Consider the following 144,179-nt stretch of genomic DNA (forward strand, 5'->3'; position numbering starts at 1 on the left):
TTTTCTGAGGAATAGGGGAAGAGGGAGGGTGGGACCAGGAGGAGAGGAGGGAGGGGGCTATGATCGGGATGTACAGTTAATTAGACTACTCTGTTATGTCATAGAGTAACTGCAGGAAATATGCCAGCATTTTCAATCTTGACATGGTGACTAAGAGCTGGTCCTTCATACTACTGAGAAAATTCTAGAGGGAAGAGAGAGTACACACTTAGAAACTGCTTACTAACTCTCCCAATATTTTCTTCTTTGTTTGTTTCTCAGTTCTATTTTCCTCAAGTTAGTGTTTCAGCCAAAACTACTTCTTCTAAACGGTCTGAATAAATATCTCCCAAAGGCCTAAGTGTTTCAAAGGCAAAGCTCCAGCCTATAGTACTACTGGGACATGGTGGAACATTTGAAATCTGAGGCCTAGCTGAAATTCTTCTAGTCAAATGGTAATATGCCCTTGAAGTAGATATTTGGACACACACACACACACACACACACACACACCATAACCACCACCACCTTCCCCGTTGGCCCCTCCTTCTTTTCTGTCCACCAGGAGATGATTAGTCTCTTCACCACATGTTCTCCATCATAATCTGCTTTACAACAGACACAAAAGACAAGAACCAGTGAGCCTCAAACTGGTATCTCTAAAACTGAAAGCTAAAATAAGACTTTCTTGTTTAAGTTAATTATCTTGGGTATGCTGTTACAGTGGTGGAGAGCAGAGTACAGCAGTGTGCCTCCCCTCATGCCCGGTGCTTTCACCATCTTGGGTGTATACAAGTCTCACCTGGGAAACCTCATTAAATCAGAGATGTGAAGACCCCTCCCCTCTGAGATTCTGACTCAGTGGCATTGGTTTTAAGCCTGGCACCTGTATTTCCAGCAAGTACCATACATATATGACAGACAATGTTTACCTTGTAATTGCCAGTCGCTCATTCCCTGACCAGAAATCACCACAATTCTACTTGACAGGACCGCCTTCTCCTATTTATGCAAATATGTATTCCAGAAGTACTACTTCCCCCTTAAGTTAGCTGGCCACATTGTGATGCTTGCATTCAGTGAGTGCCTCAGGCAGCTTTCACTCAGGGATCCAACCTCTGGAAAGTACCGCCATTAATTTTTAGAGCCCCTCTGCTTGATCCTCCTTGGGAAGGGCAGGTTAGCTCTATGAGCTATCACCAGCCATCATATCTACAGAAGCTGTAGTAAAATATTTGCAAAAGCAAAGGGGGAATCCCATTATAATAGTTTATTCTTCCCTTGTAACCAGGATGTAATCGCTTCCTGTAACATGGAGCTTTTTTGTGACATTGAATTAGTTCCCAAATGCTGTTGTTCTTGGGCTGTCAAGTCCAGAATTACTACCACTAGCTTTTCTTTACTTATGCACCTCAGAGCCCCTGCTAGTCCAAAGTAGAAGAGAGTTGGGAGAACCAAGTGGGCAGCTGACAAGCCACTAATTAGCTGCCTGGTAGTGTGTTGATGTGGCCGTGACCTCAAGAAACTGGGTACAACACAAAGATCTATAGAAAAGCCTTGAAAACCAAAGGAACGCCATTATTAGCAACTCCCGATGAGATGATGACACCCCAATGATAACAATAGATGCTAATTGTCCCTTCAAAGGGAGTTTCTATGGTGATAAGCCCTGGTCACAGATTTGTGGCTAAAGAATTAGTCATTGTAGAACAAATTATAGCAGGAAAAAATAAGAGCTGTGACCCTCTTTTCTAAGCTCAGGCAATCTTATTTACTTTGGAGCTACATAGTCATGCTGATCTTCAGAACTCAGGGCTTCTGATAGAGAGCCTGTCTCTAAGGCTTTTTAATGGACCAACCCACAGTATTATTTCCCTCTCATGTTGGCACCCCAGCATGTTCCCAGGAGACCCAAGTCCTTCCATCATTTTCTAATGTCGTCTTAATGGGCTGGCATCATCTCCTAAGTTCACAACACAGACTCTAGGCTTAGTTACTGGGGGAATGTAGTTTCCCTGTATGTGACAAAGCCAAACCCATGAGAACATCAGTGAGCATCTGCTAGAGGCTCTCTGGTTGGGAAGTTCATTACCTCCAGACGGCTCTTGTAGCACTAAGAGAGAGGCCATGGAGGAATCAAGCCTTCTCAGGGGTGAGCAAGGCCAAGACACTGAGGATGGCAGACATTCTGATGTCACTGTGTGAGCCCTTGACTCCCACCATGGCCGAAGTACTACTACCCTCTGGGTTTTTCTATGACAGCAGCCAATATGCCTTTTCTGGTTTGGCTTACAGAGTTTCTGTCACTTGCAAACCACAAACCCCTGATACACAAACAGAAAGAGACATACATTGGCCTCTACAAAGGTGATTTCATGAGGTCGTTTAATCTATTCACCTAGGACTTTCCGTTCTTCTGTTTCCAGTCCAGGGGGTGAAGAGATCTATGGCATAAGAAAGGGACAAGAAGCTCTTATAATTGAGTCCTCCCACAACAAACACTTGCCCACACATTTCCTAAGCTGTGCAGAAAAAAAATTTTATTTCCTCACTTTCCTTCTCCACAGTGTTTTCAAATTCAGAACATATGCTGGAGCGCTCCGAATGAACCTGACTTCTGCTGTTTCTCCTGCTCCAGGAAGCCATTTCCATGTTTATGAAGTAGCTTCGCCCCCTGCCCCAACACACACCATTTTGATGCCTTTCTTCCAGTTGTGATTTCTTTAAGAAATTCTACTAGGCCAAGGTCACGAGCCCACACATTGTCCCCAGGATTTGAGCATGCTCTCCATCCCAGTGAACCAGGAGAACACAGGCCATGGCTGCTCCCCAAAACTCATTCCAGTGTGTACACTCTGCTCCCTAAAGAGCTCACGCAGTGAGGAAGTCCAGGCTTTTAATATTTAATGGCCTTTCTGGTAAGACAGAACGGAACTACTGAGTACCCCAGTAAGCCTCACTAGCATGGAGCCTTAAAGTCAATTTGCAGCTTATCACCGTCCTTGACTCCTTGAAAACAATTTATTGTCAAACCCTCTGACCTCTGTCCACAAGGAACTTAAAGTGAAACTCAGATGGGCTAATAGGAAAGTCACAGTATCCCAGATTGGGGTGTGGGTAACCCCAAGATCAGCAGCATTAGATATTTGACTGGAATAAAGTCTGAAGCCCTATAGAGACTGGCTGGTGACCAAGGGAGAAGATTGAGAACATAAAAAACAAGAGTAAAAGGGAGAGAACTGACCTGATGGAGTTTCCTCCTTAGGAAGTCAGCATCAAGGTGGAAAGTAGGCCAAGATAAAGCCAACAAATACAAAGGTATTTTAATATAAACATGAGACTGGTTTGTTTAGAAATAGAAATTATCACTGCCCATGTATAAAGGTAGTGAAAGTTGATCATGTTTCTTTTTTACTTCTCTTTAAATTTGTATACAACATATTCAAAGATTTTTATTTTATGTATTTAGGTTTTGCTTGTATGTATGTTTGTGCACCACACATGTGCAGTGACCTCAGAGGCCAGTAGAGGGCATTATATCCTCTGGAACTGGAGTCACAGATGGTTGTTAGCTGCTATACAGATATGGGAACCCAACCCATGTTGTCTGCAAGCCCAATCTCTTAACCATTGAGCCATCTCTCCAGCCCCACCCAACCTAAATAGACACTAGCTCAAAAGTATACAGTGATACTGTACATAATATTCAGTTCAACCTGTTTAGTTAAACATCATAGTTTGTGATCACTCTTCCATGTCACTACAAATGATAAACATTTACATTCTTTTCTCAGCTAATTTCTTAATATTTTAGAAATACCAAGAAGTATAAAGAATGAAAGAAGGCTAAAGGGCTGGAGATATAGCTCAGTGACAGAGTACTTGCTCAGAATATGTGAGGCCCTAGTTTCAATCCTACACAAAACACACACACACACACACACACACACACACACACACACACACAATTATAAAGTGAACACAGAGCTTAAGAATAAAATCACAAATGTTTGGGAAGTACATATAATATCCTCCAGAATGGAATTCTCCTCTTTGCCAATGTTAACCACTTGAGCATTGAAAATGATTTATTTTTTTTTCCCCATTGCAAACTGTTACATCATAGATATGAATTGTACTCTGGGTCTTTAAGATAGACCAGTGGATAAAGATGCTTAACACCATGACTGATGACCTATGTTCTATCCCTGGAACTCACATAGGGGGAAAAGAAGACTGGCTTACACAGTTGTCCTCTGGCTCCACTCTCTACCACACACATGATAGACAGACAGACAGACAGACAGACAGGAAGGCAGGCAGACAAACAGACCATTTGATGAACTAAAGTCTATTTAATCAGATCCTCAGTTGATCTTGGCCAAAAGTTCGACAAGCATTTGTGGGGAACTAGCCCGCGTTACTGGGCATTTGGCGTTCTTCAGAGTGTCCATTATAAACAATGTAGCAGTAAACATCATTATATATACATTTATATACAGTCACATACAGCTCTGTGATTGTTTCCTGAAGAGAAAGTCTGTTCTGGTTAGTTTTTGTCAACTTGACACAAACTAGAGTCACTTGAGAGAAGGGAATCACAACTGAGGGAATTTCTCTATCCCATTGCCTGTAGGCATGTTTGTGTGACATTTTCTAGACTTTTTTAAGCATAAGAAAGATAGCTGAATATGTGACTGGAAGCAAGCCAGTAATCAGCTTCCCTCCACGGCTCCTGCCTCTGTTCCTGCCCTGACTTCCCACAGTGATGGACTGTGATGTGGAAATGTAAGCTGAATAAACTCTTTCCTCCCTAAGGTGCTCTTGGTCACGGTGTCAGTCTCAGCAAAAGAAAGCACACAAGGACAAACTCCAAGAAGTAAAATTGCTGTCGCTTAGTGGTGAGAACGTTTTCCTGAAGGCCAGTGATGCAGACTTGCCCTCCTAGAAAGCATTAACCAGCTGGCTGCCCCACCCCTACTCATTTGCAGGAGTGCCCTCAGGGCAGCTGTGGAGGGACCATGGAAGGGCTATAGATGGATTTCTAATCCAGTGTTTCAACAGGCTCCAGGTCATGGGTTCTGTGCTAGCTCTTGAGATGCAAATGCAAGCCAGACTGTGTTAGGAGAACATAAGCCTGGAGTTGGGGCAGCCCTGTAAAGCACTTTGAAGCTATGCTCAGGAAGCAGTCCAGGACCCTGGACAAATGATTCCGTTCTCTGTGCCCAGCCCCCTTATCTGCAAAAGAAGGGAGTCACCAAACTTTCCCACCTGAATCTACAAGTCCGTGTTCAAAAGATGCAGCCCATGTACCACTCACCTGGATCTGCATCTTAGGTAGAGGGTAGGAAGGAAGGGCAAAGAAGCGGGCGAAAACGCAGGATCCAGAAGGGTAGATAGAGAAAAATGATTGCCAGAGGCTGGGAGGGGAGGAGGAGAGGGGAGGAAAGGGGGGAGGGATGGAATGACTCAAGGTACAGATGGGTAGAGTCGGCCAGCAAGGACAATGCTGTATCCAAGAGGGAGAAGTTCTAGTGTTCCGTTGCATAGCAAGATAGGTACCATTGACAATGTCATACTGAGCATTTATAATTAAGGATAGGAGCCAATGGATGTGCTATATAAGACATAGTCACTGGGGAGGTGTGAGGACCCAAGTTAGATCCCCAGGGAAATCCCTGGTGTTCTTTGGTCAGCCAGTCTAGCCTAATCGGTGAGTTCTAGGCCAGTGAGAGACCCTATCTCATAAAATAAGATGGACAACCCCTGCGGAATGATTACTGAGGTTGGCATCTGACCTCCACAGGCATTCACATGCACATGTGCATACACACACACACACACACACACACACACACACACACACACACACACGAAAAAACTGGGTCTGGGTTTTGTACATTGCAGCTCTAGTGCTTGTACAAGCGTGAGAACCTGAGTTGCAGTCTTCAGCATCTGTATGAAAGCCTGCATCCTTGGGTACAGCTCTCATTCCAGCCCTGAGGGATGGACAGAGCCTGCTAGATGCATGGACTCACTGGCCAGCCACTCTAGCCAAAACAATGACACTCCATGGTCAGGGAGAGACCCTGCCTCAAAAGTAGGATGGAGAAGCAATTGGCCTCTTCTGACACCTCCCTCTGGATTCATCAGCCACTGACCCAGGAGGGTGAAGGGAGCAGGGGCAACAAATAGGAGGCTCAGAAGTACAACAGAATAATGACTTCTGGGATCAGCCTCAGCAACACTGCTCAGCTTTGTTCAGCATGAACAAAGACTATATAGTTCTTGGTGGCAGGTGAGGGGTTTTCAGGGTAGATATACACTATTGGCTGGGAGTGGGAATGTTTTATTTATATTCCAGGATTTCCAGATACTTCCGTCAGGGTTGGGTTTTTTTGGGAGAGGGTAGTTAACCTGCACTTTTGCCATAGGCTATGTGACTTCCCTCAGGTGTGGGTGTCATGCTTAGAGACTCTTTTCAGATGAATTCAGGCAGAGAGAAAGGAGCCCCTTTTGAGAAAGCAAGTCCTCCATGCTGGGAGGAGCTCAGGAGAGTTATTCAGAGATGGTGGACTGTGGATCTCAAACAGCAAGGGCTTCTAACACTCAATCTCTGAGCTCTACATTTGCCTCCATGGGTATGTGTGCCCACACACAAGGTCACACAAACATACATGTACATACACACAAGGGTACACACATGTGTACCTGCACACAGGGTGTACTTACATACATACACACATACACACACACACACACACACACACACACACGCACACATGCACATATGGGCCCACACACATGCACCTGCACACAAGGGCACACTTGAACACATGCACACAAGGGCACACATAGGCACATGTACCTACACACAAGAACACATGTACCTGTACACAAGAACTCATATATATACATGTAACTGTACACAAGAGCACACTCACATACCTGATCACAAGGGCACACACAGACACACACAGACACACACACACCTGTAAACAAGGGCATACACACATATACCTGAACACAAGAGTACATATACACACATGTATCTGCATACCAAGGCACACATACATATATACAAAATGAAAAATAAGTAAGATAAACAAAATGAAGAAGAGCTGGACATGGTGGCACATGCCTGTAATTCCAGCACTCAGGAGGCAGAGGCAGGCAGATAGCTGTGAGTTCAAGGACAGCCTAGTCTACACAGTCAGCCCAGGACAGCCAACAATGTTACCGAGAAAAACCCTGTCTCAAAACAAACAAACAAACAAAAATGAAGAAGAAGAGACTGAACAAGAGGAATACAACAAGATGCCAGCACAGAAATACAACGACTTTTCTAAGGAAGAAGGCCCAAGAAATGTTACAAGCCAAGTTTCCTGTTTCCTTGCCAATGTATTGTCCCAAAACGGATTAGCAAAATGCTTTCTGACTGTGATCTCCTGCACTTGCCTGAGGTGACATTGGCACAGGACAAGTTATTATGAGAGTTTCTGCTGTTTTTGTCAGTGAAACTGTCTCCCTCATCCCTCATCCCTCATCCCTCATCCTACATCACTCTTGTGTACCTATGCAGCCCAGGAATCATCACACAGAAAGATATCCTTATTATGTGTGTGCTGTCACATCATAGCACACTAAGAAGCCTAAAGGTTGCTATGCATCATCTGATCTTTAGGCAAAGTCCTGAGGGATGTAGCATATAATGAAAATATGGTCCTGAGCCAGGCATGGTGCCTCAAACCTGTATGACCAAAATCCTAACAGTCAGGGTGTCGAGACAAAAGGACCTTGAGTTCCAGGCTGATCTGGGTTCACTGCAAGACCAAGCCACAGAAGACTAAAATCCAAAACAAAACCAGCCTCAGTAACTTTTCCCTCTGGTAACAGACTGGCAGTGTTTTGAATAAAGCATTCACGTCTGTTTATGTGACTTGACATTACTGATCTATGACAGCCAGGTGGTGGTGGTGGTGCATGCCTTTAGTCCCAGCACTCAAGAGGCAGAGGCAGGCAGATCTCTGTGAGTTGGAGGCCAGAGTGGTCTACAAAGAATTCCCAGACAGCCGAGGCTACATGGAGAAACCTTGTCTCAAAAAGCAAACAAAAAAGATAAAAGAAAAGAAGACTGACAAAAAAAAATCTGGTTTTGTAATAATTAATGATGTGCAATAATTATAAAACAGGAGCAAGCAAACCAAACTAAGAAATGAACCAGATTACCACGCACACTGGCATACACTTGTAATACCAGCACTCTGGAAGCTGAGGCAGGAGAATTATAAATTTGAAGCTAGCTTGAACTCCATAGCAAAATCCTGCATAAACAAACAAGCAAACAAAATACAGGCCAAAAGGATCTGAGAAAGTCACCAGAGAAAATCCGCATGCCTCAGGATTCATCTGCTCTTCCCAGCATCTCCTTTAACAGTCTTCCTGTGTTGCACAGTGACTTCCTGCACATGAAGCATTCCCTCCTAGAGAGATGACAGAAGCTCTTTAAGGAGCCTCGAGAGTCCCAAGCAACTCTTGAAACTTACAAGACTAACAGGCCTCTCCCCAAAGTTATATAAGCAGAAGCAATTACTCAGAAAGAAGACACTCCAGCTGCCTGGGCTGACTGTGAGCTATGCACAGAGCTCTGTTTGTTGCAGCTTTTGTGAGTCCTCGGCCCTGCCCTGGTTGTCTTTTTGGTGACACAGCTGCCTTTGAACCATAATGTTCCTGTAAGTAACCTCCGCCAACTCATTAATTTACTAAGCTAGACTTGAATGGAACCATTACTTTGGTCTATGGTGCCCTATCTGGGGTGAATTGACATTTGTTCTCATCTCCCCAAAGAAAGTCACAAAACAACTTGAAAGGTTTGTTTTGCTCAGGCTCCTACAAGAAACATTGCAAGCCCCTGGGTCCCTTCTACGCCTACTCAACTGTGCCATTGCAAGGAGAAAGCAGACTGAGACAAAGCGCTGGCAGAAACAGGCCCTATCGCGAGATGACATTTCACAACACATTTCCTTCACCTGTTGTGAAATATTATCCTTTGTTTATTGTTTCCACCATTTAAAATGATCAAAATAACATATATATATATATACATATATATATATGATGGTTTACCTGCACGTATGTAAGTGAATACACCACGTAATGTAGTCCTCACAGAAGCTAAAAGCAGGCCTTGATTTCTGTTCCCCTGGATCCTCTGGAAATAGAGTAACAGATGGTTGTGAGGTGGCATGTGGATGCTGGGAACTGAACCCAACCCCCTGGAAGTGCAGTGAGTGCTCTTAACTGCAGAACCATCTCTCCAGCCCCCAATCATTCTGTTTTTATACAGGAATGTCAAATTCCCACATTGCTCTATATGAATCCTGCAGCCTGCTTTCACAGATTCGTCTCCCTCACAGCCATTTGCAGAGCTACACTTATTCACAGAGACCTCTCTCCACGCAGGGTGTGCTGTACACATGTGTGAACCTGTATCTGTCTCCTCCTGGGTCAACATGACCACTTCTGTCTTGAGGCCGAGCTGCGGAAGCCAACTGCACAAGACTCTCAGAGATCAGGCCTATGAAACCTTCCCTCATGCGAGAAGGAAAGAGCTCATGCAGTGAATGGAGATGGGGTCCGCCAGCACCACAGCTGTGGTGAGTGCAACCTGCTGGCCTGGACCATTCTAGTGGGCTTGGCAGCCTTTGAGGAACCTGTAAGTAATCACTGGTTCACTGAGCTGGAGTCCACAGGCAGTGACTTCTCTGTGTGGGGAGAGCAGACATTTTCCAACATCACCCCAGGAAAAGTCACACAACACAGCACCCTCCACCAGGCTTCCCTGCCCATCTTTGTTTTAGATACTTAGTTTGATGCAGGTTTCATTCCCTCTGCTGCTGTAGCTCAGGTTCATAGACAACCGGTACCCTTCATTTTCTTCCCACCTAAAGATTCTCACACGCTCTCTCTTTTTCCCATTACTTCAGATTTTTAAAGTAAGGACTTTAAATTATTATTTTTAAATAAAACCCAATGTACTCTTGTCATAAGAGCAGCAAATAAAACCTTGTTTAATACCACAGGGTAGAATGAATGTCCTTCCTTCTGCCCCACCACTGCCCAGAGGCAGCCACTGTTTTCCAGCAACCTGAGCAGAGCTGTCTACCTCTGTGAACTTCACTCTCTGGGACCTGGTGTCCTCATTTACTGAATAAGAATGGCAACTCTTTCTTTTTCAATGGTTGCCATAATGTTCCTGTGAAGTGTGAACAGTTTACTCTTGTTCACTCAAATGCTGATTTCTCCACCTCACTCTCTGGATCAATCTTGACATTGCATTGTGATGTTTAAGTGCCTTCAGTTTCAAGTTTGTGTAAACATGTCACCATTTGGTCTCTGTGTTGCCAATAAAACCGACTAGCCAATGCTGAACAGTAACAAAGAATAGGGTGGGACATCCTGATCCAGTGAGGGGAGGAGAAAAATCAGGAAGGACAGGATGGAGCCATGAGGAGAAGACTAGGAAACATCAGGAGAAATGATCCAGGTCTTGGAGAGGAGTAAAAAGCGAGTATAAAGTGGGAAATCAGAATGCAGGGAAAACTGTACTAGCATGAAGGTTTAGGATGGAGTAATTATTGCACAGCATTGTGCTATAGGCTAATTAAATAGATCCTGGTCTCTGAGTGGTTATTTGAGTATAAAGCTGTTTAAGGAGTAACCACTGATATTACTGAAATAATAATACAATATTAATTATTAATAATCCTTCCACATTGATATAATGAATATATATCACATCGGAATTTATTAGACTGGCTTACAGGATGAATGCAGTGCGAGTGAGCCAATAATAGCTGTCTCATGTCAAGAACCTGGTAGGTGTTCAATTAGCGAGGCTGGACTTCTCAGCAGTCCCAGTCCTAGAGTTTCTAGAAAGCTGTAGGTCACCTTACTTGAGAAGAAGTCTCTATCGTGTCCACTGCTGCACTGCAGTTGCCTGGCTGTCTGGCTCATGTGCTGCTTCTATCTCCCATCACGCGACAGGAGCCCTAGGGTTTAACTGCCACAGCTGGCTTTACATGGATTCTGGTGATTTGAACTCAGGTCCTCATACGTGCACAGCAAATGCGTCATCCACTGAACCATCTCCCTAGTAGTCTATGTTTTAGCCAGTATTTCAAGTTTTAATACAGATCTTTCAGTGATAGAGGGGCTGTCCTGGAACATAATGGATTGAGTATTTCTAGGAATATTCTCTTAGGGTAATTTCCCAAACTGGAACGGCATCAATATATAAAAAGATTTTTATTCCAATAAGATATCCTATTTTTATATATTTAAAATGACCTAACAAAAAAATAAAATAAAATGACCTGTATTTACTCCAATAAAAAGTCCTTCTAAGTCCGTGGTTCTCACCCTTCCTAATACTGCAGCCCTTTAATACAGTTCCTCGTGTTGTGGTGACCTCCAACCATAAAATTATTTCATTGCTACTTCATAACTGTAGTTTTGCTACTGTTATGAATTGTAATGAAAATATCTGATATGCAACCCCTGTGAAAGGGCCATTTGACCCCCAAAGGGGTCATGACCCACAGGTTGAGAGCTACTGTACTAAGTCATCTGTCAGGACTCCACAGTGTTTCCAGCCTTTAGCCTTCCAGACTGCCCTTCACAGTCCTTTGCCTATAGAAAGGCCATAAAATTTAACCAAACACTCTAGGCGCAAACACCACTTTAGTGGTAATCTGGAACCTTCCTGAACTTCCCTGTTGCCTCTCATGGAGATGCTTGGTATTCTACAGGGAGCTTCCGCACTAGCCTGGATGCTGCAATGAGTTCACTGTAGATGCACAGCACGATCCAGGGACAGACACTTTTTGAGAACACCATCCCTTAGGTGGTGCTGACTACTGTGGCATCGCCTGACAGAGGCACTGTCAAACGACTCGCCAATGAGAGTTGTAACAACCCATACTCCTGCCAAAGGAGCCCGCTTCCTTCCAGCTCTTTTGTAATTTGCTGAATTTTATAGATTTCTCCTTTCCATTAAACTCATTAGAGATGATCAGAAAACAGTGTGTAATGCCTAAGCCACTCACCGAGGCTTTATTAATTTCACACCCCTACTTATTTATTAGAAAAATCCCGTTTTCTCAAAAATATCCTGCCATGCTAATATGCAACTAAAAGCCTGCTCGTGCTCTTTAATTGCTTTTTTATCCACCACTGTCTAATTCATTTTCTCTGGCCCAACCGTTTGTTCAATAGCCTTAGCAAAGTGTGCTAACGCCTCCCTTCCTGACAGTGATGTTTACCCTGGCCCACAGAGAAATTAGCACTCGCCGTATTTTATACGTGACTATAATGAACGGTCCTTTTGAAAAGCTCACAATGCCTCCAAATCGTTGAATTTTTTTTTTTAATAAAGAGAAATAAATGTGAGGCAGTATCTGTTATGATCTGGATTTAAAGTGGCCTAGAAATGGATCAGGTGTTGAAGTCTTGCTCCCCAGCTGAGAAAGCTGTGGCCTTCTCAATAGGCTAACCAAGATTCATAATCTGATGACATCATTAGGAGGTGATTGAAATTTTGGGTAGGGACTATTAGAGGAAGCAGTGAGTGGGCATGTCCGTGGAGATTACTTTTTGTCCCACCTTCCTTCTTCTAGTTCTTTCTGCTTCCAGCCTGCCATGAAGTGAGGGTTTCTGTTCTTGGTGCCTTGTCCACCATGGCAACCTGCCTTAACTCAGGCCCTAAGCAGTGGAGGCACTTGACCATGAACTGAAACCTCCAAACACGTGAGCCAACATAACCTTTTCCTGCTTTGAAACCGCCTCTCACAGGAATTTCTCACTGCACTGGAAAGACTACCACAGCACATCCTGCAGACGCCACTCCTCCGCGCATGCTCAGCTCAGGAGACCAGTTCCTTAGTGTTTTTCTCCGTGACTTTCATATCACGTGCATCGTAGATCTACACTTAGAGAGGTATGCTTGGTGAGCACTCCCTTCCTCTGCCCCTTCACATCGGACTAACTTTCCGATGGCTGCATCAGAAGTCTTTTCATTGGGTACAGCTCTTAACCTAGAGGCTTTGGAAAGCATGTATGTGGTCGGTATGCAGCAACACCACCCCAGAAAGGACTGGGGAAAATCTTTGAATTTTATACCCCAATCTCATATGGAAATTAGCTCTTACTGAATTTTATATGTGACCATAATGAATGATCTTGAGGGAAAAAAAAAAAAAAAACTCACACTAACTTTACCAACTCATTTACTTTGATCCTTTAATAAGGAAAAAGAAAATGTGAACATAAATATCTGTTATGGACTGAATTTATTTGAGTCTAAAAATATGAGTGATAAAACTCTCAAAGTCTAAGGGATGAGTTTGTCTTTTCATTAAATCATTCTTCAACTGCATTGGGGCTAGAGAGATGGCCCAGCAGGTAAGAGCACTTGTTGCTCTTGCAGAGGACCTGAGTTCATTTAACAATACCCACATGCTACATGCCAGCTCACACCACTTATAACTCCAGTTCCAGTTCTTTATTCTGACCTCCACAGGGCACCAGGCATGCATGGGGTATACATACACACACACACATACATACATACATACATACATACATACATGGATAAAGGCAAAATGCTCACATGGATAGAATAAACTAATTTTGATTTTTTTTTTTGGTTGCTTTTATGGGTTTTGTTTGTTTGTTTGAGATAGGGTCTCACTATGCAGCCTTGGCTGGCCTGGAACAGCAAACCAACAGCCAACATTAAATTAAATGGAGAGATACTCAAGGAAATTCCTCTAAAATCGGGAACCAGACAAGGCTGCCCCTTGTCCCCTTATCTCTTCAATATAGTTCTTGAAGTTCTAGCCAGAGCAATAAGACAGCAAAAGGATATCAAGGGGATCCAAATGGGAAAGGAAGAAGTCAAATTATCCCTATTTGCAGATGATATGATAGTGTATATAAGTGACCCGCAAAATTCCACCAGAGAACTCCTACAGCTGATAAACACCTTCAGCAAATTGGCAGGATACAAAATAAACTCAAAAAAGTCAGTAGCTTTCCTGTATACAAATGACAAACAGGCAGAGGAAGAAATTAGGAAAACTATTCCCTTCACGATAGCCACAAACAATATAAAATATCTGGGAGTAACTCTAACCAAGCAAGTGAAGGACTTATTCAAAAAAAACTTCAAACCTCTGAAGAAAGAGATTGAAGATGACATGAGAAGATGGAGGGATTTACCTTGTTCGTGGATCGGGAGAATCAACATAGTAAAAATGGCCATCTTACCAAAAGCAATTTACAGATTCAACGCAATCCCTATCAAAATACCTACAAAATACTTTGAAGATATTGAAAGATCAATTCTCAAATTCATATGGAGAAATAAAAAACCCAGAATAGCAAAAACAATCCTATACAACAAAAGATCCTCTGGAGGAATCTCCATACCTGATCTCAAGCTGTACTACAGAGCAACAGTAATTAAAAAAGCATGGTACTGGCAAAGCAATAGACTGGTGGATCAATGGAATCGAATCGAAGACCCAGAGATGAATCCACACACATTTGCTCACTTGATTTTTGACAAAGAAGCCAAATCTATTCAATGGAAAAAGGATAGCATCTTCAACAAATCGTGCTGGTCTAACTGGATGTCTACATGTAGAAAATGCAATTAGACCCTTATTTGTCACCATGCACAAAACTCAAGTCCAAGTGGATTAAAAACCTCAACTTAAAACCAGAGACATTAATTCAGTTAGAGGAAAAAGTGGGGAAGAGCCTGGGACACATAGGCACAGGAAACAACTTCCTGAACAGTACACCAACAGCCCAGGCCTTAATGTCGACAATTAATAAATGGGACCTCATGAGGCTGAGAAGCTTCTGTAAGGCAGGAGACACTGTCAAGAGAACAAAGCAACAGCCTACAGAATGGGAAAAGATCTTCACCAACCCTTCATCTGACAAAGGTTTAATATCCAAAATATATAAAGAACTCAAGAAATTAAACACCACAAAACCAAACAACCCAGTTACGAAATGGGGCTTGGAACTTAACAGAGAATTCTCAACAGAGAAATATCAAATGGCCGAGAAACACTTAAAGAAATGCTCGTCCTCGTTAGTCATCAGAGAAATGCAAATCAAAACGACACTGAGATTCCATCTTACACCCATCAGAACGGCTAAGATCAAAAACTCAAATGACACCACATGTTGGTGAGGATGTGGAGAGAGAGGAACACTCCTTCATTGCTGGTGGGAATGCAAACTAGTACAACCACTTTGGAAAGCTATCTGGCGCTTTCTCAGAAAAATGGGAATAGGGCTTCCTCAAGACCCAGCTATCCCACTCCTTGGAATATACCCAGAAAATGCCCTACCACACAACAGGGACATATGCTCAACCATGTTCATAGCTGCTCTATACATAATAGCCAGAACATGGAAACAGCCTAAGTGTCCCTCAGTAGAAGAATGGACTAAGAAACTGTGGTATATTTACACGATGGAATACTACTCAGCTATTAAAAACGAGGAATTCCCGAAATTTGTGGACAAATGGATTGATCTAGAAATTATCATAATGAGTGAGTACAACCAGAAGCAAAAAGAGACAAACGGTATATACTCACTTATATCAAAACACTAGTCCAAGGGATACGTACCATGAAAATCTTTACTTACCAAGAAAGTGGGTCAGAGGAGAGGATATCTGATTGAGACTTTAGGCAAGAGTAGCATGGAAGAAAGAGGAAATTGTAGGACCCACAGGGTCCTGGAAACCTACAAGAAGAACTTTATGACAGGCAGATCTGGATCCTGGGGTCCTCCTCAAACTAAGGCACCAGCCAAGGAGAATATAGGCAGTAAGCTTCGAACCACTACCAAGACCTAGCCGACGAACATGATACTCTCCACCGTTGAGTGGAGAGTGAGATCTGACTCTCACACGAACTCTGGTGCCCCTTTTCTGACCATGTCCCCTGGATGGGGAGACCTGGTGGCACTCAGAGGAAGGACAGCTAGTTACCAAGAAGAGACTTGATATTCTGAGAGCATATATAGGGGGAGGAGGTCTCCCTAGGTCACGGACATAGGGGGGAGAAATGGGAGGGAGGGAAGAATGGGAGGAAACAGGAGAAGGGCTAACAATCGAGATGTAATATGAATAAATTAATTTTTAAAAATCTAAAAAAAAAAAAAAAAGATTGTACTTATTTTATGTATATAAGTGCTCTATCTGCATGAACACCTGCATGCCAGAAGAGGGCGCCAGATCACATTATAAATGTTTGTGAGCTACCATGTGGTTGCTGGGGATTGAACTCAGGGACAGGACTTCTGGAAGAGCAGCCAGGGCCCTTAACCACTGAGCCATCTCTCCAATTCCCCTCCTCCCCCCTTTCAAATAACTTTTCTACTGATTCAATCCAGGGCTTGGGGTGGATTATGATATGCTTTAGTGTTTGAACAAACCCTCAGCTGGGCTGACACTGAATCTAAGAAGGTAGTTGGAAAGTGGGAACTAAACAGTGCAGGAATGTTAAGATAAGTGCAAAGACGGGGGCATATGGAGGATTGCAGACTCAAAAAGAGCACATTGTAGCTGCTCTATAATTGTTTACTACATGCTTGGAGGTAAGTCGGTGTAAAATACATGCTCCAAATCCCCATGCAGTAAGAGTAAATCCAACCCAAATCCTGGCACTCACAAAGACACATCATTGGATAATCATTTATCTTCGAGGCAGAAGAAGCAGTTGCCTGTGCCCGTGCTCAACCAAGTCACAGCTCTTTATTCAAGGTTCCTGACCATTATTTCTGCATTAAGCAGAGATGGACACACCCACACTCTTAGGGGTACTCTAGCTAACCTTATAGCCAGCATGGTAGATGAGCGGCGGGCCACACCGCAGTCAAACATTTCAGACCACTCTGAACTTAGAGAATGCACTGGAGCTCACATCCTGTTCATGAACAATTTAGAAGTATCTTGAAATACTACAACCTATCTACTTATCTTCAACACCAGATATTTTGCCAAAGAAAGCCTCGTTTAGTATTTATCATTATAGCATGACCTTTGCTAGTGGCCAAAGATAAATATAGCTGATGTTTAAGGTCCTCTAAAATGTAAATTTAGGAATGACTGCCAATTAACCATCTTTGAAGGATATTCCCAGCCATAAACTCTCTCCCACTATCATGTTGACTTAGCTTAAAATTCAGCAATGTTTAGCTATCTTGCTCTGTCTTCTCCCATGCACAATTTAAAATCAATCATAGGAGCTGAGGTTATGCCCTCATTGGTATGGTGCTTACCTAGCATACATGAAATTCTGGGAATTGCAGCACACCACAACAACTAGATGTGATGTATAAGCCTATAATACAATTACTCAGGAGCTAGAAGCAGAAAGACCACAAATTCAAAGTCATACCTGCCTATAGTACACCTGAGGTCAGACCTTGTCCCCAAAACAATAAATAAATGACTAAATAAAAAAATACAAGTGGTCCATGCCCTAGTGGGTCCCACAGACCATCCCCTCCTGGCTTCCCAGAACTGAGCACCTGGACCTATAATCACCCAAAGTCAGGGACCAGGGTACAAACACGATCAACAACAGCCAGGAAACTAAATCCCCATGAGAGCCCAGCTCTCCTACCATAGCGGGCCCTGAGTATTCCAGCATAGCTGAAGTATAAGAAAAAGACCTTAAAACCAATTATATTAAGATGATAGAGGTCCTTAAAGAGGAAATAAATAAATCATTTAAAGAAATCCAGGAAAACACAAACAAACAATTAGAGGAAATGAATAAATACTTTAAAGATAGCCAAGAAAAAAATAAATGAACAGTTGAAGGAAACAAATAAAATTGTTCAAGACTTCAAAATGAAAACAGAGGCAATAAAAGAAACATAGGGAATCCTGCAGATGGAAAACCTAGGTAAGAGAACAGGAACTACAGATACAAAGATCACCAATGTGATTCAAGAGATGGAAGAGAGAATATGGAGCATTGAAGATACAAAAGAAGAAATAGATACATGAGGAAAAGAAACTGCTAAATCTAAAAAACATTCCTGACACAAAACATTCAGGGATGCTGGGACACAGTGAAAAGATCAAACCTAATAGAAATAGGAATAGAAGAAGAAGAATACCAGCTCAAAAGACCAGAAAATATTTTAACTAAATCATAGAAAAAAACATTCTAATATAAAGAAAGACATGTCTATAAAAGTGCAAACAAGAATCATAAAAAGACATCAAATAGGTTGGACCAGAATGAAAGGTTCCCTCACCACACAATAATCAAAACACAAAACATACAGAACAAAAGAAAGAATATTAAAAGATGCTGGGAAAAAAGACCAAGTACCACATTAAGGCAGACCTATTAGAATTACACCTAACTTCTCAACAGAGACTCTAAAAGCCAGAAAGGTCCTTATAGATGTGTTGCAAACTCTAAGAGACCACAGCTGTCAGCATAGACTATTACACCCAGCAAACCTTTCAACCAGCATATATGGAGAAAATAAGATATTCCTTGATAAAAATCAAATTTAAACAATATCTATATACAAATCCAGTCCTACAAAAGGTTCTAGAAGGAAAACTTCAACCTAAGGAGATTAACTACATTCATGAAAACACAGGAAATAAATACTCTAGCACCAAAAAAAACAGAAAAAAAGAAAAACACAGACACACAGAAACCACCACAACCACCACCAACAACAACAATAACAAAATAACAGGAATCAACAATCATTGGTCACCAATATCTCTCAACATTCTTGGTCTCAATTCCCCAATAAAAGACACAGACTAACAGAATGGATGCCAAAACAGTATTCATCCTTCTGTTGTATTCAAGAAACATACCTCAGTATCAATGACAGACACTAACTCAGGATAAAGGGTTGGAAAAGATATACCAAGCAAATAGACCTAAGAAGCAAGCTGGTGTAACCATTTTACTATCTAACAAAATAGACTTCATATGAAAACTAATCTAAAGAGATGACAAAGGATATGTCATACTCACCAAAGGGAAAATCTAACAAGAGGACATCTCAGTTCTTAACATCTATGCCTCAAACACAAGCACACCCACTTTAGTAAAAAAAAAAAAAAAAAAAAAAAAAAAAAAACCAAAAAACAAAAAACACTACTAAAACTTAAAAGCTTAAATCACATATGACCCTCACACATTGATAATGGGAGACTTCAATACCCACTCTCACCAATAGGCAGGTCATCTAGACAAAAACTAAACAGAGAAATAATGGACCTAATAGTTATTTACAAAACAGAAACTTTCTCCAAAATTGACCTCATACTCAGACACAAAGCAAGTCTCAGCAGATACAAGAAAACTGAAGTTATTCCATGTGTCTTATCAGTCTACTATGAATGGAAGCTGGATATCAACAACAGAAAGCTTAAAAACTCATAGAAACTGAACAGCTCTGTACTGAACAAAAATAAATCCAAACAGAATTAAAGAAAGAAATTAAACAGGGTGTGATGGTGCATGTCTTTGAACCCAGCACTTGAGAGGCAGAGGCAGGTTGATCGCTGTGAGTTCAAAGCCAGCCTGGTCTACAAAGAGAGTCTGGGACAGCCAAGGCTACACAGAGAAACCTTGTCTCAAAAAAAAACAAACAACAAAAAAAAAAACCAAAAAACAAAAAGAAAGAAAGAAATTAAAGACTTGCTATAATGCAATGAAAATAAATATACAACAAACTTATGTGATATGGTAAAAGTGGTGCTAAAAAGGAAAAAAATTGGAGAGATCTTATACTACCAACATAACAACACACCTAAAAGCTCTAGAACAAAAAGAATACAACCAAGTAATACAACCAAGAGTAGATGGCATGAAATAGTCAAATTGAGAGCTGAAAGCAATAAAATAGAAACAAAGAGAACAATACAAAGAGCCAACGAAATGAAGAATTGGTTCTTTGAGAAAATCAACAAGATAGACAAACCCTTATCCAAACTAACTGAAAGACACAGAAAGAATATTCAAATTAGCAAAAATGAGAAATGAGAAGGTAGACGCAACAACAGGCACCAAGAAAATCCAGAGAATCACAAGGACAGACTTTAGAAACCTGGATTACTTTAAATCATAAGGACATACTTATGAAACCTAAACTTGAAAATCTAAAAGAAATGGATCATTGTCTACATAGGTATCACTTACTGAAGTTAAACTAATATCAAATAATCAATTTAAATAGACCTATAACCCCTAATGAAATAGAAACAGTCACTAAAAGTCTTTCAACCAAACAACCCCAGGGCCAAAATATTTTAGCACAGACTTTCAAAGAAAGAAGAGTTAATGCCAATACCCCCCAAATTATCTCAGAAAAGAGAAACAGAAGGAACATTGTGCAACTGATTTCATAAGGCTACAGTCACTATGATACCCAAACCACATACACACACAACAAAAAAGAGAATTAAAAACCTATTTCCCCTATAAAAGCAAATGCAAAAATAATAAAAATACTTGCCAGCCAAATTCACAAACACTTTAAAAGATCATCCACCATGATCAGGTAGGTTTCATCCCAGAGATACATAATCATCTCATTAGATATAGAAAAAACTTTTAACAAAGTCCAATACTACTTCATGAAAAAAAAAATCTTGGGGAGATTAGGAATACAGGGAGCATAGCTAAACATATGTAAAAACAAAAAACACAGGATAGCTAAAAACAATCCTGAACAATAAAACAAGTTTTGGAGGTATCACCATCCCTGATTCAAATTGTACTACAGAGTTATACTAATTAAAAAACCTCATGTTATTGGCATAAAAACAGACACGTTTGTCAATGGAATGGACCGAAGACTCTGACATAAATCCACATGCCTGCGGACAGCTGAGTTTTGATAAAGAAGACGAAATACACATTGGGAAAAAGACAGCATCTCCAACAAATAAAGCTAGTCAAACTGATATCTGTACATCGAAGGACAAAAATAGATCACCTTGCACAAAACTCAAGTCCCAGTGAATCAAAGACCTCAACATAAAACCAGACACACTGAACCCAATGAAAGAGAAAGCAGAGAGTATTTTTTTAATGTATTGTCACAGAAGACAACTTTCTGAACAGAACACCAACTGCTCCGGCACTAAGATTAACAATTAATAAATGGGACTTCATGAAACTGAAAAGCTTCTGTAAACCATAGGACACTGCCACAAATGGAGAAAGCATCAGCTTACAGATGGGAAAAGTCCTTACTGATTCCACATCTGATAGAGGACTAATACCTAAAATATGTATTAAAAAACAACAACAACAAAACCTAGATACCTAAATAAATAAATAATCCAATTTTTAAAATTGGGTACTGATCTAAATAGAGAATTCCCAATAAAAGAATCTCAAATGGCTAAGAAATGCTTAAAGAAATGTTTAACACCCTTAGGCATTAGGGAAATGCAAATCAAAACTACTTTGAGATTCCATCTTATACCTGTCAGAATGGCTAAGATTAGAAAACACAAGTGACAACTCATGCTGGTGAGGATGTGGAGTAAGGGGAACACTCCTCTATTGCTGGTGGGAATGCAAACTTGTACAGCCACTATGGAACTCAATATGGCAGTTTCTCAGATAATTGGGAATTGATCTACCTCCAGACACAGCTATGCCACTCTCGGGTATATCCCCAAAGGATGCTCCATCCTACCACAAGGACACTTGCTCAACTATGCAGAGAGAGAGGGTATAAATTGGAGTCTCCATCTGGACCTTCCCCTCGAAGCTCAAGGAATCCTACAGAATAGGGGACAGAAAGATTGTAGGAGTCAAAGGGGTGGTGAACGCCAGGAGAACATGGCCCACTAAGTCAACTACATAGGCAGTAGGCACAGAGAGAATGAAGTGACAAGCACAAGGCTTGCAGGGGTCAGAACCAGATCCTCTGAGTATATGTTATAGCTGTTGGTTTGGTGTTTTGTAGGACTTCTAACAGTATGTCTTTGACTCTTTTGCCTACTCTTGGGATCCTTTTCTTCCTGATGGGTTGCCTTGTCCAGTCTTGGGGTGACGGCTCTTGCCTTCTCTTATTGTATTGTTTTCTCATGTTTGGTTGCTATCTCTTGGAGGCCTGCTCTTTTCTGAAGGAAGACAGAAGTGGGGAGGGGATGGAGAGTGGGGAGATCTGGGAGGAGTGGAGAGAGCAGATGTGGTCAGGATGCCTTATATGAGGGAAGAATCTAATTTCAATAAAAAAAATAAAGCCAATTACAGACTTTGAGATATGAGTTCACTCAGGTAAGATCTGAGAGCATGAGCTACGGTACTAAGCCCAGCTCTTAGAATTCAGGTTGGACACAAACAACAGAATGAGTAAGTAGGAACTCTATGTGTCTCTATCACATTAGCTTTGGTGAGTGTGTAATAAACGAGATACTGTGATTTACCCACCCCACCCCCCAAAAAATTCTTTTGGTACCTGTGTGCTGTGGGGCACCTGCTGGGACAGTCTTGGCTCTTCAGAAATCAAGGAGACACTGTCCACATATCACTTTTCCAGCTCAGCACCTCAGGACCAACACTGGGACATTTCCAATGCCATCCTATGGCTGCAGATACAAAGCAGTAGAGATCTATCACCCTGCCTCCTTTTAAAACATTATGTTTTTCAGAGAAATTTTAAGTTAATGGCAAAACTGAGCAAAGAGTACTGAGATTTCCCGTAACCCTTCTGCCCTGTCCCATGCACAGTTGTTAGTTATGAATATCTCCCACCAAAAGGGTTCATCTCTTAGCTGATGCTCCTCACATCATTACTTCTCAATGCTAATGGTTCAAGTTAGCGATTACTGTTGCTACACATTCTCTAGGTCGAGAAAAAAAAGAAATGTTTAAGGACCTGTGTCCAACATTACAGCTCCAGACAGAGTAGTTGCATTAAGTTACACATCCTCTGTGCTCTGCTATTTGTCCCTCTCTCCCTGGATTCCATTAATCTCATCCCTGTCTCCAGGGTCTTTCCAAGGTCATATAGGTGGACTCACACAGTAGGAGCTTGAACAGACTGACTTGTTTCCCCTTTATTGTCTTTAAGGCTATAATGGACTGGCAAGATGGCTCAGGAGGTAACGGTGCCTAATGCACAAGCCTTATGACCTGAGTGCAAGCCCCAGAACCACAGGAAAAGCCAGATGCAGTGGTGCGCATCTATACTCCGAGCACTCAGGAGTACACTACACAGCAGAAGCATGACAGTGGCTACCTCGAAAACAAGTGGCCAATGGGATGGAGAGATGGCTAAGCCATTGAAGGCACTGGCTGTTCTTCCAGAGGACCCAGATTCAGCACCCTTAACACACACAGAGGCTCACAACTGTCCACAATTTCAGTTTCATGAGACTCAACACCATCTTCTGGCCTTTATGGCCAGCAGACACATGTAGGCTGTGAGCTGTTCCATACTGATGCTAGGAACCAATTTCCACTCTCTGCAAGTGTGGCAAGTGTTATTTGTCTTTGTGCCATATCTTCAACACCCCCACTCTGTTACTTTTTGTGAAGTATTTTATCACAGCCCCAGGAACAAAACTAGAACACACACAATGATGAGGAGGAGAAGGATTATGATAATGATGGCAATACTTCATTTTTTAAGAGTGTATAACACCAGATGTCATGGCTTACGTCGGCAATCTCAGCACATGGGAGGCTGGGGCAGAAACACTGCCTTGAGTTTGAAGGCAGTATATGCTATAGAGTAAATTCCAAGCCAAAAAAGAGGATATAAGCCAGGAACACGTGCCTGTAATCCAAGGACTCAGGGAGGCAGAGGCAGGCAGATCTCTGTAGCTTCGAGGCCAGCCTGGTCTACAAGGCAAGCCCAGGACAGCCAAAGCTACACAGAGAAACCCTGTCTCCAACAAACAAAAACAAACAAAACGATATAAATGAGGCCAGACCCCATGGGCTTTCATTAGCTTGGGACTTTTTGCCCCGAGTCTCTAGCTCAGTTACTCAATACATACATGAAACAGTGCAGATGTGCAGTTCAAAGCAGTCATTCTGGAGGATTCTCACAACCCTCCCTGCTCCTCCTCCCACTCATCACTCCTCTCCCTAAAGAATCTTCTTGTGTGGCATTTTGTGTAATATCTTACAAGGTCCCTGTGACTCTTCATAAGCCAAGGGTCAATATCTGAAGGTGCAAATGAGTACACATGGCCTTTATGATGTCCTCGGTATTTACATAATGCTTTTAAGTGTTTCTTAAATGTGTTTTGGGTCAGTGTTAATGGATGAAAAGTGTTGAGTACTGAGGCTTTAAGTATGTATCTGGATTTTTTTTTTTTACAATCATTCTTATGGAAATACTTTCTCATTATAAATCCTGTGCTCTAAGCTGCATTGTTCCGGGGAAATAGCCTTGCCATGTGATACAGACCCTCTCTGTTTTCTGGCATATTTTAACTCTCATTAGAGACTACAAGGGTAGGAGTCTATACACCTTTAGTTCGACATGTCCAACCTTTAGTTGGTTCCAAAGCACATAACAGACCTTCAATGTATATTTGATATATATGTGCATATTAACATGACATATGTATACTCAAGTAGGTGGGTAGGAACTGTGGTGACTATGAATAACCAGTGGACATTTGTGGTTAGTTTGACTATTCTTCTGCCCATATTTGATTTAACCTTGTTTTCAAATTATATTAACATTTCAGTGTATTTATTAGGACCTACATGCACATAAAAGTAATTTAAAATAAAATTTCTTAATTTTTTGGTAGGACTAATTCTGTATGGTTCAGAAGCATAGTGGGCACTAGGTCAATTCTACAGAATTTTTGCCTGAAATTTAATCAGTAGTTTCCATGTTTTTTAAAAGACTCTAAATTGAAGGGACAATTGATAGCTAAGCAATTTTATAACTAGAAGAAACCTTGGAATTATTTCATAACACTGATGTGTGTTTATTGTGTATTTACTAAGTACATGGTTCTGTGCCTTATAAGCATGGTCTCACTTAATCCTGTTTTCTTTATGCCTCAGCCTCTAATATGGCTTACTGATTTTATCTTTGTTTTTTAAATGTGTAAATCTGCTCATCATGAATTTTTTGTATTAATTTTGATTTTTTAAAATTTTGTCTCTTGAGATTGCTTAGGCTGATGTAGATTTATATAATATCTCCAGTCACAGACCTGGGAGGTTGAAGCTTTCAGTTTTCTCACTGTAGAGAAGAGGATCGGGGAGCTTGCAGTCTCCCATGGTTTACAGGTGCTAGTAATGGCAGCGTAAGCTCCGAATCCCAACGTCTTAGCATTTCAAGGCTCAGCTTTGGCACATAATTTCACAGACGAGGGATCTCAGGGGATTTACTGAGGAACTGAACAGCTCTGGAGAAGAGTCACTCTCCAAACCAGGGTCCTTCTCTCTCACTCAGCTGGGCAGAAGGAGCCAGCTGCCGCTAAGACATCCTGTTTATTCCCCAGGCCGCGCTGGCTACCGGCTTCATTCCCTCTGTAACTAGTGACTCGTCATCATCATCCAGGAATGTGTCCAACTGTCTTGGCCTAATAATGATCAACTTTTCAGCAAAGAATTTGGGGGGAAATGTCCTTCATTTTTCTCCCCAAGGTTCTGGAATACAGAGTATGATATGAATCGAAGAGGACAAAAGGACACATACGTACAACTAGAAACTGAGGTGCTGTGGGAACAGAGAGTAGACAGGTATAGGAAGGGGGAAAGGAAGATTACGCGGAGGAAGGCCTAGGTGAGAAGAGGAATGGGATGGTAGGCCTGAGGAGAGATGGGGGAGGGATTGTAACACAAAGGAAGTTTGGGGTATCCTGTTATTCAATAAGCTTCATAAACTAACTCTCTCTCTCTCTCTCTCTCTCTCTCTCTCTCTCTCTCTCTCTCTCTCTCTCTCTCTCTCTCTCTCTCCCCTCCCGTGTGTGTGTGTGTGTGTGTGTGTGTGTGTGTGTGTGTGTGTGTATTCATAGAAAATGAGTCACTGAGTTACACTACATGGCCATAATGTTCTTCCCAAAAGACATTGGTTGCCAAATAAAAAGCCTAGTGCCAGATGTATAGGGTACACTCCCTTGCGTTCTTGGTTAGCAGTAAGCCGGTCAGTCAGCCACCGGCTCCTGGCCACAGCGAACTTAAACCACTCGTGTGTCAGCCTCCGTCTTTCTAGCACCACTCCACCCAATGCAGTGCCCATCTGCGGAAAGAAGTAGCCGAATATTCTTGAAGCAGCCGTTTTGTCCACCTGGACAAAACCAGGCTAGAACTTCTGCCTCTTTTGGTTTTAGAATTCCAAGCGAGCCTCCACAACAGGCTGCTCACGAAGCAGCTACCGACTCACCCAGGCTGGGCCTCTGTTGCTACCTGCCTCGGTTCCATAGCGCTGAGCTCCTTTGACCCTGAGCTTCTCCCTTCTCCGCCCCAAGCGTGCACTTCCGGTTTCGTGCTCAGCCCGAACTTCCTGGGAGAACACCTGACAAAACCCAGACTCCTGCTGGACGCGGAATGACAGACGCCCAAACCATGCAAGGTATTGCCGCGGTGCTTACTCGGTGATAGGACCCCGTTGCTAACGATTCCACATACTTTGGTCACAGTATATGGAGAGATTAAGTTGATAATGGCCTCAAAGCTTTCTCCCTGCTGGCTACATTGCACAGTACTGGAAGGTGCTGGGGTGTGGAAGGGGTGGGGGGGTGGGCAGTCAACAACTGTACCCATCTGTGAACTCTGTGAGCTACAGTAATGACTGGCACGGCAAGATAACCCTATAAGTGCAATAGTGGGAAAGCCATTATGGGGTTAAGCGGTTAACTGCTTTCTGCTTAGATTTAAGAGCACCTCCACGGGAGGAAATGCACACCTAGTATTATAAATCTGGCCAAAACCTATGGCTGGAGGTCAAGTGAGCATACTATTAGTCTATAAAATGGACATAGTACCAAACTGTTCTCTAATTAGTATCTCTATACCTACAGATTAGCAATCTCTCAGACCGTCTCAGAGAAGCTGCTTTGTGCAGAGAAAGATACTTAATGAAGACACTCACAATTGACAAAAGTACAGAGACTAAGTCTGTGGAGTGCTCAGCCATAGATGGGACATCTACACCACCACACCACCACACCACCGCCGCCACCGTTGCCACCATGGCCACAAAGGCAGAGGGACCACTGAGGAAGATAGGACAGAAAGATGGTAAATTCCAGAGGTTGGAGACAGACGGGAGCATAAGCGTGTCTTCTGGACACAATAGTGCACTGCACTCGTGAACTTACAATAGCTGTGCTGACTGTACACACAAGATCAAGTTAGTCAGCATTGCTGCATGGACGAAGGAAGGATCCATGAGCTCTTCTGTCAGATAAGGAACTGATAGCAATTCATGGCATTTAGAGAAAGCAGAGTCTGGTGTATTTGAATTGTGTGGGCCCTGGCAGTTAGACACTCTATGCTCCCGTGGATGGTCCCACACTCACAGTCCTTGGGCCTCAGTCTTCCTAGTGCTGAGATTTGTTTTGTTTTGATTTTTGTTTTTTGGGATTTTTTTTTTTTTTTTTTTTTTTTTTTTTTTTTGGTTGGTTGGTTTGGTTTTGGTTTTAGTTTTGGTTTTTCAAGACAGGGTGTCTCTGTGTAGCCCTGGCTGTCCTGGAACTCACTCTGTAAACCAGGCTGGCCTCGAACTCAGAGATCTGTCTGCCTCTACCTCCCAAGTTCTGAGATCAAAGGCGTGTGCCACCACCGCCCTGCTATGCTGAGATATTATAAGCATATGCCACCCAACCCAGCTCCTTCACTCACTCCAAATTATGAATGACTAATATATGCCAGGCTCAGAGATAAGGGCTGAGAAAGAAAATACAACCTTCATGCCCAGAACACTTTAATTAGACTTTCTGCTCTGTCTACCAGGTGACCTTGCAGAGAAAAGACTGCTTATGTCTGAAAGAGGAGACCTGGCAGAGAAGCAAAGGAAACACAGAGTAAGGGGCTCTACTGGCAGAAAGGGGGAGCTAGTGCAAGCCAGTTACATGCAGCCTCTACTATTTACATCCGCTTTCTCTTGTGTAAATACATGGCTTGATGACTGGATAAAACTTAGGGTTCCAATTATGCCCCAAACTGAGACTACAAGGAAATAATCAGCCATACACAAATCACAACAGGAAAAACAACATCTAAAGCACCCAGCTATTTCATTCAACCCCTTGCTAAGTACACTGGATGCAAGCGTAACTATAGGGTTGGGGATCAGAACAACAGAAATCATAAAAGAGGGTCTCTGGGCTCAAGAAACTGAGAGGAGGCTGAGCCTCTTCTGAGCATAGTATTGTTTTCCATCTTAATCACCATAACTGTGACTGGTCCCAAGAGACCCTCCACCCTGGGCCTGTTGACTGTCCCTCATTGCGTGGGGGGGGGAGCTTTGCAGAGGGGTCATTTGACCCTCCCCTGAGAGATCAGCCATGCCCTTCAGCATCTCCTTGTCAGCTGTGTGTAACTCACCCCAGCTGCTTATCTATCTTTCAGTGTGGGAAGGTCCTGGAGTATACAGAGTGAGGGAGATCAGCTGAAAGGGGGACCCCATCCGTGAAGCTGTGTGGAAGTTATCACACATGCTAAGGAGAGACTGTTCAGTTCGATGGTTATATGGGGTCACCCACACACCTACAGGTAACTTTTACACATGCTGTAAATAAGCCCAGGAAACTCATTGGCTCAAGCTAGCCTTGGTGAAATCATTACTTTGGCCTTTTAATGTTCTATCTGAGAAAATTAGACATTTGTTCACATCTCCCCAGGAAAAGTTTGTGTGACAGCTTTAAACAGAATGAATATACAGAAAGTGAGGTGTTTGAAAAGGCGTCTGCGAAAGAACACGTGTACGTGTGAAGGCAAGATAATTTTTTTTTTAATTTATCAACCATTAATATATCACTGGGCCGGGTATAGAGCTGATCAATAGAATATTTGCCTGGTCTGTATGAAGCCCCTGCTGGCACAAAAGCCCACACTGGCACAAAAGGCCAGCCACTAGAGACATATGCACTGCCATCTTTTCTCAGGACTCAGAAACATAAATTTGCCACAGGGTTTGGCGCACTGGAACAAACTTCCTGAACAAACTTTGGAGTGATTATGGCAGTTACCTGATTTTTTTTCCCCTAATAAGAAGACAAAGAGATTTAAGACAGATTTGGAAATTATTATTGGATCTATAGCCGCCCAGAACCAAGGGTCACTTTATTTGTAAACAAAGCTTTGAAAGGCCATTTGAGATAGCAATTCAGAAGTTCCGTGTCAACAGGGCAGATGTAAGATAAACAACACGGCTGAAGAAAACAAGGAAAGGGCTGGATTAACACATAAAAATGTCTGTTTAAGTGCTTTCCTGGATGGGGCTCCAAAGAGGGCATCTCCAGAGGCCAGGAGCAGTAAAGCAAGGGGGCATTCTTCCGAGACCCAGACCTTGAACGTTGGCACACACAGCTGCTCAGGGGTACAGAAAGGAGATCATTTGTTATTTCCACATAAAACTGAGACCCTCCAAGTAAGAAGCAAGGAGAAATGAGGACAGGCAGCAACCAGACAGAGCTCTGTGAAAGGGCAGGGGAGCAATAAATAGCCTGAGATCTCTCATTGATCTAATGGGTAGCTGTGTCCAGGCTTTTGGCAATGCAGCACAACTTTGACATCTACAAAGCTCAAGCTCACTCACCCATGTACTTGAGAGTTTTCATTATTATTATTATTATTATTATTATTATTATTATTATTATTATTATTATTATTATTATTATTTCATACTGTTTGAGTGATTTTGCAATTATTTTGTGCTGAGCTACATTCACACTATCCTGGAACTACGTGTGACAGATTGAGCATGCCTTTGAGTTCTACTGATAGGATCCCAAAATATTTTCAGAATAAAACTTAATATAAAGCAGAGCACAATAGTGTAACCGTGTGTTCTTTCATGCATTGAAATGGTCTTTTAAAGAAATAAATCTTTCATTTCCTTATTACATGGGTACAATTACTACTTTGGACAAAACAGAAAAGACTAGAAAGCAAAGGGAAACATGTATGAAAAGTGTTTAACCAGTTCTACATATACATGTGAATGAGGAAACTATAAGTAAGATCTAGAGATATGACTCAGAGGCTGAGGGTCTTCCAAGTTACCCAGGTTCAATTCTCAGCACCCACATGAAGGCTCCCAAGCATCTGTAACTCCAGTCCCAGGGAATCCAAGTCCCTCTTTTGCCCTGAACATAGATGGTGCATAGACATGTAAACAAGAAAAACACCCATACACATAAAATTTTAAATTAAAATATAAGACACTGTAGCGGTCTCAGAGGAGTGAGGCTGGCTGGTTGCTTAATTGGTTTTGAGACAATGTCTCACTGTGTAGCCCAGCCTCGCTTACAACTGGCTACAAAGCAGACGCAGACCTCAGGCTTGTGGTCCTCGCTTCTTTCTGCCTCAGCCTCCCAAGTGCAGAAATTAAATATGGGAGCCACTGTACTTGGCACATTTCTACTGTGCACTTAGGGCAACTTACACTAGCAAAATGCTTGAAAGTGGCCTGGTGAAGGGTAGGTTTGTTTTCATTTTTTGTTTCACTCTTCTTTTTGAAGAGAGATAAGGCTTTTGAGAGCCTTTGGAAGGAGGTGCCCTGAGGCTAAATTAATGTGGGTGTGCTAAATTAATGGCAGGCAATTGCTTCATTGTATCAACACCTCAACCTAGCAAGGGTAATGGGAGACTAACTACATCTGGACATGTGACACCAGGAAGCCCTCAAACACCTTTCCATGGGAGGAGGGCAAGAGAGGAAGAAGCTAGGTCCTGGGAAGTATCTAGGTCACCAGCGAAAGCAGTAGAAAGGGAACAGTCATCTTGGCAGACAATGTTTCCCTCTGGTAATCAACCCCAGTCTTCCAGATGCTTGGGTGTTTGCTTTCTTTGTTTGAAGGGGCCCAGAGAAGTCCACAAAGCACATTATTTAAATAGCCACTTCCAAATGGTGCCTGTCCCAGCAGATCTTCCCCTGACCCACTGTTTGCCTGCTCTGCATTCTTTTTTTTTTTTTTTAATTTTTTTCAGACATTCTCCTACATATAATGCAAGTAATTCAGAGCACCATATATTTAGTGTTGACAGACAATGACATAATACTACTGCTTCCCAACGCAAAAAAATAATTGTCAGCTCTATTATGGGAAGAGGGTTCAGTAGTCGTGCCAGAACTATTTCAGATCTGAAACCAAGGTGTCTCATCATGAGCCATCCCTTCAAGTGACGCTAGTAGGTCCGCATAATATTTTGTTACACACAAAGGCACTTCATTGAGAGATCCAAGCTCGTTTCATGTCTCAGAAGGGTGCCTTCCATAGCAGAGAAGAGCTCACCTTCTAACTTTAAAGGCAGTTGTGAATTGAGGCTGAGGGTGGCAAATCTCTAACATCTAGCTACGCTCACCAAACATGGGCCAGAAGAATTCACTGCCCTGAAATGTAGCCAAGAACAGAAAGAAAGCATGATTTACAATAAAAGAAAGCAAACCAGCCTGGTGGCACTGTGATTTCCACCACCCTGGAGACTGTTGCCAGTGAGTTCCAAGTTCAAGGCCAGCCTGGGTTACAGAGTGGAAACTCAAGGATGAGAGAGGAAGGCTAGAGCTCAGTGGAAGAGTAGCTCGCCTAGCACAAAGCCCCTGCTTTTATCCCCTGCACCATCAAAAAAAAGAAGAAGAAAAATGTATTAATTACACCAAATTAAGAAGAAAAAGATCTCAGCGATTGGGACAAAGAGGCAGACAGAGATCTCTGTGAGTTTGAGGCCAGCCTTGGCTACATAGTGAGACCTTGTCTCAAAAATAAAATAAAATTAATACATAAAGCGGGCTGGAAAGTTAGCTTGGTGGTTGGGGAAGTTGCTCTTGTCCTAGCATACACATGGCTATAGCCATCCCTAATTTGAATTCTAGGGAATCTGGTGCACTCTTCTGAACTCTGGGGGCACCAGGCACACACATTGTACATATAGGTAAATGCAGGCAAAACATTCATATACACTAAATTAATTAATTAATTAATTAATAAATAAATAAATAAATATCTAAATAAGCATCTTTGTGAGAACACTCACCAACCCCCATCTCTGAACACCTAGCCAACTCATTCAACAGGACCCCAAAGTTCTCGATCACAAACGTTGGCCGGGAATGAATTCCCAGAGCATCACTGAGTAATCTCCTCCCAGCTGTTAACCAGGGTATCTTTCTCCCAGTGACGAGCAGTTTAGAAGAATCATAGGAAAACAGTATCCTCTCTTTTCTATGGACTCCACCAAAAGAAAAACTCTCCTCTCTGTGACAACAGACACAGTGTGCCTCCATCCCTGTTGCAAGCCTTGGTCATCCAGAAAGATGGCAGTCCCTATTCAGATCCAGCCAATGGACAGCACATTCTCCACAGTTGTGTGGAGAGTGGGGACTGACTCTGACATGAACTATGGTGCCCCCTATTTGACCACTTCCCCTTGGTGGGGAGGTCTGGTGGCTCTCAGAGGAAGGGTAAGTAGGCTATCCAGATGAGACCTGATAGACTGTAACCATATGGTGGGGGAGGAGGTCCCTTTCTGTCACAGGCCTAGGGGAGGGGAATAGGATGAAAGATGAGGGAGGAGAGAATGAAAAGATACAAGTGAGGGGATAACAGTCAGGATGGAATCTGAATAAATTATTTAAAAAAGAAAGATGGCAGTCTTGTGCATTCCTGCATGGGTGTGTGTGTGCGTGTGTGTGTGTGTGTGTGTGTGTGTGTGTGTGTGTGTGTGTGTGTGTGTGTGTGTGTGTGTGTGTGTTTGACACGAGGTCTCATTCTGTAGTTCCTGCTGGCCTGGAACTCATTATGTAGACCAGACTGGCTCACACCAAGAACAAGTCTCCTGCCTCAGTCTCTCAAGGGCTAGGATTATAGGTGTAGATTACCAGACTCAGCAGGGATAGCAGTCGTCAAATGAAACTGATTACACAGGAAGAAAGAGCAGGGAAGCTAAACTAGCTCCTGGTGCCATGGCTGCAACTCTGCATCAATCTACACCTGAAGCCTGCCTGTCATTGACAATCTCTGCTCGAAAGCAGGCAGATAGGTCCCTCTTATTGAGTAAGCTAGTGTGAGTTGGTGTTTCTATTTCTTTGCAAAAAAGATAAATACATACATGCATGCATACATACATACATACATACATACATACATAAATCTGATGCCCTGTTAGAAAGCATATGCCCTACTGAAACTATTCACATGACTTGGGGATTCACATATTAGATGGAATGGGACATCTAACTCAACAAGCTTGGTGTTTACTATAGTTGAATCTATACAAAAATGACTTTAACACTAATGTGGGGAGATCTATTGTTGCTGGCAGATTTTGTTAAAACACTTCACCATGGAAAAGTAAGTGGGAGAGGAAATCATTTCCTTCATCATCTCCATGGTAATTTTGAAAGTCTCCATCATAAAATGTTTCTGTCAGCCAACCACCCACAGTCTTTGTTTTTTAGATGATCAGTGGATTTGAAGAAAAATGGAAAATTATAGGTAGATTCCTGGGACGTTCAAGATAAAGTAAAGATATTATTTCTACTATTCTTCTAAACATCATCAAGAAAGTAGTAGATTTGGAAGCATGGGTCTCAGTCTGTCTTGCCTGTGTCTCCTCCTCTCCCCAGGTGGGCATCCACTTGGCTGCCTTTCCAGCCACCATGATTGCTTCACATGTCCATTAATGGTTTCCATACTCTTGCACTAGGGATTGATGCCAATTGCACTAAGCCAATGAGTATCTTCTCTACAAAGCCAGATATAGGACCTAGAGACTCACAGTGGCTTCGTACCTTGAGGAGGCTGGACTAGGACACACCATCTATAGGAACGAGTGCTCATACTGACGCACAATGACTGGAAAGTTGAGGACTCCATATTCAGTTATTTGTTATGATGATTAGGAGAATTCAGCCACCATTGTTGAGTATGTACTAACTAGCAGGTGCTTAGTGTTGAGTGCTCAGTGCTCTGAAGTATTTGTGAAGAAGCCACTGGGACGGCCACTCTGCAGACAAGTATACTTACAATCTGGTTAATTATCCAAGATCCAAGAGCTAGTAAATAACAAAGGGAAATTTGAAGTCCAGGACATCTGACTTTTGGACACTTGCTTTAAAACCCCAAGTCCCATCTCAGGTGGTATTTGGTACCTAATGTTTCAGATGTGCCTCTTTCTGTAAGGCCACCAGTGTTTCTATGAGAAATTGTCCCTTTTGGCTTCAGTTGGTTTCTGTGTTTTACAAGTAAATGTCTCTTAAAGAGAGTATTACTGACAATTGGGAATCGACATTTATAGTTCCCAGGAACTCAATAAACAGAGAGCAAATGGAAAAAAACGAACACCACTAAGCCCCTCTGTGTAGGCTCCGGGGCATCTAATTCACAACTGCTTCCAACTCAGAGAGGCTGAGCAATGCTTCTGGTCTGTCCCCTGAACACAGCAGATGCCCCATGCCTGGGTATTTCGGTAGTGGGTGGATAATTTCCTGTATCTGGAACACATTCGTGAGAGGAAGCACAGACAATACGCTCCTTACAAGCTTGGTATTTGGAAGGACAAATTTGGGACTCAGTTCTCAGTTAGAATCCAGAGGAAATTGCTTTGAGATTGAATTTTTGGAAAACAAAGCCATCCTACTTATGGCAAGATTAACTCAAGGCTGAGAATCCAGTTCTGGAGTTAAAGCAAATTGGAACTGGAGCACTGGCCAGCCCCACCCGAAGAGTTCTGTGGCAACTGGGCATGCTCTGAACATTGCTATTTCTAAGTTCACAGGCTTTAAAATACTACTTTAGGAATTGAAGACAGCCCAAGCAAGCAGAGGGAAGAAAACAACCCACCATATTTCTTGTAGAACAAATGTCACTACATAGTAGCCTCCTGGCCCCTGTCTTCTCTGTTTGCTAGGCAAGTTGATTAATATAAGAAAAGTCACCGAACAGCACTCATAAAAACTACTGTTCATTGTAAACACAACAAACAAATAGAAAAGCTCATTTTTATCAGCCAATCTCCATGATCCAGAAATTACTCTCATTTACATTTAGAAGTCAAAAAAATAAATAAATTCATATGTCTATATGAATGGAAGACCTTTGCAAAGATCAGATTCACCATATTTTTTAAAAATATATATTTAATTATATTTGAAAATAAATAAATAAGTGGGAGAGGCTAGATGGCTCAGCAGGTAAAAGGTGCTTGCTGCTAAGCCTGATTCTCTGAGTTCAAGCTATGGGACTCACATAGTAGGAAAGAACCGACTCTCACAAGCTGTGCGCTCATCTTGACATGAACATTCCATAGTATACACACACACACACACACACACTCACACACACACACCCCATATATAAATAAATAAAAGTTTAGATTGTTTTTTAAATAATCAAAGAGACTATAAGGGAATTGGTCTTGAAATGTTTAATTTCTAATACCCTTCCTTTAAAATTCATTTGATTACCTTATTTATATTCAAGGTTGTTTTGCCTGCCTGCATGTCTGCGCACCATATGCATACCTAGTAGCTGCTGAGCCCACAAGTGGGCACTGATTCCCCTGGGTCTAGAGTTGTGAGTGGTCATGTGGGTGCTGGGGAAAAGAACCTGGGCCTCTGAGCCACCTTTCCATGTCCCAGCTGCTGCTGCCGCTGCTGCTGCTGCTGCTGCTGCTGCCGCCGCTGCTGCTGCTGCTGCTGCTGCTGCTGCTGCTGCTGCCGCCGCTGCTGCTGCTGCTGCTGCTGCTGCTGCCGCTGCTGCTGCAGCTGCAATGTTTTCACTGTGGACAGGGTCTCACTCTGTAGCTCAGGCTGGCCTCAACTTCTCAATTTTGCAACTTCAGCCTCCCAGACTCTGAGGTCACAGGTATGGGCCACCACACCCAGCTTTCTAATCCTCCTCCTCCTCCTCTTTCACTTTTTAAAATTAATATCCAAGAAATAGGCTTGATGATTTGCTCTCATTAATTTCCCCTATTATCCCCTGTCTGTCTGACACCCTGTACCCTTCTACCTACCTCCAGGAGACACACACGACATGTGCTCTGTCACCACCATATCCACACTCACCCACATAGCTGTAAATATTAAAGGCTGGGAGCTGCGTGTGGGAGAGGGCATGTGTCTCGGAGCTGACTCACCTCACTTAATGGAACAATTTCTAGATCCATTTGCTTTCCAGTCAGTTTGCTAATTTCCTGTTTCTCTGTGCTTGGATAGACTTCTGCTGTAACATGAACCATATATGCGCCACATTTGCATTAGCCAATCATCTGTGGGTGCACATTTCAGTTGATCCCATTTCCTTGCTATAGTGAATAGAGCACCGGTACATGTGGACATCCAGGCATCTCCCTGGTAGGATGCAGTCCCCTGGGTATATGCTCAAGAATGGTACAGTTAGGTCATATGGTAGTGCTGTCTTTAATTTTTTGGGAAGCGTCCATACTTGTTTCCTTGACAGCTGCATCAGTTTACACTCCCACCAGCAGTGAACAGGAGCGTCCCCACATCCTTGCCAACATTTCTTGATGCTTGGTTCTTTTCGGGGAGCCCTTCTGATCCGGGTGAAATAGAATGTCTAAGTGCTTTTAATTTGCGTTTCCTTGATGGCTAAGAATGTTGAACAGTTTTAAAAAACAATTACTGGACCTTTGTGCTTCTTCTTTTGAGAACTATTGATTTCAGAGAGAACTATTGTCTGATTAGTAGGGTTGCTTTTATTGGTTTTTCGTTTTGTTTTAGTGTTTTGTTTTTACAGATTTTTTAAAATGTTGCATTTATTCATTCATCAATTCATTTACTTATTTTGTGCTCGTATAATGTATGTGGAGACATGTGTGTCTCGGTGTGGTGGTAGAAGTCAGAAAACAATTTAATAGAGTTGGTTCTTTCTTCCCACAATGTGGGTCTCCAAGGCATGAGGCTGGGTGGCCTACTGGTGTTGTTTTTAATTACCTGTATTCCCTAATAATTGTTTACTATCAGGATTATAATTATTATTACTGCAATATATTCTAACCTGCTAGCAATCAGTCAAGACATAGACACCTGTTAGATTTTAATATAGCGTTAGTTAACCTGGGGCAAGGCAGATGTCAATCCTGTCCCAATCCCATGCCATCTGCTTCTAATCATTTCTATCAAGCTACCTCCCATCCATAATCCCAAATACTTGCTAATGTTCTTCATCTGGGCCAAATCTCCATCTGTGTTTCTCTTCCATCTAACCCATGGCGGCCTTCTCTCTCCTCTCCTCAGGTCTCTTTTCTTCCTCCCCTTAGCCATACCTATCTCCTTTTTGCCCTGCCCAGGTGATGGCCTTTTATTGATCAAAAGGTGGGTCCCAGAGCCAGCAAGCAGTAATTAGCATCAAAATACACCAGACCATTCTCCAACATACTGATCTGTCTCACCAGCCCTACAGTCCTTTATAAGTTCTAAATACTAGCTGTCTGAAGTACAGCTGATGATTTCTCCCATCCTGTGGGCTTCCTGTTACTATGCTAGGAACTACCCTTGTTGTGTGGACACTTATTTCATGTGGTCCCTTTTGTCAGTTCTTGGAGCTGTTTCCTGTGCTGTGAACCAACCCCAGTTCAGGACCGGCTTACCAGGCCTATTTACTCAAGTGTTCTAATTTTCTCCATAAACATTTTCTTTCTGGAACCTGAAGGACTCACATTCCAACTGAAATTTAAACATACCCATATCCCACTAACATCTAACATCCCTCTTGCCCAAACTTCAAAACATGTGGGAAGGCTTTCAGATCATCTCTCTCTCTCTCTCTCTCTCTCTCTCTCTCTCTCTGTCTCTCTCTCTGTCTCTCTCTCTCTCTCTCTGTCTCTCTCTCTCTCTCTCTCTCTGTCTCTCTCTGTCTGTCTGTCTGTCTCTCTCTCTCTCTGTCTCTCTCTCTCTGTTTCTCTCTGTGTCTCTCTCTCTCCCTCTCTCTCTCTCTCTCTCTCTCTCTCTCTCTGTCTCTCTCTCTGTCTCTCTCTGTCTCTCTCTCTCTCTCTGTCTCTCTCTCTCTCTCTCTCTCTCTCTCTCTCTCTCTCTCTCTCTCTCTCTCTCTCTCTCTCTCTCTCTCTCTCTCTCTCTCTCTCCCTCTCTCTCTTTTTTAACTTTAGCAAAAGTCTATAACATTAAATTCACTATTGCAACTCAGAGGCATTTAGTACATTGGCCTCCAATTCATCACCTCCAAAGGAAATCCTGTCCATAGACCTTTATTCCCAGCTTGCTTCCCTCCTCCCTGGCAGCCCTGATGTCCTTTTGCCTATATTAAGCAGTTCTTATAAGTAAAATCATGGTACCTGACTTTTTCATCTGGTTTGTTTCACTCATCACTTTTACAAAGTCCATCTACAGTTGTAGCATTTGTCTGCATTTATTGGATTTTCTTTTATTCTTTTCTGTTTGTTTGTTGACACCGGGTTCTCTGTGTAGCTGGGATTAAAGGCATGCTCCATGCCCGGCTAGTTCTACTGCATGGACAAGCTGGCTATTTACCAGTTAATTGCTTTACCAGTTGATAGATCTTTCTGTTACTTCTTTCTTTGAGCTATTATCAGTAACGCTGCTGTGAACAAGAGCTTTGGGGGAGACTTGTAGTTTGTTGTTGTTGCTGCTGCTGCTGCTGCTGTTGCAGTCAATGCTTGTTTTAAAGTTTAGTTCTGATTTTGATAAGGTCTCACGTATCCCTGGTTAGCTTCCTCCTCGAAATGTTGCTGAGGCTGGCCTAAAACTTCTGATCTTCCTCGCTTACAGGTGTTTACCACACAGCGTGACTCACACAGTGCCAGAGATCAAGCGCAGCTAGCCAAACACAATACCACCTGAGCTGCTTGCCCAGCCTGTCAGTTCTCTTGAGCGTTTACCTCCCTGAAATTACTGATCACATATTAACTCTGTGTTGGTTGCACTGAGATATCACCAAACTGCTATACAAGCTGCACCATTCGCATCACTCATCCCAAACCTTCACACACACACACACACACACACACACACACACACACACACAGAGTAAACCACCTTTGCAGCCTTTCTGCCATTGTTCTTGCAAGCTTAGTGGTTCCAGGGCACAGCCCAGCAGACAATTCTTAACCCAGGGTATAATGCTTTCTTTCTCACAGTCTGCCCAAGTATAGGCTGCCAGTTGATCAGCTTTCCCTGTAAACCGGTAACAACTTGTGAGTCCCTAGCCTCACACCACTGCCAACTGGTGAGTGAAGGAACAAGAATTAAACTTTTCCTCAGGTGTGGCCACTCACGACTTTTACTCCCAGCATGCAGGAGGTAGAGGCAGGCAGATGTTTCTGAGCTTGAGGCCAGTCTGGTCTACTTTGGGAGTTCCAGGCCAATCGGAGCTACACAATGAGTTCCTGTCTGGAAACAAACAAACAAACAAACAAACAAACAACTTTTCATTTTCTCCCCACACATGTTTTGTATCAGCCATCTTTCAGGCTTGCAACTCCCATTTCCTGCAGTGTCTGCCAGCTGCTTGGTTTTGTATGTTTGCTTGCTTGTTTGCTTTTGTCTTTTATATTATTTTGAGGGTTATAATTATAACCCCTCCTTGCTATCTTTCAAACTCATGGCCCCTTTTTCATTCATTATGGTTCCATGCATATGTGTGCACCTTTATATACACGTATACTCCTAAATACAGCCCGCTCACTGTGTATAGCATAGCTTCTATGTCTGTTTTCAGAGCTGATTATGAGATATTAGATAACCATTTGGTGTGCTCTTCCCCGAGGAAGACCATTTCTCCCGCCCTCAGCATTCCTTGGTTGCCTGAGGTCTTTGTGTAGGCTTGAGGCCCAGCCAGTTAGAGCACACTGTTTCCTAGAATAGTACTGCATTCTCCCTGCAGTGAACTCCTTGAGCTCCATATTGTCTGTGTGCCCCATTTTGTTTGTAGCTACACATATTCTCTCCACAACGCACATGCTCCTGAGTGTGGTGAGAAGCAAGAGCACAAACAGGGTCAATTGGTCAGTCATCAATGACTCACAGGCTTGTGTGCACGCGCTTCACGAGTCACTCCAGCTGCATCAGCCCACCCCCAACTCAGGGCCACCCCCCCTTTGCCCATCCTGTGAAATGGGGGACAATGCAGACACGTGATGATCCTTAAAGTTAACACCATGAATCTCGTAGGTTATAACATAGTTTGTCTTCACATGTCTCCTGTCTCTCCTGTCACAGACAATGCTGTATGTGGGCGCTTGAACAACTCTGGCCGAGTGTGCTACATTCCACGAGCCTTGGGGGAAAAGGTTGTGAACCAGGCGAAGTCTCCACTTGTGTCGTGTTGCCGGCGGTTTGTTCATGTGACATAACCATTTGTTTCTCGGACGTGTTTATAGCCACATCTTCCCTAAAGTTGATGAGACACAAATATCCTCTTGTCTCGGTAGGTTCTTTCCCAAAAGTCTCTTCAAAATATTTATGGAGACAGGGAGGTGCCATCGGCCTGTTTTTCAACCCAATGGGTTCATAAGTAACAATTCACTGCAATACATCTTAGCTGCCATCTCCTAAGCGGGCCTCAGGACAGGCACATGCTGAGCTCTCCCTAGCTACCAACAACCTGACCTAGGAGGGAGTGGGCCCACTGCCCCGGGTCCTCTGGAGTAAGGAAACTGAGGGTCAGGGTCATCCTGACACCATGACGAGTATGAAGTTCTGGGATTCCAGGAGCAGAGGCAGAAGGAAGATGCTTCAAACCTAATCTAAATTATATAGTGAGACCCTGTCACAACAAACCGATTAATTAAACCCCCAAAGATGTGGTTTGAAAAAAAAAAAAAAACTACATCTTTATTAAAAACTCTTAACAGTATCTCCATCAATATTATTAAATTTTGATTAATTCTTACCACTTCTCTAATGTGAAAATCAAATGTCGGTTATGCCTCAGCATTCAATATATTAAAAACATCAATCCAAGTGTAATATTAAAGTGAGACCACGCATACCCGTGTTCTTATACCCCTGCTGACATGTCAGAGTAACAGTCCCCAGTGATATCCAAATTTCAGTCCCTGGAACATGTGAGTTTGTCACCTCAAAGGGAAAGGGCTTTGCAGATGTGGATATGTAGTGTCAGATGTAGCAGAAACATGAGCTGGCCTGAGACATCCAGTGTGATCATCAGTGTCTTTACTAAGAGAGACTGCAGGTAAGTGGGAGAAGGAGAACTGGGAAAAGAGAAAACCTGGGCCTGGGGGGATAGGGATGGGCAGGCCTCCACACAGCTGGATTTCAACTCAATGAGTTTGGGCTTCCAGAATCATGGCGTAGGTTTGTGTTGTTTTACACCACTGACTGTTGGTGGTAATTTGTTACAAACGGTGCTAAGAAACCGCCATACCAACCAGTCTAAATCACATTAATAATCCCATTTTCCATTCTGACTGAATGTTAAAACAACATAAATGACACCACTTTTAAAAAAGAAATAGCTAGAAAGAACACACTCGCTGCCCAACCCCTGATGCCGTGGAGGTGGGGGCCAGGAGTGGAGCTCAGTGTAAAAAGCTGGATGTGTGGGGCAAGCGTCTGTAATCCCAGCACTCTTGCAGGAAGATGCAAGGCAGTGATAAGAAGATCAACCAGAACCCGCTGACTAACCTGGACAACACTGCACAGCAGCTGGAACAAGCGAGGTCCTGTCTCAACAAGCTTGGCAAAATTGACTCCTGAAATTTGCCCTCTAACTGCCCCACATGGACTACACACAATAAAGCTTTGTTTGGTTGGTTTTGTTTTTGTTTTAACTCAAGGAGCTGTGTTCTTTATCATTAATCTCCAAGAAAACTAAACTTGCCCCTCTGGTGACAGTAAATGGAAGATGGGAAACAGGAAGTGGATATGCAACTGAACCTTTCTGAGACTCGCCCAGACCACCAATAAACATGAGAATATGGCGATGTGAAGGCTGTTGTTAGCGCTACACACACCCTGCCACAGGGTCTGCTTTCCTGACCAAAAAAAAAAAAAAAAACATTCTCTTTAATAGAAATCAGATAGAACAGCAGAGTTTGGGTCAACTCAAATCTTAGTTCCAATCTCAAGAAAATCAGAAAAGGGGGAATTCACCATTGACAGCTCACTTACAAAGAGGTTTTGTTGTTGTTGTGGTCATGGTGGTGGTGGTGATTTGGTTTGGTTTGCCTCAAATTCACAGAGATCTGAAGGCCTCTGCCTCACTGAGTGCTGGGATTACAGGCATGTGCCCCCACATCCGGCTCAAAGAGGTCTATTTGAGGCTTCCCTCCCCCTCAGGAGTGTATTGACAACTGCCTGATAGAGCCCCCTTTCCCTGCTCCCTAACTCCACCTGCCTAGTCTACCCCCATGCTTGCTCTAAGACTCAACCTTCAAAACTCAATTTTGGCAGTCTCAAGTGCGAGTCAAGCATGCGGATAAGTATCACATAGTGTCCAGGGTAGCTCCCCACAAGGAACAGCAGAGTCCCCAGGATGAAGACCTCTGGGTCTCTCCAACCTTTGAGTTTCTCTCTATAAAGATAGCTTTTCTGGTTAAGGATGCAACTGCGCTCCTCACCCCACCCCACCTCCACCCCTGCCTAGTAAGGATGGGACGTGGTGCACGCCCATAATCCCAGAACTCAGGAGACCAAAGCCAGATGATCCCTCCTAAATTTAAGGACAGCTTGGGCTCCAGAGTGAGTTCCATATCAGCCCAAGCTAAAGAACGAGACCACATATGCAAATTGTTTTAAAGGCAAGAAACGGGGTCTGGAAAGATGGCTCAGAAGTTAAGAGCATGGGCTGCTCGTCCAGAGGACATGGTTTCCACGCCCAGCACCACAGCAGGCAGCTCACAACCACCTGTAACTTCAGCCAGAGGGGCATCTGAGAGTCTGGTCTCTGGCCTCTGGCTGCTGGCCTCTGGGAAACAATGCTTACGTACCTAATACGTACAATTTAGAAGACAATCAACTGAGTGATGGTGGCCCACGCCTTTAATGCTAGCACACAGAAGGCAGAGGCTGGCAGATCTCTGAGTTCAAGGGCAGTCTGGCCTACAGAGCGAGTTCCAGGATAGCCAAGGCTACACAAAAAGAGACCTTGTCTCGAAAAAAATTAAAAAAAAAAAATAAATAAATCAAAATAATGAAAGGAAGAAAAGACAATTTCTTCCAATTCAGTCTATTTTCTCATATATCCATCCCATGAAATTAAATGCAGGAGGTCCAGAAAGATGGCTCAGTGGTTAAGAGCACTGACTGCTCTTCCAGAGTTTCTGAGTTCAATTGCCAGCAATTAAGTGATGGCTCACAACCACCTACAATCGGATGCCCTTTTCTGTCATGCAGGCAGAAAAAAAAAAATGAAATGCAAGAAACAGAGTGATGGTTATGAGTACTTGATTACTCTTCCAGATGACCTGAGCTGAGATTCCCGCACCCCCATAGGGCAGTTCACAGTTTCCTGTAAGCTCCAGGAAATCCACTGACCTCCTCTGGCCTCCAGGGGCAGGGACATCTGCACACATGTGGCATACACACACACACACACACACACACACACACAACATAAAAAGTAAGAATTAAATGCAGTGGTATATTAGAGGTGCCAGTGTAGCTGGTCAAAGCATGGGTACCAGTGATGCTTAGGAAATTGTAGCTCCTGTCCTGCTTTCTAGAAAGGTACAGTGTCAACCAAGACCACAGCATCTCAGTCCTCTACCCCATGGCTGCCTCCAGTTCTGAATATTCAATATTAAAGCACATCCAGGGTCACATTCCCCAAGAGAAATGGGGAAAGGAAAATCTCAGAAAGAAAACCCATGAGAAAGTTACTAAGTTCAGGCATTTGACTACTGAATACTGAAGGCTCTGATTAGCATGTTTCAGCACTTGAACAAAGTGGTGTATCAAGGAGCATTCACAATTCACTGTGAAGAAGATGACTTTTTACCTGTTTTTCTAAGTACTTTATTTTTTATAAATCCTTCTGTATTTTGGTTGAGTATAGAAAATTTTAATTATCTGTATGTGTTTTAAATTGTGGTACAATGCACATAACATAAAATTTACTATCTTATTTCTTTCCACTTATTTTATTCGGAGGCAGGGCTGTCAAGGCTTGCCTATGAAGGACAGAGAACAGCTTTGAATTCATTCACTTCTTCCACGCGCGCATGGGTCCCAGAGACTGAACCTGAGTCCTAAGACTGGTAGAGCGAGTGCTTTGCCCACTGAGCCATTAAACTATCTCAATTGCACAGCTCTGTGGAGTTGAGTGTATTCACATCACTTGGTGACAGTCACCATCAGCACCATTGCTTCTGTAACTGTCCTCACGCTCTGAAACTGCACATTACTCTGTCACTAGGCTTCTCCCCTCCAGCCAGCCCCTCATAACCACCATTCTACTTCCTGTCCCTGAGAATTTGATTACGTGTCTCAGGTACATGGTCATAGGGTACTTGTGACTGCGTATTTCACTTTGCATAATGTTTTCAAGGATCACTCTGTGGCAGCACATGGCAGAGTTGTTTTTGCTTTCCAAGGTGGTTAATGTTTCGTGGCAGCCTGCTTTGTAGTATTCTTATCAATCAGTAGACACTTAGGGCACTTGCACATTTTGGCTTTTATGAAAGGGTATCTTCAACTGCAGATATAGTACGCATGTTCTTTGTTTATGGGGTCGTTGCTGTGGCTGCTGCTGCTGCTGCTGCTGCTGCTGCTTTTGCTTGAGATAGAGTCTTACTGTGTAGCCCTGGGTAGACTGGAATTCCCTAAGTAGACCATGCCAGTCTTGAACTTACAAATATCTAACTTGCGCTGCCTCCTGAGTGCTGGGATTAAAGGCATGCACCTCCATACCCAGCTTCAGTGAATCTGTTCTTTAAATGCTTAAACCGAGGTGTCACCAGAGCTTTGTGGATGTTTAGTATGGCAGGCAAATCTTACTTTTACTGGCCTGTGAGAATATACAAGTTAAGCTTTCTGAAGTAAGATCCAATAGCCAGCAGCAAATGTAAAGCTTAAACGCATGATGCTCTGATTCAACCCAGCCGGTACAACTCTAGGCAAATAATGCCATCTTCCAAAAGCTTTTTTTTTTTTTTTTTTTAAATTACCTAGTGACTACTTAGCTATGCTCTCGACACTGTGGTGAGCACATCACAAGCATTGTGAAGCTTGTGATCTGCTTGCTCCAAACTCCCCTACCTGCCTGGGTCCTACCATCCTCCTTCTGGCTTAGCACAGCAGTCGAGGGCGCATATGTGGCATTGCCTAGTTCTTCTACTTCCTGAGACCTTAGTCAAGGTGATTAGCCATTTACTAATTCCCTCCAGTGTAAAACAGGGCTGACAGAGTCTTCTTTGGAGTGCTGTTAGAAAGACCAGGTGAAATGGAGTTAGTGGCAAGGCTTGTAGGCAAGGATTGTAGGAAGTATTTATCCGCATTGCACATCAGCAGAGCCCCATCCATAATGGTCATACCTGCAGAGTTTGCTCAGAACTTGAGAATAAATGGTAATACTAGCTTAAACCAAGCAAGGCTTAATACGTCACTTGCCTTAGGTGTAGCTGTGATAAAATACCTTCACCATAAGCAAATTGGGAAGGAAAGAATTTCTTTCATCTCACAGTTTCTGGTCCATCGTCCACAGAAAGTCAGAGCAGGAATTCAAGGCAGGAAGCTGGAGATAGAAGCCATGGGGGAGTGCTGCTTACTGGCTTGCTCCTCATGGCTTGCTCAGCCCATTTTCTTATAGAATCCAGTGCCATCTGTCCAGAGTTGGCACTGTCCTCAGAGATCTGGACCCTCCTACATCAATGATCAATCAAGAAAATGCCCTAAAGGCTTTCCCACAGGCCAATCTGCTGGGAGCTTTTCCCAGCTGAGATTCCTATTTCCAAATGAGTCCAGCCTGTGTCAAGGTAGGGGGAAACTGGTCAAATCATCGTTTTTCCTTTTAATGTATGTAAAACAATATAAGAGTGACATTAATATCACATTCCAAATCCAAGTAAAAGGAATTTGTAATGTTTATCAGGCTCTTCCCTTTCCTAGTACAGATAATGAATGCGTTGAAATCTGAGGGTGCTCTGTTTGAGATCAAGTTCTTTTGGAGGTTTCAGGCCAATCTTGGGCTGGTTGCTTTGTTTGCTGAAGCTCATCTCTCTCCTGAACAGATGCAAGCACAGAACTCAACTGTCACTAAGATTTCCTTCAACTCTAAAACTCTCTGATTCTCATAGATAGCCACTATGCCAATCACCAGTCATTTCAAATGTATTGACACTGGGTGGAGCTTGCCTGTGACTCATCTTAAGATCAAGGTCAAAGCAGGATTATATCCTGGCTCCCTCAGCCCTGCTCAGCAGCCAGAACAGGTCTGACTGGTATGTGGGTATAGGCAAAATCTGTGTATGTGGATTGGGTCTTAGTGAGCACGCTGTTTTTTGAAAAGAGATATCTCCTTCCTCAAAAGAGTGGCCCACCACAGCTTCTGGCTGGAGGTAACTCTTGAGTAGACTTATCCACTATATCCTATCTCTTCACCATCATGAATGAAACATCTGGCGCCCTGCAGTTCTTCTGACCATAAGAGCATGGTTGCAACCCACGGCCTTCATATGAACTATTTCACTTACATGCCATATCCTTCCCAAGAGAGCCCATAATCAACTCCTCTGCTTCAGTACAAACCCATTCTCCCCAGGGGCATCTTGCCAGGTGTAAAGGTTCTTTCCCTGGTGGGGTCAACTGGTTAATTTACACCTCTTCATTGACCTTTCTCTTAAACTTGTTTCCTTGGGTTATATATGCCTATCTGGGAACCTTGCCTTCTTTATTTGAGGGCTATTTAGAAAACTTAGTGTGTCATACAGATGCAGAGCATTGACTAGTTGGATGCTATGTATAGTACTTGTGCCTGCATCTGCCTGTAGGATTGAACCTACTATTTGGAAGTATGGGGTTGGATCGGATAGTTCAATGCACGTGTGTCCCTTGTGTCCCACACACCCATTCACGACATAGACAATGTAAGAGAGATTTATCTGAATAAGTGGCTTGTTATTCATGCCAACGCTGTCTGAATCTTCTTAGTCAGACGTAGGCGAATGAGAATCTCGAGGATAAGCTCTTTTATTCTGAGTAAAGGAGTCTTTTCCTTACAGTGGACTTGGTGCTGCCCATAGTGACCAAAGGAGGAAACAGACTTTAGCTGGGATGACTTCATTAGTGTGCTGAGAAGTTTCCAGGAACTAACCAAAAGAACGATGATTTCTAAAGCCAAAATAGATAACCACAATGGACCCTGAACTGGATGCTATCCCATTGGAAATAATAATTAAAAAGAGAAACTTTGGTATTAAAAATAGTTGGAAGCATGCAGACATGGACCAATACCAACTTCAGTTGAGATGAAATGGACGGCCTTTTGAACTTAGCAAAGCTATTTATAAAAGTCCACAGGATTAAGGATTAAAAACTACAGTACCAGAGAACTGGCAAAGAGTAAACTCCACAAGCTGATGTCCAGAACTGATAGTCCGCCTTAACAGTTCAGAGGGAACCCTGAGTCTCACCTTGGAGAACTGAGTGACTCGTGACGGTAGAAGCACATGTACCTTGAGACCAGACCCATCACACTGAACATAAACTGAAATGTCAACTGGCAAGCAGTATTCGACATGAATAATTTAATCTAGGATTAGCAGAAGCTAGCTTCCAGGTCACTCCTTGCTGAAAAACCAGTATACTACAGAGCCTCAGGGGACATTTCCCCCATGTTAAAGTTCTGGAAAGAGAAGAAACTGGCTAAGTTTTTGATGCTAGCACCAGAGAGCCCTGGCCACCTGCTCCGTGATTCAGTGCCCAGGCTTTCTTTTTTTTTTTTTTTTTTTTTTTTAGGTTAAAAGTGTATAAGTATGAAATGATAGATATTACTTTTTGAGTAGTCATACGTATTTCTGTGTGTATGTGCGTGCCGGTGTATGTGCAAATGCACACATGTGCTTGGCTGTGCATGTGAAGAACATGGGTTAACCTCAAATGTAATTCCCCAGAAGACAACCACCTTGTTTTTTGAGGCAGGGTCTCTCACTGACACCTGAATCTCGACAAGGAAGCCTGCTGGCTGGCCAGTAAGCTCTAGGGACCCACTACCCTCATTCTTCCTGGAGCTGGTGATTTAAAGGCATGCCACCATGCCTAGGCAGCTCAGGTCCTTATGCCTGCATGACAGACATTCTACTAAAGAGCGACCTTTCCAGGCTCCAAGACCTACCTATACATTTTATTTAAAGTATCTGTGCTTTCAGGCCATGCAGAGAGAGGTGGCGTCTCAGAAAGAAAGAAAGAAAGAAAGAAAGAAAGAAAGAAAGAAAGAAAGAAAGAAAGAAAGAACCTGTATTTGCTTTAAGGGATCCAGAGTTCACTAACACAGTCCCTCTGCAGGCTAGAGATATGTACAAAGCTGGCTCAGTAGTTCAGAGGACCAGCTGTTATGCCAGATGCTTGAGGTTCTAGTCCAAGCACCGATATGGCAGGCCACAACCGTACCTCCAATTCCAGAGGATCCAGTGGTCAACCTTTTCTGACCTCAAGCACAGACATATTATGCAGACAAAACATGCGCACACACACACACACACTTTTTTTTTAAATTAAAATTAGAAAAAATTTAAAGGGCCTGGAGAGATGGCTTAATGTTTACCAGCACTTATTGCTCTTAGAAAGGACCTGGATTCAATTCCCAGAGCCCACATAGGGTCTCACAACCATCAGTGGCTCCTGTTCCAGGGGACCCAATGCCCTCATCTGACACCCACAGGCATCAGATACATCTGTGGTGAGCATACATGAAGGCAAATGCTATATATATATATATATGATAAATATAAATAAGCCTTCTAAAATAAATTAAAATTTAAAAATTTAAGTGAACACAGAATATATCTCTATTTATGATCATGTTTTAAAATCTCAGAAATATTTTCACTATGAGACCTGGTATTTTTTTTTTAAGCTTGTTTGTTTGGTAGAAATTATGTGAGTGAAATTTCAATTATTTTCTTGCTGGTGACTTCCATATGAAATCTATTTGACATGTATTATATTTATATCACACACACACATACATATATATATATTAAAAATGTTAATTTTTTTCTTTCTTGGTTTGTTGAAAGGAGGGACTGACCTAATTGATTTTGAGATATTGACTAAGTCTTACATGCCAGTAACAAATCTCACTGGACATGGTGTATAATTTTTTATGCATTGCTGTATTTGGTTTGTTAACGTTTCAGTAGGTATTTTTATATCTAAGTTTACAAAAGATGCTAGTTTCTGGTTTTCTCTTTGCATTCTTTTTTTTACTTATTATTTGCATGTGTGTGTGTGTGTGTGTGTGTGTGTGTGTGTGTGTGTGCGCGCGTGTAGCTGTATGAGTCTATGTGTACTGCATGTGTTCAGGAGCCCACAAAAGACAGAAGAGCACACTAGACCCTCTGGACCTGGAGTTATAGGCAGTTGTGGTGCTATGTGGATGCTGGGATCCAAACACAGATCCCCTGTGAGAGCAGCAAACGCTCTCAGTCCCTGAGCCAGCTTGCCAGCCTCTTTAGGTATTGCATTTGTCTGGATTCCGTTTCCCTCACTGATGTCCACTCTTTTCTTCATATTCTTCCCTTTTCTTTGAGTTTATCGTGCTCACTTTCCTAATCTCATGTCGATTTCTGATCAAATGTAGTGTTATCAGTCAGGTGTGGTGGCACATGCCTGTAGCACCTGCTGAACCAGGGTGATCAGGAGCTCCAGGGCAGCTCCAACCACACAGCAAGCCTGGAGCCAGCCTGGGTGACATGAGACCCTGTGGTATGTAGTTGCTGCTCTTAGAGCTTCCCTCCATTCTAATTTAACACTCCAGCTATCTCTTCCCTCTACTCGCTGCTCCAGCCACATTCCATATATTCCGTGTATTCGTTCAAGGAAGTTTCTTTTGCAGCTTCTACTTTGAGCCATGAATTATTTAGAAGTGTGTAGTTAATCTACATGTGTTAGTGAATTTTCTGTCATATGAATGTTATCGGTTTCTACTTCAAATCTTTTGTGATCAGAGAACATACTCCATAATTTCAATTGTTTTTATTTGTTTGGTGTGCCCGGGATTAAATTAGAGCCTTGAACAGAACAGGCAAGCACAAGCAAGGGGCTGTTGGAGGATTTTTGTGCACTGTGTATTCAAGTCCTGATTTCTGTACACAGAGATCTGTTGAGGTCTGGACTTTGGCATTGTATTTTTTATGAAGCATCTCTTGTCTGTGTGTAAAAATGTGTGTGTAAAAAACATTCTCCATCACTTCTGATTGGTTAATAGGGAGCTGAACAGCCAATAGCTGGGTTGGAGAGTTAAGGCAGTACTTCTGATCCCAGAGATGGGTGTGCTAGGTGGGAACCAGAGAAAAAGAGAGGGTTGCCATGAGTCACCATGAGGATATGGATGAACAATGAGGTGCCAGCACTAGACTAAGGTGGCAGGTAACAAGCCAGGTGCTGGGAAGTAGGCCAGGCCAGCATAGTTGGGTTAGAATAGCTCTGTCCAGCTATACTGCCTGAAGGCTTATAATAAAAATAATAGGTCTTCGAGAAGGTGGGCATAGAAAAGCCCTACTTTTTTTTTTTTTTTTTTTTTTTTTTTTTTTTTTTTTGGTTTTTCAAGATAGTGTTTCTCTGTGTACCCTTGGCTTTCCTAGTCTCATTTTGTAGACCAGGCTGGCCTCGAACTCACAGTGATCCACCTGCCTTCGCCTCCTGAGTGCTGGGATTAAAGGCATACACCACCATGCCCGGCAAAAAGCCCTACTTTTACATGGTGCTGCATTCTCATACCTTCTATTGAACACAGTGAGGTCCTTCTAAGACCCAGGATATGGCCTGTCTTGGTGGAAATTCAGTAGACTCTTTGCTCTTGTATTCCACGGTAGGGGTGTCCAACCTTTGGCAATGCGACATGATGTTATCTACAAATGTTGGGCTGGATTCACAGCAATCCAGGGATGTGTGCACCTTTGAACATAGAATGATGTGATTTTTTTTTTTTTTTTTTCAAGACAGGGTTTTTCTGTGTAGCTCTGGCTGTCGTGGATGCAGAAAGATCCACCTGCCTCTGCCTCTCTGAGCACTGGGATTAAAGGTAAATGTGCCGCCACACCCTGCTGAGTGATGTGATCTTTATCAATCACCAAATGTTGTTTGTGAAATGTGTGGGCCCAAGGCTGCCATGTCTATCCATGTGGCTGCTTTTTAAGGATTTTTTTCTTCCTGATGCTCCAAGATTCTTTTTTTTTTTTTTTTTTTTTTTTTTAATGTTACCTTCTTACTTGAAAACGTCTTTTTAGCCAGCCTTTAAGAATGAGTCTGTCAGCCGGGTGTGGTGGTGCATGCCTGTAATCCCAGCACTCAGGGAGGCAGAGGCAGGAGGATCACTGTCTGTAGTCACAATTTTTTTAACCAATATATTTTATTACAACTTATTAACAGAGCCTATGTCATTTATAACCCAACCAACCAAAACAATAGGAAAGGATTAAGGAGCACAATAACAAAACCCTAAGGATATCAGTTCTGAGGAGCAATTCTCCTGGCGGAATCAGTAGGATTTCTTCTGCTGGAACCTCAGCAGGAGCTGGAGGCCTGAAGCCTTCCCTCGAGCAGTTCGCTCTAGGAGCTTCAGCTGTCAGATTGAGCCCAACCTGGTATACAGGACAGCCAGGGGAGTTATACAAAAAATTATGTCTCAACACAAACAAAATTGACTCTGTCAGCCCCATTTTTAAAAATTATTTAAAGCCAGGCAGTAGTGTCACATACCTTTGATCCCAGTAGATCCAGAGAGATAGGCAGAGATAGGCAGATCTTTGTGAGTTCAAGGCCAATCTGGTCTGCAAATTGAGTTTCAGGACAGCCAAGACTACACAGAGAAACCTTGTCTTGGAAAACAAACAAAATTATTAAAATAATAATAATAATAACAATAATAATAATATATAATAATTTCTTTATTTACCAAATCCTCTATTGTAGTTCTAGAAGAAGAAGAAGAAGAAGAAGAAGAAGAAGAAGAAGAAGAAGAAGAAGAAGAAGAAGAAGAAGAAGAGTGTAACAGTAGCTTCTGGCCTCTGGAGTTTGCACATAAAAATCAGATGTGTTACAGTTGCACTGTAGTTACAGGAGTATTATCCCTAGAGGCTCCTGGCTGTCTACTCTGCTTCCTGAAGGCTGATCTGGGAGCTGCTGTGCCATGCCCTCACTGCCAGGGTGGGCAGAAACCACTAATGCACTCTTCCCTCCAGTGGTTTCCACCAGGTATTTAAGTCACAAGGATGAAGCAGGGCATGGTGGCACATACCTTTAATCCCAGCACTAGGGAGGCAGAGGCAGGCAGATTGATGTGAGTTCGAGGCCAGCCTGGTCTATAAAGTGAGTCCAGGACAGCCAAGACTACACAGAGAAATACTGTCTCAAAAAACAAAACAAAACAAACAAACAAAAAAAGGCACAAGGATGGAAAGGCCAGCACGCCATTTTAATTTGAATGGGTATCACCCTAACCTACCTTGCAGTCTCTCTGGCCACTTTTAAAATGTTTGTCTTTAGTTTGCTAACAATCAGTTATAGTGTGTCTAGGCAAGGATTTCTTCCAGTGTGCCACGTTTGGAACTTCATCAGCCTGTAATCCCAGCACTCAGATGTATATGGCAGTTTAGTTGGGAGACTTTGGGGGTCTTTCCTGCTTTGTTTATCTCTTGCCTCTGTTGGTGATGGAGTAACAGACAGGTTCCCAAACCACACTGCATCAGCCTTAGTGAGAAGGAATGAGGAAGGATGTACGGAAACTATGCTGTGCCACATGAGCATCTGCACTCACACAACACAATAATAATAAATAAAATAAATTTTAATTTAAAGAACAAAATATTTTTTAGGGCAAAGTTTAACTGTCTAGACCTAGCTGGTATGGAGCTCACTATGTAGACCAGGGTGGCTTCAAACTAGTACTCTGCCTGCCTCTGTCTCAGAGTGTTCCCATCCAGACCTAAAATTAAAACAAACAAACAAGAAAACAAAAATATGACTCTGGGTGTGGGGGCACACGCCTTTAATCCCAGTACTTGGGAGGCAGAGGCAGGTGGATCTGTGAGTTCAAGGCCAGCCTGATCTACAAAGTGAGTCCAGAACAGCCAAGGCTACACAGAGAAACTCTATCTCAAAAAACAAAAACAAACAAAAAACACCATCAACAACAAAAAAAATTAAAGCCCAGTAGTGGTGGCAAAGTACGCCTATAATTCCAGCACTTGGGAAGCAGAGGCAGGCAGATCTCTGAGTTACATACAGGCCAGGGCTACAGAGAGAAAACATGTCACAAAAAAACCAAAATTAAATAAATAAATATAAATTTTAGGGTTATTAGAATTTGTTTCATCTTGTATCCATGTAAGCAAGTTGTATTTTTAATATAATAACTTTTATAGTCTTGTACTTTTTAAATAATTGTATTATCTTATGTGGATGAACGTTTTGCTGCATGTATGTGTGTGTGCCATGTGTGTAGTGCCTGAGGAGGAAGCTGTCAGTTCCCCTGAAACTGAAGCTGCAGATGGTTACAGGTACCTTGTAAATGCTGGGAATCGAACCCAAGTCCTCTGTAATAACAGTACTCTTAGCCACTGAGCCAACATGCCAACCCGTCTTTTTTTTTTTTTTTTTTTTTTTTTTTTAATAAATGTATCAATTTTGTCTAGGTTGTTGAAGTAGTTAGCATAGATTGTAAAGTTATATTTGTAACACTCATGGGGTCGGTAAGAAGAAGACCTGCTTAATTTCTGAAGCTGGTGACTTGTGCTTTGTTCCTCCTGATCACCCATGTAGCAGTCTGTTGATTTGGCGCATCATTTCCACAAACCAATTTAGCTTTCAATCTCTATGCATACACCGTGTATATGTGTGTGTACGAACGTGGGCTTGTGCGTGCTGTGGTGCATGAACAGAGGTCAGAGGGCAACCCCGGATAGTCGCCCCCTTGTGCTTTGTTTGAGATGGTCTCTTGGTGTTTCCTGTGCATGAGCTGTGCTGCAGGCATCCAGAGCTCTCTCTCTACCTCTCACTCCTCCAGGAAAGCGACAATTACAGAGGTGAACTGAATCCAGCTTGAGTCCTGTTCTGCGGATTCACGCTCAGGTCCTTGACTTTAAGCCATTCATGAAGTTTCTCAGTGATTTCTGGTTTGGGGCAGAGGCAGGCGTCATTCAGGAGGATCCACGCTGGGGGAGCACCTAGCGCCCCGTTGGCAGGTAGGTGATGTTCAGAGAGCCAGAGAGCTGGGATGCAATGTCCTTGGCAGCTTCCAGCTTTCGCAGCTCAATCAGGCCATCACCGGCTGTGGCCAACGAGTTGGCGATCAGCTCAGCCGCCTTGGAGTCACCCTTGGCAAAGATGACAGCTGCCGCTTTCTGCTGCTCAGCCTTTTCCACCACAGATCTGGCCCTCTCTGCTTCCTGCTGAACCACCTGTTTGGCTTCCACCGCTTCTGCGAACTCTTTCCTGAAGGTCAGATGTGTCAGGGACACGTCATCCAGGATGAGGCCAAATGTCGCTGCTCTCTCTGTGAGGTCATCGCTCCCCTGCCTGGAGACCAGCTCTCTCTGGGTAATCAATTCTCCAGCGTCGAAGCGAGCCACCACCGACTTGAGGATCTCTGTGGTGATAGATGGCAGCACCCGCTCATCATAGTCCTCGCCGATGCTGGTGTAGATGCGAGGAAGCTGGCTGGCCACCGGCCGGAAGAGGATGTGCAGCGTGATGTTGACGTTCTGCAGATCTTTGCTGCCAGTGATGACAGGTACATTCCACGGTCGAGAGCGGCAGTCGAAGATAATTGGTTTCTGTACCCAGGGGATTTGGAAGTGAGTCCCTTCCCCTACCACAAAGTCCTGTACTCCACGGAATCGGTCAAAGATGACAGCTCTGTGCCCAGCATCCACGTATATAAGGCAGAGTTCACCACGCCTCCTGCAACTGCTAATGCCAGGCCGAACTTTCCGATGGACTCAAACACTTTGGCAGCCGTGATCCCCTCGGTTGAGTCCACTCCCACGTGCTTTCTCGCTCCTGTGTTTTTCTTTTGTTGGCTTCATATGCGTCTAACACCACTGATCACTGATGTACGGATTTAAAGTTGTATCTCCCATGTAAATTCCCATGTGGGCTCTTGTAGTTTGAGCCCACAAATTTTGACACATTATATGCTCCTTATTGTACGGTTTAAAGGACTAAGTTCTCTAGTGATTTCTAACTGACATATGAGTCATTTAGAACAATGCTACTTGTATTTTACCTTTGTATTGTTTAATTTCTAGAAACATACTTTATAAATTAAATTTTCCTAAATTTATGACCACTTGTTAATCTATGACTTATGGTTTTGTTTTGTTTTTCTTTTTGGTCAGTTTAGAGTAAGTCTCAGAAAAAAAAGGGAGGCTTGTTCTTTAGTTTTTGGTGTTTATTTGTTTGAAGACACGGTTTCTCTGTGTAGTCTTGTCTGTCCTGGACTTACTTTGTAGACCAGGTTGGCCTTGGACTCACAGTGATTTGCCTTCCACTGCCTCAACAGTGCTGGGATTAAAGGTGTGCACTACCATGCCTGGCCTTCTGGTATCTTATATCAGCTAAGTCAACTTAGAAGATGATGCTATTCAAAATTTCCAACTCTTTACTTATTTTGGGAGGGGTCTAATTTTTCTATCCATTGTTATAAGTCTTAAAGTACGGTACTATAAGCATGTGATTGTGTCTTTCCCTTTAATTCTGTTGATTTTTCGTCATGTATTTTCAAGTTTAGAAGTAGGAGACAGCAGGATATAGCTAGTAAATATTCAAATCTGGGTAAGACCAGGCATGGAGTAATATGGGGATTATTAATTTTCATCTCTGTTAAATAATGACTACATGGATAGCAATAACAACATTATCATGCTGGTTTTCTCTCATGCTGTACAAATTTATTCCAGTAAAAATAGTGTTATCAGGAAAATCTCCAGGCTCTTCCAGAACAAAATATCACTAGACAGAGTTTAGATGAGCTCTTTTATAGAAAACAGTTAAAATATATAAACAAAAGCAGGAGGTATCATAATCATTATCATTATAAAATCAGAGAGAGGCTCCTCTTCCGACCACTTCCATTCAGGACCAGGTTGTTATCTGCAAAGCTTTTAGTACTAACAAAGCTGATCCGAGCTGTTTGGGAAACTGCACACAGAGCCATCACCTTGATTGTGAATGGGAACACTTTTGTTGTTTCCTTTGTTTAAGGTGCTGGGGGTTTAATCCAGGCATCTGCGGTCCAGTCATCCATTCTATCAACTCAGCCACACATCCCCATGCCTGGAAGCAGTTTTACACGAGCAAAATGGAGGAGGAAATGTTCAAAAAAAAAAAAAAAAAAATCACAAAAGGTGGATTGAGTGGAATAGACCATGATGGAGGAGAATGAATTCTGTACCACAGTGACCAGAATATATTAATAAATGAGAAGGAATGTAGCTTAACAATATGCAATGGGGGATTGTTTTTTTGAGACAGGGTCTCTCTATGTAGCCCTGGCTGACCTGGAACTTGCAGAGTAGACCAGGCTGGCCTCAAGCTCACAGAGATCCACCTGCCTCTGCTCCCTCTGAGAGCTGAGATTAAATGCATGTGCCACTGTGCCCAACCCAAATGGATTTTTTTTTTTAAAGCAGACAACTCCAAGGGAGCATGTGTATACGTATGAGTTTATTTGCACAGCCCTTGGTTCAGAATGCAATGATTAAGTATAACAGCTCTGCAGGTGAGACCTGTAGAAGGAAGTTTGTTTGCAGGCAGGGTGGAGAGTGGGAGACAGAGGGGACAAGGAACAGGTTTGCATCTACTTTTTATCTTCTGCAGTTTTCTTCTCTAGTCAACATATATTGTTAAGTGATAGCGATGTTTTTTAAGTATGAACAATAATAGTCCTAAAAGAGATAAATATACACTAAAAACGGTAAAACTTTCAAATACTGGGATAGGATAAAATCTTGAAGCATGGTAATAAAGAATCCTTATGAATTCTCAAGGCTCTACAGACTTCTGTACCGAAGTATTGCTCTAGCCAAAAGCTCCATTTCCCAGGCAAGAATAATAATATAGTCATAAAACAGCTAACACTGATTGACACTCATTCTATGTCAGACTCTATTTTAAGTGCCTTCGTGTATTAACCCGCAACAATTCTATAGTGTAAATACTGTAATTTCCCTGGTTGCAGGAAGCTCATGTACTGGATGACTTAGGCTGCATCTCACACCTAATAGGTAGCCACGCTGGGCTGCAATACCTAGCAGTTTGGCTCTAGAATGTGTGCCCAACGCTTCCGCAAATGTCCTCTTAGAAATAAGCTTCCTGGGACTGGAGAGATGTCTCTGAGGTTAAGAGCAGGTCCTGCCCTCCCAGAACTCTAAAGTTGCGTTCCAACTATTCACATCAGGCAGCCTGTGACTCCAGTTCCAGGGAAACCCAGCGCCCTCTTCAGGCCTCTACAGGCCCTACACCCACACCCACACACATACAACCACACACACACATACACAGGAAGGAAGGAAGGAAGGAAGGAAGGAAGGAAGGAAGGAAGGAAGGAAGAAAATCAAAAGTAAAATTTAAAAAATAAAGAAGCAAGAGCCAGGCAGTGGTGGCATACACCTTTAATGCCAGCATTAGGAGACTGAAGCAGGTGGATCTCTGTGAGTTTGAGGTCAGCCTCTTCTATGAAATAATTACCAGCATAGCTAGGGCTGTAGGGATGTTACACAGAGAGAAACCCTATCTTGAAAACCCAAAATAATAAGCCAGGCATGGTGGCACATGCCTTTGATCTCTGCACTCAGGAGGCAGAGGCAGGCAGCCTGGTCTACAAAGTGAATCCAGGACCGCCAGGGCTATTATACAGAGAAACCCTGTCTCAAAAATAAACAAAAATAACAACAACAATAATAATAACAAAAATGAAAAAGAAAGAAGACAGGAAAGAGGAGTGTACTAAAGAGTGAAAGTACACTGGGTGGTATAGGACAAGTACTGGCTTTCCTTGTCAGCTTTGCCTGTGCCTCATGGCTGCCTGGAGCTCTCATCTCCACATGCTGGTCTATTTTTGATTTGGTGTTTTTTTTTTTTTGTTTTTTTTTTTTCTATTTGTTCAAGAGGCCGGAAGTGTCTCTACATCCAGGGTCACTGAGGTGCACCTTCCCGGAAAGAAATCAGTTTCCAAGCCTTGGTCATGGAGAGAGGGCCCCATGCTGCAAGACATGGGTGGGCTTGGGATCTCAAGAAAGTGACCACACAACCTAAAGCATTTTAGCAAGGCAAAATGTTTTACTTCTGCAGAAGGCTGTGTGACCACACTATATCAAGCAAGAGCACCCAGTGGGAGAGAGTGGAGGAGGTGGATACAAGATTTGTATTCCTAATGCAAAAAGATCTTGGGCCTCACTGTGAGTAGTCAGTGCTTGGCCTCACGTTCTTATCTGATTATCTGTTTTAAAGCAACACAGTTGATAAGTAGAATGCAATTTTCAGCCCTGAGCACATATTTTGGTTTCAAGAACTGCTGACTATGGAAGAATTTGAGATTCTGCAAAGCAGCTGATTTACAATTTTTTTTTTTTTTTTTTTTAGTGAAGTTTTGTGGGACTAGCGAGATGGGTCAGTGGTTAAGAGCACTGGCTGCTCTTCCAGAGAAATTGTATTCAATTCCCAGCACCCACATGGTGGCTCACAACCCTCTGGAACTCTACTTCCAGGGTATCTGACACCTTCTTCTCTACTCTGTGGGCAATAGGCATGCATGTGGTGCAAACACACACATGTAAGCCCAACACCCATACACACAAAATAAAACATCTTTAACATGACGTTCTGTCTTATTTAACCCTTTAATAGGAAAGACAATGCATTACTTTTAAATTTCCCACAGCCACCAAATCATTCCAAGTTCAAGCTCACTGCATTCCTGTCATTGTTTGGCAAAAACACAGACAGCACCAATGTAGTCACAGTGCTTGCCCTACTAGCTTGCTAGGGTCACCAACCTCTTTTCCCAACCTGATGCCTCCCTGTACCCATCTCTTCATTACTTTGGCTGTTTGCTTAGTGATTTGAGGTTTAGGAAGCCATCTTTCTTGTCACTGTTTTGAGACAATGGATTACTATCCTTTCAGTGACATAGGTCAAGGATAGGAGTTTAACTTTTCTTTTATTAAAAAGGAGTATCTTAAAGAAGTCCAAGATGGAAGCAGCTAACACACACCTTGTCTGATCAGCAGGACAGCAGTGACTATTCAACAACCCAAGGGCTGATCTGAGAACCACAAAACATCAACTCTGGTGACCCATAGATGAGAGGGATCCAAATTTTGTGTAGCACAGTTGTTTCCAGCCTCTGGCCGCTGGGAAAAACTGCAAAGCACCAGGTTCCCACAGAAATGGGTGCACGGCCTCCAAAAGCTAGAGCCATGCACCTGGCTAGCGGACAGCTACTGAACCTCTTGGTGCACAGAACTAGTTTGAGACTTCAAAATCACCAGTGTCTGTGGGTTCTAACAACAAGCAGACCCCATGTTCGGGATCACAAGCAGATTTGATCTTAGGTCACCCAGAAAAGCCACACAGAGAGCTCCTGGGTCCACTAACAACCAACAAGTGCCTGCAGGACCCAAAACAACTGGCTGGCAGGCTACTCTAGCACCCCCTAGTGCTCATAACTAGCTTGAATCTACAAAACCACCAGTGTCTGTGGGTCATGGAGCAGACCCCACAGTCAGGATCACAAGCGGATCTGATCTCAGGTCACACAGAAAAACACAGAAAGCTCCGAGGTCCAAGTAAGCACTAGGCATACACTCCAACCAGAGACATTACAATGGGAAGAGGTCTGCAAAAGAACACAGGCAACAATACCCAAGAACATTTGCTACCACCAGAAACCAAAACCAGCAGTCCCACCACCACAGCAAGCCCTGGAGATACTATCTCAGCTGACACACAAGAGAAGGATTTCAAATTTGAGGTTATGAAAATTATAGAAGCCTTAAAGGAGGAAAATAAATCCCTCAAACTAGAACTGGGATACACAAAGAAACAACTGAACAAATCACTTGAAGAAACTACAACCAAGAAGGAGAAAGAAATGAATAAAAGCTTTCATGACCTAAAACAGTAGATCCAAGCTATGAAGAAAATACAATCTGAAATAATCCAGGAAATGGAAACCCGAGAAAAGAGGACAGAATCTACAGACACAAGTATGACCAACAAAATTCAAGAGACGGAACAAAGAATATCAGAGATAGAAAATATAACTGAGGAAATGAATACAGCAGTCAAAGAAAATACTAAATCTAAAAATCTCTTGACATAGACTATCCAGGAAATCTGGGACACTATGAAAAAACCAAACCTAAGAATCATAGGGAAGGGGGAAAAAAAAAGAAGACTCCCAACTACAATGCCCAGAAAATATTTTCAACAAAATCATGGAAGAAAACTTCCCTAATCTAAAGAAAGAAATGTTCATTAATATACAAGAAGCCTACAGAACTCCAAATAAAATGGACCAGAAAATAAAATTCTCCCAACACATAATAGTCAAACACTTAACGTATAGAACAAAGAAAACATTAAAAGCTGCAAGAGAAAAAGGGCAAGTCACATGTAAAGGCAAACCTATCAGAATTACACCTGACTTCTCAACAGAGACTATGAAAGCCAGAAGGGCATGGATGGAAGTCATGCAGACACTAAGGGGCCACAGATGCCAACCCAGACTACTATATCCAGCAAAGCTCTCAATCACCATAGATGGAGAAACCAAGATATTCCATGACAAAACCAAATTCAAACAGTACCTAACCACAAATCCAGCTCTACAGAAGATACTAGAAGGAAAATTCCAACCCAAGGAGGGTAATTTTACTCGAGGAAACAAAGGAAATGAATGACCCTACACCCACAAAAACAAGAGAAAAGAAGCTCACACATACACTCTCTCTCTCTCTCTCTCTCTCTCTCTCTCTCTCTCTCTCTCTCTCTCTCTCTCTCCCACTACCAACATCAAAATAATAGGAACCATTAACAACTGTTCATTAATATCACTCAACATTAATGGCTTCAACTCCCCAATGAAGAAACACAGGCTAACAGAATGGATGTGAAAACATGACCCATCAATCTGATGCTTACAAGAAATATACCTCAGCAATAAAGATAAACATTACCTTAGAGTAAAGGGCTGGAAAAAGATATTCCAAGCAAACAGACCAAGGAAACAAGCTGGAGTAGGCATTCTAGTATCTAATAAAATAGACTTTTAACCAAAACTAATAAAAAGAGATGGGGAAGGACACCATACTCATCAAAGAAAAAATACACAAAGATGATGTCTCAATTCTGAACATCTATGCCCCAAATACAGGAGCACCCACATTCATAAAAGAAACATTAGTAAAGCTTAAATTGCATGTTAAACCCTACACTTTAATAGTGGGAGACTTTATCACCCCACTCTTACCAATAGATAGATCATCACAGTGGAAACAAAATGGAGAAACAAGTAAACTAATAGATGGCTTAGGGGTTAATAGCATTGTCTGCTTTTTCAGAGGTCCTGAGTTCAATTCCTAGCAACCACATGATAGCTCACAACCATCTATAATGTGATCTGATGCCCTTTTCTGGCCTTCGGGTGTGCATGCAGATAGAGCACTCATATATACATAAAATAAAATAAATAAATCTGAAAGAAAGAAAGAAAGTCTTCACTTATCATGAAAGTGGGATAGAGGGGAGGAAATCCTATTGGGACTCTCGGTGAGAAAAGTATGGGAGAATGGGGAAATAGAAGGATCCAGAGGGTCTTAGAAACCTACAAGAACAACATTATGATGGACGGATTTGGGCCCAGGGGTTCTGCTCAAACTATGGCACCAGCCAAGGACAATATGGGCAGTAAACTTCGAACCACTACCCAGATCTAGCCGATGGACAGGACATTCTCCACCATTGACTGACTTTCATAGGAACTCAGGTGCACCATATTTGACAACGTCCCTTTCTTAGGGAGGCCTGGTGGCACTCAGAGGAAGAATAGCAGGCTACCAAAAAAGAGACTTGATACCCTATGAGCATATACAGGGGGAGGAGGTACCTCCCAGTCACAGTCATAAGGGAGGGGAGTAGGGGGTAAGCGGGAGGGAGGGAGGAATGGGAGGATACAAGTGATGGGATAACAATTGAGATGTAATATGAATGAATTAATTAAAAATGATATGGGAGGATACAAGGGATGGGATAACAATTTAGATGTTATATGAATAAATTAAATATATTTTAAAAATAAAAATAAATAAAAATAAATTTTAAAAATGGGGTACAGAGCTAAATAGAGAATTCTCAACAGAAGAATATCGAATGGCTGAGAAACACTTAAAGAAATGTTCAACACCCCTAGTCATCAGGGGAATGCAAATCAAAATGGCTCTGAGATTCCATCTAACACCTATCAGAATGGCTAAGATCAAAAATTCAAGTGACAGCACCTGCTGGCAAGGACGTGGAGAAAGGGGAACACTCCTCCATTGCTGGTGGGAGTGCAAACTTATACAACCACTTTGAAAATCAATCTGGCGCTATCTCAGGAAATTGGGAATAAGTCTATCTCAAGACACAGCCATACCACTCCTGGGCATATACCCTGAAGAGGGTCCAGCATACAACAAGGACATTTGCTCAACTGTGTTCATAGCAGCCTTGTTTATAATAGCCAGAATCTAGAAAGAACCTAGATGTCCCTCCACTGAAGAACGGATAAAGAAACTATGGTTCATTTACACAATGGAATACTATTCAGCTATCAAAAACAAAGAAATTTTTAAATTTGCAGGCAAATGGATGGAACTAGAAACAATCATCCTGAGTGAAGTAACTCGGACCAGAAAGACACACATGGCATATACTCACTCATAAGAGATGTTAGCCACTTAATTCAGGTTAACATTACAACACAGAGATTGGTGTGTCAACCAAGGTCCGTGTAGAATGTAGATCTAGACCTGCTCAGATGTAGTAGATCGGCAGCACAGTCTCCTTATGGGTCCCACAATATGGGGAGTAGGGACTACTGCTGACATGGACTTGGGCCTCCTAACGTTGTTCACTTTCCCCCTGGCAGAGTGGCCTTGCCAGGCCACAGAGGAATAGGTTATAGGTAGTACAGAGGATACTGGATAAGCTGAGGTCAGATGTTAGGGGAGGAGGGAGGGGGCTGCAATCAGGATGTAAAGAATTCAAACTGCAGAACAAGCAGGTAACTTATATTGCTAATCCCACTACATGGGAATAGCTCTGAGACTGGCTCAGATACAAAGGTTTATGCATCGACAAGGCTTTATGTTGGTCACAGACTCTCTGTGACTTATAATTAGAGGCCATTCTTAGTATGGCATGCAGGAAGACTTGCAGATGTCTTACTTCTGCTCATACAATGAGCAGGGAGCCAGCCTTAATTGCTCTGTGCATCCTGCGCACTTCATACAATCATAACGTTAGAGCTGTATAACGCTTGTGAGAAAGTATGTTTTCAGAACAAAAGAACCAGACACTGACGCTGAATCAGACCTGACAGGATTCATTCCTCTCAGCATGCTGGACGCTGACATTCTGCATCCTCCATGTTGCAGCCCCAGGTGCCTCAGTTGCTGTTACCCATCAGAACAGGACAGCATTGTAAAAAAAAACTTCAGATCCCAATTGGTCCAGCATTTCAAACTGTCCCACACAGGACTCCTATTAAGCCTGGAATTTTGTAACATATAGAAAAATGGACCACAAATGCTATGCATGGCTTACTTAACCATTTTCCCCAATTTGGGATGGGGAACCTTCAAAGATATTATTTACCCTAAAGCAGCCTGAAGAAACCTTAAAATAACAACATCCCATTTCTCTAAGGGGGGTTGAGTAGGTTTCTGTTTGCTCTCTTGGTCTACAGATGCTTATTTTCATCAGGAGTTGGCTATAAGTTATTATTGGTCTTATACAGAGAGAAAACTAGGTTGGACTCAGGGATGTCTCTTTTTTCCTTTATCTTGTTTTTGTAGCTAAAGAGAAAGGAGCTGAAAAGAAAGAAAGGGGGATGCGGAAATACAAAGGGAGGATAGAAACAAAGGTAGGTTATTGAATCTACTCCTCAACTCAAGGCCTTAACTGTTACTCACAAATAAAGCTTTTTAAATTCATTGGTATTGAATTTTGTATGTTGATATAAATCATGGTCATGTCAAATACTAGTCTAACTTTGTCACAAGAATGTGTATCCTATGTCCAATAGATAGATATGTATCTATGGATATATATGGTAAAATAGTTAAATAAGGTCTTCAAAAGCCTCAGAGACCTACAGAATATGGCATTTAAAGATGTTTTAGAACCGGGCATGGTGGTGCATGCCACATAAGCTCAAAAAGATGAATTTGGATGCCAAACTCCCATGTAAAAGCCAGGCATGATGACACATGCCTATAATCATAGTGCTGGGGAGGTGGAACCAGACAAATCCTGGGACTCACTGGCCAGTCAGTCTAGCTCACTTAGCAAATTGCAGGTTCAGTAAGAAACTTTGACATAGATAGATAGATAGATAGATAGATGATAGATAGATAGATAGATAATAGATATGAGATAGATTATAGCTAGATAGATAGATAATAGATATGATAGAGGATAGATAGATGATAGATAGATTGATAGATGATTGATAAATATATATATGATTGATTGATGATAGATGATATAAAGATAGATAGATAGATAGATAGATAGATAGATAGATAGATAGATAGGGATAAATAAGCTGGAGGAACCAGTAAGATGGCTTAGCTAGTAAAGTTAGCTTGTGAGCATGCTTGCCACACATTCCTGCTGACCTGAGTTCCATGGCAGAAAAAGAAAGTGACTCTCACAAGTTTTCCTATGATTGCCAAAGTTCTATACTTTCAAATTTAATTAATTAATTAACGAAATACTATTTTCTTTAGATTTATTATTTATACAGTAGTCTGTTTACATGTGTGCCTGCATGTCAGAAGAGGGCATCAGATCTCATTGTAAATGGTTGTGAGCTACCATGTGGTTGCTGGGAATTGAACTCAGGACCATTGGAAGAACAGACAGAGCTCGTACATAACCTCTGAGCCATCTCTCCAGCCCCCATACTATTTTTTTTTTTAATTTAATGACTAAATGAATAACGTTTGGGGAAGACACCAAACATTGATCTTTGGCCTCTACACACCCCCCACATGAGCATGTCCACACAAATAATACACACACACACACACACACACATACACACAGAAGGATAGAAAGAGAGAGAGAGAGTCGCTGAGGGATGGGATATTAAAACTAAAATTCCACTTTCCAATCATTTCTTTCATCTGAAGAAAATTGCACAACTAATCAGAGACCAGGTTCCCAGGATCCTGTCTCTTTACTGGTATCTCCTTGCAGCAATTTTTGCAGTGAGGCTCTCAAGAGGCAGTGGTTTCGCTTCAGCTTCCCTAAGGAGACAACAATTCTCAACCCTAGATATAATTACCAGGGGCAAAAAAAAAAAAAAAAATCAGGACTCTGCCCCAAACCAATTACACCCGATTCTCTGGAGGTAGCATCTGAGCAACAATATTATTTAAAGCTCCCCCGGCAATCTTCATAGAGTGGAAGATACTTTGCCTGAGACAATGTGTGACCTTGTTGTTAAAATATCCCACTTTCAAAAAGAGAAAATCTGGATTCTTATGCAAATGTAAAGTGCATGTGTCAAGCTGTTTCAACTCATCAATGAGGAAGCCAGTAATATGTCAAAGCCAGTGCAAAGAGCATGTGAGGAAGTAAATATTTATGGGCAATGTTAGTATAAGGTTGTTGTGTTGGATACAAAAGTAATTAATGGCATATTCTGAAGTAAGTTAAAGACTCCGTGCAATCGCTATCAACATTCTAAAGCTTGGTTTGTTTGTTTGTTTGTTTTGAAGAAATGGGGAGAATCTTAACACTCTTCAGGAATTGTAAGGACGCCAAGTCACCCAAACAATTTTGGAAAAATCAGAAGTTGAAACGCTCACATTTGCTGATCTCAAGTCCTATTATAAAACTATACAAAACAAGAAGTGTGGACTGTCATAAAGACAGGCAGATGTTTCCATGGAACTAAATTAAAGGTACATACATAATCCAATTTCTCTGCAGACATTTGAGGGAAGAAATAACAGTCTTTCTAACACCTGGCACCCAGACAATTTCATAGGCAAACAAAGCAAAGGTGGGGCCAGGAATGTTGGAATGTTGCTCTGCTGGCAGAGCACCTGCCCAGCGTACTGGGAGCTCTGCCTTCAGTCCTCAGTACCTCAGGTAATCCAAGCATTTGGGAGGTGGAGGCAGGAGGATCCCATGGTCCAAATCATTTTCATCTACACAGCTAGCCGAAAGTCAGCTGGGGTTATTATGATATCCTGTCTCAGGAAAATGAAGATGAAGTCTAGAGAGATGGATCAACGGCTAAGACCTGTGTTCAGTTTCAAACATCTCCACTGAGGAGTTAACAAGTGCTTGTATCTCCAGTTCAGAGGGGTACACACAAGGTTGGCCATAAAACCCTCAAAAGGAAAAAAAAAAAACGTGTAAGAAAGAGTTGAGGAAATTAGAATCCCCATTCATTGCTGGTAGGAATATTAAATGGCTCAGCTGCCATAGTAAACAGTTTGGTAATTCCTCAAAAAAATTAAACATAATACCCTCCACCTTTAGTCATGTCATTCTGGAGGCAGAGGCAGGTGTCCTGGTGAGTTCCAGGCCATCCTGATCTACCTGACAAGTTCAGGACAGTCAGGGCTAAATAGAGAAACTGTCTCAAAAAGCAAGCAAAATAAACACAAAACTACAAAATACTCGCAAGTGTACACTGGGTGTTTGCACAGAGGAGCTGAAAACTGGTATTCAGAGAAATTCCATAGTACCACTACTCAGAATAGCAAAGGTATAAACAAATCTCCATCAACTACAGAATGCCATCCGGGAGCTCAGATCCACAACTGACACAGATAAGTCTTGAAAACATAGTCCTGAATGAGAGAAGCCAGACCAACCAACTGGGTTGGTGTCATTTATTGAAAATATCCAGAATAAGCAAATCCATGAATACAGAAAATAGATTACTGGTTGCAAGGAATGGGATATAGGAAAATAGGATGCAGGATTACTTTGGGATGGCGATGAAAACAAACAAACAATAATAAAAACAAGAAAGAAAGAGATGGAGAGATCACCTTCTTGTTTGTAAGATCTGGAATTTTTTTCTAACTTTAGCCTCTGCTCTGAGTTCATTAGTACTGAGGGATGTCTTCACTATGTGTTGCAAGTAGGAAAGAAAGGGAAGAACGGGGACCTAGATTTCTTTACTCTCCCAAAATTATTTGTAGCCTTTATACAAATTGACTCAGTTCTCAATTATCACCAGCCCCGCTCTGTGGGGCTTATCTGGCTACCCACTTATCTAGACTTCGTGTTTATCTCTGTCTACACTGCAGAAGTACTCCTCAGCCCGACTACAGAGCTGGGTTCTCAGCCCTTTGAGAGCAAAGCAAACAGCCCCACCAAACCTTTTCCTTCAAAGGTAAACCAGACAGGGCAGAGGAAGAGGATGGAGAAAGAGGAAGGCAGCGGGTGAGGAGAAGATATAGGCATAAGGTCACTGTTTAGTTTAAATTCTGATTTCCTGGCTAAAGGTTGTGTAAACTCTACTCCTTGATTGTTCCCCTGTTATGTCAATAAAACAGCGTACAGCCAATCCAGAAGCAAGGGAGAGGATAGGGCTGGACTTCTTGCCAGTCAGGGGAGGAAGAGTTAGGATAGGAAGAGGATTTCAGCCATGGGTAGAGAAGTCCAAGGAAGATAACGAAGAAGGAGCTGGAACCGAGGAAAGCTACAAAGTGTAATATCACTGAGATGTTTGCTGGGAGTAAGACAAAATAGCATAGAGGGTTAAGAACAGACTTAAACTGCTCAGATTGTATTGTGAAACCTTGTATTATAAAAGTCTCAATTATTCGTGTGATAGATGGTTTAAGAAATAAGCTAAGAGAAACAAACACAGTTGTATAAAAATAACTACAACAAGAGGATATCAGAAAAGGGTTGACAATAGACACACTGGGGTGTTCTTGCCAATAAATTTCCATTATACTAAACCTTTTGGGCATGAAGGTACCCTTTAAGAATTTAAAGCACCAGGGCTGGAGAGATGGCTCAGAGGTTAAGAGCACTGCCTGCTCTTTCAAAGGTCATGAGTTCAATTCCCAGCAACCACTTGATGGCGCATAACCATCTATGAGATCTTCCGGTGTGCAGGCCAGAACACTATATGCTAAATAAATAAATCTTAAAAAAAAAAAAAAAAAAAAAAAAGAATTTAAAGCACCAAGGACCATTTCTACAGGAAAATTTGAGTGAATACATAAACACAAAACTTCAGATATTTCAGATGACTTTTGGACTTCAGAAAGATTTTTGAGGTAAGAAATCCTACTCTGGGTCCCTCCCAAAGCCAGCTCTAATGGCCTTGGTAAAACGTTTTAAATGTTCCTTACAAAACTAGGGGTGTAATGTGGCGAGTAGAGCGCCTCTGTAGCATGACCAAAGCCATACATTGGACCCCGAGAAGTGTCTCACCTAGGCCTGATGGTGTGAGCCTGTCATTCCAGCACTCAGGAAGTGAAGAGGGAGAACCAGAAGTTCAAGGTCACCCTCAGCTGCAGTGTTCAGTGTGAGGTGACTCACCCATCTGTAAACAAAACCTCCAGTCTTCAGCTTTCATCTTTAAAAAAAAAAAAAAAAAGATACACAGAATAAGTGAAATTGCTCCCCTTTTTTGTCAGTTCCTGAACTGAGGGAATCCAATTGTGAAGAGGCTGGGCAACATCAAAGAGGGAACTTCTTCACAGAAGCAGCTCCTCTCAGTCGTGTTATTTTAACTAATTAGCCAACTACTGTTAAAAGACATTCATTTTGAAAACCTTATTTATTTTGCTCTGCCACATTGATTTGCTCAGTGCTACTCTTATGTGCATAGATTACTGGTTAATGAAGTCTAGATCAGCTTACCCAACATGCACTGCAGATCGGACCGAAAATGCAATGCGCCCTACCAACGTCTAACTGAAATTAATCGTATTCAGTTTTCTCTCAGCTTGACTACTTTTTATAGCCTTTCTACCCCTCCCATTCAAAAACTCGTTATTTTCATCTGCTAATTTACTTTTTTAATTACTTATTTAGACACACTAGCACAAGAGCACCCAATGGTTCCAGTAAACCTTGGGCTATTTCACAAGAAATGAAAGATGTCAGAATGGGATTTTCTGAGGGAGGTCTAAAGTTAAAAATAAGATTTACTTTGCATGTACCATTAAGGTGATAAATCTCTCGGCTTCAGTTAAGAACATAATAGAATCAAATGCCATGGAAATCCCTCTGTATGCCACTTGTGTCATTATGAAGCCTAAAGTAGAATTTAAGGTCCTTTTCTATTTTAATGTCATAGATTAGATGAATAATACTTATGCAAAATTGAGGGGAAAAAACCTACAAAGCCAGGCTTAGTAATCCATTGCTGAGTGCCAGCCAGGACCAGTGTGGGCCGGTCCACTGAGTTCTCTTCGAGTCAGTGGCCCTTCTGCTTACTTGGCATCTTATTCTGACTGGCTAAAGGTTCAAGGTGACTAACTTATTCCTTTTCTCCAAGGAGCTCTCCAGCTGCAGCACAGAAAATCTACCATCTCCTCCCAGTTCTGAGAAAACCATTGCAGTTGGCCACTCTAACTACCCTTTTCAGCAAAACCCAGCATTCTTCATTTAAAGGCACCCCAACTCCACACTTTGTAAACATCTATCCTCCATCGTGTTTGTAATACACTCCAGCAAATTTGTTTTAATATGCTCAACTTAAAGCACATTGAAGACCAGAATGGAAAATGCGTGAATGTTGTGTCAGAAAAGCCTCATGGCAGAAAAGCTCATTTGCATTGGCATTTACAAGGGAGACAATTTACATATTGCTTGTGAAATTAAAGACTTTTTTAAAAAGAGGCAGATTTTGGAAATCTGCCTATCAAATGTTAATCTGAGAATGGCAAAGAATAGAATTTTTCTGCAGCTCAGGTCTGTTATTGTTTCTCATTTGAATTATATTCTTTGGAATACATAATAAATGTATATAAAATTCAAAAGGAAGGCAAAGTTTATGCACAGTGAAGCATCTCCCTCCCACTCCAGCCCCAGCCATCCAACTGCCCCAGCAATAATTAATTTCTAGGCTACTGTTGAGAGAGTTTATGGAAACACAAATAACTAGAACTTTTTGGTTAGTAAAATGATGATTACTGAAGGCAAAGTTAGAGGGCTACTAGGCCCTCACCTGAGACAAAGGCTGGAAAAGTGTGTTCCACTGCTGACTCTGGGGTTGAAGGGCATGAGACAGCCAAGTTGGCAGGACAAGGAAATACAAAGACACAGCTGGAAGGACTCGGAGGCCACAGAGAAGCCCTGCAGATCTGAAGGGTCTAGGCGAAGGGTAAGGAGAGGTGGGTGGGTGGGGCCAGCAAACAAACCTTTCCTCAAAAAAGAATTTTTCTTTCTTTCTTTTCTTTTTTTCTTTTTTAGATGGGATTTCTCTTGTTGTCCTGGCCTTGCTCTGTAGACCAGGCTGGCCTCGAACTCACAGAGATCCACCTGCCTCTACCTCCTGCTGAGTGCTGGGATTACAGGTGATGGTGCATGTCTATAATCCTAGCATTGGGGGGGGGGGGGGGGGGTGGGGAGTAGTAATTTGGGGGTGGGGAGGCAGATCTGAGTCCAAAGCCAACCTCGTCTACACAGTGAGTTCCAGGATAGCCAGGGCTATATAGAGAAACCCAAGGCGGGGGCGGTGGGGCATGTGTAAGGGAGTGTAGACAAAGAGAAGTGGACACCGCTCATATCAGGAGGGCCAACAGTTAAAGTCCTGAGAGGTAGTTTGGTTGCTGCCAGGGCCAGGGTGGAGGACCAGAGGGCAGAATAAAAGGTGTCTCCGTTCAAGACCAAACTGAATTTCTGCTGATATCCATCTTCACCAATGAACCACAAGCAAGGCGCCCCGCCCCGCCCCCCCCCGCCGCAATCTATCCCACCCCACACCCTACCCCACTCAACTTCCTGATTCTGCCAGAAAGTTTCCAGATGGCCTGGAAGGGGTCTCTTCCCAGCAGTCCCGCCTCCTCCAATCAGGGCTCAGCACTCCAGTTGACTTTTGGAAGGCGGTTTAGAAGGTGTGATTTCTCACTCGTGGAAACCCCTGGGAAAGCTTAGCTGATGGCAGCTGTAACTAGGTTCCCTTTGCTGAGCCAGGGACCGGGACTCCGGCTCTCAGGGGAATGGCTTGTCCCACTGCACAGTTGATTCCAAGAAAGAAAAGGAAACTGCCAAGTTGTGCCCGGCAGGAGTCCTCTAACTTGGCTCTGTATTACAGTATCAGTGATGCTTGAGTACTTTAAAACACAAACAAACCAGCCTAAATGTACTAGATCAGAAAGTGGTAACCTTGGTTCTATCATCCCTGAGGTCCTAGGGATGGACCGCGGAGGACCCTGAGACAGTCTTCAAAGAATGTGCATTGAGGCTGTGGAAAGGTTTCTAAGTGACAGCGTGACCTTGCCGACAAGTTGCTAGTCTCCATAACAAAGGAAATAGGCAATGAGAAAACAAGCCCGTGGGACACACACACACACACACACACACACACACACACACACACACACACACACACATACACACACACACACACACACACACGACCCATCAATCATTTAACACTGTTGCTACACCTTTAACACGACCTAGTGTAGCCCTAATCTAACCTTCCAAAGGTTCCACCTCCAAATCCCACAGTCAAGCTAAGTCTCTACTCCTTTAATACTCTATAATGGGGATTACATTTCAACATGACATTTGGGCCAGGCATGGTGGCACACGCCTTTAACCTCAGCACTCTGGAGGCAGAAGCAGGTGGATCTTCTGTGAGTTCAAGACCAGCCTGGTCTACAAAGTGAGTCTAAGACAGCCAGGGCTAGTACACAGAGAAACCCTATCTTGAAAACCCTAAAACAAAACAAAACAAAATCTATATATGACTTTTGGAAAGAATAAACCATATTCTAACCACATCAGCAAATAGTTGAACATCTGTAGGGTGCTATGTAGCATACCAGTAAGATCCTTTCTCAGAAGTAAAATTACTGTCTGTGCTCATCAAATACAATAGACATTCCCAAAATATATACCATCCCCCTAAATACACCAACTCCCACTCCTAGTGGGGTGCATGATGGTCCCATGTGTGTATGCATGTATACATGTATGTGTGGTGTGTGTATGCATGTATACGTGTGGGGCGTGTCTGTGCTCTGTGTGTGTGTGTGTGCTGGGGATTGAAAGCAAGACCCCTTGCATGCTGGGCAAATAGCAGCCACCATCAGCTATTGTACACTGGTCGTTCCATGTGCTCCAGAGAATGCCTCACACCCAGCGCAGTCCTACAGAACTAGAGCTAAGTGAGAAAAGAGGAAGCTTAATGGGATGGTGCAGATAAAGGTGAGACAGCTTGGTGCATAATAGAGACAGACTTGCTAACTCTGGGACTAAGAATGTCAACATGGATAACTCAAGCATATATACTCTAGACAAAATTGACATGAGGCATCGCACAGGCCTCAGGGGCACTTTAATTTTCCAGGTAAGCATAACAGCAGCACTGCATGAGGATGGGACTGGTGCCACAACCAATTACCTGTTGCCTTCTCCTGCCACAGGGGTCCCTAAACACCCCTGTTTTCACTCATTTGATGGCCCGCTTGCTGAAGAGAACAAGGGCCTGGAGCCTGGAGAAAAGCTTGGGGTCCCTGAAAGCAGAAAAAGAAGCCTGCTCCCAGAGGGGAGCACTCAAAGCACTGAAGTTCAAGGACAAAATTCTGTGGGAATGGCACCCTAAACCAGCCATCACTCTCTGTTGTTTCACACATTTATCAGACGAGTCAGAGAGAGACAAAGTTCATCTGTAAAGCAGAATATCAAATATGAAAAATTACCATCACAGATCTAAGTAGTTCATCAGAGAACACATATGGTCCCACAGTACCAAAGTCCAGAAACTCTCACTGTGGACGTTTCTCACCAACTGAAGACAATGCAGCTGGAGCAGGTGCCCTTTAACATTCTACAGGCAGGCCAGGCATGGTAGCGCATGACTTTAATCCCAGCACTTGGGAGGCAGAGGTAGATGGATCGCTGTGAGTTCGAGGCCAGCCTGGTCTACAAAGCCAGTTCAGGACAGCCAAGGCTACACAGAGAAACCTTGTCTCAGGGGAAAAAACAAAACAAGATCAACTTTCCACAGGCTGTCTCTGGCCATCTCACCATGCCTGGGTCTTGTCTGGTAACATACTGCTTAGCTATAACATGCCACTAACTGTAAAATACAATCTGACTTGTAATTCCAGCACTGGAAAAACACAGGCAGGAGATTAAATGCAAGTTCAAAGCCCACCTGGTAGTCTGTTTCACAAGTTCAAACCCATCAAAGGCTCCATGTTGAGACCCTGTATCCAAAAAAAAAAAAAAAAAAAGAAGAAGAAGGAGGAGAAGGAGGGCTAGAGAGATGGCTCAGAGGTTAAGAGCACTGGAACTGGATGTTCTTCTAAATGTCCTGAGTTCAATGGGGAGACCTGGTGGCACTCAGAGGAAGGATAGCTAGTTACCAAGAAGAGACTTGATATTCTGAGAGCATATATAGGGGGAGGAGGTCTCCCTCAGTCACAGACATAGGGGAGGGGAGAAGGGGAGAAATGGGAGGGAGGGAAGAATGGGAGGAAACAGGGGAAGGGCTAACAATCAAGATGTAATATGAATAAATTAATAAAAAGAAAAAAAGAAAAAAAATGTCCTGAGTTCAATTCCCAGCAACCACATGGTGACTCATAACCATCTATAATGAGATCTGGTGCCTGCCCTCTTCTGACATTCAGGGACACATGCAGGCAGAACATTGTATATATAATAAATAAATCTTTTAAAAAGAGTGGAAAGGAGAGAGAAAGGAAGATGAAAGATACATCTATATTGACTAAGCTGGCAATGACAGTAATCAAAATTGTCATGTTTTCAATCTGCTGCACAAAGTTTGGGGGGAATTTTGTACCTTATGTGCAATTTTTAGAGCCCTTTCATGTGCAATTTCCACATCCCCTTCACAGGTAAGGACAAGGAGGCCTGGAGCATCCACAGCAGACAAGCAGGGTCAGAGTGTCTCTAGATGCTGGTGAGGGTGTGGGGTAAGGAGCACACCATTCATTGCTAGAAAGAGCACAAACTATGAAAATCAGTGCGGCGGTGACTCAGAAAGCTGGGACTAGATCTCCCTCGAGTTCCAGCTATGCACCTCTTGATCACTTACCCAAATGGCTCTCCATCCTACTACCAAGATACTTGCTCATCCATGTTCATAATAGCTAGAAATTGGAAGCAGCCTAGATGTCTATTAACAGATGAATGAATAATGAAAATGTGGTACATTTACACAATGGAATATTACTCAACTGTTAAATACGATCATGAAATTTGTAGGTAAATTCAGTTAGAAAAAAAAAAATCATCCCAAGTGAGGCAACCCAAACTCAAAAAGGCAAATATGGTAAATATTCTCTTATCTGTGGATATTAGCTTCTGCTAGGCATGCCACAACCCATATAACCACAGAGATTAGGTATAGAGTAAGGGACTTGAGGGGAGAGAAGGATTTCCAGAGAAAGGGGAATAGAGTATATATTAAGGAAGGATCAGGGGAGGGGTGAGACTGGAATGGGAGGATTAAATGGAGAAAGAAGAGAAGGGAGGATGATAAGGGAGGGAATACAGGACGGACAGCTAAAACTAAGAGGGGTATGAAGGCTCATACAGAAACCTTCTACAATAGAAGAGTGTGTGTGTGTGTGTGTGTGTGTGAGAGAGAGAGAGAGAGGAGGAGGAGAGAGGAGAGAGCGCGGAGAGAGAGGAGAGAGAGAGAGGAGGAGAGAGAGAGAGAGAGAGAGAGAGAGAGAGAGAGAAAAGAGATCTAAATGGAATCACCAAATAACAGGAAGACAAGTCCCAACTTGACATATCTGGCCACCAAATGAGACCTCCAGTGCTAGCAATGGGTTACATCTAATCAAGTCCTTGCTCAAAGGGAACCCATGGAAACTCAAACAACTCAGACAGTTTCCAAGTCTACTGGTCGCTCTCAACAACAAAGGGTAAGCCCCTATTGCAGAAAACACTTACATATTTCATTGAGCACAGAAGTCTAGCTGGTGCCTAACTAGAGCCTTCACCCCTGCTGACTAGAGTTCATGGTACTGAAAGGTACTCTGCACAATACCTGAAAAGAAAGAAAAAACACCAACCTAGCTATAAACTCTTCATTTGACAATGGTGATCTGCCTACATGACATACTGGTGCAATAGTGTCACAGATGTTGGAGTAACCAACCACCATCTGATTAGATTTAAGGCCCATTCCATAAGATAGGATACATCTATGCCTGACACTGCTCAGGTACTCAAGAATCTGAAACTAGGTAGGTCATAGACCTAGGAGAAAACAACCAAATACTATTGTTCTGTTAAAGAAACATAGCAATAAATGGCTCAGAATGACATTCTGCTACATCTATAGATCACTGTCATGCTCAGCCATTATCAGAGAAGCATCTACCTAAAGTAGGTAGGAACAAATCCCCACAATCGGACAATGTGAAGCAAGCAAACATTAGAACACCCAATCCTAAATGGGAGATCACCGTCAAATCCCACCTCTCATGGCTCAGGGAACATTTTGAGAAGAGGATGTAGAAAAATTGTAAGAGCCAGAAGGTATGGAAGGCACCAAGGAAATGCTGCCCTCCAGAAACAACAGGACTGATGCACCTAGGAACTCACACAAATGGTACATCATACACAAAGTCTGAATAGAGTCAAGCCAGCTGAGTCCCAGCATTGAGAGGGCGGGGTGTGGACACGATCTCCCATCCTAACCAAGAAGCTATCTCCGATTGGCAACCTATTCAGAATGGAAAAATTAGTTTTCACCAGTGGTCAAATTGGGTATATAACCCACACTAAAGGGCAAGCCCTGTACCTAGCAGTAGATAGCCAACTCAAACAAACTCAATGGTATTTGGAGAGGTTTGAGGGTTTTGTCTCAAAATGGTTTACCTGGATATTTGTTTTTTACCATACTGGTCTTTTGCTTCTCCATTACTTCTGAGTTTGTGTTTTCATGTGCTTCCTTTCTGTGAGTATGTATGTGAGTCTCGAGTCTTTTCTTTGTTTGGTTTGGCTTGGCTTTGCCCCCTCAATTTGTTTTGTTCTATTCTGGTTAGTTTGTATGTTATTTGCCTGTTTGTTTTCTAAAGAGAGAAAGGAGGTGTGGAGTTGGATGGGTGGGGAGGATCTGGGAGGAGATGAGGGTGGGAAATCATGATCAGAATATATTGTATGAAAAAAAAATCTATTAAAAAAAAAAAAGAAGAAGTATAAAATGTCTGTAGACTACAAACCCTCCAAAGGAGCCCAAGGCCTATTTTTGTCACTACCTTCCTGTCACTTAGGAAAAGGTCAGTATGTTCTTCTGATTGCCCAGAAGGTGACACAGACTCGCTGAGAGAAAGTTAGAGAGAATGAGTGTTGGTGGGAATCGTGCCCAGAGCTGCCACCTGCCAAATGGCTGGGACCTCGAGCTGCAGGAGACATGTCTGGCTCCCTGGGTACTTTCACCAAGGTCAGCTAACATCAAAGAACACAAGAAACGTTCCAAACAAGCTCTGGAGGGCTACTTACCAACAAGCAGAGATTAACCTGCAGGGAGCTGACCGAAAGGGGTGAAGAAGAGCTAGTGGAAGAAACTTTCAAGGGACCGTCTATTTCTGTCACCAGCCTAATACTGGTGTGCCAGGTGCATGCGCAGACAAGACTAACTGGCCAAGGAAAAAGCGAAACAGTCCTCTTTGGTCACACGCTCTAAGAAATCCCCAAAGACAGTTGCATAACCCGGGTGTTTCTATTATTCAATGCTGACCACCAGCTGGGGCTGCTCAGCACTTGCAGGTCACATGTCTTACTGCCACCCCTACACAGCCAAGGATGACCTCGAACTTCAGACCAGGCAGATGGAGAACTCAGAAATTCACCTGCTTCTGGCTCCCAAGTACTGGGATTAAAAGTAAGGCCACCAGAGCCTGACCAGACTCAATCCTCTTGCCTTCGTGCCCAGAGCACTGATATGATAGGCAAGCACCACCAAGACTGGTTTATGGAATTCTGAAAATCTAAGCTCTGCCTGCTGTGCTACAGTCCCAGTTGTTATTTTCATTGGTTTAGGGATGAAAAGGAAGGTCATATAATTAGAGGCCACATTATGTAGGAAACACAGCCCACCTTCAAAGCCTGATCCCATTCAAACCAGTTTGTCATCAGTGCAGAGAGCAGCCAGTGTTTCTTAGAAAACCAGTGACATCAGTGCCCTCAGGCAGCCCTCTCTCTCCAAGAGTCGCTGGAGTCTTGAAAAAAGCCCCTGCCTGCACCTGCCTCTCCAGACCACTTAATTGGATATCTTGCTGCATCTGTGTTCTAAATCTAGGATTTCTACTTCTTTTTAAAAATATTTTTATTTAATTTTAATTTATGTGCATTGGTGTGAGGGTGTCAGATCTTGGAGTAACAGACAGTTGTGAGCTGCCATGTAGGTGCTAGGAATTGAACCGGGACCTTTGGAAGAGCAGACAGTACTCTTAACCACTGAGCCAACTCTTCAGCCCAGGATTTCTATTTCTGTTGAACTTGTTCTAGGTGATTCTTCCAAGCCAAGAGCTTAGGAAACCCTGCCTGAGGCCGCTTCATGTTTCCAAGGCTGCAGAACTGCAGACCTAGAAGGCACTTAGGCAACCACATACAGACTTGCAAATTAGCTCCTTGAAACAGCCCAAGGGAAGGTTCTTCCTTCTTAGTAATCCCTCTAACAAAACAAAACAATAACAAACAAACAAAAATCATCAGGCTTTAAGCTATGGAATTAAATTAAGTGTCCACAATTAGGGAAGTGACAGAGAAGATGTGGCAGTGTAAGGAGACAATGAAAAACAATGCAAATATTAAAAATGAAATCTCATCATTTGTGACAACATACATGAGCCTGGAAAAAAAATATGTTAAATGAAATAAGCCAGGCACAGAACTGCAACACCCATGTATTCTAACTCATATGCAGAAATGAAAAAAGGTGATCTCATAAATGTGGAAACAGCATGTGGCCAGGCACTTGGGAGGCAGAGGCAGGTGGATTGATGTGAGTTCGAGGACAGCCTGGTCTACAATGTGAGTCCAAGGCAGTCAAGGCTACACGGAGAAACCCTGTCCCAAAAACCAAAAACAAATGTGGAAAAAGCACTAGGAGGTTGTGGCATACACTTTTAATGCCAGCGCTTGGGAGGCAGAAGCAGGGGGATCTCTTGTGTATGCAGCTAACCTGGTCTATAGAGTGAGTTCCAGGACAGCCAGGGCTACACAGAAAAACTCTGCCTCAAAACAAACACACAAACAAAAAAAAGGGGGGGATAGCAATAACCAAGGGGAGCGGGGAGGAAAAAGTTAGTGTGTACCAATAGTCAGATGGGCGGCGCTCGAATATTCGGCAGCACACCAGCTGGCAATCACACAGGCTTATAATTCTACACTCAAGAGCAGGAGGGTCATAAATTTCAGGCAAGCCTGAGCTATCCAGCAAGACCCAGCCTCAGAAACCTAAAAAGAGGTAGGATGGGGTTGGAAGAAGAGGTAGGAAATGGCTCAGTCAATAAAGTACTTACCTTAAAATCTTAGGAACCTAAGTTTGACCCCCAGAGCTCATATTTGGGTGGCTCCGGCTTTTGATCCCAGCATTAGAGGTAGATACAAGTAGATACTTGGGGTTTGTTGGCCAGCCAGTCTAGCCTGCTTAGTTGGCTCCAGACCAGAGAGAAACAATGATGAGAGAAAGAGAGACAGACATGCAGACAGGCAGACAGGCAGACAGGCAGAGAGACAGAGACACAGAGACACAGAGTCAGAGACAGAGTCAGAGTCACAGAGTCACAGAGTCAGAGACACAGAGACACAGAGTCAGAGAGACAGAGACACAGAGACACAGAGTCAGAGACAGAGTCAGAGACAGAAAAGTGTCTTGAGCTTAAGGAGCAACACTGGAGCACCTGAAGTTGTCCTTTGGCCTCCATGTACACATGATTCAAAGGCACAGACAAACCCAGTCCTCAACACACACACACACACACACACACACACACACAATATTGATTGCACTTCTACGCATCTATCTGTGGTTCTGATTACAAAAGTCAACTTTACAAGAAAGGGTTTTATTTTTATTTATTTATTTATATTTTTATTTTATTTTTTTTTTTTTTTTGGTTTTTCGAGACAGGGTTTCTCTGTGTAGTCTTTGCCATCCTGGACTCACTTTGTAGACCAGGCTGGCCTCGAACTCACAGCGATCCGCATGCCTCTGCCTCCCGAGTGCTGGGATTAAAGGCGTGCGCCACCACGCCCAGCAAGAAAGGGTTTTAACTCGTGCACAAACCCAAGCATAGCCAGCCACCCTGTCCTTGGGAGCATGATTAACATAACTCCTGACTTCAGTTGCACAAATGTGAGTCTGCACAAGGGTCGCTTTTTCATGTCCTTACATGCAGATTCCTAGGCCTGAAATTTTAATTCCTCCATTAGTTCTGGGCCTAGGCCAGGGGAGTCTCACAGCGGGAACCCATCTCTAGGAATCCTCATCAATATAAACGTGTGTGCTTCTCGCTCTGACCATCCTCTTGCAGTCCATGGGGAGTGAGCTACTTTTATGCTCAATACAGCACTGTCTCAGGTAACTCAAGGAGCTCTGAGTTTCAAGGCAATTAGATGGATTGCCAGCCATGATTTATGAAGTGAAATCGCTGACCCGACTAGGTAGATCAGCTCCCCCTGGTGGAGCATCTTCCATGACAGGTGCTAGCATTGTAAGCAAACCATCAGTCCAAGAACAGAGGTGAGCAGCAGAACTCAAGCAAGAATATTCTTCCGGGAACTGGAATTCTGGGAAAGCCAGTTGACTTCCTGTGTCGTCCCTCCCTTGATTTCTTACATCTGGGCTGGTGCTTGAAGTTCCCATTCTCTGATGGCAGGACTAGAATTAATTGAATTAGCCAGTTTCCGACTTTCATTTGTACAAACCCACTCGGCACTTAATTCCACACAGTCTGCTTTTCTCAAAGCCCTCTATTTTAAAGGGAAAAAAAAAATCCTTAAGTAAATAAACCATCTTTTAAAAAAAAAGGTTTTCCCTTTCCTATTTTCAGAGATGGATAAGTTAAATGAATTTTTGTATAATAGCTTCCATCATCATTTCTAAAACAAATATTTTTTCAAAAATCTCTTAATTCTATGATAATCTCTTGTAATGTATGTTTGCTGTATTATTTAAGATTACTCAATTCTTCAGTGTAAAGTAAGAGAAGCAAATAAGAAGAGATGAAACTAAACAGAGAAGCAAGTAGCTTAGGGGATGCATTCAAACCCACATAAAACAGACAGGGCAAAGTGTCTGTCTAACCCAGAAGGGGAGGAATGCACGGGTCAACAGGCACCACAGATTCCTGCCACCCGGTTACAGACAACATTCTCTCCTCTCCATTCCCCCTCCCTCCCTCCTTCTCTTCCCCCCTCCTCTCAGTTTTTTGACACAGGGTTTCTCTATGTAGCCTTGGTTGTCCAGGATTCACTTTGTAGACCAGGCTGGCCCTGAACTCAGAGATCCTCTGGCCTCTCCCTCCCTGAGTGCTGGGATTTCAGGAGTGTACCACCACCGCCCATTGATAGGAGGCTTTTAATCAATGTTCTTTGCTATCTTATTTGCCTCCTATATCAATGTCCATTCTATCCATTCTACCCTTTCTACCCAATTAAAAACTATAGCCACCTCTTTTTGGTTTTTTGGTTTTTTGGGGTTTTTTTTTTTTTTTTTTTTTTTTTTTGCTGTTTTTTGTTGTTGTTGTTGTTGTTGTTTTTGGCTTTTCGAGACAGGGTATCCCTCTTTTTGTTTATTTTGGCAGCTATAGATGTTGGCCAGGGGTACTTGGTCTGATAGAACAAGTGTGAATCCTGATCCCAGAAATCTTGTCTGTTAAGTGTCTTGCTCAAAACATATCTGTGGTGGTTTGAGTGGAAACAGCCCCATTGGTCCATAGGCAGTGGCACTATTAGGAGGTGTGGCCTTGTAGGAGAAGGCGTGGCCTTGTTGAAGGAAGTGTACCTCAGTTCTCTTTCTGCTGCCTATGGATCAACATGTAGAAGCCTCAGCTCCATCTCCAGCATGTCGGCCTGCATGCCACGCTTCCTTCCATGAGGAGAATGGGTTAAACGTTTGGGCTGTAAGTCAGCCTCAATGAAATGTTTTCCTTTATAGAGTTGGAGTAGTCAAGGGCGTCTATTCACAGCAACAGAAACCCAAACGAAAACAATGCCTCTGGTCCTGATAAACAAACCATCATCATCAGGGATACTAATGTGGCTGAAAGAAGAGAGAAGGAAAAAGCAATGAAGGTCCCAGGAACTTGAAGAGCACGGCCTTCTGCCCCATCCATACCCCAGGGGAAGTAGGTAACCTACTCCAACTTTCCCTCCGTCATCGGCAGCTGTGCGTGCCTGCCTCAGTGAACCATGCAATCCGAGCACCTTCATCTGGCGTGAGCATCTCAGGCTTGCCTAGTAGCACTTCTCGGAGCTACTGGGACAAGCAAGGTAATTCTCCACCCAGCCATCTCTTATTCTTCGTGTCCTTGGTCTTTATGTTTTGTTTTTTGCTTTTGTTTTGGTGAGGCTGGGAATTCAACCTGGGGTTTTACATATATGAGGAAGGCTCTTCATCACTGAGCTGTCTCCCTAACTCTAAAGGTTATGTTAAGGGCCATCAGTACAGACTATATAAAGCACTACAACTACATTAATGTTCAAAGTGTCCTTTGTTGTTGTTATTCTTATAAAGCTGTGTTTGTTTCTCTTAGTATATTCTTAACCCAGCTGTCACACAAATAACTGAGACTCTTTTATATTTGTTTACAATGCTTTACAACACAATCTTAAGCAGTTCTAGTCTTTTCTTAACCTTCAACGTTATCCTGACTGCCAAAATCTCCAAGTTACTTGCTTTTTAGTTCTTTCTTTGTTCCAGCTGAATCTTCTTCATCCTCCTGCACCTCTGCCCGTGGCTGAATCCCCGCCTCAATTCCCCTACTTCCTTTTCTAACTCCTCCTCCCCTGCCTGACAGGAAATCCAGCCCTATTCTCTCTCCTGCTCAATGACTGGCTGTAAGCTACTTTATTGACATACCACTCGACAATTGAGGACACTGTTTAAACAACACTGAGATTAGCGATTCTCAGAACAAGGATTGCAACCAGACATGGTGGGGGGGGGGGGTAGATAGAAATCAGCATTTCAATTACACAATAACCCATGCCAACAGTCCTTCCTGATCAAGAATCTACAGGCAGCATGAAGACCTACAACCAGTAATACACCAGAGAACTCCTTCCCCCAGGACTTCAAACTCCCTGAGCCCTGAATTAGCATCAAAAGACTTGAGTGTAAGTGTGCAAACGCGTGTAGTGTGTGGATGTAGGCACACTCAAACGTAGGTCCTGGCATCGGTTGGCATCTCTTCAGATGCTTCACTACTTTTCTTCTTGAGACAGAGCCTCTCACTGAACCTGGAGAGTACTGTTTCAGCTGCATTAGCTCACTGCCAAGCCCTTGTCATCAACCTCTCTCTACCAGCCAGCTGTGCCTCCATGCTCAGCTTTTTAAAAAATAGATTTTATTAATTTATTCATATTACATCTCAATTGTTAGCCCATTCCTCCCTCCCTCCCATTTTCTCCTTACTCCCCTCCCCTATGACTGTGACTGAGGGGGACCTCCTCCCCCTGTATATGCTCATAGGGTATCAAGTATCTTCTTGGTAGCCTGCTATTCTTCATCTGAGCGCCACCAGGCCTCCCCATCCAGGGGACATGGTCAAATATGGGGCACCAGAGTTCGTGTGAAAGTCAGACCCACTCTCTACTCAATGGTGGAGAATGTCCTGTCCATGGGCTAGATCTGGGTAGGGGTTCCAAGTTTAATGCACATATTGTCCTTGGCTGGTGCCATAGTTTGAGCAGGACCCCTGGGCCCAGATCCGCCTGTCATAATGTTCTTCTTGTAGGTTTCTAGGACCCTCTGGATCCTTCTATTTCCCCATCCATTCTCCCATGCTTCTTTCATCTAGAGTCCCAATAGGAAGTCTTCCCCTCTGTCCCACTTTCCTGGTACGTGAAGACTTTCATGGGACATGCCCCTTGGGCTAGTGTGCAGATATAAGTGAGTATATACCATTTGACTCTTTCTGCTTCTGGGTTAACTCACTCATTATGATCATTTCTAATTCAATCGATTTGTCCACAAATTTCGAGAATTTCTTGTTTTTAATAGCTGAGACCAGTGAAGCATCAGAAATTCCAGCCTAGGGAAAGCATGCTCAGCTTTTTTACAGGTACTGGAATCCAAACTCAGAGCCACATGCTTGTGCACCAAGTATTTTACATTGATACTTCTCCCCAGAACCTTTACAAATGTTTGTGTGTTTGTTTTTGAGATGGGGTTGGGGTGTCTCACCATCTAAAACTGAATGACTTGGAATTTGATGTGTGGGCTAAAAAGGCCTGGAATTCAGAGACCCTCCTGTCCAGGCCTCCTGAATATGTGTCCTGTCCATCATAAAAAAATAAAAATAGCAGGGGGGTGGGGTGGTGGCCCACATTTTTTAATCCCAGCACTTGAGAGGCAGAGGCAGGTGGATTGCTGTGTTTGAGGCCAGCCTTGTCTACAGAGCAAGTCCAAGATAGTTAAGGCTACACAGAGAAAGCCTGTCTCAAATAAATAAATAAATAAAAATAGAAAATAAATCTGAACACACTTATTTGCTTAGGCTAATTGAAGGCATGTGTTCATTATTATATTGGAACAAAGTACCCTAGAACTTTCTGTTCACACTAGCATTGGTTGTCTCCGTTTCCACGATCAGGGATTCAGAGGTGGCTTGCTGGGTAGTTACTCAGGAGGCTGCAGCAAAGATGTGCACAGGGTCACAATGATCTCGTACTTAGAGCTTCTCCATGGGGCAATTTGAGCATCCTCATGATACTGAGCCTGGCTCCATTATGGCTCAGTTGGTTATGGTAGAGCCTCAAGATTCATAGATACTGTCACCCACTGCCATGTTCTGTTCAGTAGCAGGTGCTGAGAAAGTTTGTCTCATACTCACAGGGTGGGAGATGGCTCCCCACCTCTTACTCAGAGAAGAGACACATAGTCTGTGGTCCTACTGAAAGTTTTCCACAGGCTCTGATGCAGCTCAGTTGGCAGAGTGCTTGCCTAGTGTCCATGAAACCCTGGGAGCAGTCTCCAGCACCGAGTAAGCCATATGCGATGGCACACACCTGGGATCCCAGCGCGTAGGAGGAAGAGGCAGGACAATGAGAAGTTCAAAGTGACCTTTGGCTACCCAACATGTGGGAGACCTGCCTGGAATTCACTTGCCCCTGTATCTAATTAATTAAGTTAGTTTAAAAGCAAAAAGACCCAAAGAAATGCCTCAGTGGGTGAAGTACCTGTCACCAAGCCAAAGAACCTGAGTTTGATTCCCCAGGGCCCACAGATGGAAGGAGTAAACTAACTTCAGCAACTTATCCTCGGTCCTCCATGGGTGCTTCATGGCACTTGGAGCTTTGTGCCTACACACACACACACACACACACACACACACACACACACACACACTTAAAACCTCCATATAACACCTATTTGATCCTCAGCTTTGTGAGTTAAATGATATGTTTTATCCCTTCTGATTTCTTAGAAAAAAATTCATCAAGTGTGCAAAACATGGCAGCCTAGTAATGGAATATAGCCCAGAGCAGCAAAGTAAACGCTGTGTAAGCTGGCAGGATGGGGATGGCAGCCTGGCTGGGACAAACCCAAGTGTGGTCAAAAGGAGGTGCCAGGTGGGAGGACGTGGAACTGTGGTGACCTTGGAGAAACACTGAGGAGTTTCTTGTCCACAGTGGCATTGGTGACCAATTTCCCTTGAAGCAATGTGGGCTCCAGATTCCCAGACCTGATTTTTCAAGAGAAAGTGAGAATATGCATACATCTATAAAATATTAAATTTCTATGGTGACAACTAATTCAAACTTTTACAAAACACCATGAGAAAGAAGTATGCCAATGGGCCTAATTCAATCCAAGTGTGACATGCCTGCCATATCTCAACCTGAAAAACAAAAGAACAAAAGATTAAAACGGTGATGATTTCTGGATGATGTCAGCAAAAGTATCAGTAGGTTTCAGATGTCAATGGTAAAATAACAATTTAGTTAAAGGCCGAAAGATGAGCGTTCCATGCATAGATATCAAGTAGAAAAAAAGTGTTCACATAAAGTAATAAAGCACTGATAAAATTTCACATGAAGGCTCTATTATTTTAGTGGTGGATAGAGCTTGAATACTGATAGATTCGACATTTTTTAAATGATGTTAGTGCTTTTTGTAAAGCTTAAAAACAAATATCTTGAACTTTCCAGCAAGGCAGATTAGAAGCTGTCTTTGTATGACCTGGAAAGGTAAGATTCTGACGAGCTGTGAAGATGCACACATAGAAGATTAGGACAAGAGTGCCCAGAAAGATGGAGGAAAAGGCCAAGCAGAACTCAGCTGGGGGAAGGAGGGAGCAGATGCTTCCCCACAGAGGCAAGCCAGGGTCCTCCCACACAAGCCCACAGCCCTCACATGAGCTTCCAGCTGCAGGTCGGTCCTGCTGAGGCACACCTTGCTCCAGAGCAATGGGCCAACAATGGAGCGTTCCTCAGCTCAAAGCAACTGTGACCCTGGGCCATCTTGAGATGGAGACTGTTGTTCAAAGTTGAGCTCTCCTTTGCACTTGGGGACAGAAAAAAAAAAAAAAAATACAAGATCATGAAGTTAACTTGCCACAGCCCGAAGGTGTGAAGCGGCCCTGGGAGACAGTTCATGAGAACTAGAGGACCGGACCCAGACAAGTCAAAAGGCGCAGGTGCAGGAAGCGCTTGACGCAGGAAGCTTGACGCAGGAAGCTTGACGCAGGCCCTGAAGTGTGTAGGTTAAAGGTGCGTTGCCCTCTCTGACTGACAGTATGAAGAATAACTCACTTGAGGTCAGCAGGTAGGTCCACCTAGGAGCGACCTATCTGAGATGGGGTTAACAACAGTTACAGTGGCAACTCTGGAGGGCCTGTGAATGGCCTGCCTGCCTCCTGCTGCATCCCTAAGCAGGGTAGTTAATGCTTGCTGGCTTTGTCAAAGTGTGAACACAGGTCTAGCTGCACCCATCTCTTGCAGCGTTTGCTTCCTCCCTTCTCAGAGCACATGAGGGACACAGGGACACAGGCACCGCCCCCCCCAAGGAGAGCATTAGCCACTCTCAAGAATATGAGCTCTGAAGTCTTAGGATGGAAGACTGTCCAGCACACAGATCATGAAGGAAAATGTGGCCAACCAAGGCCCCCAGGACACAAAAAAGGAAACCTAGGCAACATCTCTAGTGGACACTGGACACTTCTCAAATACAGGCTCAGCATCAACGATCTCTTTTTCTTGGCCACCTATGTTTTCACTGTCTAAAATTTCCATTGTACTTTCAGTAAATTTTCACTTTCTCTTACTAGTATTTTTTAAGAAAAACTTTTATCTGTCTGTCTATCTATCTGTCTGTCTATCTATCTATCTATTCTTCTCTCATATATTACATCCTTCCTCCTCTCCTTGCAGTCCCTTCCTTCTACCTCCCCCCCCCCATCCATTCCTCCATTCCCCTTCAAAAAAAAAACAGTCCTTCCATGGATATCAACCAAACATGGCATAACAAGTTACAATAAGACTAGGCACATACCTCGTATCAAGTCTGGGCAAGGCAACCCAGTAGGAGGAAAGGGTCCCAAAGGCAGGCAAAAGAGTCAGAGACAGCCACAAATCCCACTATTAGGAGTCCCACATAAACACCACGCTACACAGCTACACCTCTGACATATGTATGGAGGATCTCGGCTCCCTGCTTGTTGTGTCCGTCTCTGTGAACCTCAGTGAGCCCAGGTTAAGTTGATTCTGTAGTTTTCTTGTGGTGCCCTGACCCCTCTGTCTCCCACAATCCTTCCTTCCCCTCTTTCATGGGATTACCAAGTTCTGTCTAAGGTTTGGCTGTGAGTCTCTGCATCTGCTCCCATCAGTTGCTGAAAGAGAGAGAAACATGTTTTTTGTTTTGTTTTGGTTTGGTTTGGTTTTTTTGTTTTTGTTTAGATCACAAGTGGTGCATGAGAAAAAGACTTGTGAGAGAGCAGGTGATGTTTATTCCCTTAGAAGTCAAACCATCATGTAGGGGAGATTGGTTATTAAGCAGCTGAAAAACATCCTTGAACAAATGCTGAGAGGAGGTATAAATGTGAGCCAAAAACAGGAGGCAGGGCCTTTGGAGACTTGGGATAGTTTTGGCTGTTCATCGCTCCTCTTTGAGATGCTCCTAGCGAGAACCGCTCAAGGGAAGGCTTCAGAGCTCTGTGCTCCTGCTGAGGTTCCAGGTCCTGGTTGCACCAGGTTCCAGAAGAAGAAAATCCTGCTAATTACACCAGGGGAAACATTCCTCAGGACTGATATCCTTACAGTTTCATTATTGTATTCTTTTTTTTTAAGACTTATTTTTATTTATTATTTATACAGTGCTCTTCCCACATGTGTGCCTGCACTCCAGAAGAGGGCACCAGATCTCATTATAAATGGTTGTGAGCCACCATGTGGTTGCTGGGAATTGAACTCAGGACCTTTGGAAGAGTAGACAGTTCTCTTAACCTCTGAGCCATCTCTCCAGCCCCATTATTGTATTCTTTAATCTTCTTTTCTTATTAAACCTATTGTTTAGGTTAGTTGGGTTATAAGTGAGGTCCTCTCGGTTAAAAAGTTCATAATAAAATATATTTGTTAAGAAAATTGAGCCTACAAGTTGCTGGGATGAAATATCTCTGATGATGATTGTGCTAAGCTCCTCTCTACAAGTATAGCAGATTATCATTAGGAATCATTTCATTGACTTCCTTTTTTCTTTTCTTTCTTTTGCCAATTATGCTTGGTTGTATCCTAGCTAGTTTGAATTATAATATTTTTTTCATTATTAGAAAATCTTTTTCTTTTTCTTTACTTTTTTTTTTTCTTTCTGTTTTCTTGGTCTTCTCTCTTCACAATCTTTTTTCTTCTTGTTTTATTGGCTATTTGAGATAAGACCTTCATACATCTCCCCAGCTGGCCTAGAACTTGTTATGTAGACCACGCTAGCTTTGAACTCTGCCTCTGCCTCCCAAGTGCTGGAAATAAAAGTATGTGCCACCATACCCAGCCTTAATGACAATTTTACCCTCTCCGTGTTGGTTTCACTTCACAGAGGCAAGGATGGCTCAACATGCACAAATCAACAAGTATAATATTGGCCATAAATAGTCCTAAAGGTAGAAAACACATGGTTATCTCAATAAATGTTTAAAAAGTCTGACATTCATTTGTGGTGCTGAGAAAACTGGATATGCATATATATATACACATAATTCTTATCTTGCACAAATACTAATTCCAAATGGCTTGCACAAGCCAGACATGGTGGCCCACACCTATAATGCCAGCACTTAGGGTGGCAGAGGCAGCTGATTGCAATGAGTTCAAGGCCAGCCTGGTCTACAAAGCAAGTCCAGGACAGCCAAGGCTACACAGAGAAACTTTGTCTCAAAAAACAAAACAAAGGAGAAAAAAAAAAAAGTCTCCCAACCAAATGGCTTACACACCTTAAGGTAGGACCTGAAACTTCGAAACTGTGAAAAAACACACAGGTCAAAATACTTCAAGAGAAAGGCATATGAGATACATCCAGGAAAGGATTCTAGTAGCACAGAAAATAACCACAAGAAATTGACAAGTGGAATGATCTGAAACTTAAAACTGTATAACAAAGTTTTAAAATAGCAGAGTAGGACCTCCAAGGTGACATGGTGGTTCGGAGCACTTGCTGCTCTTACAGAGGACCCCAGCACCTACATGGAGGCTCACAACTGTCTGTAATCCAGGGGATCTGCTGGCCCCTGTAAGCAGCAGGCACACACATTATGTAGTGCACAGACATAAATACAATCAAACACTCATACATACACATTTTTTTTTTAAATCTTTAAAACATCATCAATAAATGGGCTAGTGAACTGAAGAGACAGATCTCAAAGGAAGAAATATGAGAGGTGACATGGCATAACGTGGGTGATTAGAAAGTAAAGGTGACAGGACACTGGGGGTCAGAGAGATTAGGGGTGAGGAGGAAGATTAAGCGAAATGAAAGAAGTATAGAAAAAGCTATATAGAAGCCTACTAATTTGAAAGCTAATCTAAAATATAACTTAAAGAAGTTTGCCACACCTGTATGGCAGCACGCATCTTAACGTTAGTATAAAGAAGCAGCCCCTATGATTTCAAGGCCTGTTAGCACTTACGTTATGAGACCTTGTCAAGCAAAACAAAACAAAAAACCGAACAAATAAAAAAGTAGAGTTTAAAGAGAGACAGGCTGCTGTGTGATGCTACAAGCTGTTAAACAAAACGCCCAGGGGCAAATGTGGGATAGCTCGTTGGGAATTTTCGGTCCAGGAAAGCCCTGAGGCAGCACTCTTTTTGGCTGCCAACTTGAAGACATCACATACCACACCCTTTGCTTGCAAGATATCGAGAAGTCAAGCTGGAACTAAGCTGGAAACTAGACCTCATAATTTGAAGGATGATATGTGGAAGGTGGTGTGGACATTGCTGGGGGGGGGGGGGAGTCATCAATGGTCCTACCCAGAAAACTACTATACAAACCTGCCAGACAAAATATAGCTACAGACACAATAATGGTAGTACTGTTCTTGAGGTAACCAGCTGCTTCCTGACTGGATTTTAGCCTCCAGAACAGGAAGGACTTTATACCTATTATTATAAACCACGTCAAAGCTCATGACTGAGAAGGTCTTGGGCCGTAAGCCCCAACTGTTGTTTCACTAAACAGACATGTTGTTTATTTTTGGTACAATAGAATAGTGCTGTTTTCAGCCTTGGTCAGAGAACTGCGGTTCACCCTGGACAACAGTTGTCTCAGTCAGTGTTCTATTGCTGTGAAGAAACTATACCATGGCCACAGCAGTTCCTATAAAGAAAAATATTTAACTGGGGCTGGTTTATGTTCCATGGTGGGAAGCATGGCAGCATGCAGGCAGGCACAGGGCTGGAGAAGGAGCTGAGTCCTACATCTCAGCAGGCAGCAGGAAGAGAAAAGCAATGGGCCTGGCTTGAGCTTTTGAAACCCCAAAGCCCACATCCACCAACACACTTTGTCCAGCAAACACACTTCTAATCGAGGTCACATAGTGCCACTCCCTAATGACCAAGAATCCAAAGCTGTCAACCTATGGGAACCATTTCTGTTCAAATCACCCATAATTATTAATGCAAAGACTCAAAGCCGGCCAGAGTGCTGACAACAAGTGACAACAAGTGCTCAGACCTGAATGAGGACATTTGTATCAGCCCTCCAAGGCTCTGGAAACCTTGCAAAAGAGTGAGTGGAAAAAATGCTAAGGGTTTGAAGACGAGAGGAAGAGCTGTCAGAGTGCTGTCTTCTGGGCATGACCTGGCTGCTCCACCCAGGAACTCATAGCAATGGCGTGGACAGGTCTGGTCCCATCAACATCCCATCCCAAGCAGGAGAGGGCTTCTCCCTGAGAAGCTGCAGGCAGTTAAAGTGGGAAGCAGGAAGAGAAGTCACATTCTTCACTGTAGTAGCCACCGTTATGGTACACTGCCTGCCTATGCTCCAGCAAGTATCTATAATTAAATATAGTGGGTCACAAAAGATGTATGTGTGTTCTGGGGAGGTGATGGCAGCTAAAACTAGAGAGACTTTGTTCAAAGAATATTGTATATGTTTATAACTGTGAAAGAATAGAAAAAAATTAAAGGACAACAACATAAATATATATATATGTATATGTGTGTGTGTGTATATACACACACATATACATATATATATGTATATATATATATATATATATATATATATATATATATATATATAGCCAATAAATAGTTGGAAAAATATAGAATATTTTTAACTATCAAGAAAATGTGAATTAAAGGAGCTTTGAAATCCCAGCACATGCCAATTAGAATTGCTACCATAAAGAAAAGCAATAAACTACAGTGTACAGCTTGTGTCTGTAATCCTGGTACTGGAGAAGCTGAGTCAAGAGGAATTTTGTAAGTGTGAGACAAGGCTGGGCTGCATAGTAAGGCCTAGTCTTAAAAAATACAGCAAACCCATATGGCAGGCTAGCAAGAGGGCTCATCAGATAAAGGCACTCACTGCCAAGTCTGGCTGTCTGAGTTCAAGCCCCAGGACCGCATGGGAAAGGAAAAACTAGACTTGCACTCTGACCTCCACTCCCACACTGCCTCCTGTGCCTGTCTACCCACACATAACAACCACAACCACCAACTAAATATAATTTAATTTTTTAAAAAAAATTATGAACTTTGCAAAAAGACACCAGTGAGGATATAGAGCTACATATGTTAGTCCTGCCTAGCTTGTTAATGTCTGATGATTCAAAATTAGAGCTTGGAGGTATGGTTCAGTATAAGAGTACTTGCCTAACATGGGCAAGTCCTAGGGTTCCCCAGGACCAAAGCAGTTAATTCAAATAGGGGCTTTTAGCTCAGTGTGGTGGTGCACACCTGTAATCTCGGCACTTCAGAGGTAGGGACAGGAAGAGCAAGAGTTCAAAATAGCCTCAGTTATCTAATGAGTATGAGGCCAGCCTGGGCTATGTAAGAACCTTTCTTTAAAAAGCAAACATAAATAAGCCTTAAAGGCTGAGGTAGTGATTTAGTGGTGAACCATCTACTGTATTTTTCACACCATAAAACACACCTGACCATAAGACGCACCCAGTTTTCAGAGCAGTGAAACAAGAAAAACAGTAAAAACAGCAGTGAGACCATAATCCTCTCCACACACTTTTGAGGGGAAAAGTGTGTCTTCTGGTCCGAAAAATATGGTACACAGCATGTGGGAGGCTACAGGGTCAATCCTCAGTACCGAAAAACAAACAAAATATAGGAGCCATCAATACTCCTAATGCCTCACCCCCATTAAAAAAAATTCTGTTGTAAGTCTACAGCTCAATACTAAGAAATAGAAATGATGATGTACCCTGCCTTCCTTTAGTAATATAGCTCTGAAGTCAGAGCAATCTAACATGCCAGGCTTTTGAATTTAAGTAAGAAGCCCATTCTGGGTGACAGTCTGTAAAGGAGGCACAGTGGGTGTGGGTGTTTGGCTTCACAGGGTGAGAAAAATGCCACAGATGAACCGTGATACTGAACCCAAGGGGGAGATTGGTGAGTTCAAGTGTCCCTAATTCAAATAAAGGTAATTAGGTAACTGTTCTAGGTAGGTCTTTGTCTACTCGATACAAGCCAGAGTTATCCGAGAAGAGAAACCTCCATGGAGAAAATGCCTCATCAGATTGCTGTAGACAAACCTGTCGGGCATGTTCTTGATGAATATATGATAGGGAACGACTCAACTCACTAGGGGTAGTACAAACCCCGTGGCAGGTGGTCCTTGGTTGTATAAGAAAGCGGGCTAAGGGCCTGGAGAGATGACTCAGCAGTTAGGAGCACTGGTTGCTCTTCCAGAGGACCCAGGTTCAATTCCTAGCACCCACATGGCAGCTCAAACCTGCCTATAATTCCAATTACAGGGGATCCAACACCCTCACACAGACATATATGCAGGAAAAACACCAATGCACAAAAAAAAAAAAAAAAAAAAAGAAAGAAAGAAAAGAAGGGAAGAAGCAGGCTGAGCAAAGCCATTGAAAGCAAGCTGGTAAGCAGTTGGCTTCCCTCAAAACTGGACTGTGATCAGAATGTGTAAGGCAAATAAACCCTTTCCTTCCCAAGTTGCTTTTGGTCATGGTGTTTATTGTAGCAGTAGAAAGCAAACTAAGACAACAACATAACCTTAAAGCACTGAAGAGAAAATGAGATAAGTGGTGTCAGATCCCTGCACACCCTCTGTAGTCAGAAAATGTCAGCTATTGTTACCAGCTGGCCATGGGCTTTCCATAGGGCTCTCCTGGGAACGTAGCTGGTTCCCCTACAGCTCTTACCCTTAAAGTCTGTGGGACTCCTTTGTAGGTCACTATCGGAATCGACTGATGGTTTCTTCTGGGGCAGCTCAGCATCACTAGGTAGGCATTTTGTTTAGTTCCTAGAAAATTGCTTTAATGGGCTTCATAGAAGTCCAAATCCTCACATTCTCGCCATGACCTCTCCCTCAAAAAAGGGTAAACCCAACTCTCAGCTTGCCTAGAGATAAAAATAAAAAGTCACTTCTCCGAGTGTGATATTAATTAGTACCAGGAAAGTGTTTTAGAAATGTGAAAATATGGTTACATTTATAAAGGGTGAAACATAAATGTTAAGATTGTTGGGGTTTTATCACACAGCAGAGGGAATGTAAGCGTTTTTAGTTTAGGTTTGTTTGTTTGTTTTTTTTTAACAGGAAACCATTACATGGTGGCGGTAATGATATTTAGCTCTCAGAGGCAGGCTCAGGGGTAGCTGAGCTAAGAGCCTTGGAAAAGGAGATGACTCTTGAAACGTGGGATGGACACACAGAGAAACTAGGATCTGCATTCTGGGACTGCATTCCCTGAGATCTCTCCAGTGGGTGTGCATTGGCTTCCAGTCCCCTGTGCCATAGATGGACGTTATCCCTGTGGTTGGGAGGAAATCGGGGCATTTGGGTGTGGTGACTGACTTTTCCTGAGTTTGTAATGGAAGTTAATGAAAGAGCCAAAATTAGTATTCGCGAGTTCCTGCCCGCTGTCTTTGCTCCAGTAAGCCTACTTCATTCCAGCCAGCCTCGCCTCACCATTTCCTGTTTGGTCTCTGTGGGACTAAGCCTCTATGTATTGTTTTTTTCTTTTGTCTGACTTTCCAAAGACAGGAATATTTATCTAAGCCCTCCTTCCCAAAGCTCTGCCAGACACCTACCATGGGGTATTTTACATAAGGAACAGGTGACATCCGGTGTTGGCGGTTTAGTCTGAGTGAGACTGTCACCTCTACAAAGGGACCAGAGAGGATGAGAAGGCGGTAGAACAGGATCTCAGCAAGGCTTATGTGATGCTTTGAGTAAGAGTGGTCCCCATAGGCTCATATGTTTGAATATTTGGTTCCTAGTTTGTAGAGAAATTTTTTTTTAAGGTTTTTCAAGGCAAGGTTTCTTTGTGTAACAGCCCTGACTGTCCTAGACCAGGCTGGCCTTGAACTCACAGAGATCCACCTGCCTCTGCTTCCTGAGTGCTGGGATTAAATGTGTGCACCACCAGACCTGGCTGTAAAGGGATATTAGTCCAGCAACGTGGCTGTTCAGGCAAGGGATCACATCCAAAGACCTTCTATGTCTATGTGATCTGGCTGAAATGCAGATTTTCTCTGGATTATGTATGATCTGGCTTGAATACAGATCTGCCCTTAGTACACACCTTTAATCCAAAACAACGAAGGTAAAGTTAGTTTATAGAAGGAAGCAGCCATGATTGAAAGTGATGTCTAACTGAGGGGCAGATAAAATGACAAATCAAAGGGAGAGAGAGCTGACAGAATGAGTCGGAGATTGGATACGTCCAGCTCTCACAAGAACAGATAGGAAGAAGAGGCCACTTAGGAGCAGCACAGGGAGAGAGTGGAATTTTTATTTTAATTAATTAATTAATTTTACTGAGAGTTTTTTAACTGGGACAGTTTTACAGAGACAGGTTGCAGAAAGAACAAGCTAGACACAGGTGAAGACAGAATGAGCCAGAGAACGAGAAGCCAGAAGATTAAAACATGTTGTCAGGATTAGTTTGAGGCCAGGCAGAGCAATTCAGTCAAAAGAAGCCAGTTTGAATCAGTCAACTCAGAGGAGACTTTGGACCAGAACAGCTGAGTTGAACCAGGCATTAGGAATGCAGGAAAAGCTAAAGAGGCTTGGGAGTGGCATTCAGCTCATCCTGCCATCTGAGGAAATAAAAACAATCACACCAGTGGGTAGAATTGTTTGGGAAAGATTAGGTTTGGACTTGTTGAAGATGGTGTGTTGCTGGGCAGAGTGTGGGGTAGGGCAGGCTTTGAGGTTTCAAAATGCTCGCCATTCCCAATGTCCCTCTCTGTGTTTTGCTGTTCCTGCCACCATGGCTTTGCTCCACCACAAGGGACTGTAACCCTATGAAAGCATAACCCACCATTAAATGCTTTCTCTTTATAAGTTGCCTCAGTCATGGTGTTTTATCATACCAATAAAGGAAGTATTAAGGAAGAAGAAATATAGTAATTGCTGGTTTTATGTAGATGCTAGGGATCCAACCTCAATTCCTTATGCTTGTGCTTGCATGAGATTTTACTGTGTGAGCCATATCCTCAGCCCATTAGTCTGTGCTTCTCTAACAGAGGATGCTCTTGTTGTTTGTCAATGGGCCACTTTAGTGGATCAAGCCTCTGGACCTGCACTTTTCTTTTCTTTTTTCTTTCTTTCTTTCTTTTTTTTTTTTTTTTTTTTTTTTTTTTTTTGTGACAGGGTTTCTCTCTTTTTAATCCTGGCTGTCCTAGACCAGGCTGACCTTGAACTCACAGAGATCTGCCTGCCTCTGCCTCCTGAGTGCTGGGATTAAAGACGTGCACTACCATGCCCGGCTTAGACCTGCACTTTTCAAAGGAGATCTATACAGAGCAAGCTCTAGGCCAGCCTGGGCGACATGGTGAGATCCTATCTCAAAACAATGAAGAAAGATGCCAAGTGAGATCCTGTATCAAATGAAACAGTGAAAGAGAGAGTAACATGTGTAATTGAAGCCTTTCTCATGGCTATTTTATAAAAAAGAAATAGAATTTTATTACACTTTATTTAATGCAACATATCCAGAGTTTGGTTAAGAGTTTATGCTGCTCTTTCAGAGGATCCAAGTTGGGTTTCTAAGACCCACATGACAGACAGTTCATAGCTGTCTGTAACTCTAGTTTCCAAATGAGCTGATGCTCATCTCTGACTGTCATGGGCCCTACATGCATTTGATGACATAGTGGCAAAACAATCTCAAGCCTAATAGTAAAAAGAGTCTTCAAAAGGATACGTAAGAGCCAGGTGGTAGCGATGGTGGGCACCTTCAATCTCAGCACTGGAGGAGTTCAAAGCCAACTTGGTCTACAGAGTGAGTTACAGGACAGCTAGGGCTACACACAAAGAAACTCTGTTTAAAAAACAAAAAACAAAAAATAAAACAAAACAAACAAACAAAATAAATAAATAAAAAGAAAAGCATACCTAAGATATTATATACTTACTATATTTCCTATGTAATTAATGTAAGACTCTTGGTACACCCCCCCCCCTTTCCTCTACTAAATCTGTGAATTCTGTTATATATTTTATAATTACAAACCTTCTCAGTTTGGACCATCTTCACGTGGAGCAGGCTGATGGCTTCTGTATTGAGGGTGCAGGTCAAGAGAACCACAGCACAAATTAAAGATAGAGCAATGATGAGCAAGAAGGGTCTGAAATCCTGAAAGGACAGAAGAGTTGTTCTAGACTCCAAGGAGAGACACTTGAGTCCTCCATGCTGAGAACAGAGACAGTGGAGGCAACCTAGTGCCCTGTAGCTTCCCAGGAGAGGACCTACTGCCCTGTCTCACAGGCAAATCTGTGTCTTGTAGCTTTCTGCAGATTGAAAGACTACCACAGGTACAGTAGAGAGAGAAGCTAACTGCTTTGTCTCCCATATCTGCCACATAGACTAGCCCATTGTCCTTTCGTGGTTTCTGTTGCTTTCTTTCTTTTGGAACACCTGGAAACTAAGACCGGGTTACGAACTTGAGTGGCTGCCTCCAGAGAGGCGAGCTGAGAACAATTGTCCCCTTCTACCCCACCCCCTTCAGGCATGATCCACAGAGACCCAAGGAGTTTTATTATTTATAGAGCTTCTTGGTAGACAAGGATAGACTGAGATTACTATGACTACATTTCAAGAGTAGTTTTTTAAAAAAGCTTTTCATTATTAAAAGAAGACAAGATGGTCTCGGCATTGGCCATGGCCAGCAGAATAACAAGCCATAGGCTGCAAGATGGTAGTTGAGTTCAACACACTAAATAGCCAGTGTTGTTTCAAACTTCCAAATAGCTAATGTTGGCTCATACTTCAGAAGTCTGACCCTGAGAAGCTTATTTTAGGAATATTTAAGCATAGCACAACTTGGCCAAATTTTTTTTCTACTGATTATTAACTCAATCCTGTGTGCACGATACCACTTGAGACATGACTACACCAATACGCTTTGTAGAGTACACATGACATCTTCCATAAAGATGGGTGCTGTAGATTGTGACATCTTCTAAAAAGGAAGATTCTATAGATTGACAAGCTCACAAGTGTCTGGTGGAGGATCCAGTGTGGTCTTCACCACACAGATGGCACAAAGGTCACCAGGCTCTTAGCCACATCTGCTAGGCAAATAACAGGTTATGCATCGCTCCTAAGGGATAACCTTGAGGGTTTAACATTCCTGGTTCCTGGAGTGCTTATGTGTGAGCACTGTGAGCCCAGGATCCTCTGTGCCTCCCACATGCTGGGGAAATGACTCAGCACGTAGGAGCACAGTTGCCCAGGCATGAGGTCCTGAGTTCAAATTCACAACCTTATATAAAAAGCCAGCACTGTGGGGGACGGAGACAGGCAGGCACTCGGGGTTTGGTGGGCACAAGCCTAGCTCCTGGTTCAGTGAAAGACTCTGTTTCAAGAAAATAATTCTTTAATTATTTTACTTGGTATATGTGGGTGTTTTGCCTGTATGTATGTATATCTGCACAGAATATTTGTACAGTGCCCTTGGAAGCCAGAAGAGGGCATTGGAGGCCCTGGAATTGGAGTCATAGAAGGTATAAGCCATCATGTAGGTGCTAAGAATCAAGTCTGGGTCCTCTGGAAGAGCAGCCAGTGCTCCCAACTGCTGAGCCAAAAAAAAAAAAAAAAAAAAAGCAGAAAGACAGAGCAGGATACTGACTGTCCCCTTCTGGCCTTGGCCTATGTATGAACATGCACACATAGACAGAAACACTCACATCATGTGGGAGTCTGATGCAGGGTTACAATGAGTTTGAGGGCAGCCTCAACTCCATAGTGAGTTCTAAGTCAGACCATCCTAGGCCAGTGTGAGAGCTTATTTCATAACGCAAAGGAAAAAAAAACGTGTGTGTGTGTGTGTGTGTGTGTGTCTACATTTGGCTAGCTGTTTCACTTATTCTTACATACCTTGCATTTCCTGCAAACTAGCATTCGTTGCTAGAGAAATGACAAGATTCAGAATCCCGGAGATTCTAATTAGAAAGGTTCTTCAGCTCTTCAACTTGGGCTCCACATGGAAAACATGTATGAGCATTAAGAATCACTAATGCCAACTATCTCTGTCATTTTTTTCAATTTGGAAGCTGCTAACCTGCACTTCCTGTTTACTGAGGTAATTAATTTTATTCCTTCTCAAATCTCTGATGGGGTTGAAGACCAAATAGGTTAGTTTCACAATTGAACTTAGTTGTTTAGGAGTTGAGATGTTTTCAGGTCTAGATAGATGTTTTACGTTGATAGAGATGAGATATGATAGATATTGATTTACATTCAGAATTTTAGACTCAACAAGATAGGAAAATGTTTTCTTTAAGGTTGCCAAATACAAATAGCCAAAACACTATGAATGTAACATTAATATGATTCCTGATTGTTTCGCGGTTCTTCTTGCTCTATGTAGTTTATTTTGTATATGTGTAATAAGATAAATGTATAAGGAAAAAAAAAAAAAAAAGAATCACTGATGCCACCAGGCATGGTGGCACATGCCTTTAATCCCAGTACTCTGGAGGCAAAGGCAGGCAGATCTCCGTGAGTTCAAGGCCAGCCTGGTCTACAAAGTGAGTCTAGGACAGCCAGGCCTGTTACACAGAGAAACCCTGTCTCAAAAACAAAACAAAACAAAACAAACAAACAAACAAAAAACCCACAAACAAACCAAAAAGAATCACAGAGCCTAGACCTCCCTGAACTTTAGAGTGTCTTGCTATGGGGTGTACTCAGTGATCATGAATCTTAAAAGCTTCTCGGAGGTTCAGGTCAGCAGCAAGGAGAGTGAAGAGTTGAACTGGACAAGCCATGATGTGTCCAGTTTCATCAGAGCCTCAAGACCAGCCTTCTTGGCCCTCTGGCCATTCTGCCCATTTTATATTTCTATCCCAGAGTAAAACCTAGAAGCTTACAAGGTTTGTTTGCAAAAGACATTTTTATTTTTCTTCTTAGAATTTCTCATGCATAGCACCTTGCTGAGAATTAGTCACTTGGGGAGGTTTGGGGGGGAAGAACAAACCAAACAACCAACCAACTCCTGCTCCACCTCCAGGGAAGCTGATATAATTGTTTGGAGTGCCCCCTGGGGTCTTTGGTGATTCAATGCATAGCAAGAAGTAGCATCCACAGCAGTGCCTCTCAATTTTCAGGAGCATATGCATCATCCATGGATTGTGTTAAGATGCAGATTCTGAATCTGCAAGTCTGGACAGGCCTGGTTCTGCATCCTGCTGGGAACAATAGTTGAGTACCAAGAATGTGAATGGTTGGTGGCTCTGGAAGGCACTGTCCTTGGAATTGAATTTGCCTTCTGTAACTTTCCAGCCCTGTGGCTTCCATGAGCCACTTCCGCTCTCTGAACCCTTTCCTCATCCCTAAAACAGTAAGAATAACAATAACTTGCTTCAGCCACATCCCATGCCCACTGCTCAGCAAATAGTGTCTGCAGATGTGTGTGGCCTGGGTAGTTGAGTTGGAGGCTGAGTTTTGGAGTCATTTCCCACTGATGCCAGCTCATTTCCAAGAAGTCTGTGTGGCCTTCTAGCTGATCCTTTGCTGTAACCAGGAGTTCAGGGCATTTCAATAAGTATTCCGGGCCCCACATCCCGATCGCTCTGCCGCTGTCAGACTCTGCTTAGCAAAGCAAAATTGGAGGTTATCCGTGACCTGTGCTGTCTCTTCCCTTCTCGTCCTCATTACCTCTGATCGCTATCCCACCCACTTTGCCTCTCCCCAGCGCTCTGGATTAATGGCCTTTATGTCGTCATAAATCACAGCGAGCACCTCGTGTTTCTGTGACTGCTTTGAAATAAAACCTCTCCTTTCTCATCATCTGCATAGCTTGCCCTCAAGTCTGTATCCTGGCAAGTTCTCAACCCTCAGATTTTCAACGCTCAGAACACACACTAAAAAAAAAAGTACCCCTATCTTTCGACCACATGTTCATTCAAATCCTTTATTTTTAGCCAGATATGACTATTGGAAGTCTGTATATCACAAGACTAAGAAAAAGTTTTATACTTATTTTCTTAAGTTGAAAAAAAATGTTTGCATTGTGGCACATGGCTGTTGTGAGGATACCATGTCGAAAACAGATGAACACACTTGTGTCTTCCCATAATGTCAGGGATGTACAATTGCATAACAAGTTCCTAAGGTACAGTTGTTTCAGTGGCAACAACTTACCAAGTAGTCCAGGCTGCTCTGGTACCTGTGGCCAAAGCAGACAGGCTCCCCCGCTCCAGTCTTAAGTGCTGACAGTAAAGTATGACAGAGCATACAGCACTCGACAAACAGACCTATATGTGTGTACACCTAGGCTAACAAATGGCTGCGGAGGAGGGAAGAGGTCAATGCAGAGCTCAGGGAGTTCCAAGGGAGCCTGACTGAGTGGTGCAAGCTGAGCTGACAGGAGCGGGTGGCGGGGGTGGGGGGCTGGGGAGGGAGGAAAGGGACAGGGAGGGAGCAGGAGGGGGTGGTTTGAGATTGAGATCAATCGCCGAGCTGGAGGTCCATCGCAGAAGTGGCTGCGCCTGGATCACAGGTTTGAGAAGAGCTACAGTGCTGAGCCCAGCTGTGGAAGTGAAGGGCAGAACCACAGAGACTATAGAGGTAAAGGGAAGAACCAGGTCCAGGCAAATGAACAGGTTGACTGATGGACGGCAGGCTCTAACAGTGGGGACCAAGTCAAGCTGAAATCCCTAGGACAGTTGAGGGTTCTTTGCCTTCAGTCTTCAGAGTCACAGAGCTGCCTGCTTCTGCCTTCTAGGTGCTGGGATTCAAAGTGTGCGTCGCCTTGGTTTTCCTGAGACAATTTTAATAGGCTATGTATTCCTACAGTCCCGCCTACTTGTTATGTGTGTAGGGTGGCCCCCTTTCCACATTTATGAGTAAGTCGTTATCAGTCGGTTTTCCATATGTGGTGCCAAGCAGATGACTCCATTCTCATGTCCTCCAAGGTGCAAAAATATCTTCCACCCTCAAAATGGAGCCAGAGGCTGCTTCTGTGCAGGCCAGATGGCTCTGTGGGTCATTTTTATGTTTAATACAAGAAAATGATAAGAAGACACCAGATGCCAGATACTAGAATGTATGAGGTTTATTAAATGAGCATGGGGGAGAAGGAAAGGAGGGAGGAGTACCCCAGAGAGAGAAAGAGAGAGAGAAAGAGAGGGACAAAGACAGAGAGAGAGAGAAAAAAGGGATAAGGGGGCAAGAGGAGAGGAAGAGCAAGAGAGGGCACCCCCAGGTAGGTCTGTCCTTTTATACAGCCCTGGGCCAGGCACACCCCCATGGCAGGTAGGCAATGACATCACAGGTAGGCTGACTGAAGCAGATTCCCAATAACAGCAATGATAAATTTCCCCTGGGCTTTGCTAACTTTCCAAATACCACTGGCAAGCCCAGTCAGGCACTGCTTGTTTTGTTTGTTTGTTTGTTCGTTTGAGACAGGTCTCATGTAGCCCATGCTGGCCCAGACTCTTTAGGGAGACAAGATTAACTTTGACTTTATCATCATCCTGGCTGGAATTGCAGATGTTGAGATCCGGCAATAGACTAATCCCAAGCTACTCCATCTTGTGCAACACAGTCATTATGTGTATGTATATTAGTATTCTTACATGCACCTGTCCTGAAAGATTTCATTTTGCAAGCAACTTAAAAGACATAAATCCATGATGTGTGTGTGTATGTGTGTGTGTGTGTGTCTCTCTCTCTCTCTCTCTCCCCCTTCCTCTGTCTCTGTCCCTGCCCCTCCTTTTCTGATGTACCCCGCCCCCTTTCCTTCTCTCCCTAAGCTCACTTTAATAAACCTCATATAATCTAATATCTGTTGTCTGGCACCTTATTATCATATTGCCTTATATCTATGTTATAATAAACATAAAAGCTGTGAGTACTTTTTTAGTCAGTAGAGACTTGGTATCTGAGTTATGTTTAATGCTTGTTTCCTCCTAGTGTTCCCAATTCAAGTGTCTAACTCTTAATTTAAGTTCTTGTCATCTTCTAAGGGACCAAATAAATTAAAGACGTTTTATTTGTTTCCCTACAGAGATGTCCTTCTGCTATGTAAAGTGGTTGAAAATGTGGTTTTGATTCAAATTACAAGAGGAAGAAATTACACAACATTGCCACGTCAGTGGCTTAAAAAAGAACAGTTAGGGATGGAGAGATGGCTCAGTGGTTAAGCACAAGCTATGAGTGCAGTTCAGTCACAAGAAACTGCCACAAATACCAGGTACGTGTGACAGCTAGAGTGTCCTGCCAGCCTCAGAAGGCAGAGCAGGCCTGGTCAGTAGATGTGATTGACAGTCCCTTCCCCAGTGGATAAGGTGGAAGATGGGTTAAGGTAGATTCTTTATGTGTGAACACACACACACAGTGAAAAAAAGACATTGTCAGTTGATTCAGCAAGCAACTACTGTGTCTCCTGATATATGAAACATGATTCTGGCCTGTGCTGAAGAAGGAATTTACAGGTGAAAATGTAAAGTCTCTCTCCCAGGGAAGGAAATCCACACACATGAGCACCTTGGTGTGCACACAATGACAAAGACCTTTCTCACAGCCAGTTTGGGTCCCCTGAGAACTTTCCTGGATGTAGCACAATAGGACTCATTGTGTCCTGACTCCTGCAGGTCCCCTAGGGAGGGCTAAGACCTGTGAAGCCAGAAACCTTATCTGCATATCTCTCCAAAGTCTGGATCACAATGGAGGTTGATGGGGGCGGGGGAGAGAAAAAGAGAGGAAGGTGGGGTGAGAGGAGGAAAAAAGAGGCCAAACATGGAGGGATGGAGAGGATTTTAAGGATGAGAAATAGTGCCAGTGTTACAGGCTCTCAGGCTTGCTGTTGAAGGTGTGATTTAAATCAGACCTCTCTTTGGCCTGTTGGAAATTACACCAAGGAAAAGTCCCTCAAAAACACTGAGAATAGGGCACAGATCGAGGTCTAAGCACAAAGCCTTACAAAGTTAGCACATGAGCCCAGCACTTAGGCAAAAAGGAGGCCAGGCCCCCTCACCAAACAGTGGCTGGACCCACTGAAAGGTACAGAAGCACTCTGGAGAGTCGGGGACATACCTTTAGGTCACTTTATAATACCAAAATGCACACCCAGACTCTAATGAGATGCATGACACCTGAGAGTGTCTGTAGAGCTACACGTAACCCCTCCGGAGGTGCCTTTTAAACACTAGTGTCAGCTGGCATCAGAATGATATGTGCACTGCAGAGCTGCAATCCCAGCATTTGGGATGCAGAGGCATGGGAAAGGGTGCAAACTTGAGGCTAGCCTGGCCTATGTACGTATGTAAGGGATTTCCATGCCATGTAAGGCTTCACCGTAAGGACTTATATCAAAATAACGAAGGGGGGAGTGGGAGAGGAGGAGGTGTTGAGAGTAGGTGTTTGTAATCTCCGTACTTGGGAGGCTGATGCAGGAGAATCAGGAATCCAGGCCATCAGGCATTGCACAGTAAAACTCCACGCCAAAAATAAGCATACAAGCTGTGGCATTGGCTCAACACTGTGAGGACCAGAGCTTGGATCCCCACAAGCCAGGAGAATCTAGCAATCCACATAGAATCCCAGCATCTAGGATCCCGGGAAGAAGCTGGCTGGCTAGCCTAGGAAGCAGACCCTGGATTCCGCAAAAGACCCTGCTGAGGCCGCCATGGCGGGGGCAGGCCTGAAGGATGACTTGGGGGAAAAGCCACCTGCTACCTGAGCTTGGTCTCTGGGACCCAAATGATGGTTTTCTGGGGGGCCTGGAACACAGTAAGGGCTCAGTGAGGAAGGGAGGAAGACAGGAACTGGAAGGTGGAAGGGAGTTGTTCCCCGACTTCCTCCCCTCCCCCACACACAAATAAATAAATGTAATTTTAAAAGTGAAGAGCAAACAAGGAAAATACACAACATCAACCTCTAACCTCCATTTGCACACACACACACACACACACACACACACGCACACCCCCACAAACACAAACATGTGCATGTACACACACCTCACAAACACAAACATGTGCAAGCACAATGCACACACACAGACACACACATGCACATCCCCCACAAACACAAACATGTACACACACACACACACACACATGAGTGCCTGTGTGCAAACACCCCACAAACACAAAAGACTTTTTTGACCCAAATGCCAAGTGTCCCTAGGGCAAAAAACCTGAGCCAGGGAAATGGGCAACACTGAGAACTTGGATGGAAATTGACTAAGTCTGAGTGTGCACAGCTAGCATTAGGACCCAGCAAGGAGTGGAAGGTGAAGGGAAGATGGAGAGGCCAGGCTAGAATCTTCCTGGGGCTTTACTGGTGGTAGCAATGAGTGTATCTTATCATTGAGTCTTTAGAACAATTAACCTGGACCCCATGGGTTTTGCATTTGAGGATTTTAGGTGATAAGATATTTCCTTTAATAACTTTAAAATAATAAGTCAAGCTGGCTGTGGTGGTACATGCCTTTAATTCCAGCATTGGAGAGGCAGAGGCAGGTGAATCCCAAGAGTTCAAAGCTAGCCTGGTCTACAGCCCAGGACAGCCAGGGATACACAGACAAACCCTGTCTTGAAAAACCAAAATAAATAAATAAATAAATAAATAATCCATTGTATGCAGGCATCTATTCCTAGCTCTGTGCTATTCCAATAACAGAGGAAAAATGATTTCAAGACAATTTTCTTCTGAGAGTTTGAAGAAAAGAACTCCCAAACAATCAGGCCCTTCATTCTGAGAATCAAGAAAATTGCTGCAACAAAGCGGGTCCCAGAAAATGGAATCTTGTTTAACCTTGTTTAATCCAATTCTCTGGTCTTCTGTCATACATCTCTATGGCTCTTTCGCCTACCTAAATTGCTAATGTGGGAAGAAAGACACCTTCATTACCAAGGACTCTGACGTGATGGATGGTGAAGCAATGATTGATTTGCCGTCGGTAGAAGACTGAGCCACACATGTCAAACCCACAGCAGAGAGAGGCAAGATGAACAGGAATATGGTGGAAGAAAAATCAGGAAGAAGGGTGTTTTCGGAGACTATCTGATGCTTATGCAAATGTACAGTCGGTAAATGTATTCCCAACCCTTAGTTATCACTCACGCTGTCATGCAAGCTATAATACCCCTGAGCTACTACCATTACATGCAGAATAAATGTGCATGGTGCAACGAGCAAAAAGGGAAAGCAGGGGAGAAAGAATGTAAGGCGAAATTGTTGGCTCTAAAGAATTTACAGGTGCTGGTCAGGTGTCACATAGTCAAGGAAGCACAGCATAGCCCAGGATTAAGGAGATGCCGAGGGTAAACTGGAGTCACCTGGAGTTTCCAACACACTGTGCTTTACTCTAGCAAGGGGATAGAAACTGGCTTTTTCTCTGTGGAGAAGTCACACTCTCAACCCAAGTGGATTTGGACAGGCTTTGTTATAATGGTGAGGTATTTTTGTGAGGTTGTTTTTTTGGGGGGGGGTGGCGTGTTGTTCAAAAAGTTTTAGTTTTAAATTTTCATTTATTATTTATGTATATGTGTGCATGTCTATGTACATGTTTATGCGGGTGTCTGTGAGCATGTGTGTGTGAAGTCATGGTGCTCTTGTGAGGTCAGAGGACAACGGGACCAAGTCATGTCACTGGCCTATGAGCTTGAATTTCTAGGATGAATTATGATAGCAAACAGCTTTTTGTGTACTTATTTGTCACTTATATATATATGCACGCGTGTGTGTGTGTGTGTGTGTGTGTGTGTGTGTGTGTGTGTGTATTTCTTTTTAATTTTACTGCTAAGTCTTGAGAAGTATTTGTTTCTTTATCCATTAGCAGTGCTGCGGGGGGTGGGCAGGGAGGCACACTCCACATTCCCAGCCCTGAGTCGTGGTAATTAAAAAAGAAAAACAAAATTCTACATACAAATTCTTTGATGAATATGTACTTGTTGCAGAATATTTAATCACACTGTGTTGTTTACTGGGAAGGCCTGTTTTTTAGTTGTGGTGTGGCTAAGCCCTAGCACACAGCCTTAATCCAAGAGCTTTCTACTTCAGTATTGTAGACAGGATTAAATTAAGTTTACCCTAGATCAAGAGGTGGAACAAGCACCCAGGTGGCAGGAAGTAACACAGGGAAAAAAAAACATAGAGAGAAAGAGGAAGTCAGGAGGACGGATAGGGAGAAGCACAGGAAGTAAAAGGGAGAAGCATTGAGTTTACAGGTTGATTGAGAATCTCATGGAAGAACTCCTGGGACATTGGGCTGAGGGGAAAGATCAGCTGGGCCCTTTCTCTGCCCTCTCCTAGCTGCTAGGATTTTACCCCCCCCCACTTGCTCCTGAGTCTTTATTGGTAAATGAGAACATTTGAGATTTGTGTTTCTCAACATGTTTACATGTTTACTACATGTAAAAGCAACATGTAGTTTTCAGATATTTTATTTAAGTCTGTGGCCTGGTGTGATGAGGCTGGCACAGCAGGAACCAGTACTTGGCACCAAGCCTGATAATCCTGGAGCCACATGATGGAAGGACAGGACCAATGTCTACAGGATTTCTCTTGTGTGCACATAAATACATTAAAAATACAGGTAAAAATGAAAGCTGGGCCTGGCGGCGCACACCTTTAGTCCCAGCACTTGGAAGGCAGAAGCAGGGAGATGGCTGAGTTCCAGGTCAGCCTGGTCTACAGAGTGAGTTCCAGGACAGCCAGGGCTACACAGAGAAACCCTGCCTCAAAAACCAGAAAGAAAACAAAAGAACAACAATAATAATAAGTAAATCTATAGTCTGCCTTTTCATTCTCTTGGCAATATCTCTCTCACTGTAAAACTGTTTAGAATGAGTCCCCTCCTTAGTAGGGTTTTCCTGTAGTGAATTTTGCTCTTGACATCTTATTAGAGAATTTGCCAATTCATGCACACTTTCTCCCCTGAGCACTGAGTGTGCTTTACAGAGTTTTGTTTTACATTTAGGTTTATGGTATTTGAGTGAATTTAGGGTAAGATCAAAGGTGGTAGGCTGTAGGATGATCATTATTTGAGCAGGATCTTTGTAGCCCAGTCTGGCCCTGGAACTCAGCTTGTAGGCCAGGCTAGCCCTAACTAGTGTCAATTCTCCTGCTGTAGCTTCCTAAGTACTAAGATTATAGGTCTACAAATTGTGTCCAGGATAGCCAAAGCTACACAGAGAAACCCTGTGTCTCAAAAAACCAAAAAGAGAGAGAAAACAAAACAAAACCCAAAACAGCAACAAAAGAAAACCCAAAACAAACAAACAAAGAACATTAAAATAACCTGGTGTGGTGGCACAGCCCTTTAATCCTAGTACTGGGGATGCAGGGGCAGGTGAATCTTTGTGACTTTGAGGCCAGTCTGGTGTACAAAGAGAGTTCCAGGAAAGCCAGTGCTATGACACAGAGAAACTCTGTCTACAAACAAACAGAAAACCAAACCAAACCAAAAGAGCATTAAAACTTAATTTTTAGTTTTTAAAATATTAAGACAACTTTTCTATTCCTAATTGGCTGAGTGACTTTTTTTCACTCTGTCTTCTTTTGTTTGTTTGTTTTCAAGATAGGGTCTCACTCTGTAACCCTGATTGTCCGGGAACTCATTATGAAAACAAAGCTTGCTTCAAACTCACAGAGATCTTGCTTCTGCCTCTTAAGTGCTGAGATTAAGGGTGTGTACCATTATACTCCACCTCTTTTGGTTAATTATAAATGAATATTGAATTGTGCCACATGCTTTTAATGTCTTAGTTGACATGGTCATGTGGTGACATGGTTCTGTGGTTTTCTGTAGGCTTTGAATATAATAGGATATATTGACTGATTTAAAATATTGAGCCAGCCTAGGGTTGTGTGTAAAGTATATCAGATAATGGTGCATTGTTTTTGTTATATATTGAAGGTCTTAATTTATTGATGTCTTGTTGACGATATCATCATCCCTTTATTAAAGGCAGTTTGAATTGGGATTCTTCAGTGACTGTAGATATAAAGTGGAGTGACAAAGAGAAAGAAAGTTCAGCAACTTCTGAATGTTGTGATCAGAGAAGCTTATACGAAAGACTGTATTAGCTACAGTCTCTCACTGCTGCAACCACATGCCTGAAAAGAAGCAGCTTAAGGGAGGAGGGAGAGGTGTTTCTTTTTTTTTTTTTTTTTTTTTTTTTGCGAGACAGGGTCTCTCTGTGTAGCCTTGGCCATCCTGGACCCACTTTGTAGACCAGGCTGGCCTCGAACTCACAGCGATCCGCCTGCCTCTGCCTCCCGAGTGCTGGGATTAAAGGCGTGCGCCACCACGCCCGGCTGGAGAGGTGTTTCTTTTTTGTTGATTTTGTTTTTGTTTGTGTTTTTTTTCCAAGACAGAATTTCTCTGTATAGCCTTGGCTATCATAGACTCACTTTGTAGACCAAGCTGGCCTCAAACTCACAGAGATCCACCTCCTTTGCTTCCTGAGTGAGTGCTGGGATTACAGATGTGAGCCATCACACCCAGCCAGTTAGTGTTTGGGTTTTTTGTTTTGTTTTGTTTTGTTTTGTTTTTTTGTTTTTTGAGATAGGGTTTCCCTGTGTAATCCTGGCTGTCCTGGACTCGCTTTGTAGACCAGGCTAGCCTCCAACTCACAGAGATCCACCTGCCTCTGCCTCCCAAGTGCTGGAAGTAAAAGTTTCAGCAACCATGCCTGGCTGCATCACAAGGAGGCCAGAAAAGGGCATCAAATACCCTGAAACTGGAGTTACAGATGGTTTTGAATCTCCATGTATGTGCTGGGAATTGAATCTAGCATATGTAGAAGATCTACAGAGCCATCTACCCATCCCCAATAACACATTTCTTTACTAAAAAGAGTAGGGATGGTGATAGTACAACCTTGTTGTTATACTGAAAGCTCATGAACTGTACCGTAAAGTTCATGATATATAAATTATATCTCAGCAAAACTACTATTAGAAAAAGAAAGACTATAGAGACATCTCAGGGATCCTTCGCTTGGCTCCCTGCAATGGTAAATCGGGGTGAAACTGTACCATGACCACAGGAATAATCTGACTTATGCTTCCAAGTATAATGTGCGAGTGATTAAGCAGGTAAGCTGCTGGAACCTGCAGAGGCCCTGGAAGCCAGCTAGGGCAAACTAAAGCTGAACTTTTTGAAGGATTTCTTTTCTCTCTGTGCTACTAGATTGAGCCCAGGGCCTTGTGGTTGCTAAGTAAGCGCTTCACTCTGTCTTCTCCATGGTTAACATTAGTGTCACCACTGTGGACAGCACCGTTCTGACTTTTTCCCATAGCAGCACTTCTCCTTGTACCTTAATCTTCGAAAAGCTAAGTGGTGTTTTGAATACTCCATCCACCCTGGTTGTTCTGTATGGTAATACTCTCTACATAACAGGAATAATTTTACAATTTACAAATGTTATGGATAAATTTGAATGTTGCACATAACGGTGGAAAATGAAGACCTCAGTTTTCAGAGGCATATTTATTGCAGAACAGTTGTATCAGAGATATTTTTTTTTTTTTTTTTTTTTTTTGCAACGAGTGGCAGAGAAGACTCCTGACAGTAATGTGAACGGATAGTGTTGTCCTTACCTGAAGCAGCCTCCACATTCGATGAACATCATCCAAGACCCAAACTTGTTTGTTTGTGGTTTTGTTTTTGTTTTCATACCTGTTCTACTACTCTCAACTTGAGGCTTTTAAGCCTCTTGGTAGCGAGAGTGCTGCCACAGCTCCCCTCCCCCGCTCTGCCTCTGTGTCTGTGTGTGTGTGTGTGTGTGTGTGTCTTCCCCCTTCCCCCACAATAAATGTTTCACACTAGAAAAAAAAAAAAAAAAAAGAGTGCTGCCACAGCTCCAGGACTGCGTTGAATCCGAGGCACCATAAAAACAAACAAACAAACTAGGACTTAACTCTACAGTAGAGTGGTAACCCAGCATGTGCTGAATCCTGGGTTCTATTCTCCAGGACAGCAATAAATATGAAAAAATAAATAAATAAATAAAAATGCAATGAACGCCAGGCACCCATCACACAGCTTCTGAAGTGGTCAGATCATGACCAACTTATCGACTCTTTGTCCCCATCTACTTCCTCCACTCTAGCTATGTTCCCTGATTTGCCTCCATCTTCCAGAAAGAGCACTGGAATTAGAGATGCGTGCTACCGCATTGGGCATTACCTGGCTTCTAGGGATCCCAGTGGAAGATGCCAGGCTTGACAGCAGGCACTGCTCCCACCAGACCATCTTCAGTGCTTTAGATTGCCTTTTAGCTGCTATAGTGCTCTTCCCTGAGAAGGCAAATAGATGGCCCCATTTTAAAAATAAGCATCACCCAAATGCTCAGTCTCTGTGACCCTGAATTGGCTTCAGTCCTATTGATCAGAAAGAAATCATGTGACTATCCCTAATTGCAAAGGAGGATGGGAAATCACATACATGAAGTGAGCAGGCCTGGCACACACTGTACCCAGTAGTTCTACACAATAAACCAGTATTGTCTCTGCAAAGAAAAGAGTATGAGGAGCCACACAGACAGTGCACACTGTCTGCCACACCAAGTCATGAGTGTCCTTTAACATTTGGTTTTAAATTACATTTAATTATCTGTATGTGTGCATGTGTGTGTGTTTGTGCATGCATACCACTGCACATGTGTGGAGGTCATAGGACTCGTGAAAGTTGGTTCTCTCTCCTTTCACTATGTCGATCTCAGTGGTTGAACTCAAAATGTTCAGGCTCTGCAGTGGACACCGGGCCATCTTGCTGGCCAGTGCTATGTGTCCTTTTATGGAGTATTGCCATAAGTATACTTGTAGATGACAATTAGACAGTATAACAATGGCTAAGGTTACAGTAACTGGTCACATGACTTTAAATGAAGCCAGGCAACTTGGATATTGTTTGTACTAGGTAGGGGACCAGTAACCTTTCCAGAGACAGATTGTCATGTTTCTGGTCATTTTTCTTAAAATGCCTTCATTCTCTAAAATGAACTCTTAGTCTTTCTGACACCCTCCCCTTTGCTGTGCTGGAAGGAATATGTTCTTCGGGCCTTGAAAATCCTCTAATGAGGGCTGGCTGAGCAATGAGCCTCCTAGTGTCACATAAGCATGAGAAGGAAGCTGTTGTTGACTTTCTGGCTACATTTTCTCTGTTCAAGCCAGTTTCACGACACTTCATCAAGGCAACAGGACACTAAAACATTTCTTCTTCTTCTTTTTTTTTTCTTTTCTTTTCTTTCTTTCTTTCTTTTTGTTTTTGTTTGTTTTGTTTTTCGACATCTAAAACGGTTTTTAAAGTGACTGTTTTAGTTTAAAATTTTCATGATAGGAGCGAGAGTGGCTCCTGCAGCTCCCAGCTCCCATGGCAGGTGGCTCACAGCTGCCTGTAAGTACAGCTCAAGGAGAGCAATGCTGGGATGGTCACTGGTATACTGTGTTGTCTTTGTATTATTCAAATGCTGATTCCTGTATGGGCAGAGATTTTGGTATTGTTATTTTTATGAAGCATCACCTGTCTCAGTGTTTGGCAAGCACACTTCCCTCACCTTCTGGTTGGCTTAATAAAGAGCTGACAGCCTATGCCTAGGCAGGAGCAGAAGGGCGGGACTTCCTGCCGAGACAGGAACTGTGAGAAGAATGAATAGGCATAGGATTTGCCAGTCAGACATGGAGTAAGTCAGACTTACCAGGACTGCGGAGAGGTACAGGCCACTTGGCAAGTGGGCTAGAATGAACTGGTTATTTAAGTTAAAAGATCTAGTTGGAAGGTGGCCAGCTAAGGCCTAGGCTATAAGTAACAGTAGGTCTCTGTGTCATTATTCCACCTTCTGGTGGCCCAAAGTATACTCCCATTATAGACCAACACCCTCTTCTTGCCTCCATAGGCACCTGTACCCAACTGTATACACACACACACACACACACACACACACTCACGAACGCACGTCGCACATAGAAAAATTTTTAAAAAATGTTTTTCATGGTAGAAAAGCTTAAAAATCTAAGCCATCTAAAAGAGAAAATAAAGGTGACTGTTATTTTTTTCTGTCCTGAGGTGACCATATAAACATTATAGTGCAGTTTTTAATTTAAATTTATTTTTAAGATAATAACTATACTTAGTTTTTATGGCTACAGTAAAAATTCAAATAAACTTTAAGAAGTTGCAGAGGCACGCAATTCCAGAATGTGGCAAAGTCATGGAACCACCTACTCTGGGTTAACACTGGCTTTTCTGGTGGGGCACAAGGATTGCAGACACAAAGATTATCAGTGGTAAGGTCCGTGAGGACGTTAAAAACAAGTAGCGCACGCCTCCAATCCCAGCACTCGGGAGAGAGAGGCAGGTGGATCCCTGAGTTCAAGGCCAGCCTAGTCTATGGAATGAGGACACATTGTTTCTCCTGCTGCCTTTGAAGGATAAGGTTTTTGCTTCTGTTTTCCCTCCTGTATTACTTTTTTTTTTTTTTTTTTTTTTTTTTGGCTTTGTCAAATTTTGACTTGTCAAACTTCTATGCTTCAGATAAGTACGGGTTATCACTCATCTTGACTGCCAGCTCCACAGCACGTGACCGGGTGCTGCCAACAGCCCACAGAACTCCTGGCTTGAGACTAACTTAAATAAGTTTTGTTGTTGTTGTTGTTGTTGTTGTTGTTGTTGTGTTTTGTTTTGAGACAGAATTTCTCTGTGTAAAAACTTTGGCTTTCCTAGACTTGCTTTGTAGACCATGCTGGCCTCCAACTCACAACAATCTGTTTGCTTCTGCTTCCCTAGTACTAGGATTAAAGACATGCACCACCACGCTGGAAAAGACTTATTTATTTATTTTATTGGTTTATTTGTTTGTTTGTTTGGTTGGTTGGTTGGTTGGTTGGTTTTTTGAGACAGGTTTCTCTGTGTAGCCTTGACTGTCCTGGACTCGCTTTGTAGACCAGACTGGCCTCGAACTCACAGAGATCCGCCAGCCTCTGCCTCCAGAGTGCTTGGATTATAGATGTGTGCCACCATGCCCACCTTCCAAATCTTCTTTCAACATATATTCATAGCATTGTCTCTTTTTTCTAGAGACCTCTAACTAGCACACCACCCTGTCTAACTCTTAATTTCTTCTGTACTAAAGTATGCATTGCTCCCACACTTAAGGTTAGGATGCATGTAGTTGGATTTGTTGTGTCACAATCATTCATTTATGGGGATAAAAGCATGGAAAGAACACAGCTTGTCTAGCCTTTTGACACTGTGATCACAAAGTCAGGGTATTTGTTGTTGTTGTTGTTGTTTTGTTTTGTTTTGTTTTTTAGAGACAGGGTTTCTCTGTGTAACAGAGCCCTGGCTGTCCTGGACTCTCATTGTAGACCAGGCTGGCCTCAAACTCACAGAGATCTGCCTGCCTCTGCTTCCTGAGTGCTGGGATTAAAGGCATGCAGTCAAGTTTCTTTGGTTGTTTTGGTTTTGGTTTTCCAAGACAGGATTTCTTTGTGTAGCCTTGGCTGTCCTGGACTCACTTTTCAGACCTGGCTGGCCTCGAACTCACAGCAATCCGCCAGCCTCTGCCTCCCAAGTGCTGGGATTAAAGGTGTGTGCCACCACGCCCAGCACTCAGTCAAGTTTGAAAAAGGAAACAAAATGTCATATAATGTTTCGAGTGTGCAATTTTGTCTTTGGTGACATTCCCAGCTGTCCTGATGCACAAGTATGCCAGGGGTCACAGGTTAGGCATGCCTGGTGAGGAAGGATGGCTAACGGACTCCATGTTAGTTCCCTGGGACTGGATCCACACTGGATGGCTGACAGCGATAGGAACACATCTCTCAGAGTTCTGCAGGGAGAGTCCAAGAGCACAGTGGGAGAAGAGCTTCGCTCTCTCTCAAACCTGTGCAAGGCTTCTTTGCCCACAATGCCCTGACCATTGGCCTTTGCTAACCATGCTACCCACACAGCTGTATTCCTTCTCACTGCTTTTCCTGTGTGCGTTTTTGTCTCTGTTCCACATTTACTTCTTTTATAAGGGCACCCTGTCATATTGGCTCAGGGCCCAGTGTAAGTATGTCCTCATTTTGGGTTGATTTTCTCTGTAAAGATCCCATCTGCAAATAAGGTTGGATTCTGCAGCACCAAGGATTCCAGGTGTATCATGCCTTTTTCATCATATATCCAACAATCCAACCTGTACCAGGCACTAAGTAGCTTTACAGTAGATGAAGTAGATTCTTTGGGAAGAGGGCCCCATCACCTCTTCCCATCCTTACCTTCAGGTCCCATCCTTAGAGATGCATCCTTGACACCTTCCATCAGGACTGTAGTCTCCTCCACATCTGTGTGGACCTGGCCTGGCAATGGGACTGGCTTTGATCAACAACGTGCACTTGAGTCACTTGTCCAACTGCTTAGAAGGCTTACTCAAGGTCTCAGAATGCCTTGTGGCTGTCACTCGCTCGCTCTCTCATTACCCAGTCATCTTTCTGTGAGTAAGTCTAAGACAGACTGCTGTGGAGCAAATAGTTGAGCATGGCTGGGCACCCACTTGCTAAGCAGGTGAGTAGAGCTGGCCCTGCACCCTAACACTGAAGCTACAGAAGTCGCCTCAGACTAGGCCAGAAGAACTGCCCAGCTATGACCAGCCCAGACCGCTGGTCGGCAGCATCAACAACAAATAAGATGGATGCTGTCTCAAGCTACTGAACTTACGAGTGGTCTTCTGTTCACGATGATGATCTGGTGTTAGAAGCTTGAGGCGATTGCTTATATCTCAGTGACTGAAATGAAATCACTTATTCCAACAACGTATGTAAAATGTGTATATGATCCCTTGATTTTATTTTATTTCATTTCATACATAAAAATCCAACTAGGTGGCTAGAGAAATGGTTAGGAGCTCTTGCAGTTCTTGCACAGGACCTGGGCTCCGTTCCCAGCACCCACGGCAGATGGCTCACAACCATTGGTTTATAAGTCTAGTTACAGGGGATCTAACACTCTTCTGGTCTCCATGGACACCTGCATGCATGTGGTGCACATACAAGCATATAAATTCACACAAACATAAATAATGAATGAATAAATAATAATAATTAAAAAACCCAAGCAAACTGTGTGAGAGCCATACATAGAGAACTTGATCAGCTCCGGCAATTGAGAAGTCCAGATTGTGTATGGCTTCCAGGTGTAACTTAACTCAAGGACTCAGAGGAGTCAGTTGTCCCTTGGTCCCCAGCTCTTTTTTCTGCTGCCCTTTGTATATCAGCTTTGTTATTAGGCAACTCCATCCTACCTGAGGTCTGTCCTGCAGCTCAAAGTTTAAGTTCATCCAGTTTGGCAAACCTAAGAGGAAGTTGGATGTGTGCACGGGCTTATGTGCACAGGTATAGCACCCGGAGGCCAACATTGGGTTTTAGTTCCCCAAAACCATCCACCTGCTTTCGGAAGCAGATTCTCAATGGGACCTGGGTTCGTTACTTTGTCTAGGGAGCCTCTGAGCTCCATGTTTCCACTTCTCCAGCTCTAGGATTAAAAGTATTGTGCTATCGTGGCTGGTTTTTTCCCCTTTTTTCTTCTTGGGTGTATATTATGTTTTGCTTGAATGTTTGTCTGTGTACCATATGCATACTTAGAGCCCATGGGGCCAGAAGAGGATATTGGATCTCCTGGGATTGCAGCTACAAGTAGTTTTGAGCTGCCATGTGAGTGCTGAGAATCAAACCCAGGTTCTCTGGAAGAATACTCTGGGCTGTTAATCACCAAGTCATCCATCTCCCCTTGTCTGGCTTTTTAAATGGGTGTTGGCGGTTGATTGCAGGTCTTCATACATGTGTGGCAAGCACCTTACCGTCTGAGCTACCTTACCAGCCCCAAGAAGGCGTTTTTCTTTTCTTTTTCTTTTTCAATATAGGGCATCATGTAGTTCAGGCTGGCCTCAAACTTGCTACATGGTGAAGGATAGCCTGGAAGTTGTTATACTTCTGCTGTCTCGCAGATACTAGGGTTAGAGGTATGTGCCACACCTGGGTCCCAACAAGAATTCTGAGCATAATTGGACCAGCTAACTGGAAACGTAGGCAGTCAGGCCAGAAGGATGAAGTGCTCCTGTGGCTAAGGTTAGGCACCGGCCTGTACTCACGGTGGGGGTAGTGGTGGTGAGGGAAGGCATGGACTCGCTTCAGCCATCTGGGGGGTTTTGCACAAAGGAAAACTGGGATGGAATTTCTAGAAGGGGAAGCTGAGCAGCTAGAAAATAACAGATGTTCCCTCTCTATCGCATTGCTGGGTGACCAGATAACAATAATAGCTTACATTTATTAAGTGGGTATTAGGTATCTAGCACTGCTCTAACTACTTTATGTATATTAATTTCTTTTCGTCCTCTCAATTTAGGAATAGATGCAGTTATTTTTCCATGTTACACACAAGGAAGCCGAGGCAGTGGCGACTCTGTCTGTCTTATGCAAATATAAACAGCAGGGGAGCCCAGCTAAGCTGGCAGACATCTATTGCCCCTACCCATTAGTCTGCATAGGCCCCTGCTTTAGGGTTGTTTGATTTGTGATATCCTGCCTATGATAGGAAAGCAACCAGCATTCAGTGCAAACCTTACTTCTGGCTTTGAACTTGGAATTGTGGTCTTTTCCTTGACTACTGATGTGTTTTGTGCTCTCACTGAACAGGCTGGGTACCCGAGGACACTGGCGGCTAGCGGGGCACAAGAGAAACAGTATGCTGTGTTACTAAAGTGCATTCAATGCTTCTGTGCCTTACAGTATTTTCTTTTGCTTTTCCCCTACTCCTTTGATTTTTGTGAGACAAAACGTTGACATGAACTAGGACCATCCACGAAGAGGGAGGTAAACTGAGGAAGTGCCTCAGTAAGATTGGCCTGTAGGCAAGTCTGTGGGAGATATTTTCTTGATTACTGATTGATGTTATAGGGCCCAGCTGACCTTGGGCAGTGCCACCAGGTGTTCCTGAGTTATATCAAGGAAGGTAGCTGGGCGGGGTGTGGTAACACATGCCTTTAATCCCAAGCAGAGGTAAATAGAACTTTGTGAGTTCGAGGTCTAAAGAGCTAGTTCCAGGATGGGCAGGGCTGTTATAGAGACAAACTGTCTCAAAACCAAGCAGGCAAGCAAACACACAAACAAACAAAAACAAAACAAAACAAACAAACAAAAACAGGAGAAGAGCAAGCCAACAGGAGGCATTCCTCCATGGCGTCTGCTTCAGGTCCTACCTCCAGCTTCCTGCCTTGGTGTCCCACCTCGAGAACCAACAGGCTGTGATTTGTAAGCTAATGAACCATTTGGTTTGGGGCAGTGTTGTATCACAGCAACAGAAACCACACTGGGACAGGGTTTCATCATGTGGCCCAGGTCAGTCTTGAACTTGTGATCCTTCTGCTTCAGCCTTGGGAGAGCCATGCCACCAGGTATGTGGCAGCAAGTCAGGCTATTTTTTAAAAAATTTTATTTACAGTGGTTTTATTGCGCTGTAAGACATCATCCGACAAGAGGCATTGGTACTCCCACTAGGTCATTGAACTATGGTAGGCAGGATCCTAATGTGGTCTCCAAGATGCTCACCCTCTTCATGAAACTGATGGGGGACTTTCCAATTGATAGGAAAGCTACTCCCTCGATGGGACTGTATTGTAGTACAAAAGTGGTGGGACAGTCCCTCTCAAGACTTAGAGCCAAAATAGAGGATTCTTTTTCTGGCTTTGAAGAAGGAGGTTACCTGATTCAGAGAGACTATGAATGAAAGTACCCCTTGGCTAATAACCAGTCAGAAACAAGATTGCAGCCGGGCGATGATACACACCTTTAATCTCAGTACTTGGGAGGCAGAGGCAGGTGGATCACTGTGAGTTCGTGGCTAACCTGGTCTACAAAGCGAGTCCAGGACAGCCAAGGCTAACACAGAGAGATCCTGTCTCGAAAAACTAAAAACCAAAACCCAAACCAAACCAAACCAAACCAAACCAAACAAAAAACCCAAAACCCAAACCAAAACAACAACAACAAAACCCAAAAAAACAAAACACCACCAACAAAAAATACCCAAACAAAACAAGCTTGCAGTCGTGTAACCACTGGGCCCTGAGCTCTGTGGTGATGAGATTGGAAGAGAACCCTCCAGCTCTAGGGAGTCACCGTGGCTTACACCTTGGTTCAGTCCCAGGAAACACGTGAGCTCAGCCACCCGCTTCTCACACACACTGTGAGAAAATAAGTGTGCAAGCTTATGTGCCTCATTTGGCGGGAATTTGTTATCAGCAGCAGTGGCTTTTCTTGGTAGTTTTTAACTGGTCAACATGGTGCCAAAGTCCTTCCTCTAGCTCTGCTCACTGCATTATGCAAACCCTGTATCACCTGAGAGAGACAGTACAAAATCACCAGGTGGAAACCCAGCAGCTGTGTCTCTAGGTCATTTTTTGTGCAACTTGAAACAGGGGCTTGTGTATTTACTTTGCATTTGATTGTAGCACGACAATGAATTTCTCTTGTAAACGTTTTTCCCCCCTTGAGACAAGGTCTTGCTATGAAGCTCAGGCTAACCTTCAAGTTATGATTCTCCTGCCTCAGCTTCTTGAGTGCTGGGTTAGAGGCTTATGTATATGTGTCTACCTAAATAAAACATTTAGGTTTTTTTGGGGAGCTGATTGAGCTTGACATGTGCTTTCAATATCAATCTGTGGTAAACTTTAGCCTGCGGTCCCAGGACAGGCAGAGCCCAGATACACCAAAAATGTTGTAAAATGTTAGCCCAAGGGTCACACAGTGTAAGGGACGTGGTCATTCACTCCAAGCTGAGCAGGCCTGGTGCTGACGCCCTTTGCATTTCACACTTAATGTCTTCAAACTATCCGTCCTTGGACTTTTCCCAGGTGAGAGAGATAGGCCGGCATTTGCTTTTTTTCAGAATACCAGCTCAGAGTGGGTGTTCAGTGCGAATGCTGAACCAGTAGCGTACGGAAAGAATTCAGCTCTGCCTAAAGGCCAGCTCTTGGGACGGCTGTTCCACAGATAAAGCTCAGCTGAGGTCGCTGATCTTCTCGTGATTCAAATCCCACCAACTGAGTGGTGTTAAAGCCGGAACCACCTAGTAGGGGGCAGTCATTTAGGCCAGGGTCATCTTTCAGGTGTCCTTGGCACCCGAATATCCACCCCTTCAACGCAGCTCTCAAGAGGACTGTGGGGGGGGGGGCATCACGAGCTTTCAGGGGCGACGCTGGAGAGCCACAGCACCAGGAAGAACCAAATTCCAAAGCGAACAGTCTGGTCTTATTGCCCAGCCCAGGGTTGGTGTTCGCCAGGTTCCGCTAAAGATAGAGCCGGGAGCCTTCTCCAGGAACTTCCTGGTGTTTTCTAGTTTGGCACCCCAAACGTAACTTTTCAGAGGTTTTCCTTTGGAAGTGTGGGTGCGAAACTGCTTTCCTAATCACACCATGCCTCAGGCTCTGGGAACATCTGTATATTATTTGAAAACCGAAAGAACATCCGGTTGGGTAGTTCGGCTGTGGGACCATGAAGCCGTAGGATGAAACAGCAAGGGGTCACTTTAAAAACACGTCCATATCGTTTTCAAAGAAAGACAGAAAAAAAATTACAAATGGCTAATTACGTTGGCGCAATCACAAATTTGATTAAAAAAAAAAAAAAAAAGCCCGCCTCTCCCACTTTCAACACCAACGTGGGAGGAAAAAAAAAAAAATAGGTTGCTGAGAAGCCCAAGCGATAAAGATCTCAGGGAGAGCCAAGGGACAAAACTCATTACAGATAAGCCTCTCCTTGTAGTTTACTTAAGCCGTGCCACCTAGGGTGCGTACCGGAAAACTAGTCTTGCCCTGGGGTGCTGCTTTCCCCTGCCCCGGGTGAGAGGCGCGCTTCATTCGCCCTCTGCCTAACCAGGCCAAGGTGCAGCCACCTTCTCCCTGAAGCGGAGAGTTGAGAAAACTCCGCTACAAACCTTCGTGGCTTGGGGAAACCGGGTGTGGGACGGGGCTGGATTTCGCAAGCTTGAGATCAATCCCTTCTCTTCCCCGCCCCCCCCCCCCCGCCCCCATCTCCTAGCCATAGACCCAACCAATGGAAGCTTGGAAAAAGGGAAGGAAAAAAAAAAATCCAATCTCAATGAAACCTGAGTCCAAAGGCCGCTGGGCTTTGTTCCTAGCCCGGGAATGCATCAGGACGGGGGCGCCGGAGGTGCACCCCGCCGAGGCACAGTTAAGGTGGTGAGGCCATAAGGAAGTACCCTCTCCTTGAAAAAGGTACCTGGAGGCCCCTTCCTCACCCTCAGAGTCCAACAGGGCCACCCTTTTCCCCCTCCCCCAAGTCTCAGATCCACGAGCTACAACCAAGCTAGGGAATCTCTCCGAATCCACGCAGAACACTTCGTCTTTAAGAGCTCGAAAACAAATGGAGCAAAGCCATGCTGACCCTGGAAGGCAGCCGGTCTCTTTCCTGTCTTAGACAGAGCCAGGGTTACCAGCTCCCCTAAACCTACACTCATAGCCCTGGGCACGCCTGTAGAGGCGAGTAGTGCAAGCCCTTGGAAGCTGGAGCCCAGCACGGCCTCTTTAAGAGAATGCAACGCGCGCCCCCGTCGGCGGCAGCCCGGGGATGCGCGTCACTGCGCGCCCGTGCTTGCGCGCCCCCGACGCCGCGCGCCCCCAGCTCGCTCGTTCGCCCGCTCGCCGGCTTTAAAGTCTCTGCCAGGATCCATGCTCACATGTTACTTCCTGTATGGAGGCATGGCCAGTTTCCAGCCCCGCGCTCTCGGTTCCTCCCCAGCCTGCGCCGGAGCCACAACTTTCAGGAGCATGGACTGAAGGCGCCCTCGCCCCGGCGCCCCTCTGAGATCCTTTGTGTTTCCCTGCTCCTCTCTGGCCGGTTCTGTTCTGGGGGGCTCTGCGCTCCGCCCCGCCGCTTCCCTCCCTTTCCCCGCTCGCAGACATGCCTCCTTCCTTGCCGGGGCCCTGGAAGGAGCTGCCCGCCTGAAGCCCGGAGCCGCCGCGCCGCGCACAGCCTCGTCGTCGCCCGCCGGTTGTCGGGCTGCGCTGCGCTGCCGACTCAACTTGGGGCTTTTCGGCTGCTAGTCGCCACCACCCGCGGTCCCTGCTTGCCCCCGGCCCCGGGCACTGCCGCCGTGCGCCTTCTCCTCGCCCTGCCCTATCGGCTGGATTGTGTCTGAGCGGAAAGCAGCCCTTCTTCTCCGAGAGGATCGTCCCTAGCGTGGCTTTGCATTCCCGGTCACTTTTTGAGGTTTTCCCGGGAGCGCTTGGCAGCTTCTCGGATTCCTGCGGGACCGTTCGCCGAGCGTGGGGTCCCCGTGTGGCGGGCAAGCCGAGAAAGCTTCCAGGCTTAGCGGAGCCTCGCTCGGAAGCAAGAACTTATTCAACAAGTTTACCGCCCTGCTTTTCTCTTTTCGATGTGCGTTTTCGGACATGCGGAGGTTACTGGAACCGTGTTGGTGGATTTTGTTCCTGAAAATCACCAGTTCTGTGCTCCATTATGTGGTGTGCTTCCCGGGTGAGTGCGGGCCGCCGATGGGACGCGGCTCCATCCCGCGCGCGGGGTATGCGGAGTTGTCGCCCGGCGCTGAGCTTGGGCGCCAGTCTAGGGACCGCGGAGAGGGTGAAGGGGGGTCGGGCTAGCAGGGAGGAAAGAGAGATCTGCTTCATTGGCTCCGGTAGTCGGGGAGGGCAGAAGCAGTGGCGGACTGGGAAGGAGGATTGGGGTCTCAATGATCTGCTCCGACTGTGGCTTGGGAAGCTCGGAGCAGCTGGAGTCGGCGCGGGGGAAGGCGACTTGCTTTGCCGATCGGGAGGGTTAGAGTTGCAGGGTGTCTGGGGAGACTGGCTGTGGGAAGGATGCTCTGTTGGTTTGAGTAATCTTGGGTGCTCCCGTTGCTCCAGCGATCATAGAAAGAGCTCATAACGGGGGATCACTTTGCATCCCCCGACCCTTTGTGAGGGGGCGATGTTTGGGGAGATGGAAGGCGGAGGCTGGCTGCAGAGGAGTCAGGATGTGGGGAGCAGCAGGCGTCTGGTCGCCAGGGCCAGGGCCGGGGCCGGGGCCGTCTCTTTTCAGCCTCGCTCCGGGCTGGGGTTCGGGCTACGCCTCAGTGCTGGCGCGAGGCAGCTCCCTGGACGCGGAGGCCTGGGGACTGCGGGAAGGCAGGGGACATTGAGCCGGGAGTTTGGGCTAGATCGGTGCCTCTCTGGGCTCGCGGCCCCTTTCTGTCCCACTCTCCTGGGATGAGCTGCCGGGGTCCAAGTGCAGGGCACCGGTCCGCAGCTGGGTTGCTTTTGGCGTCCGGGCAGATTTTTTTTTTTTTTTTCTGTCTGGTGTGCCCTCCCTCCCTTCATCTTTGCCCTTTTTGCAGGCTGAATGTGCCTGCGAGAGAGACCCAGACCCGCTCATTTTCTAGCCAGGTTAAGGCTGGAACAATATTGGCCACTGACGACAATCCTAAATCACTGCACGTAGCGGTGTGCAGCTCGGCTACCCTCCACTCCTAGCCCTCCGCACTCCCCCCCACCCCCAACCTGGGTTAGGGCAGAGGCCAGCCGCCTTCCTCTTTTGCTGCGTCCGAGGGCTGCAGCTCCGAGCCTCGCTTAAGCTGCCCAGCTCCTCTTTGGGTGAAGGCCACGTCTTCTGTCCTGGATCAGGGAAAGGGGTGGGAGAGGGCGCGATTTGCTTTTCTTTCCTCGATCTCCTAAGGGCAGAACACCCGGGTTTTTGTTTTTGTTTTTGGGTGTTTTTTTATTTTTGCTTTCTCATCCGCCTGTTTTGGAATATTTGGAGGCGGCGGTTATTCTAATCAAGAAAAAGAAACGTGCCACAGTGTTTCCGTTTTCACTGGTTAATAGCAGCTTGTGTTCTGGCTGCCGGAGCGCGGGGTTTTGGTGCAGCGGGTACCCCCAACCCGGTCATCCACCCAGGAGCCAGGAGCGAGGACCCTTACTGTCCCCTAGGGATCTGCTCTAAGGGGACTGGCATTGAGTGGTCCCTTCTTTGAAGGTTTGAGGGTGGTCGAGAGGGGCAGTGGACGGAACACTGCGGGTTCTTGGGATCCTTTTCCTCCGCGCGTCCTCCTGTCTCCGGAGCTGTCAACAGAGCTCCCGCGATGGTGTGCGTGCCTACTCAATAGAAGGCCTGGGGTTTGCCCACTAGGGTGCTGCCTCTATGGAAGTAGAAGCTGAGGTGCATCTCTCATGAGAATCAGCACGCCTCTCCCTTAGAGACCATTAGTAGCATTTGTTGTTTTTTTATCATTAGCTTTGCCTAGATAACCCCCAACCCCGTTTGTCAGGGACTTGCCAGCTGAGTGCGCTCCGGTGCACCCTCAGTTGAGTGAGTAAGGGTCACTTTTCAATAGGGGCGGTGGGAGGCAGCCTTGCAAAAATAGAAATTTGCAGTTCGTTTCTGGCTGACCTCTCTAGGCTGTAGCCAATGTTTTCTACAATGTTTTTTCCCTCCTCTGGTGTCTGAGGAAGCTTGCAAACCCAGTATGGGGTCGCTAGGGATGCCTTCTTGCCGAGGCTTGGTCAGTTTCAGTTTTTTCCTCATTTTCTGTCCCAGCCCAGGCTTCCAAGTAAGTAGCTCTTTCCCTCACTCGGGAGCCAAGGGGCTCTTGTAAGAGGCGCTGCTAAGACAGCTTTTGGAGTCAGGCAAAGTTAAAAAGTCAGCCTTGGGAGATGCTGGCTTCAGGTTTCCCCGAGGGTGGTGAGGTGCTGCTGGACTTCAGGGGGCGCCCCAGAGCCACTAGTCAAGCTCCTGCCTCCACTAGACAGTCTCAACCACCTGCACACTAAGGGGTCGGGGCACAAGCGTCCAGGTGGCCAGGCTGGGGGTCTAAGACATCTGACGCTAGGCGGTGCCCACAGCTCGATGCTGCCGCCCATGGTAGGCTGGAAAACCCTTGGGGACAGTCGTTCGCTTTGGGACCCAGCACTTCTTGCTGCCACAGCTTCAGAAATGTGTGTGTGTCTCTCTCTCTCTCTCTCTCTCTCTCTCTCTCTCTCTCTCTCTCTCTCTCTCTCTCTCTCTCTCTCTCTGTGTGTGTGTGTGTGTGTGTGTGTGTGTGTGTGTGTGTGTTAGCTAACGATTTTAGCTTTTGGTTTTCAATCGTGTTGATTATATTGTTTGTTTGTTTTTAGAATCTTACCAACTTCTCAGCTGGCATGTGAGCCCCCCAGTTCCTCATCAGAACTCAGTTGCTGTGGTTTAGGGAGGCCTGTGGAAACAGCTAGGGCTTGGGTGTTTTCCAGCGGTCGGAAGCAGGGTTATTTAAGCTCTGAACAGCGCAGTGGCGAGTGTGGGATCTCTGCCACAGCTGGTGCTACAAATGATGTCTTCGAAGCGCTGAGGGGAAGTATTGTCAAACAGGACAGTGGGCACTTTGCATTTTCTAAATCTAAAGCATTAGTATGGGGAAGACATGCGACACATAGTGGATTCTTAGATATTTCCTCCCACGTCCCAACAGTTGTCAGTGTTTCTGTCTGTACCCTCAACCTCCATAATACTGTTCTTTTTTGCGGGGGTGGGGTGGGAGGGGAGAAGAAGTCTTATCTAGCCCAGGCTGGCCTCTAACCTGAGCTAGGCTGAGGTAGAACTTGGAACCCTGATCCTCCTGTCTTCAAGAGTACTGGGGTTACAAGCTCAGTGTCAGCATAGGGCTTTAAATAAAATTTTGAGTGTGGTTGATTTGAATGTTTGCTTTTTATTCCTAGGCATTAAGAACTGAATCATCTCTGACAGGATGTAATAAAACCCATTGCTTAAAAGGGTTAAGTTTTGTCCCCCACACAATCTATTTTGCGTTGTTTAGCTGTTCGCACAGAACCACAGAAACCAATTTCTTTTCTTCTTTTGGCCCTCAGAGTAATTCTCATTGATTCTGATGTTCTGAGTCGAGATGACATTACAGCTAGCAGGTTGCTGTTGGAGTACTTCAGAAGCAGAGGCCTGACTACTTTTGGCCTAGATGTGTCAGAACTGTGTGTGATCCTCGTCTGCTGTCCAGCGAGTGCTGGCTGGGCAAGCAACAGGCTTCCACAGTTATCATAGATGCGACTGGGGCACCTCGGAGGCTGTCTCTGGGACCTCCTGAGGCAGAGGCAGGAGCAGAGTTTGGACACTCTTAGACTTTCTCTCAGAAGCTGCATGAGATTTGAAAGGTTTTTTTTCACCCCTCCCCAAGTGTTTCTTGTGAGAAAGAAGACTTCTTTACCCTTTGACACACTTACAGAACCAAATCTTCGATGTCTCCTTCTGGACATTGCTTACTGTGAGGATTGCTGAAGTTAGAATCCAAACACAGACAGGCATGTGGACAAGCAGGCATAAATACGCGAAGGGATACCTGAGTCTTTCTGAAATAAAGGAAGTATCTTGGAAAGAAAAAAGGTTGGTTGTTCTGAAGGAGGGGGATTTAGTGTAGGGGTTTGAGAGCACCGTATACACTGAAGCAGAGACTGTGTTTCTTACGTGAAGCTGTTCAGGGAATATTGATGACTTAATGCTGTGAGGAAAAGCAAATAGAAAACAGGAAAAAAAAAAATTAAACCAACCACAAAACAAAACAAAACAAAACAGATTTAACACGTCTGTGGCTCCTGAGTTCACATTAAAATCGCCTATACCCACACATTTACTGAAAGGAATGTTTGTGCCATACAGCACCTGGTATTGGCTTCTTCTCCCTGCATTCCCCGTGTTCCTGCCACCATCTCTTTAGCCACAGAAACTGCCTGGCACCCACCAGAACCTTTGTCTGCGTAGGAAAGGTCACCGAGCCAAGTAGGTGGGCTGGTCTGTAACACATTCCTTCCGTGGTAAAAAAGAAGGCATGCTTTTATTCTGGGCGCCTTTTATTCTGTGTTTCTGTCCAGTGGTTTAATAGTAGCCTGTGGGCAATGTAATACAAGGTGCAGATGACAGGTGTGTGTATCTTGGGCCATAGCTCTTGTATTTCTAACTTGAAGCTTTATTGGAAGATCTCAGGGCATCAGCTCCATCTACAGTGGTGATGTCATCTAGTCAGCCTGTGGTCTAGTTTGGTTCCGGGTTGACCACTCTTGGGTGCTGAGTGCTATCACTGATCCTTGAATTCTGTCTCTGCTCGAGCAGAGAATAAAGGGCATGTGTTTCTATTCATACAACAAAGCCAAGGAAGAAGTTCTTTGCACTCAGTTCTCCCTCTGCCCTTGCTCTTTGACAAGGTAGTAGCCATGTGCTGTAGAGGGAGGAGCTTGCAGTGAAAGTTATTCTAAGGAGAGTGGAGCTTGGCATTGGTCACTGGGCTTGGCTCAGCACTAAGTGGGAGCGTCTTATATTAATGTTGGCTATTCTAGATCTGCAGGATGCATTGACTGGATTAATGATCACAGGCCTCCAGCATTTGGGAAGCAGAGGCAGGTGTGTCTCTGTGAGTTTGAGCCCAGCCTGGTCTATGAAGTGAGTTTCAGACAGCCAGGACTATAACACAGAGAAACCCTGTTTCAAAGCAAAGCAAAGACTCTTGTTCCCAGTCTCAGAAATGAGAGCAGCTACATTGCCTGCTGGGGGCTTCATGGGATGCCGTGACAGTTCTCTGTGCCCTTAAAATCAAGTGTCTCTTTGTAAACAAAACAAAACAAAACATGTTATCAACTTTATTTTTAATTAATTTTGGTATTACATTTATGTGGTATTGTCATAAAAAAGATGACCCACTGTAAATAAAAAGGCATTTCACTGTGGCTTTGGGTTTGATCCCTAGTACTGAAAAAAGAAATCCAAAAAAGGTAAGTGTTTATTCAAAATCCCATATTTATTCCAACCCTTTTTCTCATTTTTTTTTTTTTAATTCTTTGGTTCCAAATTCTCAGGACTAGACAGATATTAATTGTCTTAGAGGATAAGCATCTTGTAGCATCTTGTAGCAAGAATAGATGGATTACACATTGAGAAAAGACCTAGGTGGTCTGGGAATGTGGCTCTGGGTTGGACCCCAACATGCATGTATAAACTGGGTGAAGTACCACTTGGGAGGTCTAGGTAGTGTGTGTGTGTGTGAGTCTCTGTGTGTGTGAGTCTGTGTGTGTGTGTGTGTGTGAGAGAGAGAGAGAGAGAGAGAGAGAGAGAGAGTGAGTAGAGATTTTCAAGGTTATCCATAGTTACACAGCAATGTTGATGCTACTTTATACTAAATAGACCCTGGTGTGTGAGTGTGTGTGTGTGTGTGTGTGTGTGTGTGTGTGTGTGTGTGTATGTAACAGAGTCTTGGTTTGTTCATTCCATGGATGGAAAGGACTTACTGTCTAACTCTGGCTGGCTTAGAACTCATATGTAGACCAGACTGGCCTAGAACTCATAATGATCCACCTGCCTCTGCAACACAATGCCCAGCTGTGAATGAGACAGAGCTTTTTCCTTTTCCATGATGGCTGTGCAGTGCAGCTTGAAGTAGCTGCAGGGTTGCCCATCCTTTAGGGACACCCAGCCTTGGAGGGGCCATTTTACTTGGTATCATTTGTAGCAAAATGCTTACTAGAAATGAAAAAAAAAAAATTCGTTTTGATGTAAGATGCCTCCAGGCCTGTGGAAGCTTGAGAGTTTTATGGCAATTGCACTTGATAGGACTAATACTGAAAATTATTCAGACAATGCTCCTTTGATGGAAGAGTAGGACACCTGCTGACTGCACAGTGTATGTGCCTGCCTTCGCTTTTGGAATTGGGGTACACCTACTGTTCTTGGGGTCAGATGTAGGAGGCAACTCACACAGCTTTCTCCTCTGTCAGTTTCCTTAGAGCCACTGCACTGTTAAGGGCACAGAGACAGGGGAGCTCTTCTAGGAGCCTGGAACTTGTTCATGATTTGTTGTTGTTGTTGTTTTTATTATTCCCTAAACTAGGTTGCCTTTGAGCGCTATACAGGGATCTAGAGATGTCAGTAGGAATTCATCCTCTATGGCCAACCTGCCTCTGCACTGCTAGCTGTGGTGCCACAGACGAGTTCTTTTCTTTCTCTGTGCCTCCCGCCTCTCTCCCTGCTTGAGGAAAGGAAGAACACTAGTACCTGTCTTTATGAAGTGTGAGGGGAAAGTGCTCAAGGTTTTAGCTCTGTGCACAGGTAAATACTAACCCAGTAAATGAACCATGTTTCTTTTATGTATGTGAACGAGTTTGGATAGGAGTGTATACAAAGAGTGGGCCAGGGAAGGATGGCGATTTAGTAACAGGACTGCTTTCTTTGACTTTTAATTTATTTATTTTTTTCCGGTTTTCCGAGGCAGGGGTTTCTCTGTGTATCCCTGGCTATCTTGGATTCACTTTGTAGACCAGGCTGGCCTCAAAGTTACAGAGCTCTGCTTGCCTCTGCCTCCTGAGTGCCTGCTTTCTTTGATATGAACATGTTTAACAAGATTTCTTTTTGGCTTTGCTGTGGAGGATGAGGAGGCAGGGCAGCATGAGGGGCAAGCATTCTGCCTGTTGACATCTAAGATGGTCTTTCTCCACATTCTGCTTTCTCAACCTCCTGCGGGCCTGAGATAGCAATCTTCCTGATCCTTAGGTACAAGGAGTGGCTTGGTCTTGCACCCTGAGGGGGGCAAATGTTGATGTTGAGTGTCCTCCTCAATTGGACTCTATCCTTTGTAATTTAAGACAGGCTCACTCAGGGAACATGGGTCTCACCTGTTTGGCTAGACTAGCTGGGCAAGCCTCAATGAGCCTCCTGATTTGGCCTCACCAGAATCGGAATTACAGATTTGTGGCACTGTGTCAGGCTTTTCATGTCGGTGCTGGGGACCCAAACTTAGGTCGTCATGCTTCTGTGTCAGACACATTCTTGCTCTGTGACTGTCTTTTTGGGTTTTGGTGGGGTGGACTAAGGAGGAGCCAGCAGTGGTATTGGGGTATTTGCATCTGTGTTGCACTTCAACATGCCAGTCTCTGTTTCACAGACTTGGACTTGCAGGGCATGCAGGAGACACCATGCCAACTACAGCTCCTGCTCTCTCGTCCTAGTTCTGCAGGCTGAAGTCAGCAGAGCACTGCAGTTTTCTGGCCAACAACAAAATGTGATTTTAAACTACTCAGTTGAGCTATTTTGGGGGAGTAGCAAAGTGACACAGTTGGCTGCTGAAATCTAACAACCAAAAAAGAAGAAATGAAAGCACAGTTCATGGAATATGTAACACTTCCTCAGAGAAAATAGGACAAGTACTCTTATTTTGGGCCTGTGATACTATGTTTCTGACGAGCAGGGAGGCAGGTTGCTGGATCAGGCGTGGATATGTACTTTTGAGGAATTCCTGTCTGTTACTGTGTGAATCTAAGAGCTGTCTGGCTTCCCATGTGACTGCCTCATAAAGCCTACAGCACCTTTAAATCAGTAAATAGATTTATCTGGATGAATTTGGGTAAAGGACACAGCATTAGCATCTTATGAGGCATACACAGATGAGTGAGAAAACAAAGTTGTCTTTCAAGATCTTTTCTGTTAAAAAGTTTGTTTAGTTAGTTCGTATGTATTTGTGGGTGGTGTGTGTGTGTGTGTGTGTGTGTGTGTGTGTGTGTAGTCACCCTTTGGTGCTGGTCCTTAGGTATTGTCTACCTTGTTTTTGAGACAAGGTCTCTCTTTAGCCTGCAGCTTGCCTACTAGAACAGGCCAGGGAGCTGCAGGGAACCCCCTGACTCCCCTCCCCATCACTACTAAGTTCACAAGCTTGTGTATTTGAGTTTTGGGGATCAGGCTCCTGACTTTCTGGCCTGGAAGGCAAGTGCTTCCCCAACTGAGCTGAGTGCCCAGTCCTTCCAGACAGTCTTTTTATGCATTTTAGAGAGTGGTCTTTTATGCTTTTTAGAGAGGGCTTGTTGCCTTAGCCATGGTTGAAAGAGGAGGCGATGCAATCAGTATGGGGCTTTATTTAATTATGGGGATAGAAACAGTCTACCTTTCTTGTTGGTGAGCCATGTAAATTGTGTATATGACATACATAACGTAAATTGATTGGGTTTGTGTCTTAGTTAGGGTTATTGTTGCTGTGAAGAGACACCATGACCACAGCAACTCCTCTAAAGGACGACAGTTTAACTGGGGCTGGCTTACAGTTGAGAAGGTTACTCCATTGTCATCATGGTGGGAAGCATGGTGGCACGCAGCCAGACAGGGTGCTGGACAAGGAGCTGGGAGTGCTACATCTGGATCTGCAGGCAGAGGAAGTGAATGCTTCTAGACCTTTGGGGGCCATTTTTTACTTTAGCCACCAGTTTGTAACTTGAGATCTGTTTTATTGTTGAGATTGGATCTTCCCTCGTAGCCAAGCGTGTGATCCTCCAGCCTCAGCTTCCTCTTTCGTGAGTGCTGGCACTGTAGGCATATGCTGCCACACCCAACTTTTTCAGTAATTTGAGAGCCGGTTTTGGCTTTGACTATTGTGCCTTTCATGATCCTCTGTATCACGTGGTGTGGGCTGCGTGTTCCGAATTACCAGGTCTGGAGAGACCGGGCCGAGGGAGTTAGTTGGCCGTGGCTGGAGATAAGGTGGGTTCTGGATTTTTTTTTTCTTCTGGAGTATAAAACTAGCTTTCGGGAGCCTACTTACCAGCTGTGGGATCTTACTCAAGAGCTTTTTTTTTTTTTTTTTTCTTTTTTCTTCCCTTTCTTTTTTTGGGGGGTGGGAAGGATCTCATGGAGCCCAAGTTGGCCTTGAACCTATAAAGTAGGTAAAGATGACCTTGAACTCCTGATCTTCTATCTCCTAGGCATGTGAGTGCTGCTGGGGCTTGAATCCATGGCCCTCTTCAAGTGGGAATTCTATCAGCTGAACCACATCCCCAGCCCAGACGTTTGGTTTCTTTCGATTTATTTTCCTCATCTTTAGCTAAATTATTTATAAGATTTTTTGGGAGTTATAGGGTTCACTGGGTTGTTGGAGGGGTTGTGACCTTTGTGTATTGTGCAAGTCAAGTGTCCAGTGTGCGAGGCGTGGTGCCTGGTAACTTTTTCCTGAGTTTGCTTTCTTGCTATAGGATATTTCTGGATGGGGTTGTCTATGGGGCTGGGGGACTGGCCTGGTAGTACAGGTCTGGTGAGGCTGAAGCAGGAGCATGGGCAACTTACTGAGACTCTTCCTCAGATGCTAAAAGGAGGGCTGGAGGTATTGCTCAGCTGTAGAACTTTTACCCAGCATGCTTGAAGTGCTATGCTCAATTCTAATACTGAAAAGAAATAAAACATATTCTCCCTTAGGGGGCGGAGAGATGGCACAATGGTTAAAGCCCACGCTGCTTCTGCAGCGGATTAGAGTTTGGTTCCAGCACCCACAACAGCCTGCAGCTCCAGCTTAAGGAGAGCGGAGGCGTCAATACTCCGGCAGCACATGCACTTGTGTGTGCATTAACACCTCATGCATAATTACAAATAATAAAAAACAATCTTTAAAAATGGAACCTCTTCTTTCTGTAGTAAGCGATGTGATGCGAGGATACCGGATATTGATGTTGTGATGTTTGCAAACGCATTCTCCCGTAGGACTAGGGATCAGTCATGGCCGGTGCATGGTAGGCCAGCACGCTATCACTGGTCTGCGCCTTCAGACCTTTTGTCTTTCTTCTCTTTTTAGAAACATAATTATGGGGCTGGAGAGTTGGCTCAGTGGTTATGAGCACTTACTGCTCTTGCAGAGGACGTAGATTCAGTTCCAACTACCTAAGGACCTGTGCTACAGCTCACAACCACTTGTAACTAGAATGCCAGTGGATCAAATCCCTCTCTGACCTCTGTGGGCCCCTCATGCATGTGGTGTACATACATACGCTCAGGCATGCGTGCGCATGCACGCGCGCGCGCACACACACACACACACACACACATACATACACACACACACACACACACACACAGAGGGAGAGAGAGAGAGAGAGAGAGAGAGAGAGAGTGAGCACAGCCCAGGTAATTGAGCACCTGTGGGACAGGCCTAGCAATAATGGTGAACAACAAGACCATTGTCCCTGATTCCTGTCTGTAGTGGCACTTGAGTTGTGAGTGAGATGTGCAGGGCAAAGTCATCCCAGGGCAGGACATCATGCCGTAGTGGAGAACAGGCGCCTGACCCACACCTGCTGGGAGCATCGTCTAGCTGACTCCTGTCCTTGAGCATCAGCAGACGTGGGTGAGGCTGGAGGCTTGAGCAAGACCAATGGCTTTTCTGTTGTGAGGCCGAATGAGCCACTGTAGGTGGAGCAACACCATGCGAAGGGAAAACTAGGCCTGCTGACAAGAGGAAGGGGTCAGCAGAGGTGGTACAAGAGGGCAGCCGGCCTTGGAACCTGAGTGCCAGTTAATCCTATAGGCAGCTATACCATTTCTTCCTCCTCCTCAGCCTGTTTCTTCACTGCCAGTATCCAGTTGGTACTAGCCAATTAAACAGGATTGTAAAAGCCAAGTACTGCTGCCCTGGGCTATTTATTACTTTTGCTAATTAAAAAATATTCTAGAGCTGGGCATGCTGGCACACATGTGGTGGCACTCAAGGAGGCAGAGGCAGAGGCAGGCGGATTGCCGTGAGTTCAAGGCCAGCCTGGTCTATAAAGTGAGTCCAGGACAGCCAAGGCTACACAGAGAAACCCTGTCTTGAAAACCCGAAAATAAAATATAGATAGGGTCTTACATGTTCCAAATTTGCCTTCACCTCACTATATAGCCAAGGATGATCTTGAACTTCTGCTTCTCCTGCCTCTACCTCCAAGAGCTGGGATTACAAGAATATGCTGCCATGCCCCATTTATGTGGTTCTGGGGGGGGGGTGTCTACTCCCAGGCCTGCACATGCTGGGTAAACATCCTCCCAACCAAGCTACATCCCTGTTCCTAATTTTCACTGGAGACACTGTATAGCTAAGGTTAGCCCAGAACTCAGGATCCTCTGGCTCCCTTGCCCCATGGGTTCTAGATTACAGATGAGTGCCACTTTGCCTGCCTGCCTTTATATTTTTTGACTAAATATTTAGCTTTATTGATCCTGAAATACAGTTCAAAAGATGTAAGTTTGTGCACATCAACACGGTTTTCTGTGGCTTTCAAATTTTATTTGTAGGGATTTTTGCTTGCCTGCCTGTCTGTTCAGCACATTTGTGCATTGCCTGAGGAAGCCAGAAGAGGGCGTGTCAGAGCCCTGGCTGCTCTTCCTGAGGACTTGGGTTAGATTCCTAGCACCCATGTGGCAGCTCACAATGTCTGTAACTTCAGTTCCAGGGGATCTGATGTCATCTTCTGGCCTCCGAGGGCACCAGGCATGCATGTGGTGCACAGCCTTAAGTGCAGCCAAAACACCCTTACACCACACAAACTGAAAGCTAAAAATAAGAAAAGGGCATTTGACTTTCATGCAGCTAGTGGATGCTTTCTGAGAACCCACAGCTTGCCTAGCAGTTTGGGGGAGGGGCACCTTGGAGTCAGTGGCCACACCAGCTGTCAGTCGCTGCCCACACAGCAGCTTCTCATGAAAGGGTTACTCATTAGAAACTGGGAGGTAAAAGCGGGAGTCCTGGAGTCCCCATCCTTGCTTGGCAACACCCGCAGCCTGGAAGTACATGGAGGCTGCTCCCTAGGGACAGGGCACACACCTGGCCCACAGTGGTTATTTACAAGACTGGGCTGGTCTCTTGAGGTGTTTGTTACTTTGGTTTGGGTGATTTCTTACTGAGGGAAAGCCTTTCTTTCTCTTTCCTCTTTCTCTCTCTCTCTCTCTCTCTCTCTCTCTCTCTCTCTCTCTCTCCTCTTCCTTTCGCTGTGTATGGTTTTGTAAGCTTGGACTGGTTGTGTGTACTTGCACACACATGCATGCTTTTGAGTATGTGCCTTCTTGGCTGGTGATGTGACTTTATTCCTGTCAGTCAGGCCTATGCAGCCTGGGCTCAATTGTCACAGTTGCTCTGGTTCCTTTTTGGCTCCACAAATATCCTGCTGTTTGAATATCTTACAGTCATGTGGTGACTTCTATTGGTGATTTTAGGTAACTGTGGGCTTGATCAACTAAAGCCAGAGATCTGAGAAAGTCTTATTTGATTTCCAAAGTATACCTTTGCCACCTTCCTATTATTCAACTACCTAAGAGTGGGATTATTTGGGGTGGGGTGCTGGGTGAAGGCCTGGTCAGTGCAGTAAGATCTGTGTAGATTAATATAGGAGATGCCACATCGGTGGGCTGCTTGTCACTTTATTTTTCATTCAGTATCCCTGCCCTTTCCCGTTTTTAATAAATGGATTTATAGTAAGTGATAGCAATCGCATATCTTGTTTTCTATTCATGTAGGGATGTGTGTGTGTGCGCGCTCATGCATGTGTTCGTATGTGTGTGTATGTGCCCGTGTGTGTGCATGTGTTTGCTTGTATGTCTGTGTGTATGTCTGTGTGGGTATGTACCCATGAGGAGACCATCAGAGGTCCTGCTCTATCACTGTCTGCCTTATTCCCATGTGACAGAGTCTCACGGAATCTGGCCAGCACACTTCAGTGATTGCCCACCCCTCCCCACATAGCACTTGGCTTGTACGCATGCCCCAGCTCTTTTTTTGTTTCCAGTGCTGGTACTGAATTCCTTTTGCTTATGCATCCAGTGCCCCTCCAGCCTGAAACCAAGGGCAGCATGTGGAAGCCTGAGCTTTGTATTTGAGGTTGTGGACAGATTTTGACTGACAGAGGGAAGGGAGAGCAACTTGCTGAGATGCTCCTTAGGCTCACCCCCTTCTTTCCCTCAGCTGCTCCTTCAGTGGAGAGGGGCAACAGTTTTGGTTGAGGACTGACAGGATGAAGAGATGCTTTCCTGCCTGGCGTGGTGGCTCACGCCTTTAATCCCAGCACTCAGGAGGCAGAGGCAGGCGTATTGCTGTGAGTTAGAGACCAGCCTGGTAAACAAATTCAGTCTAGGACAGCCAAGGCTACCCAGAAAGAGATGCTTTTCTCCAACAGTACCCTGGGATGTTTATTGACCTCCAATAGCTTTGTATGTATAGGAACCTCACGTTGCTTATCTTCCTAGGAGTTGCATTACACAAGGTTAACTAACATTTCTTAATAGAAAGCTGAGGGTAAATGTCATGGTGGTGGAAGCCCATCTTTAATAGGAAATACTACCTGGGTGTGATGATGGAGCACTGTCAGTTCAGAATATAGGGTTATGAGTTCTTGGTCAACCTGTGCTATGTAGCAAGAGAGGGAGAAGGGGAGGGCAGAGAGCAGAGGGCAGAGGGAGAGGGAGGATTTTTTTTTTACCTTCTGTTGCTAGCCCCAAGGTGTCTAAGCCAAATATACTCTGATTACAGAGCAGCTGTGTTGGGAACAGCAGGGTCACATGATGGTACCATATAGTGGTACTAGCTCTTCTCATCCCTTGTTTCTTGTGAAATAAGTAAATTCTATCCAACCAGTGGTCAGGGTGTCAAGGATGACCTTGATTTAGGCTTAGTCAAGACCTGGCACCGTCTTTTCTGCTTTGCTTGTTTTTGAAGCAGGGACGTGGAACATGTCGAGGGTAGCAGAGTGAGCCCCAGCTGGTGGTGGGGCACAGAGATGGAGGTGATCTGTTGTCTGGAAATGACTTTGGGCAGGCTGTCTGGGAGAAGGCCTTGCCACAGCTGACTTTCCCCTCAGTGACAGCTGCTAGCTGACCATCTTAGTTAGTGCCTTGGCTGTGGTGTGCATTGACCAGTGTATTGTGGTGATGGCAAATGTGTGACAGGGACCATGGCTTCCAGACCACACCAGACACCTGCCTTTAAAAAAAAAAATTCACACCAACTCCCCTGTTTTCTCCTGTAAAGCTAGCTGTTTTCTTTTACTTACATGTGGATAAAGGCCATTAGTGGAGAGTGTGCAAACTCCTTTGAGTGTTAGACATCAGCCCCTCATTTTCTCAATTGGCCAATTTGGAAGAAGCCACTGAAACCATTGAATGTAATAGAGGTGGGTAGGTTAGCATTATAGGCCTCTGCACATATTTTATTTATTTGATTCATAAAAGCTGAACTTTTCAGCTAGTGAAGTTTCTTCCTTGCTAGGAAGCAGGGCCTGGCCTTTGCTCTTGGTACAAAGCGAAGGGAAAACTGATTGCTCTAGTGCTCTCACCAAATAAATGGAGAAGACCATGGAGGTACTTCTCTCATGCCTGATAACCTGTAAGCAAGGTTCTGTGGGGACAGGAGAGCAGTGGCAAATGCACTTCATCCATCCTTTACTGTCTTTGCCCAGAGACTTACCTTTATTGGCTTTTTTTTTTTTTTTTTTTTTTTTTTGCCATTAAAATGGAAACACTGAGGGGTTGGACAGATGACTCAGCAGTAAAGAGCATTGGTTGCTCTTCTAGAGGTCCAGAGGAGTTCAATTCCCAGCAACCACATGGTGGCTCACAACCATCTATAATGTGATCTGATGCACCCTTTTGGCATGTAGGTGTATATGCAGATAGAGCACTCATACATAAAATAAATAAATCTATCTTAAAAAGAGAAGAAAAGAAAAGAAAACAACAACAACAACAACAGCAACAACAACAACAACAACAACAACAACAACAACAAACTAATCCCAAACTGGAAATAATGAGTCAACCTCCTAGATCCCTCAGAAGAATAAAGTGAGACATGGCTGCAAATCAGCAAAAAAGAGCTGCATATGGAGAAAATTGGAAAGAGCCCTGCTGCAGGTAATAGCTGCAGCTCAGGATTTACTATCCCAGTTAGTTCTTCTGCATCATGGCCAAAATAGCTAACAGAAACAGCTTCTCAGAGAAATTAACTTATTTTGGCTCACGGTTTCAGAGTGTTCAGCCCATGGTGGAGCAGATGGTGTGGCCAAACAGAGGGATACAGCGAGGGGCCCTGACAACCCTGACACAACTGTAGTCTCCCTGTTGTTTCAGCTGGTCCCACCTCCCAGTGATGCCATCACATTGTGAACGCATCAGTGGATTAACCTATTGATGAGGTCAGAGGCCTTACAGACACACCCAGATCTGTGCTTTCTTCTTCTCCCAAGCATTTCTCATCAGGTCAAGTCAACACTCAACATCAGCCATCATCATACTTGTGAAACAAATGCTTGTGTTAATTAAGTATGCTCTTGCAGCTGGGCTTGTGCAGCCAGGTGCTGCACGCCTTTAGTCCCAGTACTTGGGAGGCAAAGACAGGCAGATCACTGTGAGTTCGAGGCCAGCCTGGTCCACAAAGCTAGTCCAGGACAGCCAGGGCTACATAGAGAAACCTTGTCTCAAAAAACAAACAAAAAAGAAAGAAAGAAAGAAAAAGAAAGAAAGAAAGAAAGAAAGAAAGAAAGAAAGAAAGAAAAATGTATGTTCTCTGTTCATGTTGTGCAGTCCTGTGGAGCTGGGAGTGAGAGCAGGGGAGTTCAGGGAGAGCACAGACCACATGGCTGGCAGAGCAGCTAGAGAGCTGGCTTTCCGCGTGCTGCCAGGCTTTGCCCTGCTTTCCATGCAGAACAGGTAGTAGACAAAGGGACATATTCTTCTTGGCCAAAAATTTAGTCAAGATTTCTGTTGTTGTGACCAAATATCTCAGATAGTCACCTTAAAAGCAGGAAAAAGTTTTATTTTGGCTTGTGGTTGATGTAATGGGTTTTAGCTCATGGCTGCTGCTTGTCACTTCGGACCAGGATGGAGGTGGAATGTCATGGCGGGAACGTGTGATGGGACAGGTCTGTTCACCATCTTGGCTGAGAAGCAAGGGAGAAGGAAAGGGGGCGGGGTCCTAGTATTCCCTTCAAGGACATGCTTCCTTCACCCTTAGGACACATCCTTCCGGTGGGGTACATCTGACAGTGGCATGGAGGAGTGACCAAACCTTTAACACATGGAACATTGGAGGGAATTTTATTTTTTAATAGTAGCAGCCACTAAGACTTGAGTTGCTCTGTTTATTGCCAGCTTGAAGGACAGGTCTGTAGGAACAGGCTTTCTTCCTACTTAATATAGTACTCTTGGCATACTGTGACAATCTATGGCTGAAATTATCAGCGTGAGTAGGGTTCTTACGCCTTTCAAGATAGCTCTGTGGTATTATGAGGCCCATCATGTTCTCTGGGTGCATAGGGACAGCAACATTCAAAGAAACACAGCATCTTATGGTTTCTACACAGGGGCCAGACGCTGGTATTTGAGCTCAGGGTTCCCATTCCTGTAGTAGTGGCAGACATTGCTAATCATCATTGAGCTCTTTGTTCCTGAAAGCCTGAATGAGGGTTTAGAGATGGCCTAGGGGAGGACTTTTGTGCCACCGCTATGCTACACTAAGTCACAGCGAACCTTCAGAAACAGCAGAATAAAGACAAGCATATCCAACAGGCTTTTATATCCTTGTAAATATATGTACAGCTACATGGGCAATTTTTAGGATTTCCTGGTTCACGAGATTGACTTTGTTTCATATTTGACTCAGGCTTGTTTATTCGGGAACAAAGAATTCAATTTCTTTAGGGTGGTTACATCATATTCTAATTGGTGAGATCGCTGATAGAGGCTTAGGGATCTAAAATTACTCACCTATTTTTTCCTTTCTTCAAAGCCCAGAGGTTTTGCGTCAGATTATAGTTCTTGTAGGACTGTTTGTATTCTGCAGCGACACCTTTTTGAATTCTTAGCTATTTAAGTAAGTGTTAAGTACAGGCTTAGTGACAGCAGTTTTTAAAACTGTGACTGACTTAATGGATTCTGCTCCTCTGTTTATGCCTGGCGAAGTATCTGTGTTTACTCTGAATACATTCGTGCCTTTACGGTAGCCTATCTCTCAGAATTTGATTGGTCCTCTGGTGGGGATTATTATTTTTTTTAAAAAGGAAATTGGAGAGGAGAGATGGGAGCTTGAGGAATTCCTTTCTGTAACAGATATGATTCACATTCTTGGTGTTTGGCACATACCAATTTTTTAGATGCCATCAAACAATCCTGTGTTGGCTTTCTGGATGTATCTTTGTCTTCTTAAAGGTCCCTTTCTGGTGTTCTTGGATTATTTCCTGAGCTGCTCTGCCTGGTATGGTGGCCACTAATGTCAGGTACCTGCTGGGGATGCATGCCTTGTCTAAGATGTACTTCAGTATGAAATACATGGTGACTTCAAACACATAGGAAAAAGTATGTACACTATCTCATTAAAATGTTATACCATGGAGCCAGGTTTAGTGGCGCATGCCTTTAATCCCAGCATTTGGGGAGGCAGACACAGGCGGATCTCTGTCTACAAAGCCTGGTCTACAAAGTGAATCCAGAGGATCTGTGTTCAGTTCCAGGTCAGTGAGAGACCACATTGTAATGAAAAAGGTGGATGGCTCGTAAGGAATGGCATCCCAAGTTGTTCTCTGGCCTCCTCATATACAAGCCCACAGATATGCACCCATCTACACATGAGCATGCATACCTTAGCATTTATATTGCTTGCCTATTGAAATAATACTTTACAGATATTAAAGGAAAATGTTATTAAAGTTAATATTAGCTACATCTTTCAACTTTTTAACACAATACTATAAAGCTTAAAATCACTCCTGTGACTTGCATGCAATGCATATGTCATATCTTCATATGGCATGCATGACGTCTGTATCAGATAGGCCTTGTTAGAGTGCACTTGAAGTCTGTATCGCCCTCCCGATGACAGATCGTGTGACTTTCCTACATGACACTGGCATCCTATTCTTTCTAATTTCAAAACTTAGGGCTGATAAAAGAAACTGGTTGTTACAATGATGGCCTTAAAAGCAGAGGCGCAAAGGTGGGCAGTGTTGGCTCACACTTTTTATTCTGGCACTCAGGAGGCAGAGGCAGACCTATTTCTGTGAGTTCAAGGCCAGCTGGTGCTGCACAATAAAACCCTGTCTCAAAACAAACAATCAAACAAACAAACAAAACAAAACAAAAAAACCCCAAAAAACAAAAAACAACAACAACAACAACAAAGCAAAACTAAAGAACAGCAACACCCTCCCTTCAAAAGAAAAAAAAAAGGCACATATGTGCAGTCCTATTTTAATGCATCACGGTCATTTTGCACTGTATGCTGGTCTGCCTTTCATGAGGTGGGGCAGTGGTCATGTTCTGTGAGGTTGCTTGAGGAAGCACAGGCGTCTCTGCAAGCACTTGAAAGGCAGGCCTTTGTTGTTACTGACTGTGAGTAAGCATCCTGCTGCGTTTTGACAGTGGGTTTCTCTCTGGCTTCTCTGGACTGTGGGTCATGGGTCACACTGACAAAGCTCTTCAGTGATCTGAAACATGGGGCCTTGCAGGTCTTCCAAGAGATTGCATCTAGCCCACAGAAGCCTGTCTAAAGAGGTGCTAACACACCACGGTGCTTGGCCAGCATTTCTCTAGCACCATTGCATGCTTGTGCATTGCTTTTCCTGAGAGTTTGTCTGGCCAAAGCTCAGTTCCTATTGTGAGTTCGCACACTGCCAGGCAGGATGGTAATTTTGAGCTCCAGGTTATTCCCGTGGTGCCAGCTCTAATGCCATGGTGTACTCATTTGGTCAGTTGGGTGAGATGATGGCCTCTGCGTCTGTATAGAGTGGTGTATCCATGACTTTTCTGTGGCTGTGATAAAACACCAGGAAAAGAAAAAACAACTTGTAGAAGAAAGTTTATGTGTTTTATGGTTCCAGAGAGAATGTCCACAGTAGTGAGGAAAGCACGGAAACAGGGAGCAGAAGCGGAAACTGGCCTGTCACATCTTAACCGTACACTGGAAGCAGAGTGCAGACTAGAAATGGGACTAAGCCCTCCCCCAGTGATGGATTTCCTCCAGCGAGTCTCCACATCGTAAATGTTCCATAACCTCCCAAAATACTCTCACCACCTGAGGCCCAGGTTCAAATCCATGAGCCTATGGGAAACATTCTCAATCAGAAGACCACAAGTTGAGTACCTCAGCTCCGGGCATAGGATGTTAAGTTTCTGTCTCTAACACGTGCTAGCCAGTGGCTCTTTCAAACAGTCCATGTTCTGTGCACTCCATCCTTGTGCTGCTTTTTTTGTCTGTGCCTATGGGAGATTGGGTCCTGTACTCACAAGGACGCCAGAACGCACAGAGGTTGAATGCTCCTAAACAAAGTCGTGTAATATTTGCATGTAGTCTCCACACAACATGTCCTCCTGTGTATATGTCAAGCTGTCTCTAGGTTACTTTCTCTAATGTTTACATGCAATGCAAATAGTGTTTGTCGATGTTTCTTTCTTTCTTTCTTTTTTTCTTTTTTTTCAAAAACTGGGTCTTACTGTGTTTTCCTGGATGGCCTGGAACTTGCTACATAGACCTCTGGCCTCAAACTCACAGAGATCCACCTCCTACTCCCTTCCCAGTGATGAGACTAAAGGCTTGTGTCACATGGTTGCTTTTAAAGACTAATGGAAAACGAAAATGCCTGTGCATATTTAGTGATGATACAGTTACACACACACACACACACACACACACACACACACACACACACACACACACAATTTTGTTTGTTTCAAGACACGTTCTCATGTTTGAGGTTGTTGTTGTTAAGATTTATTCTTTTTTTTTTTTTTTTTTTTTACTTTATGTGTACGGGTGTTTTGCCTACATGTGTGACTGAGTACCACACATGTGCATTGGTTGTAGACACCCGAAGATAGCACTGGATTCCCTGGAACTGGAGTTACAGAGGGTCGTGATCCACAATGTGGGATCTAGGAATTGAACCCAGGTCCTTTGCAAAGGCAGCAGCAGGTGTTCTAAACCACTGAGCCAGCTCTCTAGCCCCTGGCCTCAGACTCTTAAGTAGCCAAGGATGACCTTGAACTTCAGATCCACCTGCTTCTACCTCTCAAGTGCTGGGATGAGAGGTGTGTGCAGCCATTCCTTTTACAGTCTGGGTCTGAGCCCAAGGTCTTGAACATGCTAGGCAGCATTCTCCCAACTGAGGTACATTCCCAGGCACACGAGCTCTGCCAGGTAGTGACAGAACCTGTGGGTAAGAAAACCCCTTGTGTGGAGCCAGTGGGCACTGGGGCCTGATGTTCTTCATTTGGAATGGAAAATGGAAACAGGAGAGGCAGACAAAATGCTGACTAAAAGCTGTTAGATCTGCCCAGATTGGCTCTGCTGCCTTGGTGTACATCAAGAGGTCAAGATTGCAGGCAGGGTCACTGGGGCTGCTGAGGGTATCAGGTAGCGCTCACACACCATGTGCTTGTTAGGGTGAACAGGTGTCCTTTGTTTGGTGTGGGTAACAAGGAGGACAAAGATGCTAAAGTCTGGAGTGATGGGATGGATGCCGTGGGAGGAGCCTGCCCAGGAGATGCAGGGAGGGTGGCTGAGAACAGCTGTCATTCTGCCTTGTGATGAAAAGGAAGTCTCTGAGTACCCCTCCCTGCTGTGGAGATGAGCTTGAGAGGAACGCTTGAAGCAGGCAGGCTCCCTATACATCTTTCTATGTAGCCTTGGCCACAAGAATATGGGTGGGGTCATTGAGGCTTAGTGGGGCAAGGCGTAAAGGTGAGAACTCAGAGATGCTCTGTCTTGGTCCTGGCTGGGACTTTAGTTTTATTTTGGATGGAGATGTTGAGTCACACCATTCCTGTTTGGTATGAGTATAGACTGAGCATCCATCCCTCCCAAAGTGCAGGAGCCTGGGGCTGGGGAGATGCTTCCTCAGGAAGGTGCTTGCTGTACAAAGATGAGGCCTTGACTTCAGTCCTCAGACCGCACTACAAATGCTGTTGTGGGGTATGGAGCAGTTGCTCAGCAGTTAGGACCTAGGTTTGTTCCCCCAACACCTACATGGAGGCTTACTCTCTGTAACTCTCTGTAAGTCTGCAATGCCCCTTTCTTGCCTCTGTGGGCACAACATACACATGGTGCACACACATACACAGGCAAAACACATGGGTACATAAAATAATGCCTTCAAAGTACTGATGGGGAAGTTTGCTTGTAAATACCAGTGTTGAGAGGTAGAGACAGAATTCCCAGGGCTGGCTGGCCAGTTAGTCCAGCATTGTTGGTGA

At 43.9% G+C, this 144,179-nt stretch overlaps 2 protein-coding genes across 3 annotated transcripts in view; one reads left to right on the plus strand and one right to left on the minus strand.

Annotated features, from left to right (window-relative positions):
• Positions 1-54,563: 54,563 nt before the first annotated feature.
• On the minus strand, positions 54,564-118,571 carry LOC127187070 (prohibitin 1-like). Its single transcript, XM_051143316.1, is given in 3 exon segments — positions 54,564-55,273; positions 55,276-55,398; positions 118,385-118,571. Coding segments are annotated over 3 exon segments (1,020 nt in total).
• Positions 118,572-122,206: 3,635 nt separating this feature from the next.
• The window catches only part of Ptprg (protein tyrosine phosphatase receptor type G), a 684,777-nt gene continuing 662,804 nt past the window's right edge, over positions 122,207-144,179 (plus strand). The window contains exon 1 of one of the 2 annotated variants that reach the window (XM_051139706.1): positions 122,207-122,681. In XM_051139706.1, coding sequence (XP_050995663.1) covers positions 122,597-122,681 — 85 coding nt within the window. In that variant the 5' untranslated portion in view covers positions 122,207-122,596. The remainder of the gene's footprint in view (positions 122,682-144,179) is intronic. The other variant, XM_051139702.1, reaches the window with a different exon arrangement.

The sequence above is a fragment of the Acomys russatus genome, chromosome 3 (genome assembly GCF_903995435.1).
Source record: "Acomys russatus chromosome 3, mAcoRus1.1, whole genome shotgun sequence".
Taxonomy (NCBI): Eukaryota; Metazoa; Chordata; class Mammalia; order Rodentia; family Muridae; genus Acomys; species Acomys russatus.